At 39.1% G+C, this 120,586-nt stretch overlaps 2 protein-coding genes across 2 annotated transcripts; one reads left to right on the forward strand and one right to left on the reverse strand.

Annotated features, from left to right (window-relative positions):
* Positions 1–346: 346 nt before the first annotated feature.
* LOC140246344 (uncharacterized) lies at positions 347–67,649 on the forward strand. The gene is made up of 8 exons (XM_072325816.1): positions 347–881; positions 45,820–46,187; positions 59,152–59,272; positions 62,322–62,507; positions 63,417–63,546; positions 65,412–65,493; positions 66,417–66,677; positions 66,956–67,649. The coding sequence occupies exons 1-8, from the start codon at positions 347–349 to the stop codon at positions 67,619–67,621; spliced, it is 2,349 nt and encodes a 782-aa protein (XP_072181917.1). The 3' UTR covers positions 67,622–67,649.
* Positions 67,650–89,425: 21,776 nt separating this feature from the next.
* LOC140238616 (uncharacterized) lies at positions 89,426–107,688 on the reverse strand. The gene is made up of 6 exons (XM_072318519.1): positions 107,515–107,688; positions 99,139–99,350; positions 97,367–97,522; positions 92,237–92,459; positions 90,671–90,727; positions 89,426–89,929 (listed from the first exon to the last, which is right to left on the reverse strand). Exons 1-6 carry the CDS (start codon positions 107,578–107,580, stop codon positions 89,426–89,428), a joined length of 1,218 nt encoding a protein of 405 aa, XP_072174620.1. The 5' UTR covers positions 107,581–107,688.
* Positions 107,689–120,586: the final 12,898 nt, after the last annotated feature.

Genomic DNA, 120,586 nt, shown 5'->3' on the forward strand with positions numbered 1-120,586 from the left:
ACTGCATGAAATGCCTCCATCGGTCCAACAACCACACAGTGAAGAGCATCTGAGTCAGAATCAATACACGAGAATCCAGGCACTGGCTTATGGATTGACGATTATCTGGAGGGTAAACGGGGGCCCCTTGTCCTCGCTTTCCTGAGACTTCGTTCTGCAAGTTTGAATTGTGTGCATGCATATGAGTGATCTTTCGCCGGCTGCGACTGTATCGTGAAAAGCGAGACATTATCTCTCCTACCGTTGAGCGAGATCAGCCATCAGGGACAAGCAATCGGGGCTGGGTAGCGGTGGGTGAATCCTTGGCGGTCGGCGATGACTCGCTCTCCGTCAACAACGTGATTTTATGAAGGATCATTGCGCCTTATCGGTCATAACGTGGACAACCGTCATCGTGGCTTCGGCACATCACGGACCGCAACGCGACCTCGGCATGCACCTTCCATTCCAGTCTTTACTCCTCATCATGATCACGTCCCCAATCGTCATCGCCACGGCCATCGCAGCATCACCGAGCACCACTCCGCATTCCTCTCTCTCCAACGAAGAGGACGACTTGGAAATCGAGTCCTCTACTTCGTCATCGTTATCGTTAGCACCGACGCCGTCGTCGTTGTTTCGAGATACCAGATCAAGCCGGACCTGTTTACTTGGGAATTACCCCGCTGGAAACGCAAACTCGAAACTGGTTATGAACGTCAGCCGCCTGGTCGACGGTGATCTTGTCCAGATTCCTTGCCGTGGAGGCTGCGAGAACCTATGTCGGACTATCGGGGCTGTACGAATACGATGCGATCTACGGGACTGGCCATGCAAGTGCAAATGCGCCACTGGTACCACTCTCAGAATGGATAGAGGCATGTGCACGGATTATCCGTCTGGTACGTAAGCTCTATTTAACGTTAAAGTGGAATATAATGTATTGAATACTAAATTATGTCTCAGGGGAATAAAAAAGTTGACAAAACAAAATTGCAGAACAAACATTTACGAACGGTTGAAGTTTCAGACTGATCTACCATCATGTGGTTCTGATTTCTTCTCCAAAATGCCCTATTTTGGTTTTGCCCAGTTAAAAAAAAAAGCGCTTGGGCAGGACATTCTCTAAAATATGTCTTCTCCCGACATTTCCGGACACGCATCAAAGAGTGTTCCACATCGATGCAAAGATTCTCAACGACGGAATTCAGTTTATCACTTAGATTTCAAGTCATTTTGTTTTCTATACAATATAGTCATTTTATATCATAATACATATGTTCCAATAAAATAAACATACATCTTTTGTTCAAGTCAAAGTCAAGCAAGTATTATCTTGTCATGAAATATAGCAACATGACCGAGAATTCGTTGTGAAGCTTTTGTGGCGCTCAACACACTTGATCAGTGGTCACAATAGGAAGATAATTTATGTTTCCACCTGTTCAAGTTACCAGTAATTATATTCTTGTGTTTCGTTGCTCTGTCCAAAAATTACCCAATTTGTTTTGTCAACTACAATTTCACATGACAATATGAGAGAGTAGTTGTCATGTCTTTGAATTCTATGCTTTTCTTTTGAGTAAAACTCGAAGGTCGACAATGCAGCAATCATGTCGAGTTCATCGATGTTGGCAAGGTAAGAAATGTTTTGTTCTGGGAAAAGTTATACACAGGACAATAGTTATGAAGACCTCTTGCTTTCCATGCTTCTTATTGCCACTCTCTCACAACTTGGCATTCTGACTTGATGCTTATTACTCTACCAACAAGGAGAGTGAGATAGTCAGCAAGATCGTATCATCCTAATTTATTTCAAGTTGAGGCTTCCGTCTACTTGTACTGAGTGTAACAATCTGATGATGTCTGGTGACAATGTGGATTTCATGTCATGACTAGAATTCGAAGCCTGTATAGTTAATTTACATGACACTAATATTTGCCTTTGAATGCTGGCAATAAACACAAGAGAAAAAACACATGGGACAATTGGAACATATCATTGAAAAGACTGGAGAGACATGGTGTCATACTACGAATATCAAAAAACAAAAATGTTGTGAAGCATAGTAGACAGTAACGTGATGTGTTTGTGCAGGTTAGATTGCCTCCAACAAAAATAGGATAATTATGCTATTTTCTTCACGCTACCCAATTTCTTCTTAACATCACATCGGTTGGATTTCAACGCGTCCAATATCATCCAATCAATATCAGGCAGTGGGCGATGTGGGCAGGTGACCGGGCTCCACTCGTAATTAATGATTCACCAAGGCCAAAGTTTAAAATCGGTAATTCATGAAGCTGTTGCAATGACTGCCTGCTAAAGCGAACTTTGATTTTTTTTTTTTGTTGTTACTACAAACATAATCAATATAATAGTCTTAGGACATGACTGAATTAGAGCACACTACGCTGGATAATTTTGTCTAGCCAGCTCAATACGTCCTATTTATCAAGAAATAACATGAACCCTCATTTACCCTGATCGTATCTCTGTAGCTTGTAACGGCATCTAATTAATCATTAATTTTGTCTACGTAAAAAAGTGGAATATTTTGTCAGTAAGCTACGCTCTGGAGTGTTTCCCGAGAAAAACATTACACACAAGCAATCTGTTACGTTGAAGTCGTCATTGTGACATCATTCGTGGAGCGGGACGTCGTCGTACTGTCGAGACGAGGTGCAAACATGTTTGTTTGGTCTGCTGGCTAGCCGGTTCTAATTCCGAATGATGTCTTTTTTTGGGTCAAGATGTCTTGAGATGAGTGATGTTATGTAACCATTCACTCTTCTGCCTCCAGACGACACCAATCTCCGATGGTAGGATTTGGCACTTTATCACATCACTACAGAGGACGGACTACATTAGCTTTTAGCTTAAGGATAGATCTCCAGGAACTCACAGTACATCAGCGAAGATAGCACACTTCTCCTTCGTCCCAGTTTTGCCAGTCACAGAAAAGTTACATCTGCTATTTCATTACAGGACAACCAGCATTTCAAAAGCATTTTAGACATGATGATAGACAGGTATGAAAGCAGCCCAGGACTGGAGCAACTAAACAAAGGTGTTATCTGTTTTTATAGGGTTGACTTTAATAAGTAAATGTTTATCTACTATGTTCCCTTTATCATTCAATAAAAGGAAACCTCTTTAAACTCTCTTTAGTTTAAGTTGAAAATGATAACTTCTTATGAGATCACGAACAGTCCCAGTGATGTTATCCAGAGAATTAATCATAATGATACACAGTAATATAAACTCACCGATTTGTCCATACGATTTCAATCAAAACAGTCAAACCTGTACCATTTGCCTAAAAGTTTTAACGTCTCTTTTCACACTGTGTGCAGAAAATATCCACGTTTCATATAACATTTTGAGCATTGCTACCTTCAAATTGCTACACACCGCCCATCACTTCACGATGTGGTATCTTGGCAGTTCCTGTTAGATACTGGAACTGTTGATATAGAAATGAATAATGGGATACAACGTAGTAACTTTGCCAAACTTCAGCAAATATGACCGTCCGGTTGTATTTTTCTGAATTAGACTTCCCCTTAAAAAGTCAATCGTATTTTTGTGAATTACTGCCCCCTTAAAAATCATTAAATAAATGAATTCAGTGGGAGGAAAAAGCTAATCCTTCGGTTTAACTGAAAGTTTGGGAAGACGTCAGCTATGATTCTGGCGGGGCACAAAACAACCAAATCAGCCTCACACCCTCCGCCCTTTGGCGAAGCCGGAGGAGAGGAAAGGAATAATCGATCGCTAGCAGGCAAACTGGTGGCGACATCAAACCAATGGTCTAATTCTCCACTGAGATGGAATGGAGTGGTAGATCACGTAAAATTCGCGCCGTATTTTGTCGAACTGATTCGCTGTTTCCTCCAGCCGTGTCTCCAAACCCCAGTCAGCATTGCATAAATCTTGACCATTAAAGTCTGATCGGAAGTGAACACCCAGTGATTCGAGTAATCATGATCTCGGCACTAAAGTAATGGCGGGCACCTCGCTACTTTAAATTGTAAACTCGTTTGCATTGAGAAATCGTAGAGTGTGCCGTAAAAAATAGTGTCACTGGACTAACTCTTGCAGTTGACTTACGAAGAGAAGCTGCATGGTCACAATGCATTTGGCAGTATTTGGCAGCATGTTTTTTAGATGACATCTTTGACCATTTCAATGTCAGTTAAATACCTAATAAGAAATAATGAAAGCACCTTAGGTGTTGTATTTCCGATGTACTGAGGTTACATAGTGAAAAGCGGAAAGCAGTGGATGTTTCACATTGAGACCGATGGATGACTTGGAATTCACTCTCGCATGGCTTTACTGCCCTTAGAAGTGCATAAAGCACTGATACATTTCGCTTTTCCAAAACTTTACCGCATAGTTGGGACGTGAGCGTCATCTTAGCTTCCATTCACAGAACAATGGAATGAAATAAACTTGTTTCCTATAGCAACATGTGCTATCGCCCCACTCAGCTAAACTCACATATTGCTCATAAACTCACATTCTTGGTATTGCTCCCCTTCGATGGTAATAACTGTGCCGTGACCTCATTTTCTTACAAGAATCTACCAATCGGGGCTGTGTCTGGGTAGTTTTTAAGGGGTTGTTGACATGACAGTGAAAGTCTAGCCGGCTGCCGTTGTCGTTTGAACGTGACTGACCCGCTCGAATAGTTTCTCTGCCTTAATTACCCGTGCACCTTGTAATGACTTTACCACTTCACGCGGCAGTGCTTACTTGCTGACAAACAAGTCAATATTTTACTATTTTCTACATTACTCCGTGGTCGACTGACGTATCAGCTTACCTCTTTGTTTGAATTATTTCATATAATTTATTATTCAAATCTTTATTGAGTGGCCTCGTGTCAATTTGATGAGGTGAATTATTTTCCTCACTATGTTATGACGCAAGTGAAGATAGATGAAAACGAATCACTGCACTCTATCGCTTTAAAGTGGCGAGTCTATCGCGAATCACGGGGACATTATCATACGGTGAAGTCGATTCAAGTTATTACAGTTAGGGTCCCACTTTTCTCTCTTTCATTGTACTATCACGCGTGTGACATTATCAGGGCAGGCAGTTTTATACCACGAAACACATTCAAACAGACACACACGCAAACACACAAACAGACGCACCTCCCCACACACACGCACACAGTATGAATGTCCGCAAATATACATTTTAACCTGTTCGTAATGAGATTTGGTGCATTTCAATTTGAACAAAAATAATTAAGGCAAATGGTTACATGATGTTGGTAATTATCGTTCCGTGAGACAGAGCACGTATCGATCTGTGAATATATCTTGTGTGATGGCGTCACGGAGGCTCGACCACCAAACTAACCAATGTCAATTATTAAATCCATGATCGATCGTCTGGCTTGTGGCGCTGATGGGAATGTACACATTTTGGATGAGTCGTGTAGTCAACTTATACTACAGTGTCAGCGAAAAGTACAAGTGAACATATACAATTATTCTTGTCGTCTGTAATTTTCTGCTCAAATCTAGTGACGTGTATAAAGGTGCACTGAATTATGACTATAAAGATATTGATGATGTTGGTATTAATATGATATGGTAATTATAATGATTACCATATATTCAGACGAAAACAGTACCCATACGCACTCAAATACCAGTTCTAATTTTTTATATTCATATTTCAAATGACCATCATGTGAGTGACCGTGGCATAGTTCCATGACAGTAAGCATGATGATATGCAGAATATTGTGAAACCTCATTTTAATCAAATTACCGACAGTGATAACTGTTTTTTGATCGAGTCACTGTTATATTGTATACGCAAAACCTTCTTTTTTTTTTTACAATTGATAAACAAGTGCACCTTTATTTATTATCTTCCGGTCTACAAAGTTCGTCACGGTATACAGAGAAGCGGGAAAGAGTGTTTGTATGTAGATTTGCTAATATCACAGAAAGACACACTTTATGAAGTTTACCGGTGAGAAAAGAATTTTCGAAAAGTATTTTCGAAATGCGCGGAAGTTTATGAAATCATCTTCAATGCTTGTTGTCATAGATATTGCTATTGAAGTCACTGTGATCAAACCTGCTTACACGAAATTTGAACATGAAGTATGCAGCAGGGTGAGACATGGCGAAAGTACGCTCCTTCCTTCACAAGTGACACGGCAGGCGGGATCTGATTGGTAGAGAGGTATGGCGATTGAAAGAAAGATCAGAGTAAAGCAAGAGAAATCCCCTCAATAAAAATAAGGCCCTACCAAGTACAGACACAATCGAATGAATATCTACAAACCAATTTGTCAGAAAATTGGCAGATATTTTGACTCAAGTGGTTGAACCCAACAAATTGTTTGAACCGCTTTCCAGTGGCCAAGAAGATCTATATTGTTCATTACCTTTGGATTTCGTGTCTTCGTTAGGTGATATTGATCCGAATGCAGCCGATATTGGACTTGCTTGTCTTCTATTGGTGTCGTGTAGATGAAACTGGATATACGCACTGAGCCCGCTCCAGTTCGTCAATGAATATTTTTAGTTCGTTTCGCTGGGTCGTTTCATTATTTTCATGCCTATTGTCGACATTGCACAGGGTTTGCCCAAAAGAGTCTCGACTACTATGCCATTTCCTTCATCGAAAATGAAATGTTTTCTTAGGTTTGGTATGATTGAGGATTCTCTTGTCTGTGTGCGTATATGTGTGTGTGCGTGTGTGTGTGCGTGTGTGTGTGTGTTTGTGCGTGTATGTGTATATTTTGTTTGGGGGTTTTTTCATGAGGGGGTGGAGGGTAGAGTGTTTTTACAAAACCCAGGAAAATGTGTCATTTATTGATTGTTTGCCACATACACGAATTGAAAGGAAAATAAAGAATGAGGCAATAAGCTTCTATCTAAAGCTCGTCCCGTGTAGATTTTTCATGGACGCCCGGCATTCACTGCACAATTTCTCTCCGTTGATGATGACCCAGCTTCGTGGACTAAATGCAAATATTTCGAATAAAGTCATGAAGAGCTTTATACCGGTACGACTTAGGTCACCATGAAAGTTTCCTCTTGGTTTCCTTTCTCACTCCCTTGCATCTATTAGTGTTTGTTTTTTTTTTTTCAGTTTTCAGTTTGATACTTCTGTTTATTACTGTCATTATGATCGTCATTATCATTATAATTTTTCTAATTATTATCATTGAAATTACTATTATCATTAGTATAGTAGTAGTAGCAGTATTATTATTATTATTATCATCATTATTGTTATTAATATTATCATTATTATTATTATTATCATTATTGTTATTAATATTATCATTATTATTATTATCATTATTGTTATTAATATTATCATTATTATCATTATCGTTATTAATTGTATCATTATTATTGTTATTACTTGTACTACGTTACTATTACTATTACTATTACTATTACTATTACTATTACTATTACTATTACTATTACTGTTACTATAATTACAAATATTATTTCCCCGTGGCTTACTTTCGGTGCATGAATTCAATTTTCAGTGGTTGCAATACTGGTATTCAGTGAGTAGCTAAATATAGAAACGATAAACTCAGCTACTCTGCCTTCCCTGGAATATCTCAGAATATTTCTCTCGAAGTGTCGTCCTCCAGTTGAAAGAGGCTTACTGTATTATGCACTGCATATGGAAATTTACCGCCACTGCTTACACGGGATGGCGCTGCTTCTTGCTATATTTCATTGGCCGGCCTCCCAAGTTCTCTTAGAATAGTGAATGTCATGGGCACCGTTCAAACGTTAGAATTAAGTATCATAGAACAATGCACGATGGAAAAACGGACCGAGAAAGAGAGATATAAAAGGCAAATGAAAGAGAGAGAGAGAGAGAAGGAGGAAGAGAGAGATTTAAACGAACTGTCTTCTTTCATTATGTACGCCTGATCCCAGCATATAAGGTAAAGGAACCTTGATGTTTGTGTCCAATGTGTATCGGCTGTCATGGCAACAGGACTCTGAACAATAGACCTTCGCGCCCTTTAATAAGCCACGTCTGTTTTGCAGGAGTATTAACATACGGTGGTTAGAAAGCTGCTTGGATGAGCAAGTCATTACTCAGAGGGAGTATGCGTAGAAAGAGAGGACTTAATTGAGAGAAATCTGTTAATTGGCGTGAACGTAAAGCTGCGTTTGAGTTTAGAGCGTACGCACAGACTCCAATTTCTTACTGGTTTGTGGAAGGTAGCATTTTACTTTTGAAGCTTGATTATAATAATGTATCGAAGAGGAGAGTACATAATGTTCGCTCTACATTTTATTGGTCCCTTTCTAACCCCTTCCCAACTTTCCTGTCGTCTTGCGTAATATAGTTCCCTTTACATCCCGAGGTTTGATTTTGAGATGATCACTTTGGGGCACTCTTATGCATACTTTCGCGCCATTCCGCTGCCATAACCAACCCAAATGGCTCAAATAACGACTTTTCTCACAAACTGGGGTTTAGTTCCAAGTTGAAATCCGAAAGTTTCACGTCACAGAGCAATTATCCGTGCCTGTTTTGTATTACTTTTGTCCTAGCTATTGCCAAATTTTTCTCTCGAAAATGTAAAAGAAACTGTCTCCAGGGCTAGAAGAGACAGAGGATGAGAAAGAAATAGAAAGTATGGGAGCCATGATCTCTACATAAATGTTCACCACACGCTGTGCCTTTAATACGTGTTTTCTCTTGGCCGATCTTCTTCCTCTCTATTTTCTGTTTTTATTTTTGTTTTTCGGGATGCCCCTTTTTCCTTCGGACGTCTCTGTAATTTTGTTTCCTTGACTAAATTTGCCAGTTCGCCATTCTACATCAAATATACTTCATTTCTATGCCTTGTTGACTTCTCATTCCTCACATACAAAGTAGAAAGTCGTTACACCCAGCAAATCTCCATAAACTTCCATCTGTAGAATTTTACCGTTCCGTAGAATTATTCCTTTTCTCCCAGCTCCAATTATTTCATCAAAATAGAATATGGGAGTGTCTACCATTCCGCCTCAAACCCACCCCCTTCTCCCACCCCTCCCCTTCTCCAAAATTATCTTTACCACACGAATCTATGCGTGTCATTTCTCATGCAGTGCGCTCATTCATACTTTTTACCTATCCACTCCAATGCCACGAGGAACCAAGTTTATTTATTTATGTCAATTTCATTAAGTCGACCTCTTTCATTTTCGTCTGAACTAGGTTAATATGATTTGTACACATTTCCTTCGAATTCCAGAGGAACAGTGGAGTCATATTTTTTCAAGATTGCTTGCTCGCAGCACAGTCACAAGTTCTCATGGCCATACGTTACACAATGAAATCATTAAAGGGTAGCAATGCTAGAAGATGGGTAGCACTACAGAGAAATGAAATAAAAATATTTTTCGGGAGACAAGGGCATAGGACACTTTAAAGGTCCTGTTTACCTTTTGGAGCAGTGATTCTTTTTTTCAAGATAGCACATTTGATGTCCATGTGTAGGTCTGTTGTATCACAAAACATCCTACCATATAAGATTTTCGCAATAAAGCATGAAATGTAAGGAGATATCAGTATTTTTCTCAATAAACCATAGCTATTGTTCATATTTTGTATATTTAATAATACTTAACAACGATTACACGGATTCAAATGCTTACAGTGGTTGTTTTTATTCATAACTCACATTTTAGAACTATTTAAAAGTACTAATGCTGGGTTTTTATTTCATCTGCAACTGGAAAATTATTCCTTTCAGATTTCACTTAATTCAGCGCGTTTTACAGAACCAAGGTGTCATGTTACTCAAGGCAAGAATCGATATTTCTATATAAGATGCGTGATGCAACAACATCGATTGTTATCTAGCATATTACTGCTCCTTTTTTCACTGAATCTGCCTTGTCTGCCTTTTGCTTCAAACCAGAAGTTTGGTTTGAAGTTTTCTATTAACGCTAAACAAACTTCAAACCACCCCAAACGAAGGGAATAAAGTCCAAACTCTGCAAGGGTTTTAAATGAACAAAGTCTCTGTTCGCTTTATGCTCGCCCACAAGCAATACAACGGTGAACAGACAGCAGTCTTGAATTCTTACGAAGTATTAGCGCGCGCTCATCCGATCGGAAAGTGAATTAAAGGAAAGCCCCTCGATTCTTTCGAGACATGGAATATTGGAAATTTGTGCAAACATATCGTCTTTCCCTGGTAATTCGATCATTACCACACATATGATCAGAAAACATGATGACATTTCCCGAAGAACACTAAAACCACAGATATTACTGCGCCATGTTTGGGGGAAAGCAAGAGGCTTTGTACCCCTTCGACGAACTAATTGGCATTTACACAACCCCGAGCTCTTCAACATTCCCTTCTTCTCAGGGATCGTCAAGGCTGTTCATTCTTTCCTTTCTTCAGGAATAACTCCAGTCTCGCTCAGCTAACAAAAACACGACGGATTATGCGGGTGATTGGATGATGTAAAAATGAAATGGTATTTATTATTACCTCATTCCTTACTTCGAGAATGCAAAAAAAAGATTTCATGAGGAATACGTTTCCTTCAGGAAAAACATGAAAAATATTTTGATAAAACAACAATCATTACAAGTACTAAAAAGGGGGAAATAACGTGATTCTAACTTCGGGGAAAATTTGATGACGACAATGTCTAAAATCAGTCTCGTGAGCTGACTCAGTCCATGGATGATCTAAGTTTGGTCCATTCTTAATGTTGTTATTCAACTCATGGTAATTTTTGATTTTTTTTCTGATATTGTAAAACCTCAGAGTTTTATCGATCTTGGTTGTTATTGTTGTTGTCGTTGTTTTCCCTTTGTGCGTCCTCTAACTGACATGTTTCCCCCTTTAATGATATCATCATTTGCAATACTTTTATCAGAACGATATCACATCAGTCGTGTTTAGTAAGAATCACGGTCATATTTGTTATATACTGTGCATTCAGCAAAATATGCAATCACACAGGACTAAACATCTAAAGATATGGGCAAGCCTTTAGTAAATACCAGAATGAATGGGGTATATGTGGTAAAGGTTAGACAATTGGAAGATGTGACTGAATCTCCTACGTTACCAAGGAAACCGGAGGACCTTGGCTTTAGCTGAAAGAAGGATGCAATTATGACCATCATCAGTCATTTGTGAAGCCACGCACTCCATCCGCCTTCTTGTCAAGACAATTATGTATGAGTCTCCAGCCCAACGTTATATATAGTTCATGCAGAATAAATGTTTGCAATGACCAATACCTGAACATACCAGGCTTCATTTTCAATTCTTTTTTCCCCGAAGCGAATTCTAGCTTTAAATTGGTACATGTAGTGGCTAAATTAAAAATAAAAGAAACTCGCCTTTTTGTATCATTTTTTTTTCCTCTTGCGTAGACCATCCTCTTACAGGAGTATGATCATATCATAATTGGGAAATTCACGTAAGAGACCAATATTATAGTATGTATTAGATGAAAGTCTGGTCACTTTTCCAATTCATTTGTGTGTACAGTATAGGTTACAGGGTAATAAGTAGACACTCTAAGCCAGTAAGCAGTCTGGAACGGCATTACACGAGATTTTGATTTCATTCAGCGGGCAAGGCTTCTACTGTCCATCTTGTAGATTTTCAATGGGACAAGAAAAACAAATCTTTCACGCCCTCGCACCGTCGACTGAAGATAAGATGCAGCATAGCCTTGTCGGTTGGAGGGCCATCTCATCAACGGAAGCAAAAAAAAAAAAAAAGAAAAAGAAAACATCTACAATCTTCAAACTAGATGCAGACCGCATCACTGCGGTAAGACTTAAAGAAGGCGTGGATTTCATGGAAGGGGGTAATATTGTGATTATGAACATTCTCTTTGTATAATGTATGTACTAAATTTGGGAAGAGAGCTCGCTCGTCCTTTTTGAATAAGTCAAACACAAACATAAGTGATAGGAAATCAAACGTGAAATAAGAAGCGGGAAGTCTTTTATGTTTTGCTGAATTTTACAGTGTAGGTCATTAAAATTCTTCATTTTTCAATAAGTGACACGTACTTTTTGAACATAAACATTGTTTTTATCTATGTACAATTTTTTGTACCAAATTAGTGTCGCCAGTAACAGAGAACTTAGTTTTAAAACGAGAGGCGGTTCCTCAACATTTCTGCATACGTACTTTACAGAGTAGAGAGTGGTTAGAATCTTCATGTTGAAAAAGAATTTAGTATTTTATACACATCATTCTGATTGAATGTCATCGCAAAATGCAATCTCTTTTTTTACCTGCATGTTGTGCAGTTACCGTAATTATCTTGCTATTCCCACTACACCGCAAGAGGCGTGACATGGGTATATGAAGTAGTAATATGCACAGCTGAGGTCTCGCATAAGTTGCGTGCACTTTCCATGGAAAGGCCAGGCGACACTTTTTACGGATGAATAGTTTAATTCTAACCCTTTTAAGATGGTTGCCTACATCGTTTGTTATTTGTTCGTTTGTTATTGATTAGATATGAGCGTTAAAAAGCCAAGAAGTTAATCTACCTCTGATATGAACGTATCTGTGCTGTGTGCAATGCTGCTGTCCATATGCCTTGGTTTATTCACACAGGAGATAAAGCCATGAAATGTCAAAGGTAGCATAAACATACATACACATACAAGCTCAAACACACTCTTCTCCGACACACTCAGGGTTTTGATACCCTTGCATTAAGTAATATGTGCTTCTTTTGTTGTATTTTTGTTGTTGTTGTTGTTTCTTAGTAACGTTGCGCAACCATTCGTAGCTATGAATATACGAATATATGAATACACAATGATCACATGCGTCTTTACGTCGGGAAGGCCTCGAGAATGCCTAAAACTTATATTGATTAATGTTCACATAAATACCACTGAAATTGTGAAGTTTTGTTATTCATCGTGAATAGCAGTGAAATATTGGCCCACCGCCTGTGGTAGGGCAGCGCAGGATATAAACACAAACTTTGATGTCTCAACTTCCTAGCTGGGCAATAGCATTCAGCCGATAGTAGTTGCTTGTGTGATAATTGCTGAAAATTGTTCCCAAAACAGAAAACAAAACAAAACAAAAACAACTGCATTGTAGTTGTGAAATGGCGAGCACAGAGTCCCTACAACGGCTTCAAGGCATTCCAGACTTTTCATGATTATTATGCAGGATGCGATTCGAGGGTCTTATTGCACTTCATATGCTACATTAAATTCTGCAATTTGACGAATAAAAATTAGTTATTGCAAAGTACGCTTTGAAGCAAATAATCTCGTGCAGTGGTGCGAATAGTAGATAATAATCGGATAATGTTACCTCCAGAACTCACAAGCACTGTAACTTCTGGACGACACGAAACGACAACCCAGTCTTGCAGAAAGCAAAACGTAAATTATGGTGAGACCATAATTTAGAATGTAGATGCTATACTTTCAAACGGAAGATTCGTTTCTCTTTCCTTCTTCCACCAAGTCCCCCCCCCCTTTTTTTTTTCCTATCCGTTTTTTTAAGCTACTTGCGTATTCGTACGAACGCCATTTTCAGGTACATTGTAGGCCCAGATGAGGCCCAGACTGAGTCGTAAATGTGAAATTTTTTGATGGTCCAATATCTGAGCGTAATCAAGACTGACCCACTCTTATGTTTGGAAGACACAAATTAGCAATTGTCTACAGATAATGTGTATGGACCCCGATTTTTTTTTTTCAAACAAAGCGGTGGTTTTCTCTTTTCTCACCAAGAGATGTCCTCAGGGTAGACATTCTGATATTTATGGTTCTATGATTTGTAATGTCGCGAAAGAGGGCATTCAAAAAGACCTTACGATTTGTGTGTGAAGTTTCTGAGGCAACCCAAGAACGCAGCTTAGCATTGTGCTTGCAAGAAATGAAAACAAATACGATATCTCACTTTAACCATTATCGTTAGCATAACTACAAATAACCAGAGGGAAATGGTGATTAGTACACTGCTACAGTTCTGTTATCATCATACATGGTTCCTCTCAATGTCTTCAATCTGAATATCTTGGAGAGTAATAATGTGACTTGTGCACAGAGCAAAGGATTTTTTCTACAGCTAGGAATTACAACTACAATTTGCATCTCCGGCGCTTGATTTTAACTGGCTGATATATTATTTGTGTATCATCAATCGCATTTAAATGCTGCACGTATTGAATATCACACCCTCGAGAGTAATTTTCTTCCGAGGCGGGTAACAGTGGACCCAGAACGAGCGTTTTAATTCTTAAATTCTTGCACCTCATCTTCCTTCCTCACCTACTTTTGTTTCTCTCCATTCATATCAGTTCACCCAATTAAAATTCACTGTAATTTAGACTTCTTCTTTTTTCCCAATTACGCTGCACGCAAACAAAACGAAGCAGGAAACTTTATATGAGAAATGTTATGACTCTAAATGCTTAATCAAGCCACGTTTAAACGAGATAGCAAAGTGCACAGTGTCACGCACTCTATTACAATCGGATCACGGCAGTCGATTAATTTGCTACGTCTAGATGAATGAGGGTGATTTATTGGATGGAATTACGTGTTTCAGTCATTTTTCAGACCCACGAACATGTTAGCCCCGCCAGTGCCAGTACTCCAGGTGGATTTTGTAGATGACTTTCAGTTGCGTATGAAGAATTGGGATATACATCATCGTGAATACATCATACAGTCTATTCCACGAGACGTAGAGGTGGGACCAACGAAATATTGCTTAGTATTGAAAGAAATGATGCTATCGTTTTCGTAGGTATTTGTCGAGAGGTACGGGGATTTGCCGTTTCAGGTTCAGAGGAAGCACCTATTAATTTTGTGGGTTAACAAATATTTAGATATAATGGGATATTACACAAGATGGATTGGAGATCCAATGCGTATGATAGAAAGGTGTACTTTCGGAGATGTCGTTTGCAATATGACGAGAGCTCTTGTCACCGGAACCTACCTAAAAATTCAAATGTTTTTCTTTGTATTTTGTGTAGGCCAGTAACGATTAGCAAGCGGGGCCTGTCGGGATATAATTCCCTGGAATCTTTGTGATGGAGAGATGTCTAATGGACAGAGCTGTTTTTGATTGCCTTTCCTCTCTGCTCCATGTTTTTTTTTTTTTACCCCTTTTCATTGATGTGTCTGATTCTCCTCTCTCGATCTGTCTTGCTGCTATCCTCTCCTTATTTTATTCGCTTCCACACCTGTTTGCGAATCCACTTCTTCACACCTGTTTGCGAATACATATTTTTCTCTCTGCTCCGCTTTGTTCCCCCCCCCCCCCTTTTCATCAATCTATCTGTTAGTCTCTCTTCTCTCCTGCTCCCCTCTCTCTCTCTCTCTCTCTCTCTGTTATGGTTGTCCTCTCCACATTTTATCCGCTTCCACACCTGTTCGCGAATACTTATTCTCACCTCTCCTGTCCAACTCCCTTGATGTTTCCTCTCCTTATTTTTTTTTTCTTCAATCTCTCTTTCAATACTGATAGCCTTGATTTAGTGTCTTTGTACATTAAGGTATTTACATTATGTTGGGTTTCATTCTTTCCCATAACTTTAATCAATCTGCAGTTGGATGAAATTAATTAAAACACCTGTGTATCACAGCATTCATTTTCAGTTGTTGGTATTTTACTCCACTGCGTATTAATTCATTTGTTTAAAGAGTTTTAATGTGTGAATTATATATACAACGAATCTTATTACACGTACACTGTATGTGAGGGTATGTGCAATTTTCCTTCTGTTAACGCCTTCTCTTTGTTGTTAGGGTTATTGGTGTTATAAATTTTTATGATATGGTAATTATAGTGTGGTATTTTTTTTTTTTCGGGGGAAGGTCAAAATGAATAAGTTGTTGTGTAAAGTGTTAGTTTGTTTTATTTTTTCTCTGGTCTCCCTGCTGTAAATTTGAATTGTTAATTTTGTCGTCAAGTTTTATGTAAACCAAATACGGTTAGTCTTCGGACTTTCATTTGGTGTTTTTGTAATAAAACCAAAATTGAATTGAAAAAAAAAGAAATTGAAATGTTGAAGTACAGGAAATAAGCGTCAAAGCAGTTGATACGACAAAAGGTAAGAAACTCTGTTGATATTCTACAATTGGCTACCTTCGACTCAAAGACAAAGCTTGGTGTGGTCACAGTGGGATGATTTTACTGTTTAACTTCAAGTCAACCTGAACATAATGGAATAGGACTGTAAGTGACTTACAGCACACTTTAATTACTTCTGTTGCGTTGGAGGCTGGTCGATCTCATGATCCCAAGATTTAAACCTAGTGAGTGGTGTATTAGACAAAGTGGGATGTCAAGTGTAAAGATTAGTGTTTGGTATGAAAGACATGAAACCTTTACAGTCATTGGCAGTTTACAATGGTTCATTGTTGCAACCAAAATCTTCAACTAAAACATCCTCGTCATCGACAAATTGCCTTACATCGACGTAAATGAGCCTGTCCGGTGATGAGGAGGTCATAGGTTCGAATCCTGACCGAGTATGTATGCCCATGATCTTTTTTTTTTTTTCGTGCCTACTAATAAAACTGATTAATTTGGTGCTTATTAAATCAATGTATAACAATCAACGCATTTCCCGGTTGTTCTCGATATTATAATGCTAAATTCTATCTCGCTGTTTCTGCAGAAGTAACTCTTGTTTCCTTCACTTACTAAAGGACGTCTGTCAATAGATCGATACCAGGCCCCAGGGGCATGAGATATATCGCTCATCCTCATTGAATTTTATTTGAATCTATTAAAAAAGCAACAAGGCAGAAGAACAATGACAGAGAATACTTTTCGGAAGACTATTCCTGAAATTGTGTCCGTTTCGCTAAATCCTTGTCAGATTACACCAACTTCATTGGGGTTTTTTTTTCCTCCCGTTTTTAATGGTAGAGTTAACATCTCGTTACATTTTTACTACAATGTATTTGAAGATTGGCAGTGTGTTAAACAAGTGACATTTATTGTGTATGTAACAACTGGCTGTGTATTAGTCCAGTGGCAATATCCACTGGACTTTGAAGGGTTGTGACCTTTCTGTGTAAAGGTCAAAGGTCACAAGGTTTCGCCCAAAACGATTACGTCTCTTGCCAAAACCTCGCATAGCATGGGCTCACTGAATATTGATGAAATCGTCCCTTTATCAAAATGTCTCGTTGGAAAGTTCATCTTATGTGGAGTGAAGTCTTTATACGTACAATCTCATTAAATGTACGCGAGACTGAGTAACTACCGATCGCCTCTGAACACAGGAGCGTGTTACCGATACCGGATGGAACCAAGGAAGTATTAGGCTCATGGTTCCTCCTTTATGAACCTATGTTAGATTTCCTTTGGCAGTGTTTTCTCTGAACCTTGGACATTTCGTCTTGTGGCCGAATACATTGATTTAAACGTCAGGTGTAAATAATAGAGTATCAATTTGTTTGATATTGCAATGGTTTGCCGCGTGCCATTCTCACCCTTGTTCAGTTGCGATGAATGTATTTCTATTCAGTACCATATGTTACAAAATTCATTCACAGGTCTCTTCATTTCCCTCAGTTTATAGGAACCTCCACTGTGACATGCGTGTCTGAAAAATGATGCGCAGATGGGGAGTGTCATTGGAGGTAATCCACACCGTAGATAGACCTCTGCTCTTTACAGCCAGGCCGTCATGCGTGACTAAAAAGATTTAGACTGTAGTGGCGTGGGATATTTTTTTTTTAAACACTGCCACAAACGAGGCCGATCACGTATTGCTCTTCCGCCTCAGTATCCACGCGACGATCGCCTCGAGGCGATAGTATCTATTAGACATCGATATCCCAAGGTGTAAGGTATCGACGCGTTGCCGAGACCGATTTCGGTTACTCTGCAGCCATACGAGTCACCACGCTCACAGAATGGAGATATAGCTCCATGCTCACAGTACTACAAAGTATTAACACACCGCGCGTCAGAGAAAATAATGCCATGGCCTTTGACAATAAGTAATGAGAATTAGAATGAGAACTGAACTGCAGCATTCTAAGGTAACACGAGCTACACATTAGCATATTGAGCAAGCCCTCTTTGTATGTCGGCGAATTGTTTGTCTGTAGAAACAAAGAAACGATATAAGTGACTACTCAGTGACAATATAATATATCTATTCATTTTGTTGAGATATATCTATCTATATATTATTTTCATTAAATGTATCTGTTCATTTTATTGATTTGGGACAAGAAGAAAGCAAATTCTTATAGTGCAGATTGTATGTTTTATTTAATCATCTTATCGAAGTAAACAAACGGTTGTACAGCTTTCATTGGCATATCTCATCTTTATTCTTAAATACAACTAAACAAGGCATGAAATAATCCACTGGAATGCCCGGACGTCGATGATGAATTATGCATAAGCATTTGATATGACCTTAATGAAATCATCATATTTTCTTGCACTTTTTCTTTGAATATCTGTGTCTCAGCCGGCTCAGCGTAACTCAAAAACAACACCATATTTATATTACATTGAATATCACATTCATATACCAAAGATGCAGTGAAGAACGTCTGATACATTATGTCGCTGCGGTGGTTGCGCGGTAAATTTATTCAAGAAACAACCTGCGGGTAATGCGCTGAATGACATTTCTCCTGAATTTGGAAGCTCTTGTAATTCTGTTCTCCGGGGAAAATACCGAAGTCCGCTGCTATTAAAAAGACATTTTCCATGGCCATTTGTGAGAGCAGCACGGTAGGAGTTTATAGAGCCGAGTCAGGCAGCCTGAAATTTTCCTTAAAAACATGTACCGGCTAATGGCGAAGCTCTTTCTAGCGTGAAGCATTTTGGAGAAAGCATGGAGTAAGAGTCTTCTTTTTCTCCCTCTTCCTTTTCTTCTTCTCCTCTCAGAGAGAGCTGCGCACTTGTATTTGCAATTTACTTGTCGTAGAAAAAAGCGGGTTCTATTTGAAGAAGAAAAATAATTGCGAGGAATGTAAATTTACTCTGCGAGCCGTAATGAATTCGTTGATATATAGGCAAGGCGTCGGTAATACAGTAACTGCGGTCCGAAGTAACTCCACTTAAAACTATAATCGAAGAGAGGGTATGAATCCCCCTAACGAAAGGTGTATGTGAAGAGAGGCGAGTGTGGGCTTACTTGTTAGATTACAATTTCCTGCTTTCAATTCGTCCTGTTTGTGATTTGTCTGCGCCTTTGATGATATCGATATACGAAGTTGATTTCAAGTGACGTCATTTAGTTAATATACCATCGGATCAGTCTGGGCCTTTAGTGAAACAAATTCATAGCAATCTGCAGCATTTTTTTACACGGTTCATGTCGTTCTTAGGTAGATGTACCTCTTGACAAAATGCGGTATTTAAACCCTAACAAATGCAGATGAATAATGCAAACATAAAATGGCTTTGCAAATGAATTAGACCGACGTTGTCTAGATTTGTAAGCGAATAAGTATGTTTGTCAAGAGCTTCGCCGTTTGTTTGTGCGTATGGGTGTGTGTTTGTTTCCGTGCATGCTTAGAAAATGAAATACATTACATAAAGATAGTACTCGCTGCGTCTAAAGTTTGTGAAACTTCTGTCGTTACCACCAGACAATAATTAAGGAATTTCTCATCAAAGTTGGCAAGTCCTGTCATCAGCGACCTGTCACTGGCACCTCAATGTCCCTATGTAAGTGTTTACCAGGAAAGCTAAGTGTTATCATCAATGCAGTCTTTAATGAGACTCCAGTATGAGATTTATCTTGCACACTGTCTCTTCATCCTCATCACGTGACCAGGTCTCTTCACCCGCCTGGCTAGGAGGCAATCTATACCACAGTCTTACTCTACCCCAGCTTGTGCCTACGCGCTTCACCAGTCTTTTACAATGAAAACGTCTTTCCAGAATCCGTCAAGCATTCACATCATCAATCTGTGTGATTTTCATAGAAAAGGCGAGTATGTGGCAGCTAAATGTCTGCCTATCCTGATTCCAGTGAGCTGGTAGAGCACAATCCACTCAGAGAAAGACGATCGAGGCGCTGAGACGAATCATGATTCGCAAGTGATGCTAGCCTCAGAGGCCAAGAGACACGGATAGACATGCTTCATTTCTTTTCGGCACTCGATACCACAGACCATGGCGCCACATGGCTCCTACAAACGGGGTTTCTGGTACTAAACTAAACTCGTTATGCTTTCTGTTTCATAATCTATACTCAGAGTGTGTTCATCAGATGCATTATCTTTCTATGTAATGTCCTACGTGAAATATATATATCGTGTATTTTTCAGTCACTGGATCGCTCTGTTTAACTCGTAGTTTCATTTGAGACTTGCAGAGAACTATGCTATTATTAAACTGATTGATACTCGAATTTTCGTTACAATTTAAAATAACACAAAGTCAATTCGATGGTTTCAGTAACTTATATGATTTATTAATTGCTTCATATGAAATTCAACTTCAGTGGATGTGTCAACAGACGGAAACGATCTATATTGTGTTCAAAGGAATGCTTGTATAATGCCGCGTCAAAACGCCTAAATCTCAGTTAAAATAGCATTATGTTTCCCTATCGGTACGCAAGAGATTTTTGAGCAATCGTTGAAAATTTTATCGGAATGACAACCTAACATAAACATAAATGTCTAGGCAACCACAGCATTTACAAAAATCTGACTTAAAGGAAGATTGACTCTTCTTTGATAGATAAATCTCCATAGAAACCAGAAAGTGAGTTAACTTGGAGTCAGACAAACAGATCATCATGATGATCCAGGATAGGTAAATTTCCAGTCTCAGCTTTGACTAGTTTCCATGATTGGGCTGTGATGATTGTGACTCGTGGAAAAGAGAATCGAGTCCATAAATCGAATAATCCTGGTTACTTTTCTTATGATGACAGATGGAGGCTATACTCCTTTATCCGAAGTGCTTACACCGGAATCAAAATGTCTCCATGACTACGTCTTGTGTTATCTTCGGAAGACCGAGTATGTCATAACAATAATCTCCCAATACTTACCTACTCTTAAAGATACAAGCATTGCTTGAACAAGTGAACATGTAAAAGAAGACAAAGGACTTTTATTCTAAAGAATTGACTCCAACACTTCAGTCTACCCTTAAAATAAGATAAACGTACAGAACAGTAGAAATACAATAGATTCTGATAAGTATGAAATATGCATCGTGCAATTTGCCTGAGACATTGTACTTTGCTGTGGTAATTCTTACATTCCCTACACATACACAAATCATTTACTATAGTAGAAGCACGATTATGATGGTACTAGCGTTCTCGGAACTGATGATTACTGTTGTTGCTTTCAAAGTTCTTTAAAAATAGTAGCGGTGAATGCTTCACGTCAAATTTCTTCTGGATTTCTGCAAATACAAAAATTTGATCTCGAATAAAACTTCTGAGAAATTACATTAACACATATCTCATGTACATGAGTAGTACTCAGTCAAGTGTTTCTGTGGTTTATATTCTTTCATATCTCCCTTTGACTTTGCAAGAGAGTGAGTCTGGCATCGTCAGAATTTCTCTGATAGCACATCATGATTTAAAACAGACACTTAGCCGAACTCTACCCGCAACCTGAATCTCAGTTGTGGTAATTTAAGTGTGTTCACCACATTAAGGGATGCAAATTGCACAAGGCTTTGGCGTTTAAGCATTTTATACTTTTTGATCAACCATACAAAGAAAAAAAAAAACGCTGAAGTTGATTGCAGCTCAGGACATTCGTATTGACAGCTTACATTAACACATATCTCATGTACATGAGTAGTACTCAGTCAAGTGTTTCTGTGGTTTATATTCTTTCATATCTCCCTTTGACTTTGCAAGAGAGTGAGTCTGGCATCGTCAGAATTTCTCTTATAGCACATCATGATTTAAAACAGACACTTAGCCGAACTCTACTCGCAACCTGAATCTCAGTTGTGGTAATTTTAAGTGTGTTCACCACATTAGGGGATGCAAATTGCACAAGGCTTTGGCGTTTAAGCATTTTATACTTTTTGATCAACCATACAAAGAAAAAAAAAAACGCTGAAGTTGATTGCAGCTCAGGACACTCGTATTGACAGCTTGTTTTTTTTTTTCCACGGTAAAGTTGAAAATTTATGAAGATGAAAATCTGTGTGACGAGCTTACATCCCTGGTAGGTAAATATGACAAAAACCGGGCCTAGATATTACGATAACCTCGCTCCTTTCATTTCTAGTGGCCCCCCTTCAAAGGGCTCCTCTCTTCAGTGGTGGAGAAAACGTAACTTGGCCGCGAATGAAGGGTAGCTGGATTGACGTCATCCCAGCGCGCATTTTCACTCCGTCGCAGACGATCGCTGCAAGGCGCATTTTTTTTTTTCCTCTCCCTCTCGCACCTGGGAAGTAGGAGTGGGAGGAAAAAGTATGATAAAGCTCATGGTACTTGCATTTTAACTGATAGGGGAGCGTGGGGCTGCCAGTGCTCTCCGCATTGCATTCTGCTTTGGTCGTGTTATCAATCCAGTTCCTGTATGTTCGACTATAGATTCGTTCTTACATACTGTCTTTGGGAAAATCATTTTTGAAATAAAAAAGTAAAGGAAAAAATGCTAAGCATCGTTCTTGTATAGTACACTATTCTTGCTAAGAAAATAGCATGCAGTGAACGATCTTTTGTAAATTCTTCGTTCAATTCATCCTCAATCAATCTTCTGCAAGGTTTCTCTTTAATTCTAATTTATCCTCCATAATTATAGTTGTGTTTGTATCCGTTCTTCTTTTGCACGCAGTGCGTTTGCACACAGTGTGTATCACCGCAAATATTACACACCGACAGCTGGTTGAGTTGTTGGTGCTGTGCTGTAGATTGTCGTACAGTGTACAGTCTCTGGTTGAAAATGGACACCATCCTTTCTAATTCAACGAGTTGCTGGTTTCTGAGGAAAGCAATTTTTGCAGGTTGTTGGTTTTCTATCTGAATCAACCTTCGCCATTTCCGAAGATTTTCATAACTTGCATCCTACTCTTGTTTATTTTGTTTGTAAAGGTTCCCAAAAGACCCCAGGCAGTATTAGTGCATTGACCCGATAAAGCACTTTTCTGCTATTCTTCGGGCAGAGTCGGTCTTAATATTTTCATCCTTTATTGCCCCTTGTGGCACACTCGGAAGGGGGCTGTATCGAATGACCAGCTTCATATGGCAGTCTTGCGTGTTGGGCTGCAGCCTTCTTGAGATGGCAGCTTTCTCGTCAGACAGACAACCAGTGAACTTCAACATCCTCAAAGGATCTTAAGGACTATTTGAATTGTCCACGTGGGAAGAGGAGAAGTAATTCCATTAAGCCTCCGTCGAAAGAAATTTATTGCACACAATTTTTGAAAATATGTGTGATTGCGTAAAGGAACCTGATATCAGAGATTGGAGTGTGCTTCTCTTCATATGACCAGTGAAATATAAGAATATATTTCTCTCTTGATTCTTTCTTTCTCTCTCTCTCTCTCCTCTCTCTCCCTCCTTCTCCCCCTCCCCTTCTCTCTCTCTCTCTCTCTCTCTCTCTTTCTTTCTCTCTCTGTTCATCTCTGTATTTGTCTATTCGTCGGTCTATCTTATTCCATCTGCTCAATGATTAAAAAAAGATATGCAGTTTTCAACTTTGGTTCACATCTTAATGCCATCAGCACAATTTGATTCTATCAGTAGTTTTGTCTATTACTATATTCCAATGGATGAAATGATAAATGATTATGACGTAAAAAAGGGGCGGACTTTAAGACTTGCTATGGAATCAAGATGTTTGAGATGTTCTTGTAATATTGATATTGATGTCATGATGTGATCTCTACATTACATTCTACAGCAGCTGAAATTTAGGTCCATAAAGGCTTGGCATAGTTCGGGTGTTTAATTTTACACCATAATTTAAGAGAGACCATAGGAAACTGTTCTCATTAGGATCACGGTTGGCTTGTTACCATTGTCGTGTTAGCGAAGTTTATGGATACCCGTAACTTCATGTGAGATGTATAAATAAGAACACCATATGAAAGGTATTGACTTGCCAGACTGCATCATCGATAGATCGAGGTGTTGTCGAAGGGCGTGTTGTTGGAGAAAGATTCTCCACACAGCTGTGACGTCATACTGATACGCTGTTGTTGCCCAATCAGAGCTATGTTGTTGGGTCGACTCTTTAAACACGAGAGTTAACCGAACGATACTCGTGCTCTTTGGATGTGTCTGAGATTGAGCAGAGTTTGATGATCAGTCCGACTGTCCTAGGTCAGTCTGAACTTCGGCCTTTCATCATGGTTCATCGATAAAATCCAGGAACCGACTTGTCGTTTGTTAACGAAATGCCACTCTTTGCACAGGTGGTGCTACAGTAAACAAACAGACAACAGTATGACATGCCCAAGACGTCACTGACAGACAGACAGAAAATGGCTGCCCACTCCTTTCTCTGTTTGGAAAATAATAATCACCTCATTGTTGCTTCTGTCTAGAGAACAAGATAGTTAACTTGATTATACACGGTGTGAGAAGATTTTATAGTCTAGATATTCTTGTTTATAATACTGGAATTGACGCAATTCAACAACAGCCTTTCTCTTCTTTATTGGAAGTTTTTATTACATGATAAACCTATCATTTGTCTTGCCATGACGTACAAAATAGCCTATCGGACATTATCAACAAATAAAATTCGTCAGCTAAAGTGTGTGTATGGGGGGGGGTCAGAGCAGATTCTAATATCATATTTCGTCAAAATCTCTCAGCAAATCTGCCTGTTGGGGAGGATGTCATAAGCACAGAAACTCTCAAATGTTATTCAGATGACTGTCAAAAATTTTCGTATTCATGACATCATGTCAGACAATAATTGCTTGCACGTGTCAGGTTACCGCAAGCGGTTGTCACTTGTCTGTAGATGTCCCTGTGGCAGTCTGTGCGTGACGCGACAGTTGGCGGGATGTCAGTTCTGTCAAATACAGTCAAAGAATGCCTCCAACAGATTGGCGGCGGTATCATCACTGTCTTCGTCTCGATTTGAAAGAAGCATTGAAACCAGAGTGGCGCTGTGTTGTTAGACATCTTTCACATTGTCTGCAGAATTGCTTAGCTATATCGATACGTGACCGGTAGCGCAGCTGAACAACCTGAGGGAGAATTCTTTTTCATAACAAATCTGCCAGCCGTACAGGGAATCGGTTGACTAGATCGATACGCTCTCCTTGAAGACACAAACATCGCCGCAGCCGTGCTTTTATGCACTGAGTTTCTGTGAGGAGCATATGAATCTGGCTTGCCAATATGCCCTTCTCTTCCGTGAAACTATGAAAGATATGGAAAAATTTGGAACCAGCGCAAAGTGAGGTGGTTTAAGTCATTGCTAACTTATGAAGTTAAGCATGTTTTATTGTCTACAGTGAATAAGTATAGTCACATGACGCGTTTGCGAGAGACGTCTTCGATAGCCGGTGTTATCACAAAACGTAAAATACACTTACAAGGGTCATTATCTATTGTAGATCACACATTTGAGCTAAACTAAGCTGGAAAAGGCCATACTCATTTGTGTCTTTAAATGAAATCTTTCAACGCATTGAAGATAGAATGATAATTCATAAAACCGACCGACGAAAATGAATGCTTTTGATATAGTTTCGATAACATTTGTCATTGTAATGCTAATATACGACGAGAAGCAAATGCCAATTCTGTTCTTTATTGTCTTCTTCTTTTTGAAGCCAAATTATTGCGCACCATAATGTGGATTATATATATGGCTTGAATGTATGCAATGCTAACATGCAATGTAACATGCACGCAGATTGAAATAAGAAAAAAAGAAAATTCTTTCTTCCAGTATAACCACGAGAAATACGTGTAACATGGTGATGCACTTGACGAATTTGTTGCCTGCACAGAGAACGTTACTTTTAGAGTTTCAACTTAGGTAGAAAAGCAGAGCATAGTTACAAATTTACCAAATTTAAGCACATTAGACCACATTCCACTGTCCGCTGTGATAGTTTGTTCTTTTGTCTTTCAGAATTCATGATTTGAGTGACCTGCTACTGTAGAATGAGCCTTTTTTGTTCATACGTTTCAATACAGACCTTAAAGATGTACGTATCTCAGCAAGGTATTATGTGGTGAATCGCACCAAAATATTTTATATTACCAAGTTTCCTTCCAAATCTCACTGCTCTGAGGACTGAAACGTCAACATACATGATGAGAAAAGTACTTTTTAGGGGTGTTCCTAATTCCAAGGGAAACTCGTCGTAAATGCCCGACAACGCGTGAAGACAATTACTAAATCATCCATGTGGAATACAAACGCATCGATATCACGTCTATCACTGATATTGGTGTATAACGCAAGGAGCATAACAAGCAGACCCTTCAACGACCAATATGGAGACTGGTGTACACCTGCTTGATTAGTTGTCTGACGTCACATTATCAATAAAGCCTTGCTTGAACCTACCTAGGGTTCTGAACTTCTAGCAGAATTCTGCTCTGTCATAAGTATCAGGAATTCTATCTAACCTGTACTTGGAAATGGTTCTTCCATCCTGTAGTGGAAATCTGAGCGAGCACTGCGAATAAATGAGACCAACCTCAAGAGGGGCTTGGATACTGACAGAATAAAGAGAGCATGTGAACAAAATGATGTGCCAGAAAGCGAACCTTTGCATGATACATGAGCAATGCTTCATTTCTAATCTCCAAAGAGTGTTTAAATTAGATTATGTCAGTAGCAATCCCCTCCACACGAGTTCAGTGCAAATAAACGAGCCCAGGGCTCCGTTAAGAAATGCCATCCTGCGCTGATTGAAATCTGCGCTTGGAAACCTCCCTCCCGTCTATTCAAGCTCGCTTTTTATCACTTACCAATGCATTGGGGTCCTTTTGCTTTACTGTTTCATTACGAGGCAATATGTTGGATCGCATAGAGGGATGTCACGCGCATTGGCCGTGTTTCCGCGTACGCCAGTGAGTGATTGGGAATGTATAGCTGCGGGCCCGGGAAAATTTATTCCCGTGACCAATATCCATCGACTACTCTTACGTGACGTGCAACCGAAATACCGCATCGCATCACGTCAATATTCCTCCGCGTTTCAACTTTCTGGTCTGGATTCAAGACAGATTTTACAATATTCCCATTTTCCGAATCACATATCTGAGATGCAGTGTTTGTCCGGTATGTCATAATTTGTAGTGGCTACAAAATGTACTCCCAAAGTCATAAAAGCGGAAGGAGATTGTTTCTCCCTTTCTATGACATGTATGAGACAGTCTTCTAGAGATGTAAAGCGCTGACCAAGGCATATCTTTCATCTACAATCTTAAATAGCAATCAGGAAACTTGAGACGGGGAGAGTGGATATCATTAAATAAGAACGTATAGAAACTATTGTGAAGAAGGCTATTTCCTTACGCCACCACTCACGTTGATATCCATTTAGATGTACAAGATTATATGGGGTGAGAATGAATGCCATCCGAACTTTATGCAACGACAGTTATTCGCAAAAAGTTGAAACTTATCTGTAGCTTCATGTGCGTTTTCTTCACTTTTTTTTTTCTCGAACGCGTAATACCCACGCTTTACCTTTTGCATCCACTCCAAACATCATTTGTGTGTTGTCTGATACAATTCCTTCCCCCTCGTTTTATTATTCATAATGATGGCTTTCTTTGAGTTGAAGCAGTGATAAACTAATTTGAGCTTCAACACACATACACGTATAAAAGAATTAGACGACGATAACTCTCTTGTGAGATGTATCGTCAGTGAATGAACAAAGAGGTCTGGCAGTGTTGTGCAAACTGTTGTTATTCACCGAATTAGTCTCCCTATTAGATAAACCGGTAAACCAGCCTCCCTATTAGATAAACCGGTAAACCAGCCTCCCTACTAGATAAACCGGTAAACCAGTCTGCCTATTAGACAAACAGATAAACCAGTCTGCCTATTAGACAAGCCAATAAACCGGCAGTCTGCTTATTCGACAAACCGATAAACCAGTCTGCCTATTCGACAAACCGATACACCAGTCTGCCTATTGGACAAACCGATATACCGGTCTGCCTATTGGACAACCGATAAACCAGTCTGCCTACTGGACAAATCGATAAACCAGTCTGCCTATTACACAAACCGATAAATCAGTCTGCCTATTGGACACACCGATAAACCAGTCTGCCTATTGGACAAACCGATAACCAGTCTGCCTATTGGACAAACCGATAAACCAGTCTGCCTATTGGACAAACCGATATATCAGTCTGCCTATTGGACAAACCGATAAACCAGTCTGCCTATTGGACAAACCGATAAATCAGTCTGCCTATTGCACAAAGCGATACACCAGTCTGCCTATTGGACAAATCGATAACCCAGTCTGCCTATTGGACAAACCGATATATCAGTCTGCCTATTGGACAAACCGATATATCAGTCTGCCTATTGGACAAACCGATACACCAGTCTGCCTATTGACAAAACGATAAACCATTCTGCCTATTGGACAAACCGATAAACCAGTCTGCCTATTGCACAAACCGATAAACCAGTGTGCCTATTACACAAACCGATAAATCAGTCTGCCTATTAGACAAACCGATAAACCAGTCCTCTCTGTTCGAATTTTGTTGGGGAGTTTTCTCTTGTCGTTCTTTTATCAGACCATGATATAGTCTACCTATTTTTGCCTTTGTGTTTGATAGAAAGTCTTCTCTTGAGTAGAGAATATTGTTAGTTTTTGTGGGGTTTTTTTGTCACAGTGTAAATATAGCATAGACCATTTCATATAATGATAGGGTAAAAACCGTTGAACATGACTGAATTATCCACAGAGTGGTGTGTGGGAGTGTGTGCTGTTCTCCTCTCGCCTTCCTTCTCCCATTTCGATTCAGATCTTTCCTTCCAATCATTGCTTTGCATTCCTCTAATGAAGAATGGTATCTACGAAGGCATACTCTGGTCTCGTTTCTGATGGGGAAAAAAACAAACTTGAATAGGATTGCCGCCATTTTGGTAGCCTCACGCCTCCAGAAGCCTGTTCGACGTTCATATCTTCCACAGATGTATGTTCATGGTCTGCTCTGAACGAGACGTGTCATATACACGACGTTGTTTGAAGTGGAATTATTTTACATGGACGCCACGACAGTCTTCGAATGTTTATTTATTACGTGACCGACGGATTTAAGTTGCCTATAATGATGGACAATACAGTGATGGTCGAATGCCGTGCATAACAAGGGGTTCGAACCAAGGACCTGATACGATCGAGAGTCTGTGGTCTTATTCAGTAAGCCGCTGACATCTCTAATGCAATGTTCAGACGGGAAATATTACATGACGAAAAGACTTGTGATAAAAGTTTTATGATCAAGAGCATAGTAATTTCCAATGCATGTTTTATTTGGTGCGAGCATGCAGTTTTTAAGCAAATAACAATATTGTGTCATACATAACTTAACACATGATGGAACAGGATGGGCTGTATAATTCTGATATTTTTAACAGCCTAGTTCAGTGACTTTGGAAAACATGTCGTAAATTCGTTGTCTAAACATGGGAATAACATAATGTTGTAACTTGCTATACTCGCATGACCTCTTTACTAAAGTCATTTCATTCCGACAAGGTAGACTTGTATAGGCCTACTCTCCTCATAGAATCGACTCTGAGAATAGCTGCAAAGAAAGTGAAATCTTCGTACATGATGATATAAATTTGCCTAATTTAGTCACTGTTTTAACTACAACGAGGTTGCTAGCTTTTCAATAACGCTGAAATTATATGTGTCTTGGGAGATAATGATATATGAAGAAAACTATGCTATCAGCTTTCTTTTTCGTGTGTGTTCTTATCTTCGCTGTTCATTATTCGCCCTGTGTATTCGTGTTTAATGTTATTGGTTTGGTTTCACTTTTTGTGTTTGGTTGTTGTTTTTTGTTTTGTCGTCATAAATATCACTTTGCTTTTTTGACTATCCTTCACTGATCTGCTGATGGTTCTAGGAGAGTTGTCGAACGATAGATAATTTTCACAATACCACAATAGGTACCCGAGGGAGGAGCTGGGGGGGGGGGGATGCTATGCGGTTGAAGTGTTATGTAGGTACATAGGTATGTTTGTACATGATCGCTAGCCACAAGCGACGTCCGTCCTGTTGCTGTATGCCAGTCGAAGACTGATGCTATGGCTGAGTGTGGAGCTCGATTGATTGCTGGTGGCTTACTCCAGAGCTGAGGAGGGTTCAGCTAAGGTCTGTCCTGATCTGATCGATGGGTTCCCCAAGGCACGCGAGCGGCTCCCCAGGTCAGATTGGCCAGTGAGCGGCTTACTCGCATCGCGATACCACTCCAAACCTCATCAAAACTTCATTAGAAAACGTGGCAGCAAAATACCTCACGATAAATTCGTCTAGAGGCCCATGGGCTCAGCACAACAGTTATTGCTTACAGAGATTGCTGGGCGAACGAGATTATTTCTTTCTCTCACACGCAGCATCCCTGTCAGAGGTCTCTGTTGTTTGTATTGTTCTATTTGAATGTTTGCTGTAAGGAAATCATAAATTACAGACACCACTTCCCTCCTAATGGGCAAAGGAATATGATTATTAATGTGTGTGTTGCTGGGCATGTGTACATTGGGCATGTTTGTTATGTATAATCTTGTATATGTAAATTGGAAAGCAAACTTTGACACAAAACCTCACGGTGAGTTGGCTCAGTCGGTAGCGCGTCTGCCTCACGATCACGCGGCCTGGGTTCGAACCCGAGTCTGGACTGAGCAATGTTGTGTGTAAGCATACCGTCCCCTCTAGCAAGAGGCACAACTCTCTGTCCCTCGGATAGGACATAAAATGGAGGTCTCGTGTATGAGAGATTAACAACTCATGCACGTAAAAGAACCCGCTTCATTCATTCATCGCAAAGAGCAGGGTGTTTAACCCGGTGAAGTGGTCCCACCTCACATCCAACTGGACCCCATGGAAGACCAGCTTAACATAGCTGAATATGGGCTATCCAGCCATCTTCACAGATGGAAAATGAACAAACAAACAATATTCTACCATTAAATTGTGATGTGTTTAAGATCATACAAATTGTTAACAGACATCCATTAGCTGACACCCGGTGTACATGCCGATATACATTAAAAAAGGCCGTGTGTATGCGAGTGGTATGCGTGAATTATGGCCGTGTGTGTGCGAGTGGTATGCGTGAATTATGTATAAAAACAGATGGAAATTGAGAATGACTTGAAGTGGGACTGCAAACACTTTTTTCCAGGTAGCCAGAAATCACACAAGATCCATGAACTTAATTATTTGTGTCAGATTTCATTAAAAACAACATACTGACTTTATTAACCTTTTCTGTAGCAATGAGTCAATGTCACACACAAACTTAGACAGATAGTTAATGTGGCGTGTAGAGGGTTTACGCCAGGTCATGACTGATATTGCATCTGCATTATAGAGTGAGATCCCCCTGAATTGAAAGGCGACACGAATATTTAAATGACAATATTTTGCTAGAAGCAAAAGATCTTTTCATAACCATAATAGAGATTGGGGGACTCTTTGATAATCCCTCACGAGTGTGTGTTTAGGCATAACTGTGTTCGCGTCTACTTGTGTATAATAATACAATTACGCGCTCGCCGGTTCTACTTCCGTTTTAAAGGTCGTGATGATATCCGTCAGTTTATTAAGCGACCCACAGGTCAGCTAAACTAATCTTCGAGAAAAACGTGCGCGTGATTACCGGCGTAAACTGATTCCAGTTGTTCCAGGCGGAATTGCATGAACATAATGATTGCACATTCTGCAAAATTATGGTTCCCGCTGTTATGCATGCATTATAAGAGATGACGATAACGGATCCATCCGTGCTTTTGCGTCTGAAAAAATGAATGAATAATTGAGTCTTCTGTTATTTTTGTAGACTAATTATAATTTAGCGCTTCACAGAAACTCAGAGTCAAATCGCTACCATTGATTATATTCTAGGGAATATGACTCGTCTAAGAAAAGTCGTTTTCACGGTTCCATATTTTCCAGCTTTTGTACACCGTAAAATCCTCGACTTCGAAGTTATCACATGGGCTCCTGTTCTTCCAAGTAATGTCAGAACGAGTTATAATGTTGTGAAAGTGTGGAATTTATCGAGTAGGGAAAAAAAATCGGACTATCTTTTCCCTTAATTACAAATCTGCCCCCCCCCCTCCCCATTTCTTCTTGATTATTTTCTGATCTGCAGGATCTCCAAGAATTCGGAAACTCGATGACGGTTCTAATGAAAAAAAAAAAACAAGTTCACCATATCGATATTGTTTTAGTCAAGGAAAAGGTCAGAAAAGAGCGAACAGATTTGTCAACGTTAGTTTTGAGTTATATTTTGATTTATTTGCTTGCTTTCTTTGAATGCTTAACACTCGGGTGAACATGACACTCTCAAAATAATGGCATCAGAAGTAGACCTACATGGGAAATTTTAACATCAGATAGTCAGGAACTAGAAATCGTCAGGTTTATTCCACTGTCCAGAAGGGGCTTTGTAATTCGATTTTTTATCCCAAGAACTCTGTCACGGCATACGTGTTGTTTTTAAATGTCAGCAGTCAGTGAAGCACACCGATCTGCTCAAGCAAACTTCAAAAAAGACAGACGGTGTGGTCGAGTGAGACTGAAGACGTCTGACTCTTTAAGGGAGAAGCGGGAGAAATTGATAAATGTGCATTTCTCATCGGGAAGGGTTCATTTGTCTTGCGCTCGAATAGTGTTAATGAAAAGGCGTTAGCTCGCTCCGGCGGGGCTGCGCCATGACAATATTCGAGAGGAGGGATGTTTAAACGACAAAGTGAATCAGCCCCTTCGTGAGTCCATCATTCCATCTGACCTGTTCTGACGTCATAGAAGGACTGACCTGATATGACATGTGGGCTTTCGGATGTTTGAATTTGTAGAGTTGATTACATTTACGGTCTTGATTACTGGCAGGTAGAACACTACGTCTTCATGTCCGTTTTTGTCCTCTTTTAGCTTCGAGGTTTACACAAATTAAGAGCTGTGTAGAGAGTTCTCCATCCAGGTGGACATTGTGACAGCGGAATGATAAATGACCGCCAGCTTACATGTTGACAAACAGTTTGATCAGTTAAATAGTGGCCTACAAAAATTCGTCCATGTGCTGTTAGTATTGGATTGTGCCATCGTCACCTGCGCGTAAAAATGAATGCGTTCAAGACCGATCACCCGTTGCTCTGCGGGGGCGCCCTAGCGGGTTCTGGACGGGGTATCAATTATTTAAAAGGCACGACCTACATACGAACTCTTACTTGCATTCCGACGTAGGCAGACATTATGTTGAGATATCGTCTAAGGAAGCCAGAGCCTTGTGCCGGCTCAGTCATACCCCAGAGCGACTGTTACAGTAGCACTTGATTTATGTATCTAGTTTGATGAGCAAGCCTCTTAACAGAAGTACCCGTGTTTATGCATATACATTCATATAATTCTACCGATGCTTGTGTATGGTAAATCGCAATGACGTCACAAGTCACTGCCGTAGAGGTCATCATGTTTTAACATCAATTGAGCATATCAGTCAAGTATAATATTTTATTAGATCTTAGTAACATATCTTGCTCCACATCTCTACTACTACAAAAAATTCAAGATAAGACAGATAATAATAACGCATAATATTGAAGTGGTAGCTACAACAACATTCATAAATAAAATAAGAATTGGAGTTCTTCGTTTCTTCCCACTCTCTTCATTTCCTCCTTTTTCTATTATCTTTACAATCTCCTTCCGTTCGTCACAACCACTACTACTACTACTACTACTATATACTATTACTACTACTACTTTGATTTATCATGTTATTGAGGGAACAGCTCCTGATTACAATGTTTGTTTGTTTCGTCAATACCAACCTTCACGAACTCTTCGATCCTCAACTTCAGGTCTCTTACATATTCCGTTTTCTAGGAAATCTTGGTGGGGAACGTGCTTTCGCTCACGCTGGACCAACACTGTGGAATTCACTTCCTCGTGAGCTGAAAGACTCAAGCTCTATAACATCTTTCAGGAGTAATTTAAAATCCTATCTGTTTAGCAGTGCATTTTGAAGACCAGTGTCTTTTGAAGACAGACTTTCATGTCTTTTTTTTTTCTGCTTCTTCATCTTCTTCTATTATTGTGATGTACTTGTATTTTCAATCTGTTTGCTTTGATGTACCTATTGTAAAGCGCCTTGAGCATTTAATCAAAGTGGAGAACGGCGCTATAGAAATTGTATGTATTATTATTATTATTATTACTACTACTACTACCACTACTCATGAAAAAAAGGACTGACTTCAACTTATCCCTAGACTCAATATATTTTGAATTTTACACTACACATGACATTATTATCAATATTAAATTCATACTTGTAAATATACACACACACACATTATATATATATATATATATATATATATATATATATATATATATATATATATATATATATATATATAATATGTATATATATATAGATATATAGATATATATATATATATATATACATGTATATGCACATCATAATCATGTGTGTGTGATTATCTGTGTGTGTATGTGTGTATGCATCTGTATTTCTTTTACATAAATGAATATACATGTATTTATGTATGTTATATAAGTATACATATAGATAAATAGATAGAAAGATAGATAAAGAGAGAGGGGGGATCCATATAGAGACATGTGTACATGATAGGTGCAGGGAGATAATTTTTATCATAGGGAGGATATTGCTTACGTGTGTTTGTGTCCTGACGAAGCCAGGGATGAATTATTACATTAGTGTGAGTCTCAGCGGGACTTCCCCTCAGGAGCCTAGGACAGCCCTTCCCTAGACTACCCATTCGGACATTAGCACACACACACACATACACACACACACACACACACTCACATCACCACCACCACCACCACCACCACACTACACACACACACACACATTACACCTGTGTATACACATTACACACCAAACGCATACCCTATCAATCTTTCTCAAATTTCAAATTTGACTCGCAGAAGCTGAAATCTCACAGGCGTCATCAGACCACTAGGCACAGGCTCGAGTTACTTCGGGGAGAGTGGTGGCATACATCAAGCCACCCTTCAGCTCCAAGTGACCTAATAATGAGGCAGAGGCTACCTGATAGTCAAGCACAAATGTAGGAATTAATCTTGGAACTCATTATTGGTCTTTAAAAGCACACGTTCGACTTCTTTCATGATCGTGTCCAACGTCATTTATTTTTTTTTTTCCTGTCACGTAGATGGCTGCAAAACGAAGGATGCACGTGTAATGACAAAAGCATGGCTACATAGTGGATAGCAAAATATGCCACGACCTTTTTTTTTTTCAGTGGAATATCTTGAGGGTACAATCAAATTTCCGTGTGTCTCTTGATATAGAGAAGCCGCTGTCGTGCTTTAGTTGGTGGGCGAACCGTGTCATAAAAATAACCTACTAGTACACCGTGTTTTTTGGTTCATGCATGTATCTATAGTGTCATTGTCATCATGACGTTTTGCTTTGTTTGTGATTTGAACACATTCCACCAGGTTAATAACCAAAATCACCGGCCACACACACATACACATGCACACGCACACACAAGCACACACACAAAGCCCACACACATAAAAACACACCCACACCAATCATCTCACACATGCACACACACACACACACACACACACACACACACAAATCATTGTACAGTGCTTTTCCAACAATTTGGAAGTTTTCTTTTCCCTTTCCATCGTGTAAAAAAATAGAAACAAATTAAGAGTGTTGGGAAATTAAATCAACAATTTCTTGCGTATATTGTTCCTATATCACAGTTTCATTTATGATGTTATCATATCGCAAATCTGAATTAACGTTTTTGTAGCAGGTGTACCTTCGTTTGGTGGAGCAAGGAGGTGCGAGAGATGGTGTTACAACTGACTATAATTATTCAATCTGCTGTCAATTTTCTATGGACGGACAAAAGAATTCCACAGGTGCATTTGTGCCTTTGATGTTCGATGCTTGAAGCCGCCATCTTTCTGAGCTATCTGAAGATTCATTTTTAACGCTAACATAATATCGGGTATATGCTGCTCGTTTGTATATCAAATGCAATGAAATTTCACCTAATGATAAAGCATATAAAACAAAAGTCAATTCCGTTCGAAAATATGTGCAAAAGTGTAAATCTGAACTGTATTTTGTGAAAGTGTTTGAAATTGTACACTCATGGAAAGCCGGTTTTATCACTTTTCTCCTTATTTCCGCAAAATGAAACTAATTTGGTATCATTTTCAAGTATAGTTCTTTATAGATTAATATGTCAGATTAGCGCACAGGCACGTACAGTCGAGTAATTTTGATATCTTTTTCAGCTATATTTGAGCAATTTCTATTCGCGCACCCCCGTGCCTTTACCATTGTCTACCGCCCATCGTTTGTAAGTAGGGATAGCGAAAAATAATTACCATCACAAAAACATACATGTATCTTCCTTGGAAAGTGGCTGGTGATTATGCAATGAGACACGAGTCAATTGTCTTCGCATCTGAGCGGCAGATCCAGTTTGACACATACTTCAAATATTTTTTTAGTGGCGGCTTCGAGCATGGGATCAAAGCGAATAAGACTGTTGTGACTCCATTTCTCGAACCTCCTTGGGTGGAGTAGGTACCTACTTACTTATCCACAAAAGGAAAGAATATCCCATGGAACCAATCAACAAATTCAATAGATTCAAACTGTCCACTTTACAATTGTATTTTTATGGTTGTGCTAGTGTCTTTTTTATGTGGTCAGGAACAGTATTTTCTCTGTCTGTGAGTTAGCTGTGAAGATGTCCTATTTTACAAAGCTCGAGTTCCTGTATTAAGGTGTGCTTTAGAGACTGATCCCCAGACCGTTCTTTCCTATAGACCGCCATCTTTGCTACCTTGATTACTATTTTAATAAGTGTTATTATGACGATTATCATCAATGCTATTCTCAATGCACTACTTCTAACCCACCGAAAACATCACATGCCCTATATTGCATGTCTTTAAGTATAGACTCTATGTTGTTCGTCCAGGCGATTCTTGCGTTATGTTTCTATCAACAACCTTTTTGTTAAATAAATATAGCTAATTTACAAACAGTTTGATACATATCTGCCGATGATGAGAAATAAAGAAACATATGGGTGTAAATTGTATTGGTCTTTCCAGTTTGTTCACACAAAGGTTCATGAACACCGATGCCGGCGTGAAAACATTTTTATGTCGACATGTTTGTTGCTCTATATATCATTGCCATTCCTTATTATTTGAGAACATATTTTTAACATGATGCTGCAAATCAGTCATTTCAGGCATTCAGTTTATTCGAGGATGCGCACTGTTTTCCCCTTACCGTTTTACTTGAATTGTTAGTAGAGTGAAAGTTAACTGATTGCTGGTCGACACTGGGAAACTAATAACTACAGCCCTAGATACCACCTTGAATTATCAGGTTTCCTTCTTGTTAGACATGAATAAAAGAATACAAACAAAAACAAGCAGATGAGTGCAAGCGCACAATCACTGTTCCATCTACATCAGATGCCTACATATTCTGTGTGTGTGTGTGTTTTTACATTGGAGTTACTGACGTCATCAGTGACGCAGGTAGATTTTTTTTTCCTTTATATTTTTCCCTCTCCCTTCCTCTCTAGCATCCGTTCTTTGTTATTTTTTTTCCTCAGTGGTTTTTCGGTCTGAGTGGAGTCTTTTTATCCGACTCACAAAACAAGCTCCTTGTAGGAGGAAAGGTCATGGTGAAGACAGCCCAATACCTTCACTTAGTGATTGAGATAGGAACAACCAGTTTGTTGAAATCTACGTATTAACTCTTTCAGCACCAAAATCTCCTATTTCAATTGACTTTGTACCCATGTAGCTTGCCAGTGGGAGTCATAGGGTTAAAGTATGTTTTCTATATCATCATTTTATACCGCCGAGGGGAATCGGGCTGTAACTCATGCAAAACCGTACTCACGGTTGTGATCTGTCAGTATTTCGTCCAATTCCAACCTCATCGAAAATTTTCATGACTACCAATTCAGGAAAGGAAACGTATTTTATTCTGGAAAGACCTATTAGAATGATTATTAAAGGGTGTCTGTTGTATAGAATACTCGACGATGCCCATATTTCTCTTCTGCTTACTGGAGTGTCCAATAAACACGTGGTAGTCCATTAATGTCAAGTCCATGCTGACCCTCGTTCCACACGTGTAGATCTTTTTGTCTACCTTTGTTGTTGTCCTGGCACGGTCAATTAGGCTTACTTTCAGAGCGAACAGTTCTAAATCTAACCGACCTTCGAAGCTCTTGGAAGTATTTCCGAGCGGAATCTACTGGAATTTGCCCCGGATGTTGAGTGGGAGAGACTGAGAGGTAATCGATCGATGGAAAAACAAGTGGGTAGGCCTATCTATAGTTTCCTTACTGCCACTATGAGTCAGGCAGTTTCTTTCTTTTTCTGGGATAAATGTTAACTGCTTATAAGAGTGCGACGACTGTACAGACGGTATCTTGACACTTTACGATGAAATAATATAGACATTTATTTTCAAATAGCAGTCTCATGATAGTGAGGCTACATAAGTGATTAGGTTGTATTTCATTACACTTCACTTTCATATGACAAGCACGTCTGTGAAGAACAACTCACAGTCATTGTGATGCGTCCATCAACTTTGTTGACGTTTTCTCACCGCATGATGAAGAATCACACAGACATATCAGTATGAAGTTTCTTCTTCGTGTATTTTTTTTTGCAGACTGTATCATCTTTATCTGAATACGGAGATAAAACAACAAACAACAGCAACGCTCTACAAGGTTTTATATAACTCTCCTTCAACATAAAAAAAGAGGGGGGAAAAGGATGACTGTTTTCGTGACTCTTCCGTACAATGTCCCAGACGTTATTCTGAAGCATATATTAACTTTGTCTGTATGAAGTCTTTGAATGCCTAAGTTCTGGTGGGACAAAAAATACGAAAATGGAAATGTTTGTTTATTTGTTATTATTGTGTTCGTTTGTTTGTGTGTGTTTTGCTTCGTAAACATGGCTCTTTCACGACGCTGCTGCCCAAGGCACTCATAAAGTGTGAGAATAGCAAATTAAAATCTTTTGAGATTCACAATCATACCTCCATTAAATTCCTTCTTATAGCATCCCTCTCTCGTTTGGTTTCATGGGGAGGAGTTAAAATCAAAACGCCATGTACAACTCTTCAAGTCTCTCCTTCCAAGCGTTCATTCAAGTGTAGTATTCAAGACGACATAGATATTCTCACTTTTATTATGTAAATTGCCGTACTTTGAGATTCGGTTAATGAAGAATATGCTTTGACCCTCAACATTTCATGCGCTAAACGGTATAGATATAACCCATAAATATATCTATATTACTGAATAAAGTCATCCTACAAATGCTGTTATATAGTTTCAAGAAATTTCAGGCTCTGCTACATGAAGTATCGGCGGTACGATAATGTTTGCTATCGCTGCTTTACATAAACATCCCGCCTTCGCGCATTTTTCACACGCCCTTTGGCGACGCCAGCGGTGTTCACGAACCTGACTCTGTAGCCCCGGGCCGCCTTCCGGTCTCTCACTCGAGAAGCGCCAAAACACAAACTTCATCCCCCTCCCATCCTCCTCCTCTGCATCCTAATGAAACCGAGAAAATGAACCAGTGGAAGACGGTTCCCGTATTGACTGATTAATAACGTAGGAGGATGTTAACTACGACAAAATGAGGGGGAGATGCATCAACAACCGAGCAGCAATAACACAACTCACCACTGTCACTATAGCTGTAGATAAAACAAAATATGTAAGAGACGCCAGACAGACGTGGTTATTGTTAATAAAGGCGTCGGAAGGGGTTTGATTGTAAAGTGGGGGTAGACTATGATACCAAAGGAACTGAAATTAGCTTCCTCGAATTTTCCTTACTGAATATTGTCAGCCCGTGACAAAAAGAAATCGTTCCTACAAACAAACCTTTCAAAGAGAGAGATGAGCTGAAGGCCAAGTCTAATCACATGTCGACTTGTTACAAGTTTTATAATAATCTGTTCATCCTTTATCATGTCAGATGTTGTTGTTTCAAATGAATAATAAAATTCATATTGAGATATAATTATATCATATACACATATATATAATTATATACATATAGATAGATTGATAGATAGATTGATAGATAGATAGATAGATGAATAGATAGATAGACAGATAGATAGATAGATAGATAGATAGATAGATAGATAGATAGATAGACAGATAGACAAGTACATGATACACATACGAGATAAAATACGTATTCATTTTTGTTGTGTTTGTTTGGGTTTGTTGTATTTTTAATAGTTTTTATTTCTGTCTTATTATTTTTTAAGATAATCATTCAAAGTGATATGACGGCAATACTTCAAATTGTGTGACGTTGAGTATAGACATGATCCACATCTTTTTGTTTTCATGCAAAAAGCAGGGCAGAGGTCATGATCAAAATGAGTCACGTGAGGTCATGAAAAATTCGTCAGGAGGGAGTATCCCGGAAATTTTTAGGATCGACGTTGATTTGAATATTGTGCAGATTTAGTCCTCTGAAAGGCCAAAGCTGCAAATGAATGGGGCCTACTTTTGTTTATTCATGGCCAATGCATGATGTCATCAGACCTTCCTGAAAACAAAACAAAACAAAACAAAAACAAACAGACCAAAAACAAACCTACAAACCAATACAATGTGGCTCACTGAATGGAGATGGAGTATCATTGTAATGGAAACGTGTTGATATGGACTCCTGGCGCATTTCTCAAATTACATTTTTAGAATGCCATACCTTAGTGTGAGATTTGTTCTGTTCGATTTCTTACAGATTGGACAAAGTTGATTCTGTTACAATGCATTGTGTACTCTTTTAGTTATGATAATTTCGTCTCATCATGTTATATCGGAAAGACGATATCAAAATCGCATTATTTGATATTTTGTGATCTTTGCACAGGATTAATTGCAGTCACTCATTGCGTTGAAATGAAATGAAACGATTTGATAGCACGGTTAGTGTGCCATGGCTAAGACACTTAGGCAATATCTATAGATACGCAGAGATATATCAAGCATATGAGAGAGGATGGAAGATTTTAAAGGCCATTTTCACTCAAGGTTACCATCAATAGATAACAACAACAATAATAATAATAATAATGATAATAATAATAATAATAATAATAATAATAATAATAATAATAATAATAATAATAATAATAGCGTCTTATTTACCCAGGGTAGCCTCTTCACTGTTGCCACTGCTCTACCAGAGGGCCCTGCTATTATTATTACCCTAGCGTTGCCAGGTACCCATTCATACACCTGGGTCGAGAGGGACACAGTGTGGGTAAAAACATCTTGTCCAAGGACGTAAGCACTGGGCAGGATTCGAGCTCGGGTCCTCCAAACTTTGTGGGTAAAAACATCTTGTCCAAGGACGTAAACACTGGGCGGGATTCGAACTCGGGTCCTCCAAACTTTGCGGGTAAAAACATCTTGTCCAAGGACGTAAGCACTGGGCGGGATTCGAACTCGGGTCTTCCAAACTTTGTTACATTCGCCCTGTTCTTGTTGTGGATTACTGGAAATTCTCCAGTCGGTGAGGATAATAGTGGGTATTTCTAAAGAGCTCAGGTCCACCTACTGGTGTTCGTGTCGCTGTGATTCAGTCGCAGAGAAAGAAAGTAAAATCACACAAAGCAGACACAGAGGACACAGAAAACTGGGTTTATAGTAAAGAAAAATACTCTCCAATATCTTGCCATATTGAATATTTGTGTCTTATCCAATAATGATGATGGTAACAATAATAATGATGCTATCTACTACTAGTACTACTACTACTACTATACTACTACTACTACTACTACTACTACTACTACTACTACTACTACTACTACTAATAATAATAATAATAATAATGAAAATACCCCCCCAAAAAAAAAAAAACCAACAACAACAACTACTACTACTACAATAAAAAATGATGATGGTGATAATAATAATAATGGCAATAATAACAATAATAATAATAATAATGATAATAATGATGAATGTTTCTCGTTAAGCTCTTTCACAGCAAACTGATAATGGCGCTGTTATAATAAAGACAATAAACATACATCTTGATATGATTGGAACAGTTTGGCTTTGAGTTGTTTTGTTATTTTTTAGTACCTAAGGGAGGACTTCAGTGATTCAGTTGAAGATATATCTATATATGATTATATACTGTAAGAGGAGGTGGTTCCATGGTTTTGGGACAATTACAGAAAAATGCGTGATTTCCTATGAGTACTGCTTCATCAGTTCTACTCCCATCCTCACAGACAAGCCGGAATAGTCATGTCTGTATACATGCTTTCTCATTATCACATTACATTGCGTCTGATCCCGATATTCCCCTTCCCACCCCTGGTTTTTCTCTTTCCACCATATCTCCTTGTCAGTGTAATCTACTTCGTCACGGTATGATGCGATTCAATCCCCTTGGTGATGTGATCAGTCACGCCACTTGCAACCGATCGGTGTAGAAGCTGCCTCGAGATACGGGGCAATATTGGCCCTGGCAAACGAGATTCATTTACCCGCCCATTCACACCCACCGTGAACAGATATGGCATCGCGGGTGGCGGCTATTTCAAAGCCTCGGATAGACGCACTTGACTTCGACCTTACGGAATCTCCGCACTACATCCACCTCTCCATCTCAATCTACTTAGCTCTCCCCCCACCCCACCCCACCCTTATCCCCCCCCCCCCCCGCTCTTTTCACTTCGAACATGTGTAACACGCAGCTTTAATGTGTCATAATTTTAAATGCAGCAGCATCTCATTTTGTATGTGAAAATTAATTCTGTTTAGAGAAGGCAGAATGAATGTCTCTGTCCTTGCTTTTATCTCTATTACAGATGGTGTTTCATTCCATCACAGTATCCTGTAATACGATACTGAAAGTTTCCACTTACAGGGCACTGCATAATGACTGTAAAATATTCTATAGAGAAGTCATAGCGTATCATAAAACATGTAAATGGGCATGTCCAGTATGCATTGTGATTTCGACTTCTCTTATTTATGTTTTATTTTACACATGATACTTCCATTGCGTTATCTTGTCTGAATCTATGACAAGTTTTATGAATTTCCATCTGCTGGAGCGCATGGTAAGGTCAACACTTAAAGTCTCTTGTTTACACGCCTAAGGGATATGGACTATCAAGCCACTATTGTCGAGGAAAATAGGACCATGTATCTTCTTTTTCTGGCAAACAAGACCCAAAGATATAAGTTATTAGTTTCCTCCAATGCTCGGTATGTACCTTATTATGTGGCAATCACTGTGTACATGACGCAGATGAATATTGCATGGAGTCTCCATCTTTGCATAAATAAAAAGACTCGGTGCAAAGCATCGGAATAAAATTGGATGTTAGTCATAATGTTTCCATGTTGTAATGTATGTTGATTACGACTCTACGAGACACAGGAGACCCTCTCCCCTCCCATCCCCACCCCCGTATTTTTGCTATCACTCTGATAGGATACCACGGTCACTAGGTTTTGAATGTTAACTTTCATAGCTGGAGAGCATAAAGTTTGTCAACCTCCGAATGTTAAAATGACGTCACTCTACTGCATAGTTACCACATTGCGTGAAGAGCATGAGTGGTGTCACAAGACACGTAATACACCTTGATTAGTCGGGATTCGTTAAAGCTTATGTCACAAACATGAGGCCTAACAAATGACTATTATGTGTAATACCCTATATAATCGTTGTTGATTCTAACATTATCATGGTTATTGTTATCATTATCATCGTATCATCATCATCATCATCGTCATTGTATAATATTATTGTTCTCAAAATGATAATGATAATAATAACTATTATTATTATTATTATTATCATTATTACTATTATTATTATTATCATTATCATTATTATATCATCATCATCATTAGTAGTAGTAGTAGTATCATCATCATCATCATCATTATCATTACAATATCATTATTACTATACTACTATTACTACTACTGCTGCTACTAGTACTTACTGTTGCTATATTTATTATGAAATTATAGAAACCTGGTAAAATTATTGATTTATGTACTAGCCTACTGAGCAGAAAAGCACTGCTCTTTGTCATAACTTGTCAATCTGTCCGTATAAGTCCCAGGTAAGGATAATCAAAATGTCGGAGGTCAGGCTGAGTTTTGTGCAGTGGTATTTTTTTTTTCCATCCCAGCGCTATCATTAGAAAAGGGTAACATAGCGCCCTCCCAGGGGTCTTCACGTCGCTCCAAGACGAAGCTTGATTCATGACTACTCTCTAGGTGTGTGTTTAGGTGTCAAAGCGCTTCCTTCCCGTCTTCTTCTCCCTAACACATCAAACCCATATATCATGTCTCCTTCGCACCCGTCGCCTGTGCCAATTTGCACTGGGATGCGCATGATTGCGATACGGTTAAAGGCATTGTGCAACAATGATACCTCTTCGAGAAACCCGAGCTGCGTCATCCTGTGCTTACGACCAGTGTGTCTGATTATGACGGGTCAAAACGGGGACAAGAAAAGTGCAATGGAAATTTTAACATGCTTTCAAAAATAATAATGATAAAATGAGAGCGAATCTATCATAGGCATATTTTGTTTCGATAGAATAAACATTTTATCAACGGTTGTAGCATGTATCATTTTCTTGATGGAAATAAATAAAATATTAAAATATAAACGGGTTTACTTTAACCAGCTAATATATAAGTGTGCGTAAATATCTCGACACTGACCGTATAATTTAACATCTCTGTAGGTTTTAGTGTTCCCTCATCCATTTGAACATCATTATATAGCTCAGAGAGCAAATTTCTCCAATCTTTAAAATTGAACCACCACTTATTCTTCACAGTGTATTTACGAATAAATTACAGCATCGTTTTGATGTGACGCCAGTTAATCACGCCTAGGTCTTCATTTTGGCTCAGCTTTCCCATCCTTTCTATTCTTCCTTTCACGTCTGAGCATAATCTTGTAGCGGTGTTTAACTTTGACAGAGTTTCAGTGAAGAGACTAATATAGGATGTAATGGCATCTCATGTTGTTCAATCACTAAGCCATCTTTGACTCATCAACACTTGACATGGTGTGCAAGTTCATCAATAATGATACCAAAAAAAAAGTTGATTTGGGCTTAGAGTTATCGAGATAATAAACCGATGGAATTTGAGGGAGAGAGGGGGCGGAAAGGACTTACATTAGGGATGGGAAATGAGATGGGAACTTTTAAGTACATAGTGCACTGGATCTTCAGAAAACAAATGAGCTAATTTAACGATAATTTAACAATAATGATAATGCTATTTGATGTGTTTAATGGTTTGAGGTAGAGATTATCTTACAACCTGTGAGATTATCTGGCAACCGGTGAACCAAATACACTGAAATAAGGGTGAGTGCAACGTGAGACTGTTTTGCTAGATCACTAGGTAAATATGATGTGTGATTATTTCTGAGTCATAAAAGTCATGGCAGTGCATTGGTAGATTCTCTGGTCGTGTCACGTCAGTCCGCACGCTTTGTGTCGTCACAATATTATCTACCTTCCAATATTTGACAGAGTGTACGACCCCACTCTCGGCCGCAGCATCAGCCTCAGTCAGACTACCAGTGCCGCTGCTAGACTTCCCGCCTTCTCAGCCAGAGCCGCTTAATTCAACGTCGTTCACATCTCAGCCATTGCCTTCGTCATCCATTTCTTCCTCTCCGTCGTTGTCTTTCCCGTTGCCATCAACCGACGTCGAAGCATCGTCCGTCTTAGGGAGGGGAACGGAGCAAGAGGGCCCGGCTACCGGTACTACGTGCAGGATCACGCAGGCGTACCATACCTCGGTTAACACGGGCGGGAAAGATGCTATAGAAATGAACATCGCCGCGTTGCCGTGGCAACTGAAATTTTCTGCCGCCAACCGTTCACTGAGCATTCAGGTAGGTCTATTTTTATCGCTTCACTCTTCACAATGTTCACGTGTGGCTGAACACATCGAACTGCTCATGAGATAACTATATGCACTGACACTTCGTCATGTGTGTAGGCATGCTTATGGATGCTGTAATAACGACCTGTCATTTCTCATTTGTGGCGGTGTCTACAAGTCTGTGTAATAATGGAGGCAAATTGATGCAAGCAGTACCATATTCGCGCGTCTTTATATATATGTTACCCACAGCCATTGATGCATAGGTCGCTTTTAATCATGTGTAATCTCATCCCATTGTGTATTTTCGAATACAGACAAAGGACATTTTCCAAATATAAATTGGTAATTACAGGCAAGAATGTATTTTAATGAACAATTAAGCAGACAACGTGTGCAAATCCCGAGGAGGACAAGAATATCTTACAGTATGTATAGATGGACAAAGAAATTAAGTATATTTCATCTTAGGTGTCTATTGTAAAAGACCTGGGCATGAGTTCATGTATTGCATGCTATGATATTGTAAAACATGTGCAGAAGCCAAGTAAACGTCGTATAGGGCAACACTCATTCTTAATGCACATGTTCAAGAATTTCTTGTACAGACATTATAGAACCACGTAATGATTTTCTTGTTGGCGCAACACATATTTGCTAGAGGCCTAGTGATTTTATTTTTGTTCTCCTTCTGTTTTTGATTGTTCATTTTTCTCAGAGAAGACGGCATTCGTATTTTAGACCACGCATCTCATCCAAAACGCCCCAAGAATTCTCTGCTTGGATGATCAAATTGTAATTATGGAATTGTAGCTGCGATGCATGCCTGCTTTGCCTACCTTCCTATACATAATCGATGCAATCACACACAATAGATTATAATTTTTGTTTTATTTTGGCTGTTGTACATTACGCAATAGAGTGTATATGTGGAAAGATATGTGTCAATAAATAAGCCACAAAGAGATCTTTTTGCTACCACGGAAGGTTTCAGATATTGCACCTATATCTTAGCAACGAACACGATGCTCTCTTGGTTACTGTTGTATAGTGTGAGTATTGTATGAAACTAGATTGGCAATACGTCTCCCAGAAAATTGAGTGTGTGTCCTTCTATAGCTTCCTAAAACAATGCGATGTTAACACCTAGAGTTTACGATGATCTATCGTATCTCCGTATATATAGTCAAGAGCCAAAAAAAAAAAAAAAGAAGAGGAGGAGATGGAAAGGGAGGAGGAGGATCGAGAAGAATTAAACAGAACATTGATGACTGTCAAGATGAAGAAGAAATTAGAAGGAGGAACAGAAAGATAATTCTAACCAACTAGTAACTGTCGCTCTTCAGTGCGGATTATACCCTGACCAGAGAGATGACTTTAAAGGGATGGTACAGTATTGGTGGAGATGAAAATTGGGCTTTTAACTTTTTGCGAGATACCAAGAAAACACTTATGAAATAGTGCAGAGCATACCATTTTAAGAAGAATTCAAAGTTTATTTGATGAAAATCGGGTTTGGAATAACTGAAACATCCAAAAACAAAGTAAAACAAAGCGATCGTAAATGTTGGTCCCACACTTTATCAGAATCGCTCTGTTTTGGATATCTCAGCCATTTCAAAACCGAACCAAAAAAATATTAGAAACCTGAAATTAGGTCGCAACAAAAACTTTACGATCCCTTTAACACTGATTATCCTGGATCATGGGCAGACTGTTACTCGAATGGCGAGAACATCAATTGTAAGCTTGCAATTTTAATTCAGGAGAATGAAATGTTCCAAATGTTTCCAAATTTTTATTCTCGCCTCCAGCACTTTATAGAAAGAGGCCGAAGGTTGGTAAGCACACGAATAATTAGTTTTCATGTCTGCCAGTGTATGTTCACAACCGAGTGGTTCTATGCTCCCATCACATGGGTGTGTTTGTCTACACACAAGAGCTGAGGAGCATCCTTTGATATAAGGTGGTGAGGGATAGATTCTTGACTAAATGTTTAAAGGGATGTATACATTTTTGGTTGAGATGGGGGATTCAGAGTTTAACTTTTTGCGAGACGATTAGAAATCATTTATGAAACAGTAGAGATCATACAATTCTAGGAGGAGTTCAAAATTTACTTGATGACAATCGGTTTTGAAATGGTCCTAATAAAAGTTGGATGCCACCTTTTATTAGGACCTCTTTGTTTTTGGATATCTCAGACATTTCAAAACCAATTTTCATCAAATAAACTTTGAATTCCTCTTAGATTTGTATGCTTTTTGATATTTCATAAGATGTTTATCAAGCCTGGAAGCCCCATCTCAACCAAATCTATACCATCCCTTTAATGAAAACCTATCGATGAAGCTACAACCCCTACCAACTGAATCGCGTTGGTTGAAGTTCACTGATTTCAAACAATGTTTTCGGATTATTTCATTCGATCTATATTGGTTTTCGCTGGCATGCTTACATATAGCTAATACAGGAGTATGTTTGTATATGTTTGTATTATATATTTATGAGTAAGGACGCTATGTGAACGAAGTGGCAACGAACAGTTTGTGGAGGCAGTCGAAATCCTGTGCATCCTGTCTTATCAACGCGATTGACTTGCAAGACATTTCTTTGCTAAGGCGTGACTATGGCTTACCTGACGTACAATGAATTACAATGAAGGCGAAACCAATCCAAGGAATGGAAATAGCAGTGAAAAGAAAGGGGGGTATTAAAATAGCTCGTCACTCGATGTTACCGGCTAAATATATACATAGGGCTAAATAAAGTTAGTAAAGTGACCCGTATAAGAGTGGACCACTTCACTCTGAGTAGGAGGTGTCCATCCGTTCACTGTTGCCATAGAAACCCGAGGATGGAAGAGAGATGCCCAGGTTGGGAACGCGTCTGCAAACTTCATCATTGTCAACCATCTTAAAAACTAGAAGAAGAAAGAAAGGGTAGTCGATCATTCTGACAAAAGTGAAATAATGAAGAGGACATCTTAAATAAAAAGAGGGAAAGAATAAAGAGAGGAATAGCAATACAGCTCTAAACGGGAGAAAGTTTCAAATGTGTTAGAAAGGCTAAGCTATACAAAAGATCGTGTAGCTATAAAGCTAAAATAGCTGAAGACAAATCTATATAATTAAATTCATGCTTATGTTCCTTTTCCTTCAGTGTTTTCCGAATTATCCAAGTTCTTTTGCCCTGCAAAAATGCGTCTATAGATGGTAAAAAGGTTGCTCTACCAAGAACGAGTATTGATTGCTTAGAGTGCAGATTATTGATATTTTCTTGTCACTATTCACGTCACCCAAGAACATTGATTCTATGAAGAGCTAATTATGAAGCAAGTGAAGTTTAATATGATAAGTCATACCAGCTAGATAGATGACTAACGATTTAACACAATCCATCTGGACTCTTTAGAGAAGGCCCTGAGGTTACATAAATAATGCACGTAATTTATTCTATGAATGCTGTCTCTGCTTGTTCGTGCTCAATGCTACAAAGATGGTTAAATTCGATTTAATCTCTCTAAACAGATTGTGTCATTCAGTTTCGTTTCTGATCTCCAATTTTCGCCCGCTTTCACTCATTTTTGCATGTATGTATGTCATACAATTTCGTACCATGTCATTCAATTTCGTCGCCTGAACTTACTGTCAATCTATCTTTTGATCAATTTCGTTTTGTAGTTTTCAAATTCAGGAGATGTGCATTTAAATTGGTCAGAGTACGATATAATACTTTTAAAAACTTTTAAAAACATTTTTGTTTTTGGTGTGCAGGTCAGTTGATTCTGATTTGTAGAATTAATGAAGACATATACAATGATAATATTACATGTTTTTTTTTGTGTGTTTTTTTTTTACATACTTCTTCATTACCTTGGCGCTGTTGCCAGCTACTGCAACCATTCATTTGAACACACCAACCTGCCATCAAATATCATAAGTGGTTCATTATTTCCGCACCATCTTACTGCGACAGTTCATGTTCACGATTCAAGACATAACATAGGTCAGAGAAAAAAAAATACATGGACATATGTTTATCTATTAGCAGATAAATTATTCTTGTAAACCAAATTACACTACCAACTACAAGTTGTATGTACACTTGAACAATACGTCTGCAAGTGTGAACAGTATTGGAGTAGACCTAACACGTACAAATTACGTATGTATAGACTGAAGTCGGGGGTCAGAATGAACATGTTTCACTAGAATGTTGCTTTTGAATAACAAAATAAGCTCTATGAATATGCTAAGTGAACATGCATTTCTGCAGGGTAATGTGGATTACTTTGATTCGAATGAGTGATTCTTGAAAGTCTTTGCACAATGGCTAAATTAAATGCCAGTGTCAGCTCCAAAGTCATCTCGAACAAACTCGATTGTAACGTAACGAAACTGAATATAAAAATGTGGAAATAGATTGAACATATAGGCGAATAGGTGTTCCCGAAAACAGAATTGGTTGCACATTGTTATCAAACCAAAAATTCAGGAAGAATTTTAATTTTACAATGGATGAATTGGAATAGAAAAAAAAAATATGTAAAAATTGGCGGGAAGTCCTATGTTATTAAGTACTAAGTATTAAGTGCTTAAGTTCTCATATTTAGACATGATGTATATGAATATTATGATCATTATATTCAACACATTCACACATACACATACATACACACGCACACACACACGCAAACACACACAAACATGCACACACACACGCACACACGCACACATATACACACACATACACATACACACACATACACACACACATACACACCCACACACGCGCACACACACGCGCACACACATACACACGCATGAATAGGATATTCATAATATCATTTATTTCAGTGACTCTGCATGCCGTGCTTGAATATCTACTCCTGCTCAAAATGGCTAATATCAAAAAGACACAAGAAAGGTTCCTAAGCATACATTCCCTCCTCTGTCTGTCTGGCTTTCTGTCTCCTTCCTTCTCTCTCTCTCTCTCTCTCTCTACCTTTTTATTCCTTTGTTGTCTGTGTATCTGTATCTCTCACTTTCTCTCTCTCTCTCTCTTTCAGTCTTTCTTGTTTTGTTTTCTTTAGTTGTGTTTTTCCCCGTTCTGTCTTTTTGATTGATGGTTTCTCTGTGCTTAATCCGGCGTTGTGTTTGACTTGTAAGAAATGGGGCGAACCAACCACACAGCGGTAATTTTCGTCGGTAACCAGACTCTGTGTAGGTATCCCTTCACCCGAAGCTCCTCTCTACATCCTGATTTAGTTCTCCGTCAAAAACACGAACTTAAACAAAAAGAAAACAAGGGATACATGATACGCCAGAGTCAACAGTGAATGAAAACTTGGCTTAATTAAAGGACTATGATGGACTGAACTATGATGGCGCCACCGGTAGAATTGAGAGAGTAGAATGTTTTCCAAGTGGCGGTCGTATGATATCTGAGTATCAAAGTAGTAGATGTAGAAGATGTAGGAGACAGGGAAACGATAGAAAAGGCGCAAGTGTTGATGCATTTGATGTGTTAGCCGATGCTGCGAATCTCTAGAACCACTTGTTTTATTGGAACTTGCTTTCCTTGCTCAATGGGATCTACGAACAAAATGAAAATAATATGGATATGTAGTAGCTATATCATTAAGTGAATTACATTCTAGACGGACATTCATTTCTTCCAGACAATGTGGGATGACGTCATAAGGGCGTGTCCATCTGTGTACAATGACTCACCTGTAAAAAGAAGTAAACGCGTTCAATCATATCACATACTACTGTCATGATGACATTATATGCATTCTATGCCCTCCGTATCGTCATCATTAATCATCGGAAAAATTCATTCAAACTTCATTCTTTACTTCACAAACCGAACAGGTCTGTATGATACAGGAAGTGTCTTTATACGTATAGAAGAGTTTAAGTGCAGGATTTTCTACATTGACATTAACATGTGGGTTGTCATAATACTTTAAATCAAGCGGGTATGATGGCTTTAATAAAACGGTAATGTAATATAGCGGAGTAAAGAGCAGACCTGAAATAGGAAAAAGCAAAAATATGTGTCATAAAATGAGAAATATTACTGTTGTGTTATTTCTGCCTGACGAACGCAGTTGGCATCCTATTAGAGCTAGCTATCATTGGTTTTAAAAGCATGACTTGATGGCGTTCTTCAGGCTCAAGGAAAATGCGTCATATTTTGTGTTTTAATCGTATTACCTGGATGGAACTCATGCAATATGATGATATTGGTGAGGCGTGTATACTCGACAGTCCAGCACAAAGAGCTTGTATTTTTTATTGAGCTCTGTTCGGTTCTAGAAGTGACCTTGAAACCGAGCGCCTCTCTCTTATTGCATTACTCCGTTTTGCTTGCCTTTGTGGATATTTTATATTCGAGCCCAGGAGCTCATTCCCTACAAGAGGGAATGCATTGATCTCCCATAGGTGTGTCTTTGTGTGTGTGTTTGCCTCTATGTGTGTGCGTGTGTTTGGTGCATATGTGTATTCGGGATACTTTGTGGGGTATAGGGAACGGCGCAGTTGACTTTACGGAATGCTCATTTTCCGTCAAAAATGATAGGGTAAAAATCAACTTCATTACTGATCGCACAGAACGATACCGGAGAACAAAGGTGCCCCCATAATTTATGTAGGTATATACATTTGTGTAGGGTTGCGTGTGTGTGTGTGTGTGTGTCTGTCTGTCTGTCTGTCTCTCTGTCTGTCTGTCTGTATGTCTTTCTGTGGGTGAGTGTGCACTAGTGTGGAAACTTCAATATTTTGCTATAATAACAAACGTCTTTGCCGTGCAGACGTAATAACTCAATCTCGTTTATTAATCAGTGAAGGCATGCTCCTCCTCAGGGAACAAGGAGCTAAAAAAGAAAATACGCATGCTTGAAATTTTGCTACATAGCTTTGATAGGAAACATTTCTCAGAATCTCTCTCCTGAGACACATTCCTATGAAGTCTAACGTATGAATATGATCTGGTAGTCGTAGAATTTTCTGTGACTTTCTACAGTGTTCCATTCGCCTTGAGAATGTAAAGGCACAAGGGAGACATGAAAAAGGAGGAGAAGAAGAAGAAGAAGAAGAAGAAGAAGAAGAAGAAGAAGAAGAAAAAGAAGAAGAAAAAGAAGAAGAAGAAGAAGAAGAAGAAGAAGAAGAAGAAGAAGAAGAAGAAAAATGGAACCAGAACAAGCAGTGAAGTAAGACGGGGTCGAATGAGGCTAAAATAATATTTGCTTTTCACCGCAGTTGCTCACTATGAATCGAATCCCATGATGTATTTTATTACCAGTATCACTTCACGCCCGTATTGATCTACCTTAGTTTGAAATTCGTATCGTGCTTAACATATGAATATGATCTGATTTTGTCAACGCTGAATACTACTCACGCCTCTACAAGAGCAAGATACGAATATTTCAGTATTACTCATCAGTCCTTCATGTCTTTTCAGTACCAACTTTTGATTTGTATGCCCATTACTTCTTTATGCGTTTGATGTTTTTTGACACTCCTGTGCGAATTGTTAACTTACCATACTGATACACCTTCGCACCTATAGACGCAGAGGCATTCAACTGACAGTACAAATAAAAAGTAGAAATTCAGTGTATCAAGAAGAGAGAGAACGAGATGAGAATACCCATATGACTGTTATGCACTGACGATGACACTGAGCTATTTAAGGCAGTTGTGATTTAGGTGACTCGGATATTTCACAGGAGTGCCTGAATTGAATTGATGACTTTTTTCTTTGTGTTACTTTGTTACCGAAGAAAAGGAAAATAAAACAAATGGAATAAAGGGAAAGTTCATATTCTTAAGATTCTGGCATCACCTCCAGCACGCGATCACGAGAAGTGAATAAGATAGTTTCGATGGTGTTTATCTCATAGGTTGTCGGTCTGCCTATTAGTGCCTGCTGGGAGAGCAAACGGGTAGTTGTCCAGAGTTTGAGTTCTCAAGGGGACCGCTAGAAGATAATTTCTGTGTTCTAGCTGTCCATCAGGTTAACTTGGTCCGCACTGATGTCTTTGCCTGACCAAATGGCGTCAGATGGTCACGGACACTGTGACATAGACACGACCATCTTTCCTACATCTTACTTTTCTGAATATCTCTCTGTCACATCTCAGTGCGTGTAGGCCGGTGTAAGTGATGCAGTGTCTATACCATCATCCTTCAACTCAACTCACTCAGCTAACATTCCGAGTGTACAGAACTCAGATATTAAATGGCTAGTATCAATGATTACCCATGGCATTGGTGATTTCGTTAGCCTGTCAGTTATGAGATGCTAAGTTCATCATGTTAACTCAGCAAGAGTTGATTTAACCGTATACGAGTGAGTTTGTGTAGGTGTGTGTCTGTTCGCGTACAAGCAAGTATAGTCATTCGAGAGAAGTTTACGTCAAATGTTGTGGGTGTGTACAGTTCTCAGGTTTTCATGCACGATCGTGTTTACAATGAGATGAATGAAACGTTGTGCACGAGTTTTATTAAGAGCCTGTTTACATCGTATGCTCATGCTTTCGTTTTGAGTTATTTTCTCTTACTTGCATCCGCTTAGCTCTGCAAAAATAACGTGTAACTAATGTCTTATTTCTCCATTGTTATGTTTCACTTTGGTAAACATTTTTTATTTGCTATCTATTTTTTTTTAAATAAATCAAGGGTAGTGAGTAGCTCCTACTATTTCCTTATTTTCTGCTTTTTTTTTTTATTTGTCTAATAGCTCTCTTCTCTCCCTCCCCTCTCTTTCTCTCCTAAAGGGCAAAAAAAAAATGTCTCTTCAGGTGTTTGTGATTAAAGAATTCCAGTGTGAAATATGGGGAAATAGAGTGCAAAGATTTACAAGATGATATAGTGCCATAATACGTCTATGTGAGCCGAACATCCTGACGTTTAAAACCAGTCGCGTGCCACATTTAGAGGGCGAAAAATACCCAGGTTCATTGATTTGATTTCTATGAAATCAATATCGCCCTGACACTTGCACGAAATCCTATCGTGCTGATCACCAGAGATCCAGTCATAACATAACGACAGATCGAAACCCTATAGGGACTGGGATTCTATCGGGATATTACAATTAGTTGATATTGCTACGCTGCCTGTGAGTGAAGTCCCAAGAACCGATCTGTGACGTCATAGAGACGCGACACGCTCGTGACTTCAATTAAATTGTGATGTCATTGGCCTCATTTTTGGAAGGCTGGATACCCTCACGGCCTCAAATGATGCAGGACGGGGGTGGGGTGCATGGGGAGGGGAGGGGTGGAAAAACAATTATTAGGTGGAGTGGGTCTGATTAGACATGCTATCAACTAATTAACCAGACTATTACTGTCACAGGGGGCTCAACATGATGCCCTAGGTGAACTAAATAACTAGTTTTCTTTTCCTCCGAGCGATCGCTGGCTGATCTACACGCACATCCCATAGCATACATAGTTTTGCATGCAACTGTTTCATTTGGTTTATTGCTATGTATAAGTGTACTGATTATTGTCATTTCGTTTGTAAGATTTAGAGTGGTAGATTTTTAAGGTATTCATGTAGCACGAGTAAAGTTTTTCTTCTTTTATATTACGTTTCATTATATCATAAGATTGTCAGCGTATTAAAGTTTCATCTAGTGTGAGTCAAGAAGCCTTTCCACTTGCATGCACGTTTTCGTGCAGTCAGACTTGTTTGCTAATATCGATTTTTACCATCATTCTCAAACAAGACCCCCATCGGTTCAATCGTATTGAGTTCTGCTTTACCTTTGAGATTGCGGGCTTGTTTAGAGAGATTTAAAGACTTGCACACAACACGATTACCATTTGAAGGTCTATCTTCGCGGTTTGTTTCTTTTTATTTCTAACAGAGTAGCTATATATGCATGGAGACTGGCTGGTATGCAGTGTATCACTTTGCTAGCAAAAGGAGCAATAATTGTCATGATCTGTTTATGAAAGAGGTTTTCAGAACAAATAATTGCTGAGGTGCGAGATATCACTTTTTGATCCCTTGTGAGTTTGTCGACCCTACCGATCGGAATCACAGATCAACAGCAAATCGTATGATGCTCAGAGGTTTCGTAGAAAATTAAGGCTCGCTCGAACAGTTTCAGGTTTATCAATGCTGCACCTCACCAAAAGTTCCAGTAATATCTTCCACACTATGAATCCTAGTCGGAGTTATTCGTATCTAAAAAGATATAACGATGGATGATAAAGCAAAATATGGTTTTATTCATCCAGGGTGGTCTCGACGGTGTTAGGACTACTCCCTTTTAAATCGCCCTTTCATTTTCTTCCCCATGATACTATAGTATTCATTTACACAGCTTTGTAAAGAAGGAATGAGAAAGACGCAGAAAATGAACCTTTGTCTCCCATGGGCAGGTGTGGACGGGGTAGTTCGAACAGGGAGGTGGGGGTCCACCTCCCTGGTTCGAAGATGCCTTCTCCTGTGTATTATATTAGCGAACCACCGTATTCCCATGATATCAAATGATGGTTTAGATAACGTTAAAAAGAGGGTTCTAGCATCTTTGGGGTATCGAGTATTGGTGGTCATACCTGATTCTCTATCTTAGGCTATGCTGCATGATCAAGTTTTCCCTTTAGATCATTTCGAATGGTTTTAAATCAATAAACTGAAAAATGACTAAATCCCTCAACTGAAGGTATGACAACAAAAGATAAGAACGAAATGGCAATCAACCAAGGTATGTATACTAAGAGTGAGAAGATTCTGTTTAATACCCAGATGGTTGTCCATAATCAGCAACTCTTGAGCAAAGACTCAGGTATGTGCTGAAAGCAATCTCATACAGTAAATCTCTGGAGACTTATCTCAAGCTGAAAAGTTTTCCTGATCCCACACTTCTTCTCTTCGCTCTAGACATCTATGGATGAAGGAAGAGATGAATAGATAAAAGATGTAAACATGTGAATTCATATTGCTTCCATTAAACCTTCGGCAAGATGGAACTACAATACAGGAGGTGCGAGAGAGCATCGTTATGTCCAGTTCAAGGAAAAAGCGAATGCTCTGTTTTCCATCGAACACGTTAGGTCGACGCAGGGAGCAGCTGCTATCCCCAAGGAAATTAATGAACACCGTCTATTAGATTGTAATACAGGTGAGCACTCTATTAATACTGTGTGGGGACCTTACATTATCACCAGCATTCTTGAATAATAGGCAACAACGTGTAATTCCCACGTCGTGCGACTGAAACAAAATGAGCAAGAAACAAAAAGAACGGAAGCGAAAACAGAGTGAGGGAGAGGGGGAAATACGTGTGAACCAGCAGTGGAGGAAGAGAGAGAGAGAGAAAAAAAGTCAGAATATAAATGAGTGGTAAAGATGGAGGGGGGGGGGGAACCATCCAAGATTTGCGCAGAATAGATAAACAGTCAGATCAGACATAGTCAGAAGAACGGGACGACCTAAATATCACCTGAATAGTGAGCATGGAGTGAAACCCTGACGTCCCTACGGTCTTTCCAGTCAGTTTGCAAAACTCAAGCATTCCCATAATCGAACCTTCCTAGTATGTACAACGTTCTGAGATTTTTGTTTTCATGTTTACTTCATGTAAAGTCTTATTCTTTTTTAAACCATACCCAGCAAGGACACGAATAAATTTGTAACTTGATATTCCACAGCACCACCTGAATAACCACACGTGGCAATCTCTCTATACATTGTCTGTGAATACATTGTATGTGTCTATACCACACAGACAGATAAAAAAAGTGTATGTATATTATGTTCACGTGTCTGAATATATAAATACATATACCGATGTGTCACGAATTATGTTGCATAACAAACTTGACATCACCATATTTCGTACTAACAATAATGCCTGCTGCCGGAAACACTGCTTCTTGATGCATACAGGTCCTACTATCTCTTCCAGTAGTCCTACAATCCATTGACCCCTTCGTGACCTGTGCAGAACGAGCTCTATCACGTGTCCAAAGTATAACGATGTCCGGACTGGACCAGTAGGACCTAAGGTTCACGTGAGCGACATTTTAGGACCTAAGTATAATCACAAGTCTTGCAAGCTGGAAAGAAAAGAGAAAGGGGTGGGGTTGAAATGAGCCGCTCTTCGGAAATCATGGAGGACTGATTGATTCTTGTCTTTTGCTTGGAGCAACACGAGATGCAAATTTCTTCCCCCTGTCCTTAGACAGTGTGAGAGACGGTAAACGTGAAAGTGAAACGAGCTATACTACTCATGAAAATAGGCTAGCTTGCTGTCTGGAAGTGTGGATGTATTCGGGAGGCAATTTTCAGGCATTCATCCCATGTTAAAGTACAGTCGCATTTCGTTGCTGTTCGTTATAACGCAGTAGCAAATCACACACATCATGTATGATTTCTCCCTAACGTCACCCACGAAAAGCCTTTATTTGCTAAATACTGACATTCTAGACATAACCATAACCGTCACGAGGTAGGTTGATGCACATGAAACTTCAGACGTACGCGCAGAAACACAAGCGCGCAAACATACAACAACGTTTGTGTAGAGCCTCTCCATATTGATAACGGGTGTATTCGTTATTCCAAGGTCCATTATTCCGAAACACACAAATTCTGTATAACTTCATGTTTGCTAAAATGATAAAGGTTCGTTTTGGTGTTATTTCGAAAGTTTGCTATTCTAAAGGTTCGTGATTGCAAAAATGAAATGTACTTCGTATCATAAGGTTATTCATCCATGAATATAAAAAGGATTGTTATTCCGGAGATTCGTGTAAATCCGAAAATAAAGCGATGGTGCGTACTATACCATACCTTTGGACTTTAGAACATCATTTCATTTTCGGATTAACCAACCTTCGGAATAACGAATCTTGGCGACAACGAACTGTAACCATTAAAAACCAGCACCAAAATCACATTGGAGCCTTGAAAACAAAATCTTCTTTTTGTCTCCTTCAGTGGATCAACACAACGGGATCGGAGAGGTTAAAAGGATCGATTATAAGGATAAACTATTCTTGCTTCCACGATGTTCAGCCACCATCTTGTCTCGTCTTCAAGATCGCTGGTTCAAGAGATTGTAAGTAAACGCTGCCTCTGTCCTAATTTTACTCTGTTTGTACGTGTTTATTTTCCTCGACCATAATGGGGAAGCGTTGAAATTGATGCCCTATTTATCTGTTTTATGCTACGACGTGTTTTTTGTTTAATCGGTTCATTCGGGCATTGCACTCTCTCAGGATACAGGGCTATATATTCCATGGGTAGGGAGGAAGTTAAAGAAGGGGAGGTGATGGGAAGGACGGGGTAAGTTTGCACTTGTTCATTTAAAATGTTTATTATCACGTAAATCATACCTCCCCCCCCCCCCCCCTCCCAATGTGATGACAAAACACGTCCGGTCAATTTGTACTCTCACTAACAGATCGACACTAAAGGTAAATTTAGGTGTCTTTGATTACAAAATTGGAATTGGCGCAGTGACTTGTGTATGTACATAAATGTAATTATGTCAGTATGTATGTGTATATACACAATAATCATACGTTAATGTACATGCTATACATTCGTAAAGATCCTAAAGTACATGCACACAATTATCATATCTCTACTTAAACACTTCATATTTTGACATAAGATAAATGTATCATAGCGGTAAAGTATATCATGTATCACGATATCACGAATCACAATAACACTTGGCATTATCTTCAGTAGATGTCAACATGTTGTTGAATCAAGTTATCTTCGGATTACGAGCTTTCTGATCTACCATTTGAACTGCCCGTTATGTAGAGAATGTATACCTTGTGTGATTTCATTTCGGACTCACTGGGAAGCTTCACGGGCTGATGACATCAGACATTAATGACTTAATGGCGAAGTGGTTTCCCACGAGATGATCAGTCAAGGCGCCCTCATTAACGACCAGTCTCTGGTAATAACATATCATATCAAAAGATAATATATATTGACGTCAAGTCCCAACATCAATACCTTTTGATGCTACCTCTCACCGATTCCCCCTCCTCCACACACACACACACCTACGCGCATACACACACACACAACTATACATATAAAATTATGCACAGTCACACATGGACATGGTCACACAATATTTTTATGCCACTTTTTTCTTCACTTGTATGAGAAATGTTCAAGTTTGTTTGAGAAACATAAGGTCTACATATATCTTTTAAGCATCTCTCTCCTCCTCCCTCTCCTTCTCTTCCTCTCTCTCTACCCCCCCCCCTCTTCCCCCCCCCCCCCCCCCCCCGCCCCCACCCGCTGTCTCTCTCTCTCTATCGTGAAATATCGTTCCGGTGGGTGTTTCATAAAGCTGTTCGTAAAGTTACGAACAACTTACGAGCGACTGGTGATCAGTTCTTGTGCTGAATTATGGAAATTCTGATAAGTGTAGCACATCAGAACTGATCACCAGTCGCTCGTAAGTTGTTCGTAACTTTACGAACAGCTTTATGAAACAGGGCCCGGAACACTTATTTTGCCAAATCTTGATTTTTTAAGGTTTCTGTGTGAAAAAAAAAATCCTTCTGTAGATTTGAGGATGATAGCTTAGATTACAACACTCTCTTTTTGCAAAGCATGTCGCCTAGATAGAGCTTGCGGCTGATAAATCGATGGGTCTTGCAGCCGTAGTGAAACAAGTTACAATGACTTGCTACCCATACAATCATTAGCGGGAACAAGTATGTACAAATTATTACATACAAATCAAAGTGATTTTGTTTGTAATCTTTTAGGTGATTATTACCAGTCCTCTTTCACTTTATCATTCTTCTTTATATTGCCAAATATCGAAGCCGTTCCATGCACAAAGAACTGTAGAATTAGGAACGTCACATTATTATGTATAGCACATCAAACAGCAAGTCATTGCCTCATATCTGTATAATAAACCATATAGAGCTGTACGTGAGGGAAAATTGAATACAAGAAATCGTGGGGAGAATTCAATTTCCCATTACCAAACCTCTTAAGGGTGGGATGACCTTGATGGAGAAACACCTTACTATGATACAGACTGCACACCACAACGTTCTGGCAGAAATTTATTTTTGTTTTTTTTGTTTGTTTTTTTGTTGAAAGAGACGGCTATGAGACTATGTAGAAATACAATGTAATTCACCACACCCAAAACCATTCAATCACAATGTAACATAGCTACATTTTTCTCCTCGTGTGGAGGCATTGTTGTCCCCGTAGGTTTTTAATTCGTTGGAATGTCAACCTATTACATTCATGGCACCGTCGTGAATGTGTTCCCTCTCTCTTTAACATCCCTTTCATCTACTCCCTCTCTCTCCCCATCACTCTCCTTCCCTCGCAATGTCCCTCCCTCTCTCCACCTCTAACACTCATTCTCCCTAACACACACACACACACACACACATACACACGCACACACAAACACGAATACACATACATGTACTTATATCTTCTTCTTTTTTTTTCGCTATTAAAGGGATAGTACAGTATTGGTGGAGATGAGAATTGGGTTTTTAACTTTTTGCGAGATACCAAGAAAACACTTGTGATATTGTACAGAGCATACCATTTCAACAGGAATTCAAAGTTTATTGGATGAAAATCGGGTTTGGAATGACTGAAACATCCAAAAACAAAGTAAAACAAAGCGATCGTAATAAAGTGTGGGTCCCACACTTTATTAGAATCGCTCTTTTTTGGATATCTCAGCCATTTCAAAACCAATTTTCATCAAATAAACGTTGAATTCCTCATAAGAATTACATGCTCTTTCATATTTCATAAGAGGTTTCTCATTATCTCATCAAAAAATGTTAGAAACCTGATATTAGGTCTCAACCAAAACTATACGATCCCTTTAATTTCTTGGGCCTCCTCAATCTCATGAATCTATGTTGACTCGTTCTGGCTCTGTTTACCGAATGTTACCCTTCAGTCACCGTCATTCTGTTCCTTCCGTGTAAAGCGCCAGGAGCTGACTAGAACATAGGTGAATAATCATTTAAGTCTGCAAGCTTACAAAGGCCAACCCATGGCAGAAAAAGCACTAAATAAGAGATATACCGACATGGATAGGAGATGATTTTTTTTTTCTTTAAATCTCTTTCCTTCCCTAGATTCTGTAGCAACCGATGTTCTCCTGCAAACGAAGACAACGCCATCTACGGCAAGGAATAGGCTAGGCTTGAGCAACGGTTTGGAGAGTATGACGTCCGTCTACAACGGGTCAACCACACCGGGGCCCGCCGCAACGCTGGCGACCGCAGGAGGCAATGGCACGACTCGGAACGGGACGACGACGGGTGGGTGTGGTTTTAAGCTTTACATCAGCAGTCAAGTGCAAGACAGTTTGTCTTTCAGTCTGTCTGTCCTCGTAATCTACAGGGCTGGCGGAGTCAGAGAACATTGCTTTCATTTGCCACATCAACTACACTCGCTGAAACTCTGGTGATTCCATCTTGATGGTCGATAATGATCGTGAAAGCTTCGCTCGTTTTGAATGTTACGAGCGAAGTCTTATTTGCCCTTGTCTGCATTGAATCTAATTCAGTCCTGAATAGCCAGATAGCACTGTAACACGAATGTATGACACGCGCTTGAAGGTTAGTAGTATGAGAATATGTGATTTTCCTATAAGACTTTCAAGTTTATCCTATTTACAGGTTAATCTAAACCGGATCTTTATTGCTGCGTTCGAATTTCTTGTGTAGGCCCTATGGCAATCAGGCCAGATTTTGTACCAAGGGATTCAAGAAATGCTTATTTTTATGGCCTAGGAGCGGTGTCTTGCATCCCGTTTCCATGGTTACGTGTTGGTTTCGTATTATCACATTCAACCAAGCATTATACGCCTTCCTTAATTCTCTCTGGAAAATACACACCGCAAAGGCCTGTGTTCACAAAAATAGCAAATAACAATGAGAGTAGCTACAAATACATACAGACCATTTTGGAATCAGTGTAATGTTAAAACAAAATAAATGAACAAAACCTAGCCGGCCAGACTTGCAACATGTATTTACAAAAGTTCTTGTACAGAAACACAAATCTTAGAGATCGACACTTTCTTATCTTACGAATAACGTCAATTATTGAGCAAGTTTTAACTTCTGGCTGTTGCACATTCAAGAATATTGAGCTCTCTTACAGAGTGCATAGATTGTTTTGATACTCGTTTCCCTGAAACTGTTATGTTATGTTGTATTAAGCAGATGATCCGCAGTCTGCATACGAGGAGCGACTTGAGGTGATCGTGACAGGCCTGTGTGTCGGGGTAGCTGTCCTACTCTGTCTCTGGCTAGCCTGCTTCCTCGTGGAGAAGCGTTCACAGTCCAAGTACATGTAAGTATCAATTCATGAGTCCAGCTGAGCATTATTGTATGTTTTTGTAATAAGAAATAAAACAGTTTGTTTCTTAGATATGTCATAAAAATAGAGGTCCCTTGTACACGTTGTATGAGAGCGAGAGAGAGAGAGTTCACAACTAACCCGCGCAAAGATCCAAGTTCACGTTTGGTGCGGAGTAGGTTGCAAGCACGTTCAAGTGGTCAGTCCCACGTAGGGGGACGTGGGGCAGGATGGGCCACATTTCACTAAATGTGCTTTATTTCAAATACTACGTCACAAACTACCACATGAAACAGGATTTGCAAAGATCATTGTGTAAGGCAACACAGTCACACGTAATATCATCGTAATTGCCTTCTTTTATTTTACGTAATAGCCATCTCAAAATAGCCGAATCTGTCCCATCCTGCCCCACATACGTGGGGCACGATGGGACAAACAATGAAGACGCATATTTCTGTGTTCCACTTGAAACGGTCGCTCTTTCGTTTGTAATTCCGGACCATTCTGAAACTGAAAAAAAGAATAAAACATACATATCAACCACATCAAATATGATGGGGCAAAATGGGACACCCGCCCATCCTGCCCCGAGGTGGATGTCCCATCCTGCCCCATGCACACACACACTACACTTCTAAGCTCTACACAATACATGCAATGACATACAGTCTGCCTACATTTTGGGAAATAAACTTGATGTATATACTATAAAAACCACACAATATCAACGTTCTACCTTGCTTCATATTATGCCAGGGATACTATACATTTCTTAACTGCAGAAATTCTGCCGTCATCAATATCAATTTTTTTTTTTTTTTGCGTTTGTCCACCAAAGCTCAAGAGAATCTCAGCTTCACAGAGCGTAAAGATGGCTTCCTGACAGCGTGCTTTTTATCAGTGCAGATTATAGTGCCCTCTGATGCTTATTTAGATAGTTATCGCATTGTCCCATCCTGCCCCGGTGTCCCATCTTGCCCCACCTTCCCCTACACTTTAAAGCAAATACAATCATACACATCCCTTCTGATTCGCCACAAGTGTATGGTAATCGTCTGCAAACGGCATCAACGAGGCACATTGTGCCAAGCGAATGAATCAGTGAGTGACGAATGCGGAAACCAAAATCATTTTGTAGTTATTTCAAGCTGTAATAATGACAACAACAATGACGATAACAACTGACGAAGTAGTCGCCGGTTGCTGCCGAGCTGCCTGCAGGACGTGTAGCAAAATCAGCCCGTCCTCAACGGGTTAAAATTTGTCTTCCACAGTTGTTGTAAGCCGCTCTATTTATTGGGACCCACACATTCTTCAATCTACAATTTATTATGTAGATGGACATCATAACGTGATCCATTGTCGGAGACAGGGGTAATAGGCTGCAGAAAGACTCATGAAGCGCTGCAACTCCGTGACGTGTCGGTATTGTTACTAGTCATACGAATCCATAAGATTGTTGGAGAAAAATACAAATCATTTTATAACCAAAAGAAAGAAGCAGTAATATTCCTTGGATTCCATCACATTTTCTGGAAAACACAGCAAAGATATTCAAGGGCAGGTTGTGAGTATGCTGCATGATTTTTTTTTTTTTTTTTACTTTAAACACTAGGACAAATACACAATAAATCAAATTATAGTAATTCGTTCTAAAAATCCACATCAACTACCAAAACAGACAAAGAGTGGCTTGTTTAGACTTCATTTCGCTCTTTGAACGATGCGCGTTGCCCTTCTATATAACCTGCGGGCTGTTTAGGCAGGTATGGGTTTGATTTGTGTACTCTTGTTTACATTCTTTTCTGTTTTGTTTTGCTTTGTTTTCGTTGCTGTGGTTTTCGTGTGGTTTGCAGGAAGCGTGGGTCTGACAAACAGAATGTATCACAGACCCGCCAATATCCACACGATGTCGCGACAGTGAGAAAAACACTTATGGTAAGTATGAACGCTGAAGAAAAACAAACACACAACGCCTCTCACTGTTCAAGTTGACCGAAACATAGAAAGGACGAAGGAAAAGAAACAATGTGCTGAAAGTTTCATCGAAATCAGTCAAAGAAATGTCTGAAAGTTAAGGAATTCTAAAGTTTGATGCTGTTTTCTCGAGACGAGGATAGTGATCATACTCACATGTGCACACTAGGTGAGATGAGGATGTCGCCCCCTACGGCTCTCGTATTCATATGTATATAGTCATTTTGACGTCACGTTTGATAGTGTCAATTATTGAAAGCCACTCTAGCCCCTTTCCCTTCAACAACACAAATCATCGCTCAGTCATTAAACGCTCAGAACAATATGACGCAAAGGTAACTTCTTCCATTTAAATTATCCATTGTCCAAAATGTAATCATCCATTATTTAAAAAAAAAAAATCAGTTGTCAATGACCTACTTGTGACGCAATAATATCATCGCATCATATAGTGTAAATATGAGATAGTGACCTATATTAGTGATTCGTAAAACACGTGTTAATTGGAATTTCAAGATTTCCTCCCGTTTTGCTGGATTTTAGCGACATTTTTAGGGTTCGGTTTTTCATTCCTTAGGATGAGACTTACACCCTTCTGTTCTTTCGTTGCTTTTCTAGAAGCATTCATTTCTTTCATGGCGGCTGTGTTAAACCTATCACTACAATGTATTCACTGCTTTTGGTTTATTCCATTAATCATAGTGATTACTATGAACATGAAATCAAAGATACAATAACAATGCCCATGGGATAAAACAACAATACACTCTATATAAAGATCTTCATGTTTCTCGATTCTTTATTGTTCTGAAGTTCAGTCATCTAGAACCCTCCTTGTTTATTTTTATTTAATCAATCAATCAATCAATCAATCGACCATACAGGAAATTTACGACATGCCGATGATCCGCGTGGCCCAGTCCGACGACGAGGCCTCTGAAAGCGGCTCCTCGGCCCAGTCATCCCGTGGGCGAGGTCGTCTGGAAAGTGAAGGCGACGAGCAGAACAGCTCGACGAACATCTCGTCATCAGACCAGCCGACGGGAGCCGACTCCTCGTCCTCTGAAGACACTCTACGAAAGAAGGAGCCGAAGAAAAAATCAGCCAGCTTCAGCGAACCGCGGGTTCATCTCGACATTCCAAAGGTGTTTGATTTAAATAGGACATGATCGAATAAGTTTTGTAAAGCTTGGAGTATTTTTCTTTTTCCGGCGGTAGCTGGTTTTAATTTGAGCAGCCAGTGTTCAGTACATTCCATCCAATCTGCAATTGGCACATTGTCTTACCGTTTCTATATGGTTATCATACAATCATCACCTCGTAGAAAGAAGAAATAAGAAAGAAACAAATTTTCCGTATTTTCTGTATTTGCTTGCATTGTAATCTCTTTCAGTAATATAGATTCTGTTTCGTTCAAACGCAGGATACAGCAACAGACAAGTTCGGTCAGTGGCGGCCGGTAGCAAAGATTGGTTCACCGGGTGAGGTACGCTCAAACAAGTTCATCAAAACTTCTCCGCCAGCACATCCGAAACGAGCACTGGTGGGCGGCAGGTCGCCGTCGATCTTGAAGAAGCCAGGTAACATTAGTGCTAACAAGTCTCCGCCGTCGATACTTCGATTCTCCCGAGGTCGACGATCGCGAGAGGAGTGCACGACCATCGAGATGAACTCGCTGGGCCATTCGCCGAAGAAACAGATGAAGCTGGTGTCGGCGCTCAAGTCGTCGGAGTCGAAAAGACACAAACGGACTCGATTCAAGATGGACGAGCCGGATGAGGCACCCGTCGTGGCGGGCAACTGCGCAGGCGCAGATGTAGCCGCGGCTGGGCGCAAGGCGTCGCCCGTCACCGACACGCCTAAGCAGCTGGTCACGTGCGAGGTGCACTTCCAGATGCCCACACATGCGACTCTGAACGGAGACCTCGAGGCCGAAGACGATTTCGATGATGATGACGAGGAAGTGACGGAAAGGACTCCACTTAAAAAGGACGTCGACTTTGTTGTCGTTGAGAAAGGTCTAATGAGCAAGTGTAACTTTAACTTGAGCTGGGAGGATACTGACGGGCTGCCGTGTACAGACGTATGACCAAAGCCTTAGCGCCTTGGCTCAGCCTGGGGAGGTGGGAAGAGCTCCCTGCTCAGCCTCTCCTTCTCAGAGATTACTTCAGGAGTCTGGGTACGCGGTACAGCCTTAAGGCCAGCCGTTTCAATATGCAACAACAGCACTAGAAAAATGCACGCTACAAAACAAAGTATATTAATCTCACGGCCAGTAATTCTGTTCATCTTATGACGATTGCGGCTCTTTTTGCACTAATTATTCTTTGTTCTTTCTAACGCCAATATACACAGCAGGCCTACAATATTTGACTTTCAGAATAAGTTGCAACGATATTCACATTATTTCTGCAGAACTGAATTTCTGCTGTCCGTTTCTTTTGCTCATTGCATTAGACGAAGAGAAAAGATAATAAAAGACAACGCTGCAGAGATTGTGCAGGGGTGCTACATCAACGGTGCCTATGGAAACCCATCTCGCCATATCCCTTAGTGCGAAGTATCGGGCGGCCAACTAGAAACTTGGTTTCATAATGGTTTTGTTGCATTCATTTACTTTGTTCTCATCATGACATTTCAGTTTTCGAAAATGACGTTGTGTTTATAGCACGTAAGAACCTTCGAGGTTATATCTAATTTGTGAGCAACAAGACAATCAGTACAAGAAAACTTTCAGATTCGGATATAAAGAAACTGAACTGTGATTTAACTTGCTGCATTCCACATGCGAACATTCTCAGAGCAATAGACATTATCTTATTAGAGGAGTACGTGGAATCATAGCAATGAGAACCGTCACCTCGACAGCGCCCTCAATATTTTCTGTCGCATCTCCAACAATAGACGATCGGAGAATCAAAAGGAACCACACGCGACACAAGAGCGATGTAAGAAAATTGAAAAACAAATACAAAAACGAAGGAGTGGCCAGGTGTGCGTATTACTGTCGGCGCTTTCTATCCCCATCAAATCGTCTGTCCTTTAATAAATGGAAGTCAAAAAGGCATTTATACTCTGTAATATCAACATTACAGTTTATTCACGTCAACGCCTGGATATCCGCGGCATAGAATGATGGAGCTCCAAAAAGTGTTAAAGCGTTTGGAAAAATGTGACAAGTCAATACCCGATGGTGGATTTGAACCTAAAATGTTGAAATAAAAAAAGAAAAGAAAAACTTCAACGAAAACAGTTCTTGTATTCATTGGACCAAAGAACCTCCAAACTGCAGTTGCAAAGAACCTCCAAACTGCAGTTGCGAATTGACATCGATGAATGGCCGGACTTCGAATTGAGTACGCACAAAATAATGACACGTTACAAGTGGTTACCACTTTCAACGAACAACAGATACTACCGGGTCAGAGGTCAAAGGACAGCTTTGTCTTAAATGAATGTGCAAAATATTTTCTACATATTCACTGCGTTGTATTGAATCGCCTATGGTCGAAATGAATCGTGCAAAAGAATGATGGACGGAAAGACTTTCACTGTATTTGTAATATTCATACGTGATGCAAATTTGAGAAGATTTTACATGCAATAACACTGTCTTTTCTGTAAGATTTTCGAGGGCGTATGAAATATATTTATCAGAAGTAGAACAGAGTTTGTTCATCATTCTGGACATAGTGCACACATTATTCAGGTTTCATGAGTGATATGTATACTTTACTTTGTCTCATTTGAGATGACTTGTGGATGAGTGCAGACTTACAATTTCATATTTATTCATACATGCTGAATGTGAGAGATGTATTGTGAGAGCTATAGATAGTTTATCATATTATATTATCTTAAATATTATAGAATTTGTAAATGAATATTTAATAACGTTTATACTGTTTTATATTCAGCAATATACTTACTTTACAATGGATTGTGTACTTATTCTGAACGTCATAATTATCATGATATATAGGCCTACATCTCGTTCCCTGGTCTATTAATGCAAAATACCACTTTTAGTTTTCATTCCAGCTAAGATGAGCTCACCGTTCAGGAAACAAGAGGTTTCTGCTGTTTTGCTGAGACGGTCGAGATTTAAATCAATTTCGATCAATTTTGTAAACGTAGGGTCGAGTTTGATGCACACAAACTGAACAGCATACTTGTGGCTGTCATGGCCCTGGAGGACACTGCAAACCAAATATTAGTATCTCGTCGAAAATATGAACCAAAAGAAATAAAATAAGTTACGGCATCTTGAGAATTTCGCAAAAAAAAAAGGCAATTCACGATTTCTGTCAGTCATCTCAAAAAATTTGCGATGATTTAACCGTGATGAACTATATATACTGCAAAATATTCCTCCAAAGTAAACAACACTTCGTTTGGCATGTTAAAATTCACAAAAAATGTCACAACTTTTTTTTATAGATAAATTCACAATTTATTGCCTATTGATTGCAAGGTTAGTTAGTAGTTTTTTGCTTTTGTTTTGTTTTGATTTGTTTTGTTTCATGTTACTATATCCTATTTGCATCTTCTTTTCGCCATGAGTCAATTGAATGTGTAAGAGATCTTATTTTAGAAACACATTACAGATGACTACCGTTAAGTGGGTAGATTCAACAAGCTATTGTAGAAGTGACGAATTTCTGCAATCGTTCAAGAAATTGTTCTTTTTTAAAAGCAGTGGAAAATCGCAAAACACTATGCAATATAATAGATATAAGCTTTACTGTCAATATTGTAAATTTGTTGCGAATCTATTGTGAATTTAGAGAGAAATTTGTAGTGAATTTACTGTCACTGACTGTGGACATGCCGGATGTCTACCACGGCAACCACAAAGTTTTTGCATTGAGTTCTTAGGATCTCTTAATACCACTAACTGGAATAAATCAATCAAATCCATATAGTAACTCTCATGATATAGGGACCGCAGATTTACTTCTTGATAAATTCGTTACATTAATCGCCGGCAGTCAGCTAGTGTTAGTAACCAAGCTGTTTTTAATGGTTCTATTCTTGAACCTGCTCTCAATGATGTTACATGTACAGGTCTACCTGAGAAAAAAAAATATTGATGTCTTTCTCGGGTTAGTCCTGTCAATTTCACGCAAATGTGTGAAAATAGTGTAAAAATAGCAAAAAGTGCTGTAAAATTACAGCAAAGCTGATGGCAGCCAGGGTCGCCAGGAAATCTGCTTTAAAGATACAGACCGCATGTATTCAAAACATACATTTCTGAACTGTAATTCATAATCATCCGGTCGCTATGTAACCTGCACTAGCAGCAGTACACTGTAAATCGTTTCACATATTATTTATGTAGAAAAACATTAAATGTTAAACATACACATTATGACATGCAAGCACTGGTCAGATTAAAGAAGTGATTGAGCTTACTGTCCCATGAGATTACTATCATGTGTTTCTATAAATAATTGTATGGCATTGTCCAGTAGTCCTAAAGTAAAAAGGGTGTACTTGATGGGGTACTGATGATGTATTTTCAACAATGTGACCATGGGTGTGCCACAATAGTTGTATATTCTGAATTCGAAAGACCCATACTGTATCCCATGATATATCAAACAAGTTAGCACCATCGTGATTCAAAGGAAAAACTTCAGACAGTGATGCATCGAAAGTCTGTCGATGAATTCTGTACACGGTGAGATCACATTGTACCCGGGGAATCGAATTTTGGCACCTTGACGTCTTTGCCTGAAGTTATCAAAGAAGCCTTATTTCATTGTCACATATAGAACCCACGTCGTTAATCAAATTCAAATAGCAATAGCATGATATTCATAAACTGGACAGGATGAATGATACATTTACCAGTACAGTATGTCTCAAAAAACATTACAATCAAATTTTCGCATTGATAACACCCAATATGATTAAACTGTCTAAATGCTACTTCAAGGTCTTACAATGTAACACCTTAGCTCTATTTTGCAGAAAACCCCAATCAATCTGATTGAGCGGTCACAGAGAAATGTAAAAAGTTGTAAAGCATGTCATGAGTCTGATTCTTCCAAGTTTAGCACTTCGATGCTTTTGTGTGTGAATCCAACAGACAGAACTTGGAGGGAAGAGATTCTTGACATCCTCCTCTACAAAATTCCTCATTTCTCTTTGACCACTGAAGCAAATCGAATGGGGTTTTCTGTAAGATGTGGGCAATGAGTTAATAGTCTCATACCCTGAATTTGTATTTCGATTAATTCACTATTTTTAAAGATATCATTGCGGGGGTCCCGTTGTAATTTTTTTCTTTTGGGGACATACGGTATTATGAAGAGACGAAGCGGCGTTTGACCATTTCTGTGCCAGTGAGTCTAATATGCACAAATTTTATGTATAAACCTATGAACAGGAAATAAATGTGGTACACGGAGGGTTAACATAATGATTCATGGTACAGTATCGGACAACTTCGGCGCAGCTATGACCATATATTAGTAATTCAGGTTCTAATAAGAAATAAAAGCATCTTGCAGGTTGACATCATGCCTGCATCCCGTTTAAAAGCCTAAAGAGCTTGGGTATAGGTAAATGAAATCTAGAATCTGATTCGTAAAGATATTGAATGAAGTTTTAAAGTGGGTTCTAGTTATTATTTGGGCTAAACCGCTTGTGCTTGCAAGCAAGACGTAAGCTGCGCACATAATGCAGCACGTTAATGAAATTTTGAAAGGGGTGAAGTTATTTGATACAAAGGCAGCGCAATAACAATATTTCATAAGACGCAATTTCACATTAATCATGCAGATATTTTTAGTGAAATTGCCATTTGATTAGTCAGTGCGGAACGAATGGTTATCTCCATCATGACGTGATTGCGTAATAATTTATTCTCTTAATCACATGATTAAGAGGATCATTTGGAAATGTCTCGTTGAAAGGTGCACCCATTCAAACGATTAGTACTTTCTAATCTACGATATAATCATACTGCCTTCAGCGATTATTGCCTTATATTCTTTGAATAAATTTGAGGTGTCCCTTTAAATGGGTGTTATCAAGGCGCTCAATAAATCAGGTTGTAATATCATGATGGAAATGGAAAAATCTATCAAATATTGACGTTATATTGGCACTTTCCCTATCCTGCACATTTCACTCTCCAAATGAAATGTCTGTTTTTTTAGTGATAGCTTTCTTTTTTTTTCATTTAATTCCTAGATTAATACAATAGTTATCATAATACTTCGACGAAGTTGTGCTTTGATTGCGTTTAAGTTCAAACATCTTCAAATGGGCTTTGTTAAATGTGTGGGTTTTTTTTTTTTTCCTTGCAACTAACTCATAATTCCCACCAAATTATTATTGATGACTTTCGGTGAGTGTACCATGTACCTGTTGAGACCGTAAATCCAAACCAGAGAAAAATGATGCTAACCCATGGTCAAAAGTGGACTGGGAAACACGTTTGGATGTAGACATTGTCCGTCGCTTCGAAGCACCCAAGTTGAAGCCATGTAGATAAAAAGTGCACAAGCATCAAAGCTTGCTCGGGTTAGTCATTGTTTTGATTTCAACTTATTTTTATATCTACGCTTGTATTTTTGGATTCGATCATGCAGTCATGACAATCATGTACACGTATGGAGTAATCCCTACAGGCATCCCTCAATGTACAACAAAACCTGTCATAATTCACTTACTTACCATGTACAAGGTAAATAACGTTCAGGGCAAATGCAGGGAGTTCATTGTTATGGACACGACGAATGTCTAGTCAAGGTCACAAAGTTTCGAGTGACTTTTACCAGTCACGTGACCACTAAATTAAACTTAAATCACTACAATGCATTTAGCAGTAAATGCTCTTGTCTGAGACACCGTATTTGAGTTTGTGATCACTGGCATAGTTGGGCGTATAGCAAGTTGCATCAACTTGCGGTATTCCCAGTCAGAAACTTAAAATGACGAATATCGAGATGTATTGTGAAGTAGGATATACTCACATGATGTAATAGGCTGCAAGATAATATAGGAAATCTAGAAGATGACGTTCGTTATACTCATTTCAATAAAGAAAAGACTGATTTCAATAATAACCCGACATTTTGTGCTCATACTGATGTTTTCATTTTGTTTTTGTTTCAAACAATATTTTATTTCGATTCCATCATCCATCGTTGATTACAAGTCAACAATTAGTTCTGTTGCTTGCTGCGTGACATTTCAAACGTATATCAAAATATTACAAAATAATTCTTAGGACTGTCATTGTGTCAATTTCTGATTATTCCACTATACAATACACAGCAACTGCTTCACAAATATAGTCATCCCCGCAATAATTATAAGATCAATTTTTTATAATGCCTAATGGGTCAGCAATACCAATATGTATGTACAATACACATTACAAAATATATCCATTGACTGCGTCCTGTATACTCATCACAGCAGTAATTATTAGACTAGAGATTGTAATTTGTCATCACTGACAAATTAAGGTGATCCGATTTTTTTTTTAAATCAATGATTCAAGTCCTGATCGCAATAGGCATGGCCATGCAGGTTTCATCTGTGTTCAGAGACATTGCCCGTGTGATGTTTGGATTCTCATTTAGAAAAGGGAGTCATATCTGCCATCTTTGGTACCAAATCTGTATACACTATAACGAAGATACAGCAACAAGTACATATGACCTTTGACCCCACTTTGCACAACCTAGATGGCATCTGAGCAAAAAGTGGTTATTTTGTGAAATGATTCTTGTAACATGATCTTTGCGTGTGCAAAATATGGGAAAGATAAGACATGTATTCACCAAGATACAGGATGAAACATTTGTGACCTTTGACCCTAATTTACATACCCAAGATGTTGTCCGATCAAGTATTTGTTATTTTATGAAATAATGTACGTGACATGAACTAAACATGTGCAAAATATGGGGGTGATAGGGGCTGTTTTTCTTGAGTTATTGCAAAGAAAGTTGCAGAAACATAGAAATAGCTCAATACATCGAAGATAAGCTTTAATTTCAACCAAGTATTGTAACATGATCCCGACATCCTATGAAAAAACAAAGGGCACGGAACGATAGCGCAAAATCTCAGTTACAACATATTAAAATCTGAGAAAAATTCATCGAAGGGTAAGTGAGCTAGTGCTCGATAAAGACAATCATGTCAATTTTCACATCTAGAAAAATTCCCTCCCATAGAGATAACACGTCATAACGAAGAAACAGAAAGAAGTACATATGACCTTTTGACACCACTTTGCACAGACAAGTTGGCATCTGAGCAAAGAGTGGTTATTTTGTGAAATGATTCTTGTAACATGATCTTTGCGTGTGCACAATATGGGAAAGACAGGACATGTATTCATCAAGATACAGGATAAAACATTTATGACTTTTGACCCTAATTTACATACCCAAGATGGCGTCTGATCAAGTAGTTGTTATTTTACGAAATAATGTTCGTGACATGAACTAAACATGTGCAAAATATGGTGGTGATAGGGTATGTTTTTCTTGATTTATTGCACATAAAGTTGTAAAAAGAAAGAAATATTACAATACATCGAAGATAAGCTTTAATTTCAACCAAGTTTTTTCACGTGATCCCGAAAACGTATGAAAAAACAAATGGCACATTAACGGTAGCCCTACGTCTCAGCTACAACATATTAAAATCTTAGAGAAATTCACCGAAGCATAAGTGAGCTAGTGCTCGATAAAGATAGTCATGTCAATTTTCATTTCCATAAAAATTGCACTCCCATAGAGATTACACGTAAACTGGTCAAATTTGACAAGGTTACCTTCAATCCATTTTTTCGAGGTGATGTCGTCATCTGATCAAATTTGTGTAATTACATTTATGAAAGAGCATTTCATAAGCTACAACATATTGAAATTTAGGTGAAAATTGGCAAATGATAAGTGAGATACGCTCGAGCAAACTTGAAATTTGATGACGTCATTTTGAAAATTTACTTTTTTTACTTTATTCAGAAATTTGATATCTTTCAATCATTTTGTCAGCATAGCCAGCCCATGAAATGACATGTACAACTCATCAGCTTTCAGAATATGTCAAGAAAATGGGGGGTCACCGTCCATCCTGACGAGTAAAATCCGATTTAATATTGGCGGTTTTTCGGCATAGTTGCACTGTGTATCCCCATTGACGCACGCGCGGAATTTTGAATTTGACGGGTCCGTATGACGTCATTGTGAATCGGATCGACTTGAAACTTGGTATAAATATTCCTTGACATTTCTGACATCCGATCCGTGTGAAAAAATTGAAAATTTCTATTTCATATGAGCTGTGCGTGCGAATATGTGCGCGCGCGTACGCGTCCGTCCAATTTTTTCAATTTTTCAAAAAATGCTCCAAATGGTCTGAAACGTGTGCAAAAAAGTTTTGAGCTCGATTTGAGCATACAAATATTTTACCGCGCGCGTACGCGCGCGTTTTGAGATAAAAATGAATTTTGAGAACATGAGTAGAATTCGCATGACTTGAAATATATGTGACGTAAATTTCATTGAAATATTCTATTCCATTATTGAGATATGCATGAAAATGTGTTTTCATATAATGACGTCATAGTGACGTCACGGTCGACTGATCACTGTGATTTCACTTGCGCTGTCGTCTTTGCGACATGATACATATATGGTATAAGTTTGACATTGAGAGGCAATGCACTTTCTGAGCTAACCTCTGCACAACTTTTGAGGAGAAATAAAGAAACAAAGAAAGAAGAAAGATTCAGTACAGATACAGAAGGTGATCCGAGAGGATACTCGGATCACCTAATAATGAAATCAAATATTGTTGAGGGGTCAAACAAAAGGCCTGCATACCTATGTATCAGGGGTCAACAAAAAGCCTACATACCTATGCACACACATACATTCAAAAGCTTTACAAATCTACATGATCAGTGTCTGTACATAATCCATACCTATAAAACATTACCCCTTCATCGCTCACCCGTATAACCTCATCAACACTTTCTCCTCTAGATAGGCATACTCCAGGTATACCTCACTCCAGCACAGATGCACACACATACACACACACACACACACACACACACACACACACACACACACACACACACACACACACACACACACACACGCACACACACACACACACACACATACACACACACACGCCCACAAACAGCGAACCTGTTCACCAAACAATGAACAACAAAAAAGCACAAAGAGGTAGCAATAGATGCGGAGTACGAATCACCGTGTCATTAATTGATTCCATTTCCTGTTGTGCAAGGCCAGCGTTCCTCGTTTCATTGCTAATTAGGTGATCCGAGTATCCTCTCGGATCACCTTATGTATCTGTACTGATTCTTTCTTTATATCTCCTCAAATGTTGTGCAGAGGTTAACTCAAAAAGTCCTTTGCCTATCACATTCAAACTTATACCATGTATGTATCATGTCATAAGGACGACAGATCTAGTGCATCAGTGTGATCAGTCAACCGTGACGTCATTATGACGTCATTATCTGAAATCACGTTTACATATATATCACATTAACGGAATGGAGTTTTTCAATGAAATTTCCATATCATATAGTTCAAGTCAAGTTCTATTGATATATTTCATAAAAAGTACTCACGTTCATAGTAAACGAGCGCGTACGCGCGCGTTGAAATTTAAACATGCTCCAATCAAGCTCAAAATTGTTTTGCACACGTTTCAGGTCATTTGGAGTATTTCAAAAAAAATCGACGGACGCGTACGTGCGCGCACATATACGCACGCACAGCTCATATACAATAGAAATTTCCCGTTTTTTCACACTGATCGAATGTATGAAATGTCAAGAAATATTTCTACCAAGTGTCAAGTCAATCCGACTCAATATGACGTCATACGGGCCCGTCAAAGATGAAATTCCGCGCGCGCGTCAATGGCGATATACAGTGCAACTATGCCAAAAAACCGCCCATTTTAAATCCGATTTTACTCGTCAGGATGGACGGTGACCCCCCATTTTCTTTACATATTCTAAAAGCTGATGAGTTGTAAATGTCAGTTCATGGGTTGGCAATGCTGGCAAAATGATGAAAAGATATCAAATATCTTAATAAAGTAAAAAAAAGTGAATTTTCAAAATGACGTCATCAAATTTCAAGTTTACTCGAGCGTATCTCACTTATCCTTTGCCAATTTTCACACAAATTTCAGTATGTTGTAGCTTATTAAGTGCTCTTTCATTAATATAATAACAGCATTTTGATTGAATGACGGCATCACCTCGTAAAAATGGATTCAAAGTAATCTTGTCAAATTTGACCAGTTTACGTGTTATCTCTACGGGAGTGCAGTTTTTCTGGAAATGAAAATTGACATGACTATCTTTCGCGAGCACTATCTCACTTATTCTTCAGTGAATTTCTCCCAAATTTTAATATAATGTAGCTGAGGATTTGGGCTATCGTAAGTGTGCCCTTCGTTTTTTCATGCGATGTCGGGATCATGTCAAAAATGTTGGTTGAAATTCAAGTTTATCTTCGATGTATTGAGATATTTCTTTGTTTCTGCAACTTTCTTTGCAATAACTCAAGAAAAACAGCCTCTATCACTTCCATATTTTGCACATGTTTAGTTCATGTCACGTGCATTATTTCATAAGATAACAACTACTTGATCGGACACCATCTTGGGTATGTAAATTAGGGTCAAAGGTCATGAATATATCATCCTGTATCTTAGTGAATACATGTCTTATCTTTCCCATATTTTGCACACATAAAGGCCATGTTACAAGGAGCATTTCACAAGATAACCACATTTTGCTAAGATGCCATCTTGTCTGTGCAAAGCGGGGTGAAAGGTCATATGTACTTTTTTCTGTATCTTCGTTATGACGTGTTATCTCTATGGGAGGGAATTTTTCTAGATGTTAATATTGACACGATTGTCTTTATCGAGCACTAGCTCACTTACCCTTCGGTGAATTTTTCTCAGATTGTAATATGTTGTGACTCAGACTTTGCGCTATCGTTACGTGCCCTTTGTTTTTTCATATGATGTTGGGATCATGTTAAAATACTTGGTTGAAATTAAAGCTTATCTTCGATGTATTGAGATATTTCTATGTTTCTGCAACTTTCTTTGCAATAACTCAAGAAAAACAGCCCCTATCACCCCTATATTTTGCACATGTTTAGTTCATGTCACGTACATTATTTATGAAATAACAACTACTTGATCGGACAACATCTTGGGTATGTAAATTAGGGTCAACGGTCACAAATGTTTCATCCTGTATCTTAGTGAATACATGTCTTATCTTTCCCATATTTTGCACACGCAAAAATCATGTTACAAGAATCATTTCACAAAATAACCTCTTTTTGCTCAGATGCCATCTAAGTTGGGCAAAGTGGGGTCAAAGGTCATATGTACTTGTTGCTGTATCTTCGTTATAGTGTATACAGATTTGGTACCAAAGATGGCAGATATGACTCCCTTTTCTAAATGAGAATCCAAACATCACACCGCCAATGTCTCTAAACACAGATGAAACCTGCATGGTCATGCCTATTGCCATCAGGACTTGAATCATTGATTAAAAAAAAATCGGATCACCTTAATTTGTCAGTGATGACAAATTACAATCTCTAGTTTCCTTTCTTCTTCTCGACTTTCTAACATTCTTTCTCTAATTTCTCTTATCAATGGGGGCCTGCTCTTTTCCTTCGAAAATACAAATATCATCCATTTTATCAATAATATCAAATGGTTTATGAGTTGCCCTTTTCCAATATCCTGCGTTTTAATACCAACATGAACAGATTGCCAATCTAACTTTTGCATCTGGGGTAAAACAAAAACTTCACTACACAATTTCCAAATCTGATTGACTTCCCTACAATAAAAAAACAAATGTTCATAAGTCTCAACCTCAGAATAACAGAATGTACATTGGTTATCTCCTACAAAACCAAAAGAAAATAACTTAGCTTTTGTATATATTAAACCATACAACATTTTATATTGAAATTCACGCAGCTTACAATCAAGAGTAGACTTCCGAGGCCTTAGAAAAATCAATCTAATATCTATTTCCTCAAAATTATATAAACCAACTAAATTATTATATGCTGATGATGTTCCAATTCCATCCCTCATCAATGCTTTATAAATAAGTTTTGACGTTATATCCTGTATATGATATATTTTATTCTGCAAATAAAATTAAATTTTCAATTGAGTATCCTCCATATTCATTTCTTGTTTTAATGTACCCTTCCATGATGACGGTAAAGCTAAAAATATTTCAAACATTTTTCCAATCATTTCTTCACTAAATCCTAATCTTAAAAATTCCCTTCTCCCTTTAAATTCCCCATTTACATCTACCAAATGATGAACTTTATATACATTCCTAAGAAATAACTCTTTATCAAATATTGTATGTCCATCAATCAAAATAAATTTATTATCAAAGATTACCTCATTCCTTTTTGAATCCTCTTTCAGGATCAAACTTCAATTGACAATTTTGTCAATGTCGGCATCGATCATCGCATACGATATACACGTGTATTCAAATTCAAGATCAATTCAAACAGTTCTACAGCCCAACTCTCCCCTCCCTTCTAAAATCATGTATAAACATACCTACAGCAACTACATACAAACATACACAACAAACAGAAGCGGATCTAGAGGGGGAGGGGGGTTGGGGGGGTTGCAACCCCCCCCCCCCAAAAAAAAAAAAAAAAAAAAAAAAAAAAAATCCGGGGACCATTTTTTTTTAATCTTATCTTTTTTTTTTTAAACTTGTAAGTTTATTTTTTTTTTCTATTTATGGCAATGACCTCTATACCAAAAATAGTGGTGTTTTAGATGCAAGAAAACGCCATTTTCACACACAGATTTTCAAAAATTCAAAAATTCTCCCTATTGTGAACCCCCCTCCCACACCCTCCCCCCCCCCCCCCTCGATCGCTCCGCTCGCTCGGGCTCGGTCGCTACGCTCCCTCGCATACCGCCCCAACCCCCTCCTTTATAAAAAGCTAGATCCGCCCCTGACAAATGCATACAAACATACATACCAATGGAGACACATACATACATAAATACATACACGCATACTGACTAATAATACATACATTCATGGACATGGCAGAAACGCACATACACGCATATGTGTTTGTGTTATATTTTCATTCTATTATCAGTCTCTGATTGTGTGAATTTTTTGTAAATGGGCCCCACGGAAGACTAGAAGCAGGGAGGTTTTTTCCCACCTCCCTACTAGAAGTGACAATCATTGTCACTACTGAAACTGGGCTACCCTTCATATGTTTTTTTCTTTTATTGACCTCTATGTAAAACATTCTTCTAGCTGTATGAAAATGTTGATTTTTATAATGCAGAAGTAAAACACACAAACAAAACGCATGCACACATATACACACTAAAATTAATGGCAATGAGTTTGTTCTCCTCAGCATGAAATTTGTCATACATCTTATTGCCAGTGTATAAACATATTTGCAAAAAAAAAAAATGTGGCTGGTTGACGCATTATATTGAAGCACTGAATGAAATGAATACAGTGTATAGGATGATGTGTTTCCATGTAGGGCCTATATATATATACAAGCGACTCCAGTTAAAACAAAGTCCCGGGACTAGCAGTTTCCTTCATAATATTGAAATTTTGTTATAACCAAACAAATAAAGTATATAAAGATATGTAGATAACAACGGCGTAAATCCATACTGAGGAGTGGGGGGGATGATCGGCGATAGTCACCATCACCACGATTACAAGCCCATAACCGAACCGGCGCAGCCTTGAGACGGGGGGTGAGAGAAGCTTGGTAACCCCCCCCCCCCCCCCCACACACACACACACACTTTACAGTGATGGGATGTCTCACTCTTTTGCATGAAATATAAAGTGGGAGGAGAGTGATATATTTCTGACAAACTGTTACAAGCGAGCTTGAAAATTGTGACATTTAACAGTCCCAAAACTGTCGTTTGTGACTGTATTTTGTCCGCTTTGGAAATTAAGGGGGGGGGGGCACCAGGTGAAACTGCTGGCAATTACTACTGACAGCAACATCATGAGAATGGCATAACAATTAAATGCGAGCGAGCGAAGCGAGCGAGCTTGAAAATTTTGACATTTTACAGTAAAAAAAAAAACAAAAAAACTGCCGTTTTGGGCTGTATGTTTTTCGCTTTGGAATATTAAGGGGGGCGCACAGGGCGCAACTGCTGGCAGTTCGTACTGGCAGCAACATCAGGAGAATGGCATAACGATTAAATGCGAGCGAGCGAAGAGAGTGAGCTTGAAAATTTTGACATTTTACAGTCCTAAAACTGCCGTTTGTAGCTTTATTTTTAGCTTTGGAAATTAAGGGGGAGCACCGGGCGAAAACTGGTGGCAATTACTGGCAGCAACATCATGAGAATGGCATAATGATTAAATGCGAATGTGCGAAGCGAGCGAGCTTGAAAATTTTGACATCTTACAGTCCCCAAAACTGCCATTTGTAGTTATATTTTTCGCTTTGGAAATTAAAGGGAACGCACCGGGCACAACTGCTGTCAATCACTGGCAGCAACATCAGGAGAATGCCATAGCGATTAAATGCGAGCAAGCGGAGCAAGCGAGCCTTAAAATTTTGACATTTTGCAATCCCAGACAATGTCGTTTGTAGCTGCATTTTTTCGCTTTGGAAATTAAGGGGAGGCACACCGGGCGAAAACTGCTGGCAATTACTGGCAGCAACATCAGGAGAATGGCATAATGATTGAGCGAGTGAGCGGAGCGAGCGAGCTTCAAAATTTTTGACTTATTACAGTCCCAAAACTACCGTTTGTAGCTTTATTTTTAGCTTTGGAAATTAAGGGGGGGGGCACCGGGTGAAACTGCTGGCAATTACTGACAGCAACATCAAGAGAATGGCATAACAATAAAATGCGAGCGAGCGAAGCGAGCGAGCTTGAAAATTTTGGCATTTTACAGTAAAAAACTGCCGTTTTGGGCTGTATTTTTTCGCTTTGGAAATTAAGGGGGCGCACAGGGCTCAACTGCTGGCAGTTCGTACTGGCAGCAACATCAGGAGAATGGCATAACGATTAAATGCGAGCGAGCGAAGCGAGTGAGCTTGAAAATTTTGACATTTTACAGTCCCCCAAACTGTCGTTTATGGCTGTATTTTGTCGCTTTGGAAATTAAGGGGGAGCACCGGGCGAAAACTGCTGGCAATTACTGGCAGCAACATCAGGAGAATGGCATAATGATTAAATGCGAGCGAGCGAAGCGAGCGAGCTTCCAAATTTTGACTTATTACAGTCCCAAAACTGCCGTTTGTAGCTTTTTTTTTTCGCTTTGGAAATTAAGGGGGGAGCACCGGGCGAAAACTGCTGGCAATAACTGGCAGCAACATCAGGAGAATGGCATAATGATTAAATGCGAGTGAGTGAAGCGAGCTTCAAAATTTTGACATCTTACAGTCCCAAAACTGCCGTTTGTAGCTATGTTTTTCGCTGTGGAGATCAAGGGGGGAGCACCGGGCGAAAACTGCTGGCAATTACTGGCAGCAACATCAGGAGAATGGCATAATGATTGAGCGAGTGAGCGGAGCGAGCGAGCTTCCAAATTTTGACTTATTACAGTCCCAAAACTGCCGTTTGTAGCTTTTTTTTCGCTTTGGAAATTAAGGGGGGAGCACCGGGCGAAAACTGCTGGCAATAACTGGCAGCAACATCAGGAGAATGGCATAATGATTAAATGCGAGTGAGTGAAGCGAGCTTCAAAATTTTGACATCTTACAGTCCCAAAACTGCCGTTTGTAGCTATGTTTTTCGCTGTGGCGATTAAGGGGGCAGCACCGGGCGAAAACTGCTGGCAATTACTGGCAGCAACATCATGAGAATGGCATAATGATTAAATGCGAGTGTGCGAAGCGAGCGAGCTTGAAAATTTTGACATCTTACAGTCCCCAAAACTGCCATTTGTAGCTATATTTTTCGCTTTGGAAATTAAAGGGGACGCACCGGGCACAACTGCTGTCAATTCGTACTGGCAGCAACATCAGGAGAATGCCATAGCGATTAAATGCGAGCGAGCGGAGCAAGCGAGCCTTAAAATTTTGACATTTTACAGTCCCAAAACTGCCGTTTGTAGCTTTATTTTTAGCTTTGGAAATTAAGGGGGAGCACCGGGCGAAAACTGCTGGCAATTTATGGCAGCAACATCATGAGAATGGCATAATGATTAAATGCGAGTGTGCGAAGCGAGCGAGCTTGAAAATTTTTGACATCTTACAGTCCCCCAAACTGCCATTTGTAGCTATATTTTTTGCTTTGGAGATTGGGGGGGGGGGGTGGGGGCGCACCGGGCGCAACTGCTGTCAATCACTGGTAGCAACATCAGGGGAATGGCTTAGCGCTTAAATGTGAGCGAGCGGAGCGAGCGAGCTTTAAAATTTTGACATTTTACACCCCAAAAACTGCCGTTTTTAGCTATATTTTTGCGATTTGGTTTGTCCCACTTTTATGGGGGAACCACCCCCCCCCCATCGACGCCTCTGCATATGAGGGACCTTTTGTTAAGTGAAAGATATGCTGCACACTCTTTGACAAATTAGGGAAATATACGTCAATCTCAACAGTGTACTTATCGAAAGGGATCCAGTATAGCGGAGCTTTTGCATGTTTATGATTGCAATTCAACGATTTGGTGCATAGTTCTGGCGGTATTTGGACAATAATTCCATTAAGAAAGTTCGAAATTTGTCCTCATCTCGGAAATTGCTTGGGGGATAAATGATTTGCCTGCCTAAACACTTTCGTAGGGGCGGGGCAAATGCCCTTTGCCCCCCCCCCCCCCGAGATATTTTCGACGCCCCTGATCTTCCCTGGGTATACCCATAGATGTATCTTGACTGAATTATCAGTCACTGTCGTTCCTCATGAATGATTCAGGAAATGGAGGGGGTTCAATATTATGGCAATATAGTTTTGTTATTGTTTGTTTGTTTGTTTTTGTACATATTTTGCAGATGGTCCCAAGTTACTCTCGTCTTAGCATGTTTACATGTAGGCCTACACTATTTGACGTTGTCAACGTCTGAGCCATACCTTACAGTGTATGTCCATGTCCGCGAGCGAGCGAAGCGAGCGAGCGCTTGAGAAAATTATGCATTCGATTTCCTACAAGATAGAATACTGTTCAGCTCTGTTACCTGTCTGAAGGCCGGCGTACAAACGTCATGCAATATGCCAAAATTGATACAATCACATTTCTGCTTCCTCCATTTTTTTCCTTCAAAATTCAGGGGGGGATGATTGTACAGGCCATCCCCCCCTCCTCCATTTCAGGGGGGGATATATCCCCCCCATCCCCCCCGGGATTTACGCCCATGACAATTCTGGGACTTGAATTTTTACTTCACTGTATTCAAACTGGAATTTTGTTATAAAATGTGTTCGTTATAACGGGAGCGCTGCATGCACAGTGAGAATCGGGAACATCATTTCGACATAACAGAGAAAATGTTTGTCCATAATAATTTGGTAGATATCATGACAAGAAAAACACTTGATGCGGACCACTAAAGACATGAAATAGGAGCATACTGGACATATGTAAAACCAAACAATGACAAAAGCATGCCACTACACACTGTATGTTATTTCTCAACCATGAATGATAACAAAAAAAAATCAGGGACAACAATAACAGACGCCTGTAGCATCTCAGAGACTCTGTGAAGGATTTTATTAAAATCACAAAATCATAATGAAATACTTTCTTTTCTGTACAGGAAAATCTGTATCTAACAGAATTCCTCAGAATTTGGAAAATATTTCAACAAACTCACTTTCAGCTGTCAAGATGCAATTACCAATAGAACAAATCTTTTATCAAACAAAAATGTTTTTTAGACACACTTTGATAAAATTATATATTTTCTCAATAGCACTTCACTGGGTGGTGCATTTACATTTTTTGCTCAATTTGAGTTAACAGTTCTTATTGCAGTCTAAGTTACTCAAAGAACATGAATTGTTTTATTTCATTTCTGTTGTTATTTTAACAGAATGAAAAATCAAGGCAGATATAATAACACACAGATTATAGACATATAAAGGCAGCTGGAAGGCTGCTTACTGCTGTGGAATGTTAGAAGGTAAATTACAAAATTCAGTGAGGTGGATCATGACAATTCTTTGCTACTCAAGACAAAACTACACAATATGAGAGACATTTGAGAGAGCGCATCATTAAAAATCCTTGGATATAGAATATATGAACAGTCAGAAAATCAATCAAAATGATAAAAATGGTCATTATCATCATCAAATAATATTTTTGCATTCATCAAGATCATGTTCATGAGTGTGAACACTATTTCCCAGAAGGCCCAGTCATTGTCCTTACTTCAATATTGTCGGGTAAGCAATAATTCCCTGGGAGAAGGGAACACAAAGAGGCCAAAATTCTATCCCTGGATATCACCATCCTTCCCTCAGTCTTCATTCCTATCCTTTCCAACAGACTATTCACGCATGATTAAAGAAGAAAGAAAAAGAATGCATGAAATGAGGTACATAACCACATGCGATATCAGTCATGGGTTCTGCCCGATGATTCCAAGAAAACTCAGAACTGGTAAGACTTTGATAACCACAGAAAATTTCACAATGAACAGATGGCTTTCACCATAAATCATGGGACACCCATTTTGTGGTATGGAAAAAAATCACATGTTACATGCCCCATGCTATTTGCTTTCACTACAGGGACAAATGAATCCATAAGATATTACATCATTATAGCACTGGACTAACTATCATTAGCATGCCTGTAACACTCCTTTCTCCCCATGAATGCCTTATAAGCTATATCATATCATGTTGCACATACCTGTATTGCCATATCTTAAATCCACCTTAAATGTATACATGTACAAACACTCACAAACACACATTCTTGTAAGAGGCTTCAACTGGGGATACTATACATTGATCAGGGTAACTGAATGTACTGGTACTCCATTATTTTTCTGGAAAAAAAAATCTTCATTCTGATAAATTACCTACAAGGTAATTAAAGATGAAAAAACATCAATAATAATTATTATGTCATTTAAATTCAGTTTAGTAAGTGAAAAATAAGGTTTCATGTAGTGTATAGGTACATACAAAACATATTGAGGATAAATGTAAAAATGTCCCCCATTTGAATAGAGAGAAGTACATTAGTTCTTGACATGAAGGCACTAAATATGTAGAACAGGCAGGTGCATTACTGCCAAGATCCCAATTGAGCCTAAAGAGGGTTCTTTTTCATTTATTCTAAATACTCTGAATAAACAGACATATACATACCTGGTGTGAATAATTGTCTCCCCAGCTGCCCAGAGGGAAACACTACTATATCCCTAATTGTAGCCTCTTACAAGAACACATAAAAAACACACTCACACTTTCACACACAAATTGTACATCATACAATTGCTACCAAGCTACAACAGACAAATGTCCAGACAAATCTCTAGGCAAATAATGTATCCTCTTGAATGGCAAAGGACAAATCATAAATGGCAAACAGGAATACTCGCATGATGTGATAAAATGTGACAAGACTGAGCATTATAAGTCAAATGATATTTGCTATCAGTAAAATACAAGTTTTCTATGCAAAGAATCTGATTAAAAACAAGAATGACTAAGAGTCAGGACATAATGGCAGCTGTTTTCTCATCTCAAGAACATCTCCTTCTACACTTGATCAATGCCTAAATCACTATGAAGAGGACAATCATACTATAAAGAACATTATACAAATCTAATATCACATTTCTCTGTATCTGCAGAATTTCTACATTGCACTTGTCAAAATCAAATATAAAGGCATTTAAAAAAATTCAGTACTTTATAGAGTAAACTCTTTTCTGTGATTCTGATGGTACAATTGTTGAAATAAGTTTTGAATGATTTTTGGTTTCTCATATCATAAAATACCTGATATAATGAACAAAAATTCCTTCAATCACGAGGATATTTTTGTTCAAATTTTCCACTGTACCACGACATCTTTACCACAGTCACAAAATTCTTTTGATGAATCAACTCTTTTACTCATTGAGGCGAAGTTGATTTTGTTATAACACACATTTCCCATATACACCTGCCTGACCATACTCGGGTTCAGTCTTCAACAAGTTAATGGCAACAATCACAGTGGCTTGTTAAGATTTGATCTGAGTAAATATAGTGTGCTTTATAGTAACCATCCTGCATGTCTAAATTAGAAGGAGGCCCAAACATAGCAGAACTCTCAACCTAAGACTTGATTTGAGTAGGCCTAAGATTATAAAGTCTATAATTTCAAGTATATCTTCTGCAATGCAAATGTTGAGATACTAGGAATAAAAGAACATTATGCAGCACACTACAAATTTTACCCTGGGAAGCTATTAATATAAACATAACATGAAACAGAGCCACTGCCCATCAAAGACAACACAGAAAAAGCTAAAAGCTGACCAACCACCACACAGATCATAACTACACCCAAGGGGTTAAAAAAGTTACCATATTGAGACAAACTACCCCATACAGTATTTGTATAATTCTCAATATGGCAACATAAAGAAACTTTGGTGGAAACAACTCTACATACTACTTTAAAGCTAATACATAGCACTTGGAAGAGCTCAAAATTCATCTTCAAACATTTGGAATTGGCTTGCAATATATCAGGAAGCTCTACCACAAAATGTGTCACAATTTGCAGAGAAAAAGAGTTGTTTAGTACAGTAGCATTTTGAGATCAAAAGTGTGAAATAATAAAACCAACTCTTATTCCTGAAGCACTTTCCCCGTTCATTAGTGGATACGTAGAACAGAGCTAGTATCAGATGATCGAATCATGTCCAAATAGAGGTATTGAATTGCATGTAGACTCACAAGCAATGGATCCCATTGTAGCCCAATGTATTGCAATTGTACTACTTTTGGTGATGCTTTTTGGCTAATATTTCACATCTTTGTTATTGCTTGACTGAAATTGTGTTATGACAGCATTATTTAACACATTTCTTATGCATATGTGTACATTTTAGAGCAAAAATTGACAGTTCTGCAGGCATATGAAAACTATGCTTTGGCTTCAAGGCACAGCACACATTCCATGACAAAATGGCAAAAGTACATTATTTGATGAAATTATGTATTGAGCATATCGTCATGGCAACACCAGCCATCCTCCCTTAGATTTGATATCAACATTAGGACTTGGCGAAGACTTATTTCTGGAACGAGATATGTGTGTCAACTTCATCAAAACTAGCAAATCAATGAGCCAAGCAGGTCTTTACCAGTCTTCAAACTGCTTCAACAAATGTCCACACCCTTGACCTCCTCAGGGGCCACATCAGTTTGCTATCCATAATCGCTATACTCTTACAAGAGAAGACTTGGGTCATTAAGTTACATTCCACTCAACTGGTGCTGCTTGTGTTTTTTAAATTAGCACTGGGACCCATGCTAGAACATGTTTAGCCACTGCAAAAGCAATTAAAGGCATCACAAACTCAAAATGAACTTAAAAGTGATGTAAAATCCAAGAAACTTCACACACATTAACAAATAATAATAACAAATAATAAAATAAAAACACAGTGGCAATATTGTGCAAGGGCAAGCAAAAATGTTTAAAAGAATGTATCTGCAGTACCAGCTGAGAGAAATAAATGCATCATGTGTTGACCAGCTCTCATGTATCAGATACACGAACAACAAATGACAGTCAGCAAAAACCTTACAAGTCAAGGAGAGTTATCAGGAGCAAGTGTATGCAGACCCACGATGAAACTCATGGCTCATACAGCTTAAATGGCTTCGTCATGGCAATGACCTCTTCATGACCTATGACCTCTCCCCCTTGAGACCCCATCACAACTCTTCTCTCCTCCACACAGAGTGTCGTGTCCGTCTCCCAGACAGCATCCACTGTTGACGCCAGATCTCTGTGGAGGATCCAGTGATTCCTGTCCCGCATCTCCACCAGTGTGTTGAAGACAGGAGCGAACAAGCGTTGCCAGGCAACATTCCCCAAAACTCCTCTTCTGTTCTCATCCACCATACCCCTTCCAGCACTCTTCTCTCTTCCAAAGAGAAGGCTATGAGCCGGGTCATCAATCACCTCCTCTAGGGAGCAGGCACAGAGTGCAGCAATGACCTGGGTGCCTTGTTTCCTCATTTCAAAGATGGCTGCTGCTTCCTCCTCCCCTTGTATGTCGTCAATGACGACCGTCTCCGGTCTCTGGTTCTGCAGAGTCTCCATCATGTCTCTGTGTTGGAGCTCTCTCTGATGTACCTTGAGTGGGACATGAAGAGGGATCACCAGAAATACAAACAACTCATCTCTTGTCAAAGATGACGATTTTATTCATTTCATTTTGAATCTTTTTTTCCCCTTTGTTTTTAAAGGAACATACAAAAATCATATAAGTAGATTAAGAGAATTACATTTATTTCGAAAACATCCATGCACTATGGTTTCTTATCAGCCATGATTTGTCATCTTATTCCCTCTGAATCTTTTACAACAGGAAAATACCCACTTTAACAAAAACTGCTACTGAATTTGATCTTAAATCTTTTTGAAAGAATGATAATGCAAAATCTACAAGTAATAATGCACTCCACTCCTTCAATTCCACACAGTTAACCACTGAATAATGAGTTGCATCGCTTTTTATCCTTGAGCCAAAATGTCACGGTATGATGTGGATACAATTAACCCTTCTTACCATTCTTTTGCCTGATATTGATATCATAACTATGCTCTGAAATCCAACAAAGTCAATATAGGAAATTCACTGTTATTTCTATAATGTGCTTTGACAGAAAGTGTGTCACACCAGATACAGTAAGACAAGAAAACAGCAAACATCATGAACAAATAAATGTATGACAATCAGAGAAAGAAACTTGCTCCACTTTGTAAGAATTTCATCAGAGAGAAAAAGGTAGTATCCTCTAAACAATCCCCTGTCCATCAAAGACTGTTCTGGTATCAGACACCCCTCCTGTGCTGCCACCACCCCAAACTCACCTGCACTCTTCGGGCGGAGCCAACGGATAGGTGTGGCACATCTCCCTCCCCACAAATCTGCAAGACAACACACAAGCTGAGGAGTTAACAACAAATCTTTGGCTGTCAATTCATGTTACTCTTTCTATGGAGTGTGTTATGGTTAGAAGTGGTAGACTGCAAAAGCAATGATTCTTGTGAAGACTACTTTCAATCTTCTTACTCAAACTACTAGCATTACCCCAAGTGTGTTTTGGGGTGGTTAGGGTCAACACTATATAGTACCTCAGGATGTAAACACCGTGATGTGATGATGATGGCATTAGAAGCAGTGACTTAGAATCATGCACTACAGCACTGTCATTGATCTGGGCATATTATTAGGAGGAGGTGTTGCGGTTCAGTATAAGACCACCAACTATAGTAGTGACAAAGTTCTTGGTTCAAGTCCCATGGATGCATCAGGTGTGCCAGTAAGTCATCCTCCATCATCATCTCTTGAATCTTTCAAAAGGGACTCAAAGCTGTTGGTCCTATGGATGCTCACTCACAAGCATTTGCTCCTTCCTTATCAGTCACTTAAAACAAATAAATCAAGTTCAAATCACATCCTAAATACCTTCTGCCTGCAGCATATGATACAAAGCTCAGTCTCAACAGGATCTCAACTTGCTCAGAGTTTAAAAACACTTGAACTGAGGAAATGAAGTTAAAGTCTGATCTGTCCTTAAATGTTCTTCTTTATACTTACCAAAACCATTTAGGTCAATTCATTCATCATCCCAATTTAGAGCAATGCTCCCTTGCTCCCCATGCCAACCTTCTTCTGAAACAGCCTTACTATGAAGAATGTCTGTGATAGTCATGGAAACACTAGGAGAATTGGGGTTTACTGTTGTGATTTTGGGCAAAAACATATATCAACCCACTGAGATCAATCAGACCTGAACGGCATGCAATACCTACAAACACCTGCTCGAGTATACTCAGGACTAGTATTCAACAGGTTAAAGGACAAGTTCACCTTCATAAACATAAGGATTGAGAGAATGTAGCAATATTAGTAGAACACATCATTGAATGTTTGAGGAAAATCGGACAATCGGTTCAAAAGTTATGAATTTTTGGAGTTTTTGTGCCGTAACCGCTGGATGAGAAGACTAGTGCAAACTTAGATGTCACATGCGTACAACAATATAAGGAAAATATAAAGAGAATTTCACAAAATGTAATCTTTTGGAAAAAGTACACATTCCCCTGACTCATTACCGACTAATGTTATGGGTAATATTATTCCCCCTGCCTTTAGAAAGAGGCAGGTCAAGTGCTCTTTTATTATGCGAAAAAAGTGAAAATATGTTGAATTTTTCTTTACATTTTCTTTATACTGTTGTACGCATATGACTCACAAGCTTTAGCAGTCTCCTCATCCAGCGGTTCCAACACAAAAATTTTAAAAATTCATAACTTTTGCATCGATTGTCCAATTTTCCTCAAACTTTCACTGATGTGTTCTACTAATATTGTTGCATTCTTTCAATCCTTATGTTTATGAAGGTGAACTTGTCCTTTAAAGGCAGATGTTACCTCTCCATATGTGTCCACGACGGAGACACTCTTGCCGCTGACATCACTCAGGACTCTGGCTGCCTCCCTCAGCAGAGTGGTTTTGCCTACAGCAGGCGGCCCCCACAACAGAATGGATCGATCCTCAATGATGAGGTCATAAAGAGGATTGAGACAACCCAGGATAGGCCTCTCTACTTTGGCTGTGATTCCTGTAACATCTCCAAGGTAGTTTGTCATGACTCTGCACACAGAAATTGAAAAAGGCAATGACACTTTATTGGTTTTATAAAGAAGAAAAAAAAAAAATATATATATACATATATGAATAACAGCAATAGGTTTCTGCTCAGAGTCCAAGAAAGTATTGATTCACAACAGTAGTTCAATATGAAAACTCAGTGAGAGACGTAGTTTTGATGAATTTTCGCCCATAGGGCTTTGTCAAGTCAATGACAGATTTTATTTTGATTTATATCTGCTTCAAAATAAAATCTGCCATTGACTTGACAAAGCCCTATGGGCGAAAATTCGTCAAAACTACGTCTCTCAAGGAGTTTTCATATTGAACTACTGTTGTGAATACATAATATATATATATATATATATATATATATATATATATATGTATGTATGTATGTATACATATATATATTTATATATATATATATATATATATATATATATATATATATATATATATATATATATATATACATATACACATATATATACCAGAAAATAAATTCACTCAGAAAGAGTTAGTCTGCAAAAAAATGTACATGCAACCATTTACAGACATCATTTCTGTTCTTATTTAAAATTGACAAGCTAAATCACTAGAAATATGAATTTGATGTCACATCTACAACAACCACACAGACATGTAATGACATGAGTGCACTTTTTTGTATGTCATACAAAATACCAGTAGCTTTTAGTTATCATATAAAGGGCACATCTGTTATAACAAACAAAGCTATAACGAAATTCTCATCACAAAGAAGTAAAATTCGGTCCAAACATTATCATAAACTAGCTGCCTCGGCGCTACGCGCCTCGGCATCCCTTGTCCGAATACCGTCACCCCGCTTAAAATTGTTTTAAAGGTACTAGCCCACATTTGCAAACCCACGAAAATCAAAACTGCATAAAACAGGTCCAATATGACTTCAAGTACAAGTTACAACAGTAACATACCTCACCTGTCGCTCTTTGTCTATACCATTCGATAAAAGAGAGAAAATCATCGTTTTAAAATCAATTTTCAAACTGGGTCAACCCGACCCAAAATCGAGTTACGAACGCGGGCTATAGTTACGTACATTGTACATGTAACACGTACGTGGACCGGAGCTAGCGAGCGTTATACGCATGCATACGGATTACGGTGCATTTTCATTTATTTGAAATTTTGCACAAGTGTTACTGCAATCATACCCAAACTCCATGCTAACTATGAGACCAATTGCTGCAGGTTTACAAATGTGGGCTAATACCTTTAAGCACAGTAAACAAAAATTTATGACCGGGAATGTGTTCAGTACGGTGGAAACTTGGCAGGGCCACCACAACCAAGCAAATTGTGGTGAAAACCGAACAGTTTTCGCGAAAATCTGAAACATCCAGCATGGGGTGCATTATTTATGACCCAAAGAGGGCGTCCTACGACCTCAGACTTAGCCAAGGAGCTGTAGAATAATTTTAGCCAATCACAGAGATCCTTCATGGACTCAGAAAAATTATTACAAGCAAAGAAATGTATTTTAGAATGTCTCTTATTGGCCAAAACACCTACCAGGGGTTCGAGCCTGCTGAGAAAGTAATCAATATTCATGTTTACAGCGCACATGTATCTTTGTTGCCCCAGCAACTGCAGTGATTTCTTACGCGCGGTATCGTGATATCGATCGATCTCCTCAGATGCGTGGATATCTGATTACCTACCTATACCTAGCTCTGTGTGTCGAATTCCATCGCGTGTTGCGTAACTTCTCTAGGTTTCCCGTCCATTTCTCCCTCTTTTTTTCTCTTTTGCTGTCGTATCATTCTATATCTTTTATTCTCAGAGTACAATCGTACTTCTGAGAGTGTTTTGTTCATTATTTTAAGTGATTATCTCGTTTGCAACAATTTAGAGGTGAGTTTTTGTTCGAGTGTTTGTTGAGTTTTTTGATTGAACATGATGTAGATTATCTACGTGTGTGCGAGAACATCGTTCTTTGTATGGTACCCACTCGTTTGTTTTCGAGTTAGCATTTTTACTGTAAAGTGTTTTCATCGTTCGTCTTCCAGGCATCGGGTTTTCACCCTAGTTTTCCTCATCATAGTATTTTACCTCGATTTTTTTTTTTCTGGTGCAAGATGTTCTGTGTATTTTTTTTTTTTTTACGGTAAAATACCACTGTCGATAGTCTTCGTGTATTCATTACTTGTTTTCCACCTCCGTTTCATTTTTGTGTATAACTAATGAATGTCTAGCTAGGTCTCGTTTGCTGATGTGTTTTGTGAGAGTGAAGAGTATGATGATGATGGGAGTGATATTCAGGGATTTGCTGTGGTTGAGATGATAGTGATGATGATGATAATGTCCATGATTCTGGTGATGTTGATGTACGAACCCTTATGATGCAATTTATTTCGTGTGACCATGAGCATGACGTTGATGGCGAGTACGACATGACACGAGTAGCCTTGGCCGATGACGAGAGTGACACTGAAACGGTGCTGATGCTCGCTCGTGCACAGACAGGAATGGTCTAGAGACCTGCATTTTATCTTTCTTTTTTTTTTTCATTTTGCTTGTTCACTCGGATTTAGTGCTACCAAAATTTGTGTCTCTAAAGAAACTCAACCAAAAGCTTGACAATAAGTTTGCATTAGGTCTATTCTGCAGTGAATATTAGATCTAAATGACGATGCTGGTTTATTTAGTTTTCATTTAGAACTTGATGAAATCCCGTTTTCTTTGCTAATTTTTCAACTAATAAATTATTTAGAATTGTACTTATAATCTGATGTACTGCATTCACCATTGTGTTAAATCAATTAAAAAAAGAGCCTGCTGAGCAGGTATTTCATTCTGTCCTCTTCATTTCCTCCCTATCCTTTTTGTTTCCTTGCTGTCACTTTCTTCTTTGACCCTGGACGGAAGAAAACAAATCCCATCTTGCCATGTAAAGACAGAACACATACCATCATGAAATATTATGACATTAAACTAATAAAAGAAATATGTAAGTGATAAAAATTCTTATTTGTGAAAATATATGATAAATCAAAGGTGATTTCTTGTGAAGCAGTTCTTTCAAACGTCCAACAGCTTCGATAATGAAGCAAGTGAAATCTCAGTGAAAACTATCGTGGCAACAAGTGATATCGATAGGGAATTCTGACTAAAACTGTCACACCATTTGATGTTTGAATTTGGCCTTTTTTTTATTGGCTAGGGTTATAGAACTATAAACACCACCGATAAAATCACAATCGCTCTCAATTACAATCTAACAGGAGCAGTAGGGTAGGTACGACTCTAGGCGTTTTCACATCAGCCCGATGTTTCGAAATAGCGCGCTATTTTCTCACTTGGGGAATGAAAAAAATATCTCGAGCTTGGATTTTTATCGGGCTGATGTGAAAGCGCCTTCTGTAAACAGTTGATTACTTATGCATCGTATCCATGGGCAACTGCGGGGAACTGCAAGAAGGCGCATGGAATTTAGACTTGAGTTAAGAATTTTTGTTTATTATTACTTTTTTATTCAAAAGTCTTTTTCTCTCGGACTGAAAAAACCCCCAAATATTTCATATTACGATTCTAAAATATATAACGAATATATCAAGTATTTTAATCGTGATTTTATGAAGAATTAGAATTATTATGAAAATATAAATACTAGACGGGCTGAACAATGAAGTCTAATTTCGCCCCAAGAATTTGCAGCACACCGCGTAGCTGGTGCATTCCTAGCGTTCTTGTCGCACTCGATGCATGCATGCAGCAGTCACATTGCACATGTTACAGTACACGTTGTATGAGTACCTAGTTCAGCTATCTCATTCCTGATCTCGAGCGAGGAAAACCTTGAAAATCCTCTCAAAACTAAGCCAAACATGATTTTGGAACATACATTACAGTGTCAAGACCTTTTCAGTGGACATTGATTTCGCTATTTGTCTGTTTTAGCTCTTGAATGTACGACTTCTTACGTCCGATTTGTTTGTACCATGCCACGCGCTGCATGTTTTTTCAGCCCCATGCTTCCCCTACATACAAGCCATCGCGATCGAAGTTTGAGCGATAGCGATAACACGTGCGGAGCAGACATGCAGATTCCAGCACAGGGTAAATGAGTAGTTAAACGTATCACGATTGTAAAACAAATCTTTTTCTATGTCTCTGCAAAATTGAATTAGGCTATCTAAGCATAGATAGATTATGATGCATTATAGAATAGATTAGCCATAGCAAGAACTTGCTTACATGAGATTTAGTTGATAACGTTGCAAAATTAAACCCGTCATTGAATGGAATGTCCCAGCGCTATATCTCGGGGGCTCGAGGACACTATGGACGCGTCGATTTGCAAGTGGGTAAGATGTGATTACAGATAGGTTGAAATGAAGATGATTTATGACTAAAATACACAGAAACATAATATTTTTTCATTATACCTTCACAGTTTATTATTTCTTTTCATAAAATTGACATAAACTAGTGCTGTATTGAGTCAATTAAGTGCACATTTGCACGAGTGTACACGCATCATCCCTCCTGCCTAGTGGGAACGACACAGGCAGTTTTTCAATGCAATGACCTATGAATGCCCTTCGCGTTCTGCCTGAGTGCACCGAGCAAAAGCGAGCAGCAGCAGCAGCAGTAGTAGTTCGGGACTTTTATATATATATATAGATGTGTCTTCATGTACTTTACTGTTCCGCTTTAATGAAATTTTAATACAACAAAAGAAAACCAGTGGTCAAGAGAACATTTTTATGATGGGTGTGCACTGCAAGTTAAAAGCATCATTAAGGATATATGAGGGACAAATGCATCCTGTACCACTCAGAGTTTTATATCTTATTTTTGTTTTGTTTCTCTTGCATAAAGCACTCAGTTACCCATGCACTCAACCCTACCTTAAAACCTACCCCATACGATGCAGTGTGCCAATGATGCCTGCCTTCCGCTCTGTTGTCATGACCACTGTGTCTCCATCCATCAAATCCTGCAAGACTTCCCTTGACACTGGAGCACCATCAAGACTCTCTGTCACCATGTCTGTCCTTGTCTGTGATGTGAAATATCTGTCATAACAAGCTCTAAATTAATGATTTCGTTTTACACATAAATTACAAGTGAGTGTGTATGCCTCTGTTTAAAGGATTTGGAAGTTTTCATCTCCATGATAAACAAGGAAAAGTAGAAATTACGCGGTGCGTAATATATGTCCCCGCCGGAAGTAGCATTTTGTAGCAAAATGTACAATACAGGTCAAAAATCAAGGTCAAAGGTCAAAGAAGTCAAAGGTCAAAATTCTGTGTACAAGTTTTGAAGCCCTCACCTAGTGCCATCACATAAAGCAAACGGAATCGAAATCGGGTTAGAAATGGCGAAGGAGTAGCATTTTGTAGCCATGCAATGTAAAATATAGGTCAAAAATCAAGGTCAAAGGTCAAAGAAGTCAATGGTCAAAATTCTGTGAAGAAGTTTTGAAGCCCTCACCTAGTGCCATCACATAAAGCAAACGGACTCGAAATCGGGTTAGAAATGGCGAAGGAGTAGCATTTTGTAGCTAATGTACAATATAGGTCAAAAATCAAGGTCAAAGGTCAAAGAAGTCAATGGTCAAAATTCTGTGTATAAGTTTTGAAGCCCTCACCTAGTGCCATCACATAAAGCAAACGGAATCGAAATCGGGTTAGAAATGGTGAAGGAGTAGCATTTTGTAGCCATGCAATGTAAAATATAGGTCAAAAATCAAGGTCAAAGGTCAAAGAAGTCAAAGGTCAAAATTCTGTGAAGAAGTTTTGAAGCCCTCACCTAGTGCCATCACATAAAGCAAACGGAATCGAAATCGGGTTAGAAATGGCGAAGGAGTAGCATTTTGTAACTAATGTACAATATAGGTCAAAAATCAAGGTCAAAGGTCAAAGAAGTCAACGGTCAAAATTCTGTGTAGAAGTTTTGAAGCCCTCAACTAGTGCCATCACATAAAGCAAATGGAATCGAAATCGGGTTAGAAATGGCGAAGGAGTAGCAAAGTAGCAAAATGTACAATATAGGTCAAAGGTCAAGGTCAAAGGTCACAACTGAAATTCTGTGTAGATGTTTCAAAGCTCCCATGTAGTGCTCTCATATAAAGCAAACAGAATCAAAATCGGCTCATAAATGACAGAGAAGTAGCAAATTGAACATTTTGATCACACACGGACGCACACACGGACACACGGATGGACACACGGACACAAGGACACACACACGGACACACACACGTACGGAGCCCGTTTCATAGTCCCCTGCTCGAACTCGTTCGGCGGGGACAAAAAGTCATCTGTACTGTGATTTACAAGGGACAGATCAAATTATGTGCATCCAAAACCAGGAGAAAAGACAAGAACATTTCTTGAAGGAAAAACATAAGCACACTCTGTACCTGGTCTCCTTCTTCTATGTGTTCAATATTACAGTGGGGGATCTAAAAAAAAAAAAAAAAAAGGTTTTCATGAAATATACATTCACTTGTTCAGCCATACTATTTTGTTTTGTTTTGTTTTGTTTTGGTTTTTTTTTTTTTTTTGGGGGGGGGGGACACTTATCGAAGTAGAACCAAGGAGGTACTAGGCGAGCCAAGTGTTCTAACTGTAGGTATAAAAATACTTGGAATATGTACTGGTATACGGAAATGTATTTTAAACTATACCTTGCTAATGGTTTCCTCCCAATGTCCAAGACAACTTCTGCCAGGTTTTCCAGGGCATACTGAGGGTCTTTCTCAGTGAGTCTCTCCAGGGCTGCCTTGATCATGCCATCAAAAGCTCCCACAAACGTTTGCACATCTGCTTTGACCATCTCCCAGAAAGCATCCTCCAGCTCTTCAGTGACTTGACAGGGGTTGATGGGCACCAATGCCAGCTGTCAGCAAAAATATCAACACACAAACAGGATACACTTGGGCAGGAACAGAACTATTTGCAGATTCAGTAACCTTTTGAGTTAACTCACATCTACCAGCAAAGAGTACACTTTTTGTGAGAGGATCAAATAAAGAACAGTATTTTCATGAATGTCAAAGCATGTAATGTAGTGAGTGAACATTTAATCAAAAGCAAAGTAATGTCATTTACCTGAGGATTGTAATTATGAGCATGCATGAAAATACGGATACATGTATAATAAAAGAGATATATTCTTTATCTCTTCAAAATTGCTGTTGTGTTGTTATAGCGCCAGCTATGTCAAGACCGGGTCATGCAGAGAAGGATTAACATGGCCGGAATAAAGTGACAGGCCGATGTGGATGTTATTCCCCAAAAGATGTGTATCGTGTTCTCCTGTGATTGTGTCGCGTGAATGAGAGTGATTGCTACAAATGGCGACGAGGAAAATTACGGAAAATGACACTGAATTCCATTTACTGTCATTCTGAACTGGTGTAACTACCGATCGTTTCGAGCGAGATATGTTGATCTGCTTCGGACGTAGGCCCTACTGTAGTTACATGCAACTGAACTGTGCCTGACGTTGTACGTGTATTGCGGTAGGCCTACACCGCGTAGCTACGTACGGTCTACATAGTACAGTACGCAACCCATAGCCATACATGTAAACAGTCTACCGTGCATTCCCGTTATCAGCGGTGTGTAGATGGAGTTTTCACTGTGAGGTGATAGTCGTTTATCAGCAGCTCTACCACGATGAGTCAGCTGGGACTCCCTACCTTCCCACCCTTTGTGGAAATCGACCAGAATCCAGGGCCACAATGGGGTAAGTGGTTTGGCCGTTTTGAGCGATTGATGGTTGCTATGGGCGTATCAGATCCTAAGAGAAAGAGAGCACTTCTTCTGCACTATGCAGGTCCGAAAGTGGATGAGATTTTTGACACTTTGCAAGACGTTGGCCAAGAATCCGACTATGACAAAGCTGTAGCTGCATTGAATAAATATTTCAGCCCCAAGTCCAATTCTCTGTATGAGACATACATTTTTCGTCAGGCCAAGCAAGAAGCAAATGAATCGATAGACCATTTTGTCACACGTCTCCGCCAACTTGCCCAGAATTGTAAATTTCACAATGCTGATCGTGAAATCATGGTCCAGATAATCATGAATGGTTCCTCTCCACGGTTACGGCGACAGGCCCTCTGCAAAGGAGAAGACCTAACCTTGCAACAGTTACTAGAAACCGGTCGTTCCCTTGAGGCCAGTGAGCAGCAGGCACACATACTAGAAGGGAGTAGATCTAGGCCTACTGTCAATTCAACCTTCCATAGCAATGGGAATAATCTCGAGCAGATGCAAGCAGGTGACCATGCAGACGATGTTAATGCTGTTCGCTCTAATTTCCGAAGCAAGAAAGGGCAGAGATCTCATTCGAGGGGCCGTAGTCAGTCCAGAAATAGGGACTCGCATGCAACCTGTTACTTTTGTGGAGGCCCGTACCCGCACAAGGATACTTGTCCAGCCACAGGGCAAGAATGCAGGTTATGTCACAAGTTTGGTCACTTTGAGCGAGTCTGCCACTCAAAACGGAAGCAGAACAATGCAAGGAGGACATATGGAGACAGGAAGGGGAACAAACATAAGTCTAAGAGGGTCAATCAGGTAGCGGAATCAGAATCTTCTGATGACCAGTACACGTTCACTGTTGGTGACAGACAGATGGTAGCGTATCACCTGAATCATCTACCTATGACCGAGGTTTTTGCTGGGCCAACCAAGATCAAGGCTGTAATCGACTCTGGCACGACTGTGAACATCCTAGATGACGAAACTTATCAGAAGCTTGGAAGCAAGCAATCCTTGCCAATGTCCAGATCCACATCCCAGTTGTATGCCTATGGCTCAAACACGCCCTTGCCAGTGAAAGGCGTGATTCGTGTAGAACTGCACTCGGAAACTGCGTCCTGTTTTGCAGACTTCCATGTCGTCCAGGCCAAAGGGAATCTCCTCAGCTATGCGACGGCGAATAAACTGAACCTAATCACAATTCACCAGGTTTCAGATCATCACTTGACGACCGATGACATTCAGTCACAATACCCTGACATGTTTGAGGGTATAGGGAAGGTAAAAGACAGGAAAATCAAGCTGCACATTGATGAATCTGTTAAACCCAGACAACAGAAGCACAGACGAATACCTTTTCACACCCGGAAAGATGTGGAGAAGGAACTTCTTCGACTTGAACAGCTGGACATCATTGAAAAGATTGATGGCCCAACTCCTTGGGTGAGCCCCATTGTGGTTGTCCCCAAATCAACAGGCCAAGTTAGGATCTGCGTCGACATGAGGGAAGCCAATAAAGCCATCAAGCGGGAACGGCATCCAATGCCTACCCTAGACGAATTGATCGAGGACATGAACGGCTCCTGCGTGTTCAGCACACTGGACCTGACTGCAGGTTATCATCAGTTTGAGCTGGACGAGTCGAGCAGGTACATCACTACCTTCAGTACACATGTGGGACTAAGAAGATACAAACGCCTCATGTTTGGTGTGAATGCAGCTTCAGAGATATTCCAATCCGCAGTCGCAGAACTCCTCTCAGGCCTGGAAGGAGTTAAGAATGTGTCTGATGACATCATCGTGTATGGCAAAACACAAGCTGACCATGACAAACACCTGAAAGCAGTCTTAGATCGTCTCCAGAAATACAATGTTCGACTGAACCGAGACAAATGCAGGTTCTCACACAGTGAAGTCAAGTTCTATGGTCACATGTTCAGTGAGAAAGGACTAAGCCCAGATCCAAAGAAGGTGGCAGCCATCGTCAATGCTGAGGCACCAACAAATGCTAAGGAGGTAAAGTCCCTACTTGGTCTTGCGGTGTACATCTCCCGATTCATACCAGACTATGCAACAATCACTGCACCGCTGAGACAACTCACACATCAAGACACTGCCTGGAAATGGGAAGAAGAGGAATCAGAGGCATTTGACAAACTGAAGAGAGCTCTCACAAACACAAAGATAATGCCGTACTTCGACCCAAGCCAACCCACTGAACTGATCGTTGATGCAAGCCCGGTTGGGCTTGGAGCAATCTTGTGTCAGAAACAACAGCCAATCGCATATGCCAGCAGGTCATTGTCTGACACAGAAAGCAGATACTCACAGACAGAACGAGAGATGCTAGCTGTTGTCTGGGGAGTAGAACACTTCCATCTCTATCTCTATGGGGCCCAATTCAAGGTGATTACAGATCACAAACCACTACTCAGAATCTTCCAGAAGCAGACGCCCATGTCAGCAAGGATAGAGAGATGGCGTTTGAGATTGATGCCCTACAACAGCACCCTGATCTACCAGAGGGGGCGAGATGATGAAAACCCCGCTGACTTCCTAAGCAGACATCCAAGGTCTGATGAATTCGCCAGGAAGACAGACGAGTACCTGAACTATGTCTGTGAAAATGCCGTGCCGAAAGCAATGACCATAGACGAAGTCAGAGAAGCAACAGCAAACGATGACACAATGCAAGCTCTGATGCATGCAGTCACTACACAGAAGCATGAGAACTGGACAAAACCAGAGCTACGACCATATGTTTCATGCAAAGATGAGTTCGCAGTGCACAATGGAGTGATGCTGAAAGGAACCAGGTTGGTGCTCCCGATATCATTGGCATCCAAAGCCATTGCACTTGCGCATGCTTCTCACCAGGGAGTTGTCAAAACAAAAGGCCTACTTCGAGAGAAAGTGTGGTTCCCTGGTATTGACAGGATGGTGGAAGACAAAATAAAATCCTGCCTACCATGCCAAGCAGCTCAAATTGATGGAGGTGAAAGGATTGAGCCACTGAAGATGACACCGCTCCCCACAGGCCCATGGCAAGAAGTATCAGCTGACTTCCTTGGCCCTTTGCCAACAGGGGAATATTTGCTGGTTGTCATAGACGAATACAGCCGGTACCCAGAGGTTGAGGTGGTGACCTCCACATCATCGAAGGCAACCCTGCCGGCACTCGACGCCATATTTGCCAGACAAGGTATCCCAGAGATCTTAAAGACAGACAATGGCCCTCCATTTACCAGCCACGAGTTCTCGGAATTTGCCAGCCATCTTGGTTTTGCCCACAGAAAGATCACTCCATACTGGCCAAGGGCAAACGGCGTCGTGGAACGTTTCAACAAAGTGCTGGTAAAGACCATCAGAACTGCCCACACAGAACGGAAGAGCTGGAAGCAGCAGCTTTTCAGATTTCTTCGCCAGTACAGGGCCACGCCACATGCAACTACCAACGTTTCACCATGTTTTGCTCTGAACAGTCGTGAGTTGAAGTGTGAGCTACCCTCATTCACCTCACACCATGCAGACAAGCAGCTCAACGACACCATGAAAACCAGAGATGATGAGCAGAAGCAGAAAATGAAACAGCATGCAGACCAACAGCTGAAATGCAAGGACAGCAGCCTGAAGAAAGGAGACGTTGTCCTGGTGAGACAACCCAAGACGTCTAAAGCAAGCTCCCCGTTTGACCCCCGCCCGTTCAGAGTAGTTCGCAAAATGGGTACTACTATTGTAGCACGGAGAGGCAACAAGGAAATAACGCGTAACGTCTCATTCTTCAAGAAGGTGGATGCTAGAGTCGCTCGCCGCTCTGAAAACGACAGCGAAGACGAGTTTGACGACGTCACAGATGCGTTCCACCCAGTCGCTGACCAGGCTGAAGCTGACCGACGACCTCACCCAATCTTGCGCGGTCCCCTTCGACGCTCCCGAAGACAAGCGCGAATGCCAGTGAGGTTCCATGATTATGTTGTCTACTGAAATTGAATTACCTGTTTGGAAAGTGTGTTCGCGACTCGCTTTTCTCAACCCCACAGGAAAGTGTGTTCGCGTTTTACATTTTTCCTTCGTTGAAATACCTAATGGAAAGTGTGTGTTATTCGCGATTTGCTTTTCTCAACTGCAAAGGAAAGTGTGTGTTCGCGGCTTACATTTTTTCCTTCATTGAATTACCTCTTTGGAAAGTGTGTTCGCGATTCGCTTTTCTCAATTGCACAGGAAAGTGTGTGTTCGCGTTTTACCTCATGGAAAGTGTGTTGTTCGCAATTTGCTTTTCTCAACTGCACAGGAAAATGTGTGTTCGCTTTACTTTTTTTTCCTTCATTGAATTACCTAATGGAAAGTGTGTTATTCGCGATTTGCTCTTCTCAATTGGTCAGGAAAGTGTGTGTTCGCGGTTTACCTCATGGAAAGTGTGTTTTCGCGATTTGCTTTTCTCAATTGCACAGGAAAGTGTGCGTTCGCGGTTTACATTTTTTTTTTCCTTTCAATTGAATCACCACTTGGAAAATGTGTGTGCTCGCGATCTACATTGTTTTCACAAGTGATGTGTTCTACCCTCGAAAAAAAAAGGGAAATAGTGAAAGTGTCAGTGCTCCGAATTTTATTCGGATTTCTCCTCTAATTTTCAAAAGTTGTATTCACAAGTGACGACATGAAAGAATGCTTTAGAATCATATGACAATCTGCTGCATTGGAAATCCCACACGGACACGACTTTAATTATTTTGTACCAACAGGAAGCGGTTTGGACTCCATGGATACCTGAAAGTGATAGAAAATCCACGTTTTATTTTCAAACATATGAACACAGTACAAGTTAATGATGAGTGACAATCTTACGCAAAGGATAAATTTTGTGTGTTGGTTGGAAAAAAAAAAAGAAAAAAAAAATTACAAACCAGAACTGCTGCGCAGTGAAAGCAAGAAGCGTTAATTTGTGGACTTTTTTCGTGGACTTTTGAACTCTGAAAACTGTTGTGTTAATCGGTTTTCCATGTTTTGCATCTGCACTTCAGTTGAAGTGTACATACAGTATATTTACTTGTGTGGTTTTTTGTCATTTCTACATGACACATCTTTTCGTAGCTAACATGTTATGGTGGAACACAGGATAGTTCCCTGTATACAGTGTACCTGTATTTAATAGTTTTAAGTGTTCAAAAGAAACTTGCATTATTAGTACGTGTATACGCAAGGAAAGAAAACGAGTATACATGTGTTAGTTATAGTTAAAAAAAAAAAAAAGAAAAGAAAAGGGGATGGAAGAGGTTAGAAAAAAAAATTAACAGAAAAAATCTCTGAGAGTATTTGAAAAAAAAAAATCTGAAATGATATGGAATATCAAAGTGCATGCTTCTCAGTATTTTATGATACTTAGCACTCAAACAAGCCCAAACAGTTGTCGTGATGTTTTCTTTTGAATTAGACTTAATGGAAAAAAGAACACCTACAAACAACAACTTAAGATGCATTAATTTTGTTTTAAAGAAAACAAAAGAAAGTTGTTATTCCAACAACATTTATACGTATGTTGAAAGAACACATGTCATGATGAGACTTATCTTTCAAAGGAAAGGGGTGATGTAGTGTTGTTATAGCGCCAGCTATGTCAAGACCGGGTCATGCAGAGAAGGATTAACATGGCCGGAATAAAGTGACAGGCCGATGTGGATGTTATTCCCCAAAAGATGTGTATCGTGTTCTCCTGTGATTGTGTCGCGTGAATGAGAGTGATTGCTACAGCTGTAATGTCTTATTTTACAGCAATGAGAAAAGGGCAATTTCCATTCACTTATCCAGCTAAAGATCAGAGCTTGTTGATTTTAAAGGGGCATTCCGGACGATTTTCATAATTTCACATCATGTAGTACATAAATCAACAGCTTCATGTATAGATTTGTAGAATTTATTGTGGTTCTTGAGCAGAGAAACAATACTTTCAAAAACCTTAAACAAATTACACTGAACAAAGATGATGACATAGGAGCCTCACATATCTCAGAAATGTAGCAGTGTCATTCCATTACAATACCGCATGCTTGCAAGCTCACCTGTGTGTAATCTATGCATCTATGCATGCCTTCTTCTTTTGTGCTGCTTCCTTGAGCCACATCTCATGCATTCTTATGGTGAGGCTGCCATGTCATCATCCTTGTTTATTGCAATTTGTTATAAACTTCGAAAACATTCTTATTTTTCATCCCAATCATTATAAATCCTGAAACTCTGTACCCTGTATAACTAATTTATATATGTTCAAATGTAAAAATTTGAAAATCATCCAGAGGTCTCCTTTAATTTGTGTCACTTGAAAAAAAAAAAAAATTATAATCAACCTTAAGCCCAAATACAGTGCTCACCGATAATCAAGAACCACTTTAGTGGGAACACTGCTTAAGTTCAGCAGCATTCAATGGTACAAACTTTCCACGTTTTATTTTCACTACTTTCTTGAGACATTGTTTGGGGAAACACTTCCAGTCCCTAATCAATGTCTAAAATTAAAACAAAATCCACAGAAATAATCACAGGGATTTAATTTAGTCTCATACTGGAAGCACTATTTTTCCAATCAATCCCTCTTACTCTATGTACATCTGCACATTCAGTGTGTGTGTTACAGACAAGACAGAAAGAAAGACGACAGGCAAAAGTCTCTCACCAAGCTTCTGATGGTACATTTTGTTCACTTGAATCATCAAATGAAAACACATTCATGATAGAAGTGCTGCCTACTTCTAAGTATTTTCAGAGCCATAAGGTCATGGGATGAGTGTGTACTGTGAACTCTGAAGGGGATTATTCTGTCCAATAAATAGATGGAGGTTTGAGGCCACAATCATCATTATTTACTGCCATTTTGTTTGTGGGTGTCCCAGTACATTTGTACTTGGTGCCATGGATGTCAATGTGAAATACATATGTGTATGTGCTTGGCTTAGTGTAATGTCCCTTAGATTGGGTTTCATTTGGGTTAAGCTGCGTGGACCAATACCAATTATGGGGATTAGTTATCTCTTTTTACTGCAGTTTGTTTCCCAATGACTGTGACAATCCACCATGGATAACAAGTGATAAACAAAGCACAGTCAGGTAAGGGTTAAATGAAAGTCCCACTTAAACAGGAGAAAAACTGGTATCCTGCCACCACCAACTTTAGCAGGGGCCATTTCACTATCAAACAATTTATTTGTCAAAATAAAGACTTTATGTCAGTGCACAAAGTATTGGTCAGTTACCATGTACTGAGCAAAATGCATCAAAGGGAAATTGAATCTATATCTTACTTCACTTAAAGGGTGAACATAGATAGGCTTCCCATCTCCTTGGTACTGGAGTATCATTGGTTGCATCCATTGAGGAGTGAAAGTGATTTCCCTCTCTGCAACAGGTGCTTTGGTCCTCGGAGACTGCTGGTGGTCATCTCTTCCCACTGCAGGCACTCTCCCACTGCTACCTTGTTCTCCATCATGAGCAAGTGGCCTCATGGACCTAACGGACTGACCGACGGCTACCCTCTCCCTGGAAGACATCTGGATTGGAAAACCATGCATTCCCTCCTCCTCCTCCCCACCAAATCCATCTACACCATCCCCTGGATGATGCTGGACTCCTGTTACCATGGCACCAGGGATGCAGCCATTTGTCATGCTTGGAGGGAAGGTTCCAGGAATGGAGAAAATATCTGAAGTTTGACAGGTAGAGGACTTTTCGCCGCTCGATTGAGAAGAAGAATGTTTGGCCTTCTTAGTGTTAACTGCAACTTCACAGCGTTTACTCAGCTTCAAAAGCATGTCGGCGGACATCATGCTGCAAGTAAACAAAGGAGCGATGCACCGACACACTAATTAATACAAAGAACTGAACCATCATGGATTAATCAACCATGAATAATGCAATGAATGAAAAATACATACATATGATTTACAGAAGGGCTGCATATGCCATTATAATTATAAAGTCCTTGGGACCAGCACTTTAATTTCATTATACATCTAAATTTTGCATCAAGCAACAAATCAAAATACATTATGAAAACTTTCATATTCTCTTACACTTTCAGCACTTGCGGTTTGCTGTTGCAAAAATCAATTTTATCATCACAGACTGAAAAAGTGATTACATTAACATTTAAGGGAATTAGCTAGCAAAATCATAAAACTCCAAAAATACACTAAACATGCTCTAAAATGTTGAATAGAAGTGGGGAAATGAAGCTAATAGCTGGTTTCTTCATCAATAAAAATAACCTATGGAGGGATGCATGCAAAGCATGATGAATGGTCATACCCAAGCATAATCTGGTAATCGTCTGATAGGGCCTTTATTTGTAATGCACAGCACTAAGGTAATGGACTATTTTATACAGAAATTGAAAGTCTGATCCTGCCGTTACAGCAGTACAACAGCCAAAATCATCCCCTGAAGTGTTCCTGCAGAGATCTGATAATGTCTTACAGCAGCAAGAAAGTCAAAGTTCATACAATACCCTGTTCTGGTGGAGATCTGATAGAGCTGTATGACAAAATGATGGTCAGAGGTAATACCCTACCATGTTCTGGTAAAGATATGATACAGTTTCACAGCATTGCATTAAGATCATAGATTACTGGTTTGTTGTGGTAGAGGTCTGACATTGTAACACAGAAGACTCGAGGTAATTGTCAAGAATATTGTGTGAGAGGTTTTATATATATATAGCATTACAACTGTATGACATGCAACACATGCAACACCCCAGAATGCTCTGGAAACAGTCTCAAATGTGCTTTTCAAACACTCACATGAAGGTCATAGGTCTTAACCTGTCATGCTCTGGTTGAGATCTAATACATGTAAAACCTTACATCACCAGAGTATACCAACCATAGTCTGGGCACGATGTCCATGACAGCCTCAGTGTAGTTCAAAGGTCAAAGGTCATATCTTTGGATGTCCTGGAAGAGGTCTCTGATGCAGTGTTACAGTGGTTGGAATGTCATAGGTCAAAGCCTGCATGGTGTGTTGTGGATACTGTATGTCTGATGTGGCATTACAGCAGAGTGAAGGTTAAAGGTCATACCTTAGCATGACCTGGTAGAGGTCAGGTATCAGGCAGGAGCTCTGGATGACCAGCTCCCTCAGCTGCTGGATGGCACCTTCCTGCATCCTCCCATTGGAGTCTATAGCTACCAATTCACTGGACACCACTGGCTTGGAATTCTCCCAGACGACCTTGACCTCGCTGCATGGAGTGACCTCGTACAACTCCTGCAACTCCTTGATAGACACTGGACGTCTCTGCTGGCGTATGATGTTGTCTGCAATCTGAAGGCACATGTCTGGCATGAAGTTAAAGCTCTCAAGAGAGACTTATTATGTCATGATTACTGTCTAGTTCTTTTAACCCAAACTTCTCTGCTTTTATATCTACACTTGTACAATGCATTGATGGTATCTGATCTGCATTATTGTAGAGAACAAGAAAGAAAGAAAGAATGCACCATAGATAGAATTCAAAAACTTTTTAATACTGGTGTATATAATCATTACAGCCCTGGGGAATCCCCAGCAGAAATTAGCATCTTTGCTTCATTTCACTGTCATCTCTGAATTTAAAGGGATGCATACAGTTTCAGCTCAGGTGGGGTTTGAGGTTTAAAACATCTTTTGATGATGATTTCTAGAGATAATGGCAAACCTCTAATGAAATATGAAAGATCATGTAATTCTAAGATGAATTCAAAGTTTATTTGATAAAAATTGTTTTTTTTTTGGAAATGGTTAAGATATCCAAAACAAAGCAATCATAATAAAATTTTACATGGGACCCACCTTTTATTTGGATTGCTTTGTTGTACTTGTTTTACTTTGTTATTGGATATCTCAGCTATTTGAAAACTGATTTTCATCAAACAAACTTTGGATTCTTCTTAGAATTGGAGATTTCTTAACATTTCATAAAGTGATTTCTGAATATCTTGAAAGAAGTTGAAAGCTGAATTCTCACCTCAACCAATACTATACCAGTCCTTTAACTGCATGTCTTACATGGGAGAGAAACTGATTATTAAAATTCATTAAATATTCACACATAAAATATATACCAAAAATTGCCAATTTGAGTGAGAAATGGGAACTTGCATCTTCTGAAACACTTTGCCAAACTGTGCATTATTTAAAAATTTAGCCATTAAAGGCTACTGAAAATTGTGAAATAGATACAAGCAATTACGAAAGCAAATATCTTGACTGAAAGAAGTGTGTTTACTCTACCTTATGAAAAATGAGAATGAACAGCAACATGTGATTTTTTATTACCATAACATCAAAGACCTTGGTTATGTTAAGACCAGCCAGCTGTTGAAGATCAACCGATAAGGCAACTGCTCCACGCACCACCTATGTTAAAGATGACCAAAAACTTCAAATAATTTCACATGGTTTAATATAACTTGACCCCCAATTATAGACTATGGGTTTAGAATGACACATCACATTCACACCTTTACAAACCAACACACAGATCAGGTGGGGAAGAAGAACTCTCTCCTCTATTTTTTTTTTATTTCTTTTTCTTTTTCTTTTTTTTTAGCAGGAAGCGAGCATCCTCCACATTTATCAGAGTTCAACATATATGCAGCATAAACTTAAGTGTAAAAGTTCTGACAATGATAATAACGACATTGATAATGTGATAACATGTCCACTCACTTCAGACAGATACCAAAGTGCTTACTCAGACAAAGAAAGAGTAAATTATGATAAAATCATCTCAATCAAAGCAAACAATAACACAGATACACCACATTAAAACTACATTGACAAGCACTTTGACTGAATATCTACCAAAATGAAATGGGTCATCCCCTCAAAAAAAAAAGATGGTTTATGAATGCACTTATCTTTTATATTTCAGAAGTAGAGGACGAAAATTGGCTGATGTTAAAATAAGAGATTTTTTAGGTAAGACATACCTTCACAATTGACTCATCGCGAAGTAAATCTCCTACCACGCCAATAATAGCCCACGTATTCACATTTTCAAGTCTTCCTCCTGCTATCTTGCCACCACTTCCTGACAGATCTCCCGTCGTCATTGGCGACAATGCACCCACATCTATCGCAAACACATCTCCCTCCCAAAAGTGGAGGACAAGCCATCGGTCAGAGCTGACCACGGCGATGATTGGACGGTCATACTGTGACACCTTCTCACTGGTGATCCTCTTGAAGCTGCTGGGGACCTGCATGATAACACAAAGTGACCTGCAACTGATTGACAAAGTATTGGCATTTATGTAATCACTGATTATTTTTTTTTTTTAGTGTTTAGAGTTATTACTTTCTATATACTGTAAGGCAATATGAATTTGTTATAAATCATTATTCACTGGGTTGTTTTTAAACATTCATTATAAATTGTTATTCCAAATATTTGTTGTATTTTCCCAAAGGTATGCCATGAATAGCATTGTGTTTTTCCTCACCTAACTTTCCCTGCAAAACAAAGTCAGACTACATACAAGGTCACAGTGATAGAAATGAGGAGAATTACATAAACATCCAGTTCATTTGAAGTTACTTTGGCAACATCTGTGAAAAAAAAAGCAAACAAAACAAACAAACAAACAAGCAAGAGGGTGTACATACATTGAGGTTTATGACACAGTATGGATTTATGGTTTCTATAAAGAAAGTGATTTCCAGAGTTCAAGCAAACAAAATTCATGAGATTCAGAGACTCTAACTCAAGCATCTCTTAAACGAGAAATTCTCCCACCTAGAACCCCTAGCAAATTGGAGACATTAATCATGGATACAATACTAAGTGAGCACAGCACACTTCACAAGCACAGTGTTTCTTTGCAACCTGGGTTGATAGTGAAGATGTTCTCGGGTGCTATCTTACATGTGTAGAATTACTTTTGAAAATGGGAAACTTAGATTTGGCAGGAGAAAGCTAAATTTCAAGAGGGAGGAAATAGATGTCTTAAGTGGGAGACACAGCCAGAACTTGGGAAATTCAAACTCAAGCAGGAAAGTAGACGATTTGCAAACATGGCATCGAAGTGGGAGTTTGGTACAATGCATTGTTTTCCTCTGCATGTTTCAGAGCAAGAAATGGACTCTTTAATCAATTTGCAGCCTGTGAGTGTAGCTGTGATTTTTATGAATTTACCAAATTATTAGTCTCATAAAAGAACGGCAGGAAGAAAGACACAAACTAACCTTGACAATGGTGACTGTACATTCTACTGGGGAGGATTTCCTAGAAGGTCTGATGCTGGTGGAATTTCCCTTTCGCTGCCCTGGGCTGCTGTCTGTGCTGACTTCTGCACACCTTGTATCTTCTCCAGCATCACTGCTCACTAGTGATTGCATAAAGGATGTGATGTCAGGATGATCACCAACAACATCCTCACCACCATTCTGCTGACAAGTCAAAGTGGAGGCTGGTAATGCCAGAGAATTTTCGCAGGCTGGTGATTCCAGAGAATTTTCAGAGGCTGGTGATGCCAGAGAACTTTCGGAGGCTGGTAATGCCAGAGAATTTTCGGAGGCTGGTGATGCCAGAGAATTTTTGGAGGCTGGTAATGCCAGAGAATTTTGGGAGGGCTTCTTGACTTGGTACACCAGTGGGCCACTGGGCCACTCCGGCAAACAGATTGAGGGGTACTTTGCTAGACACGCTGGCAAGGACAGTGCATTTGGCATGACAGACACAGTTTGCTCCTCCACGATGAATTGGTCTGGATGACTGTTCAAGAATCTCTTTATCAACTGTGCATTCTTACCAATAAAGAAAACTTCATTCTTGGTAAGACCACTGCACTTTTTGACCAGCTCAGAAAAGGCGAATTTCCCATTTGCATCACACCCTTTAGTGATGAAATTCTTTACCTTGTTGATTCCACTGAGGAGCGGGTTTGTCTGTGTATGTATTGTCTCTCGCAAGAGGATGAAATGTTTATTCTGATGCTTTATGACGTGGAAGGTTTTGCTTTGGCTTTTTAAAGTTTGAATAAAATCATTGACATTCCTCCCAAGTGTGCTGTGTACAGCATCAGAATATCTGCGCTGCGCTGCTTCAAATAGTTCCTCGCAGAACCCTGGGTTTCCTCTCAGCATGTGCACAACCTTTGACAAAGCGCGACGAAAGTTGGCTTCTACCATCTCATGAGCCATCTGTGGAATGCCCTCCTTGAGTGTCACACCTGTATTGCTGACAACGAAGAGCTTGTCATAACTCGCGAGAATCTTTTTGAGAGCCTTAGATTTTATTGAAGTTTCAAACCCCCCAAAGGACTTCAGTGCATATGGAGAGCACTTTTGTTTGAGAACGTTTGCAATGACGTGGAACGGACATCCTCCACTGGGAAGTGAAGACTGCTGGGCATTTTCAAGATGAGTGATGATAGCATCAAGTGCCTTGATGATGAAGTGAAGATGGAATGGAAGGTAGTCAGCAGAGCCGAGAGGGCAACATTTGCGTATACACACTTTACCCTTCTTCATCTCAACTACGTGGGTAATATTTCCCACAGCTATCTGCTCAGCCTTAGACGTTTGTTGCAGAAATGTGTCCTCAACATCTTTGATATCTGCTGGATTGTGACTCTCCAAGATCTTCTGGATTTTGGCCAGTGCTGAGTCAAAGCATTCCGCAAGACACACATACTCATCCCTAACAATGCATCCTGAGATTGGGGTAATGTACAGGTAAGCATGCACAAAAGGTTCAAGGCAGGGTTCCAATGAATTCCCCTCTACGCATCGTTTTATGCAAATGTGTACTGGTGAAATTCTACGCCATTTCTTATTTTTCTTCAAAAAGTCCTGAATAGTAGTCATAACACCACTGATCGTTTCCATGACATCCATTGCTGACATTCTGTTCATTTCCAATGACTGACAAAAACATACATGTAGATGCAGAAAGTCACATAATCATTCCTTGCTAGATGATCTGTACTTGCCAGAATGCATTCAGTCACTTCTTTACACTCTCCACCTGGTCTCAAGAACACAGAGTGTAGGATTCTTGTATGTGCATTCCTCTAGACATCAATACTGCAGAGAAATGGACATGAATAAACATGCTTTGAAACATAGGTTCTACTACAGTTGTATGCTTCTCTTCTTCTGAATATATACTGTGCAACTACCTGAGAGACTTAGTATAAAATTTTTCTTTGCCTTGAGAGTTCTGGCAAAATGTATGGGCAAAGGGAAGACATCGCACATGCCGTTTTTGTGATACATAGTAACATCACAGAGGTAACACAAGTATAAATTGTTTCATTGAAACAAGGTTTGCTGAGAAATTTTAACTTTTGCTCAGATTGATTAAAGACACCATAGCACCGGTATTTTCTCAGAAGCCATGACGGTCTGAACTGAGTCAGAAGTCCGTTTTCCAGGGGGGCTATACGCTCCAAAATGTGTGTTTCCGGCCGAGTTTAACGCCGCCCAAAGAGTGAGTTCAAATCATGAAATATCAAACATATTATCAATGAAGTGTTGATATGTGTAGTTAAAGCAAAAGCTGTAAATTTCGATGCAAAACTTTGTGTGTCGCAGTGTACAGATTAACTTTCGTTCGCACAGTACAGTGTGAAGTAAGTTTTCAGGCCTTTCCTTTGATCAATTAGCTTCAAAATTTTGGCAGATGATAGAAGATACATTAGACTACAAAATTATGTAAAACAGAAATCCGAACGTTTTGACAGATTTTGGTGATCTGACTTCAAACTTGATTTTCTCGGCTCACCCGTCAGCGACTTTAGGATCCTTTTGTTGTAGCGGGTCACACATTAATTGATACCCACATGACAAACGTACTTACTTGGTAACTGTTATCATTGTGAAGACAGCTCTTAGATGTACAGCTGTGGCTAATTTGCTGTGAACCGATGTGGAGGAAAAGAAGTGCAATGCATACACACATTACAGCTCGGTTAATAGTCATACATTATATAGCACAATATGCTGATGACACAGCTTGGCACAATCTTGCCATATTGCGCAATAATGATCTCTTTTAGCACACCACGCTGTGCAATGCTACATCCTGCCACTCAAGTCAATGAGAAATGTACACAGCCTCAATATCGTAACCTACCTAATACAATTCATTTACGATATACTAGTATGTATTCATCATTCACAAGATGTCTTGTCTTTGGAGATTAAATCCCTCCTACCTTACTAAGGTGTTACGGTGGGAAACTTTAGACTAAGTCACTTTGAATATAAAGATACCGATAATATCTTTTGAAAACTGCCTTGATAGGAGTGACTACATGGTACTCAATTTAAGGCCTGTGCTGCATAATGAAATAGTATGAAGCCACTCCCCATGAGTGTCCATCTTAATGACAAAAACTACGTACTCCATATTCACATTCAACTTTTTGCTATTCCATTACACTGTAAAATTAAAAATTTTCACGTACATTTCAATTTTGTGAATTTCAAGAGAGCTAAGATTCGCAAAATTAAAATGCATGTGAAAGCTTTTGTCTACACCAGATACATTACTATGCCAGCGATAGTTCGTGAAAATTTCATGCCGCGAAAAAGACCGTCTGGTCCAATTCGAAAAAAATTTCATGCCGTGGAAATACCTTGCTTTACATGTTCTCTATGTTCAAGCTTGGTTCGATAATGCAGTAAAATACAGTCAGACCGCAACGCTGCTGTTAATGAGCTCAAATAAAAAATTTAGCGTACGCGCAGGTTTTTGCGCATGTCCTTCTCAGCACCCGAGATTTTGCGAAATAATTCAGAGACAATGTGCATGGTCTACGAGATTCAATTAATGGCGACATGAAGATCTACTATCCGTGACTAATTGACATGGTTTGTGAATATTTGAAATAAATCACACCTTTTAATGCTTACATTATACAAAATGAGCTTATGATACCATTATTCATATCTCTGCATTATATCGATATTTTCCAAACGACTCTGAGACAAATTAGAACAAGGCTTTCTATTTATTGCCAACCCGACCCGTTCATAGGTTGAATCACCACATGAATGATAGTCAACGTTTTAGAGATACATGTTATAATATCACACTAAGAACTGAATTGGTCCCTCGCTTAGAAAACAATAAAAATTGAAAGTCTCGTCGAGTAAAAATCACAGTGTGGCAATTTGAGATACATGAATGATCATGCGCTCCCAGGGTATCATTAGATAAATTACTCAGCGATGTATACAGTGGATTAATAAGGAATAATTATTCTAATACGAAAAAGAGAGCCCAAAAGAACTCATGTGTGCAAACTTAGTGCTAGATCTTTTATTATTGATAATTTTGTATGCTATTTATTAATGCACTCTACTCTATCTAGTTGTGCCGGCAAAAAAAACTTCCAGCCAAAGTTGAGCTGTTGATCAGAGTGGAGTGTTGTTCTTGTTGTTAGCAGTTGCCTGAACCTGAGCGTGTATACATACATTGTGCGCGCGCACACACACACACCATATAGGGTCCTACACTGTCATCTACACACAGTGTATTACTGTTGTGTAGAGTACACGTTTACTGTCATTCCGCGAGGTGCGTTCAACTCTCCTATTAACCAATCATAAACGTGTCTTCGCGGCAAACTGAAATCTTGTCAAAAATTAACTGTGCAACGCAATGATTTATTCGCCAACCTGACTCGTTCATAGGATCAGTCCACATAAAGTCATTATGTTTTCATAGAATGATATTTCCTCTTTCATTTTATACCTCTTCCATTTTGGTCCACCTTAATTTCGTCGGTCTAGTGTACCCCTTAAGAAGAATGAAAAATATGCAAAATTTGTGTTTTATAATTTCCTTGTTCAATATATTTCATATGTCATAACCTTTCAAGTGGTCGAATTTCATCAAAGTACAACTCTTCAGCTTTTTATCGATGTATAAATCATGAAGATTGATAATGTCGTTTAGATTTACAGACACTCTAAAAATGTGGTCTCCCAGCTCATTACGTATTCATGTCCGCGAGGTCCATGCATACGCGTACGATAAATGCGAAGGCTTTTCAGGACGTTGCGGTCTGACTGAATAATTATTATGAGCATGGTCAGAGTTTCATCAATCCAACATGATAGAAGATATGTAGCCCTATATGAAATATTAAAGCTTGGCAGGTATGTATTTTTTTCCACACAGTAATATACCATTTCCAACCACATCTACAAAATGAATCATTATATAAGCCTCTATAATCATTGTCTCAAATCTCTCAAATTTATCTGTATAGAAAAATAGTACCAGAAAAAAAAAAAATCACATCTTTGGTCAATGATGGAGTACAAATTGTAACTACAACCCCTTTCTCAAAATTAATGATTGCTTTCTTCTTACAACTGTACAAGATTTTTATTTTTCATGCAAATTTGGAATCTAAAATTTTGTGTAATGTAGGTGCTGAAATATTTGTGAACAGATACAACTATATGCATACATTATTTTTGCACTGTGCTACTTGTCAGACAATATCTTTTTAATGTTGTTAATTTTGCAGTTGGGAGGGTGTTATAACTTCATTACTTTTGATCTTTTACAAAACAGACAAGAATAAGTAACAAACGACATAACCAGTACTAAATGCTTTTTACTTGGCGACTCTCTATATAAAAACAAGTAGTGTGTTCTGTATTATGAAGTACTGTACTAGTGCGTTCTTATGCCTCAGATATATTCATAGCCCACACAGCTTGCTAGACCTGCAGTAGTTACCGGTTTTGTTGTTGCTGTTTCCTAGCAATGACATTCTGTGTGCTGTTGTTTTCACGCATTTCTACTCGGTGTTTAAAGGCAATTTTTAAAATTTGTGAAAATAAAACCACCTTAAAACTTCAGCTCAGTATTTGAATGGATATTTAAAAGGAAATGATATCATTACATCATCTTGATTTTTTTATGTTGTAAACATGTGTGCTTGTGTAATTGATATTTACATTTCATGAAACTGAGAACACCGAGGAAAACCTAACTTTCTATGTATCTTACGTCTACAGTATTAGTTCTTTTGTTTGGTTTTATCTCCGATTTTACCTTTTTCAAATTCATTAAAGTCGACATCATGAAGGAGTGGAAAGGAATAAAAGACTGGAGGAGGAATGATGATGAAGAAAAAAAGAAAAGAAGAAGGAGAAGAAGAAATAGTAGTAGTAGTAGTAGTAGAAGAAGAAGACGATGAAGAAGAAAATGCAAATGACTTTGCAGGGTTTGTCATGTGTCAGTGTTTGGGGAGTTAGGGATTGTTATTTGTGGCCTGTAAATCTCAAATGTTGATGTTGTTTTTCAATGTTGATTTGTATATTTTTTATTTTTTATTTCAAGGGGGGGGGGGGTGAATTGTATGTTCCTGTATCATAATATATAATTGTTTTTAGGAAGGAGTCAAAAGGGGCCTGAGCTTTCGATCCTAGCAGAATCTTCGTCAGAGGCAGTTTATAAGATGCACAGACTTGTGGCAGAACAGCCTTTGGCTGGAGCAAGTGCCTGAGTGGAAATACATGTAAGATGGATAGATGAATGTATGAATGAATGAACGAACGAACGAACGAACGAATGAATAAATGAATGAATGAAAACATGAAGTTACATAAATGTCCCATGTACATATCTGGTACATTTGTGAATGATATTTCATGCCAGAGAGCCACTTGAGAGGTAGACAAAAAATCCGTCCATTCAGAGGAGTTTTAAGACATTTTTTTTTCTTACTTTGATGGTTCTCCTAGCACCGAGCGAGAGGGATACCATGCCATGAAGCCAGACATAATCTTTGCGGAACATATCCTCAATGATTAATACAGACTGATCTTTAAGTTTACTTGAGAGGCAGTCAGTGTCACATTGTCAGCAAAACAAACTTGAAGCAGAGTATCTATTCATCCACACCTACTTGAGCTGTATTCTCCGATAACTCAGTAAAGGGTAGAATTGGATGCAATATTGGTTGAGGTGAAGATTCAGCTTTTAACTTTTTGCAAGATACTTAATTTTAAGCCCATACAATTCTAAGAGGAATTCAAAGTTTCCTTGACAGAAATCAGTTTTGAAATGGCTGAAATATTCAAACACTAAGTACCGGTAAACCTTGACCAACAAGTATGTCTAATTCCGCGAAAAACTTCTCATTTATAATAATGACATTTGCTGGGTCAGTAGACCCAGCAAATCTCATTATTATAAATGAGAAGTTTTACGCGGAATTAGACATACTTGTCGGTCAACGGTAAACCAAAGCGATCCTAATAAAAGGTGGGTCCCACCTTTTTATTAGGATCACTTTAGTTTGGTCAGATATCTCAGCCATTTCAAAAGCATTTTTTCTCTCAAACCGTTTTTAATCTAAGCCACTATAGTGACATACCTCTCTCCCAGAATATAAGATATCAAATAACTTCCTTCATCTACTAACTAAGACGTAAATGTTGCAGGAGTGGCAGTATTACGGCAGTTACTTACCTCCTATCAGTTAAATTAGCTGTAAGCAGGGAGGTGAGAGAGAAAATCTCTGTTTTCCTGCCGAAATGACACCGAAGTCGACGTACGTCATATTCTGCTTTTGACCGAAAGATCGGTCTGATCTGTCCGTCGGGGAATGTTCCGCGGAGACTGCGTCTGGCTTCACGGATCCCCTCCGTATACGGAGGACAGCGTCAATGGCAAAATATAAAAGAGTCCTCCGGACAGACGGATCTTTCTGTCTAATTCTGCTTGTGCTTGAAGTGAGTAGGCACATACGTATCTTTCAAGTACCTTGTACGATACGATTCCTTATGTGAAACAGCAATGTTGATTAAAAGGGGAAAATATAACGTTAGATACCGTTCCCTCACAGACCGCTGTCAACGTTGAGTGATGTTCCAGAAGGAGCTTTTTCAACCGTGATACAGTGAAACCGTGAAACCGTGAATACAGAGTGGACTTGCTTGGGGAATCCCCAGCTAGTGGTTGCTGATTTCGGAGTTCAACGCTTAAGTTATTGAAAAAATGTTTCCTGTAGCTCCTTACTCGTGATGAAAGGTGCCAAGATTGATTTTTACATACATGTTCAAGATCTACATGTACATCTACTCCATCTACTAGTATCTATTCATCCTCTCTCTCTCTCCATCTCTCTCTCTCTCTCTCTCTCTCTCTCTCTGTCTATATATATATATATATATATATATATATATATATATATATATATATATATATATATATATATATATATATCATACATATGGTGTGGGTTTGGGTACCCTGGGGTGGCAAATATACACATACGCCAATTTGTTGAATTATCTTTTAGACATGGGTAAAAGTTTTTTTTTTTTTTTACTTTATGGAAGAAAATTGCGTTGCAACAA

Source organism: Diadema setosum, chromosome 2 (genome assembly GCF_964275005.1).
Source record: "Diadema setosum chromosome 2, eeDiaSeto1, whole genome shotgun sequence".
NCBI lineage: Eukaryota > Metazoa > Echinodermata > Echinoidea > Diadematoida > Diadematidae > Diadema > Diadema setosum.

Coding starts and splice junctions, on each gene's coding strand:
- LOC140246344 (XM_072325816.1), top strand. CDS start 347: ATGAAGGATCATTGCGCCTTATCGGTCATAACGTGGACAACCGTCATC. Junction 59,273..62,321: donor GATCGCTGGTTCAAGAGATT/GTAAGTAAACGC, acceptor TTCCTTCCCTAG/ATTCTGTAGCAACCGATGTT. Junction 63,547..65,411: donor CGTTCACAGTCCAAGTACAT/GTAAGTATCAAT, acceptor TGTGGTTTGCAG/GAAGCGTGGGTCTGACAAAC.
- LOC140238616 (XM_072318519.1), bottom strand. CDS start 107,580: ATGCAACCAATGATACTCCAGTACCAAGGAGATGGGAAGCCTATCTAT. Junction 97,523..99,138: donor GGGAGGAAACCATTAGCAAG/GTATAGTTTAAA, acceptor TTGTTATGACAG/ATATTTCACATCACAGACAA. Junction 90,728..92,236: donor TCGTGGACACATATGGAGAG/GTAACATCTGCC, acceptor GTTGTCTTGCAG/ATTTGTGGGGAGGGAGATGT.